Source organism: Streptopelia decaocto (genome assembly GCF_964273445.1).
Source record: "Streptopelia decaocto genome assembly, chromosome: 20".
NCBI classification, from domain to species: domain Eukaryota; kingdom Metazoa; phylum Chordata; class Aves; order Columbiformes; family Columbidae; genus Streptopelia; species Streptopelia decaocto.
The window spans coordinates 6,277,633-6,420,920 of record NC_138675.1 but is presented as its reverse complement, the minus strand read 5'-3'; the positions used below and the strand labels follow the sequence as shown (position 1 = coordinate 6,420,920).

The 143,288-nt window shown below is 48.6% G+C and overlaps 2 protein-coding genes across 10 annotated transcripts; one reads left to right on the top strand and one right to left on the bottom strand.

Annotated features, from left to right (window-relative positions):
- Window positions 1–37,544: 37,544 nt before the first annotated feature.
- Window positions 37,545–60,150, top strand: LOC309448282 (uncharacterized protein). Of its 6 annotated transcripts, XR_014185770.1 has the most exons (7): window positions 37,545–38,146; window positions 43,127–43,185; window positions 56,811–56,962; window positions 57,932–57,984; window positions 58,839–58,884; window positions 59,017–59,125; window positions 60,030–60,150. XR_014185770.1 is itself a non-coding variant. In XM_082069691.1 (6 exons), exons 2-6 carry the CDS (start codon window positions 43,160–43,162, stop codon window positions 59,037–59,039), a joined length of 300 nt encoding a protein of 99 aa, XP_081925817.1. In that variant the 5' UTR covers window positions 37,545–38,146; window positions 43,127–43,159; the 3' UTR covers window positions 59,040–59,250. The 6 variants fall into 6 exon arrangements, 2 of the variants coding, with proteins under 2 accessions (XP_081925817.1, XP_081925816.1); XR_014185771.1 differs by having other exon boundaries at window positions 58,839–59,125; XM_082069691.1 differs by lacking the exon at window positions 60,030–60,150 and having other exon boundaries at window positions 59,017–59,250.
- SKI (SKI proto-oncogene) lies at window positions 59,394–142,781 on the bottom strand. Of its 4 annotated transcripts, none has more exons than XR_014185768.1 (8): window positions 141,055–142,781; window positions 68,760–68,885; window positions 68,117–68,232; window positions 66,580–66,836; window positions 65,626–65,927; window positions 63,057–63,287; window positions 61,440–61,680; window positions 59,394–61,239 (listed from the first exon to the last, which is right to left on the bottom strand). XR_014185768.1 is itself a non-coding variant. In XM_082069684.1 (8 exons), the coding sequence occupies exons 2-8, from the start codon at window positions 141,964–141,966 to the stop codon at window positions 61,495–61,497; spliced, it is 2,130 nt and encodes a 709-aa protein (XP_081925810.1). In that variant the 5' UTR covers window positions 141,967–141,976; window positions 142,098–142,781; the 3' UTR covers window positions 59,394–61,494. The 4 variants fall into 4 exon arrangements, 2 of the variants coding, with proteins under 2 accessions (XP_081925810.1, XP_081925809.1); XR_014185769.1 differs by having other exon boundaries at window positions 59,394–60,973; XM_082069684.1 differs by having other exon boundaries at window positions 59,394–61,680; window positions 141,055–141,976; window positions 142,098–142,781.
- Between the last annotated feature and the right edge of the window lie 507 nt (window positions 142,782–143,288).

Sequence of the window (143,288 nt, the reverse complement as noted above, 5' to 3'; positions counted from 1 at the left end):
CCAGCGAATCCTGCAGGTGAGCTCGCTGTGTGTACCAGGCGCAAGCTCTGCTCCTAACCCCGGGCTAACATTCAGAATTCCTCCACTGGAGGGGTGGCTTCTGCGTCTTGCTGTGCTGTTGCAGTACTCATACGTTGCAGACAGACATCGTTCACCCACTGTACGCTAATTAGTACCTTGCCTTTTGCTGCAGTAAATGTGGCTCTGAAGCTCAAATGTGTAGGTCTGTACCTAGAGGACCCATTTATCATCATCTGGGTACAGAATCAATTGGGAAGATACTTGATGAATAGGAATCTGGGCAAGAGGGTAGATCCTCTCATGAGATTCCATTAGAGAGCTGGTCATTTGTCACTTGTCGTTTTGCAGTAGCACTGGGTTATAGGCAGAAAATCCTGATATTGGGTCTTTGAATGGTAAGACTTTCCTAAAGTATATTCCTCAGTATGTGAGGTGAATATAGAGTTTTGTGAGGGTATTGATGCTGTGATGCTTTCTGCGTGTTTCTTGTATAGGTTAAAGGATTTGACTGCCAAGTCAGGAGTTGATTGTTCTTATCCTATACGTGAACATTCTTGTGATCATCCCATTTCATGTTATAGTTCTTTGCTAAACCCTTTCTTGCTGTGTTCACATACGTGGTCATGCACTTACAGAAAGAGATCCTGTTGCTGGTGGTTAATTTGTCTTGCATTATATATGAAATTTTGAGTTTTATTTAGGACTTTGCAGGAAATATTTATCACTTATAAGCCACATTAATAATAAACTTAGTAAGTCCCTGTTGTCTTTACTTACATGTACATTCAGTTATACAGACCCTTAAATAGCTTCACTGGACACACTGGTGGGATAGACCCTCAACCGGCTGGAACCGGGATCAGCTGGAGGCTCTAATTGTGCTCAGTCTCTAGTGCCAGAATTAATCAGAAGTGAGATGTAGAAACCAGATCTGCCTTCTAATTCTGCTGATTCCAGCATATCTGGAATGTAATACAGTGACAGAAAGCGTGTAGTCATGAGCTTGTTATGATAATATTGCACACTAAAAAGCCTAATTCTGTACTAACGATGTGCAGCATCACCCCCTGTCATCCATGCGTGTATCTGCGTGTGCTCCAAGTGTCGCTGGGTGGGGAAAACCAAGAGCAGCTGTGCTGGTGAAACAGGGGGAATAAAAGTTTGAATTATTGTTAACACATGTACCACTGTAATAAACCCCCAATTTGATCACTTACATGAACACAGCATATTGCTGAATAAACCCCCTCTGGATACATTTGTGTTCCAAAACATGTCACAAGGAAAGATGAACAGTTTTGGAAAGGGATGTTTTCTTGCGAGTGGGCTTACTACAGCTTGCCACATTTCAGATGCGTGACGGGGTATATAAAATAAGAGTGCTGTGCTCAATTTTCATTAGAACCGAGGTGTTGCATGAACCTGATCCAGAACACGGTGCCGCTCAGCAGACTTCAGTGCAGTGGTGGAAGCAGAAGGACGCAGCAGAGGGGTGGGCAGAGGTCTGGGCAGGCGCGCTGGACACCGGCACTGGTTGCGTACAGAGATCGGCCTGTTTGCCAGCGACCATGCAGCTGCACTTTGCCAGCAGCAGCATAGTCACCCTGGCTACCTACTAATTAATAGATACATGAATATTAAGACCAGAAAAGACTGTCATGTGTTGTGTAATTTCCCTCTATTCATTCCTGCCTCCGATTCAGTGGTAGTGCTGGAAGTGGAACTGGTATTGCATCAACAACTCATCTTTTGCTGTTCCTCATTGTTTCCAAATATATAAGCCTGTACTTGAATACAATGGGAAAAAAAAATGCCCTCTGTATAAACCTTACAGAGTAACTCATTTTTCTGTTATAGGTGATAAGTACTGTTCATTATTCTCCTTGTTTCCTTTTGTTTCTGTTACGAATTCTCTACACTTTTGAACTCTAATTTGTAGTGATTTCTGGTTTCCTTATCTGTTCTTTTTGCAGAATCAGCTGTATGATTACTTCTGCATCCCTGGGGGTTTATAAATGGCTTTGGTTTTAACTAACTTATCATTCTCTACTGTTAGTGATGTTGCATGTTTTCCCAATAACTAAATGCTCTTACAGTTCGCAAATATTCTCTTTTTGCTTTTAAGTTATTTCCTCTAAGCTTTTTTGTCTTAAAATTTTGTCACAGTGGAGTTGTCACGTCACTCACTGTAATCCATCTTTCCTACCCGTTCCAAACACACGTTTGAGGTGTGGACTGTGAGGAACTGTGAGTTCTCTAGTAAAGGCAATATGATGTATGAGGTACCAATTCACCGCTGGAGCGATGGAAGCCGGGATGGGATCCTGTGTAACAGCTCCGCCCTTGGGTCACAAGTGGGATTGAGCTCTTGAGCTTCAGAACTGAAAACCCAAATCCTTTCCTCAAGAACTAAAGAATTGCTTCTGTTATCAGAAGTAAAATCTTCCCCCCACCAGCAAAGTCGCAGTCAGGTGAACTGCAGGATGCACGTTGTACTGGCAGAAGCAGCATTTATACAAACACGGTGCTTTTTTCAGGCTGGTGAATAGTGTAACTGGGTACTGATAAAAGCTTCTGCCTCAGCGGTGACTAAATATCAGCAATGGGAGAAGTGATACCCCAAGTTCATAAAGCGCATGGGGTGTTCTTTCGGGATCAAAAAAACAGTGAAGTTCAATGCTATTTCTTGGTCTATTTTTTCTTTTTATATCATTTCCATGTATACTCATCCCTCTTCTCTATCCATCTAAACTGTTAGTGAGCTATTTATCCGTGTATCTTTCTGCAGGGTACCGAACATTTAGAATTTCCTGACCCTTGCAAAGGGGCTGTGGATGTTTTACTGCGTTTCTTTGAATGTGAACCCTGCGAGTCCAGGAGGAGACAGCAAGCAGAAGCTTTCATGTGTCTGGCAGCTGCCCTCCTATCAGAGTGGAGATCTGATTTCATTCCTGAAAGGTCCTATTGTTTCCAGTGAGGCCTGTGAAATAGCTGGGTGTTGAGTGACAGTGAATGGAGGGGCAGCTGGGCGGCGGGTGGGTGTCCCCGAGCAGCCACAGCTGTGGGGGGACGGCAGATGTGAGGATCTGACACCCCCTGCCCCAGCACAGAGGCTGGGAAGCTGCTGGTTTCAGCCCAAATGAGACTTCGCATGGCAAATACCTCTCCAGATCTGGGTAACCTCCACTTCTCAGACAGTCAGGTGAAAATTGCATTGCACGTTGCAGATCAGTCCTGTTCTCCCCGGGCAAGCAGACGTAGCTTGTGCAATGTGTGGCTTGACAATGCAGCACCTTCACCTATGGGAGCTTCACAGCTGGTGCCCACGCAGCTTGTTGCAGCTGTGAGCAGGGGCAGAGCTCGAGTGGGGCTGAGCACAGGCTGCAGCACCTGGGCGGCAGCGCAGAGCAGAACGCTGATGCTCTGACCACCCTCTGCCCAGCCCAGCGCCTCCTGTGATAAACTTCCCCAGCTTAAATTGGGAAAAGAAAAACAAGCCTGGTGCAAGAGAATAGATGATTATAGCAATAAGTTAAGCTGAGGGGCTCCTGGTGGGAAGATCATCAAATCTTTCTTTCCTGTAATGGCATGTTCTTATACTTCAGCAATAGGATATTTGAGAAATGGTCTAAAGCAAAAAAGCTCCAGCTGCTCTCTCCTAGACAGAGGAATGCTCCAGAAATAGAGCCAGTGGGTGGCCCAGATTCTGTCACTTGTGATACTGATGTTGTCAAGCAAGCAGGCTGTGGCTAGCACTTGCTGCAGTGACTCATCTATTGCTAGGTAGGCAAAGACACCACAAATGGCAGCGCAGCTTTCTGTGGCCCTTGGGGGCTCGGGGGGCGCTGGCGGGAGCGGCACAAGCTGTCATTTGGCTGGGAGTGGGAACAATGGCGTTTTCAGAAAGCTGGTCTTAGTTTTATAGGGAGGGAGTTCCTGTGGGGAATGAATGCCGTTTGCATGCGCTTCACCTGGCTATCAACAGCCTGTGGTTATTTGGAGTCTATAAATAAAATAGGATAAAAGCAGCTACCTGCATGGAGTCTGTAAGTGCTTTTAGGAAAGGGTAATTTCTCCTCCAGGCAGACAGACCTGTCGTTGGTATTCACCCCATCCCAATTCCCAAAGCCCTCGAGTCAAATCCTCCTCAGAGTCCCAGCCATAGTCCCAAGAGGGTTCTTGAAATGAGGGGTTTTAGCTTTAGAGAGACTGAGATTCCATCAGGGCCAGATCCAGCTGTTCTTTTGACCCCCGTTCTGAGCTGCTTCCAGCAGTTTATCTCCCTTCCTGGGCCAACAATAATGTTGGCGACTCTTGTGGCCCAAGTAGCCGATGAGTTCAAAGGCAAAATGTGAAGATCAGGTGGAGAATAGGTGTCCATCCAAAAGCACAAACATGTGTGCTCATGTCAACAAAAGTACTTCCACAAATAGCGTATGGGCGCATTCATATATTGCAATACAAATGCTCTGCAGCAGATTTACACGTACGAAATCCCACGGCTTGCAGGACCCAGCACCCCACAAGCCGCGCGGACGTAGACACGCACACCAAAGACAGGAATCACTCGGCAGCTGCGGCGTTTGTGCTGGCGGGAGAGCGGCAGGCACTGAGCAGCCTGCCTGCAAACAGATGTGTGATTGTTTCTGGGCTGCGGTTTAATTGTTGGATAGTGTTCCAGCACTCAGAGGGGATCAAAAATACTCCAGGTCTGCAGCTGCAGCAAATGCCAGCCTTCAAACAAGGCAGATTCTGAAATCATTGCTCGGGGGGAAACTGCTTGTGCAGGAAACCTTAGCCAAGCTCTGCGTTACTACTTTGAAGTCAGAAAATTAATCTTTGCTATTAAATAAAGTTCTGTTTTTTCAGGGCCTTTTGTAAGTTTATCTAAGACAAGCCAATTCCTCCTGGGCAACTGTGACAGTTTATTGACTTGCCCAGGCTTAGAGACTTTATTTGGTCTCTCCGTTTTCCAGAAGATCTTTCCTGAATTCTGTCCTGTCGCGAGGGTTCTGGCATCCTTAAGAAGATCCTACAAGTGCCTGCTGCCAGAAAAGCAGGTGGGATCTGTATCCAGCAAGCGCTGTGTCTTACAAGTACCTCGTGATTTGGAATGTTGTGTAAGGTCTGTTGTCTACAGTGCAAACATAGAGCAGGTAACTGCGGGTCCCTTTGGGATGAAAGACACAATATTTGCAAGTTCTTGTGACTGTTGTAAATACGAATGAATCCTCTATGTGGTCTTTTAATAATATAAACATTGTAGAATTAAATATTTTTTCTCTGCTCTTTTGAAATTAAGAGGGATGTTTCCTGCAAGACCGCAGAGGAACAGTGTAGGCCCAGGCGCAGAAGGCAGCTTTCCTAGTTTCATCTGGCATTAACCAGTGCATACAGAGGACAGCAGGTTATTTCTTTGTTTCTCTAACCCAATCCTTGAATGTGCATAGAAGAAGAGTATCCTGAAAAGCCAGCCAAAAACGAGCAGAGCTGCTGTGCAGGATCTGTCCCAGTCCCCAGGCCCATGCGGGTTCTGTTGGTGTCCAGTGCTGTGCTGCCTGACAGCTCCAGACTACAGATTTAATAGGTGTCAGGAGCAAGGGCTGGAGCGACAAACTCATTTAATGGCCCATCAGAGCAAAATCTGACATCATGGGAGGTGCTCGGCAGCCTTAGGTGAGGCTCAGCACGGCTGTCTCATCCAGATTCCCCATTGCAGGCGTCCTCAGCTCTCCATTTGGGGCCCTATATATTTTTTTTCACTGACATTTTTCCATTTCCATTCCCCTTCTTCCCCTGGAAAAAAAGAACGACTGTAATTCCAGTTTTTGTTCCAGTTTCTGTAAACGACCGCTCCTGCTGAACTGACCTGTCCAGATGTTCCTTTCAGCTCACACACACTAGTCAGGAAAGTAAAGAACTGGAAGCTTAAACCATAAAAAATCTATGTTGTACATTGGGGGACAGATGAAGAGCAATTATCTGTGTAGGCAGCTGCAACTGCCAAAGAAAGATCTAAGGAAAGAATGGTGTAAACCTGATCACAATAAAGCAGTCGAGTTAACTTGGTGGCCTTACTGGAAAACTGATGTAATGCAGAGACAGAACAGCAGAAGAAAGATCACCGGTAACCATGTAGAGTTTATCTGCAAGCTACGACAGATACTTGCAAGCTTCATTGAAAATCAAAGAGCTTTTCTGAATCAGAAAGCTTTTGTGTTCTGCAGGAAAGCCCAAAACTACAATCCAGGAGGCCAGTTGCTCAATTATTTTTAAATTTGCCCTTTACAGTTCAATAGTGCCAAAACCCAGCAACAGATACAACTCAAAATGGAAAATTCCTGGCGTAAGCAGAGTGAATTATTATCTGCTTAGTACATTTCCCGAGAGGAGATCTCAATGTGAGGATGAGCGGTGGAGGAACGGCTCACGCGGTGCCGTGTCCCTGCTGTGGAAGAGAGGGACGATTCGCCAGTCAGGGCTCCAGCGCACAGACATCGAGTGGGTCTCAGCCGTGTCACCAGAATGGTTCGTGTTCACTTGGAAAAATATCACTTATTCTGTGGCTTTTCAATCAGTTAATGTCCAAATACGGTATAAAAAAAGTCACATATCTAGACAGATGGGTTGGTAGATTAAGGTTGAAGGGTCCACCAAGGCTGAGCTTCCCGTCTCCTGTTCTTCAGGCGGAACTCGGCAGGAGGAGCCTGTGAATGCTCCGCAGCGTCCTCCGGTTTTCAATCTGCGCCTGCTGCAAACTTCACAGCCTGTCTGACTGGGAGAAGAGCTGAAGGAGTCGGTACAGTTTACCTGGTTTAGTCCTGTTCCGCCTCTTGAACTGAGTCAAAGCTGCTAAACCATGATCCGTGTTCAAGTGTTGGCTTTTGCTTAGTTAAACAAGTTCAATTGAGCTATAATTCTAGGAAAAAACACACCTTTTTTTTTTTCTAGTCTAGACAAAACCTAAGGGCTCTAAAAACCAAACACAAAAGGACCGAGTTAAGACAGGACCAAGTTAAGGCAGGACAGCTATGATTCAGGCATAACTGCTGTTCTTCCAACCGCTTTCCTTAGAGCATGCCTTAAAAACAATAATGAAAAAGTCAAACAACGTATGTGAGAATTCCGCTCTTTGCCTTCTCGTGTGGCTGATTGTTTCGTGCAGCCAATCCCTGAAGAACAGGAACAGCGTTCTTTCCTGCACAAATCCCTACAGGTAGTTTTCCAGGAGCGTATATGTTTTGAAACAATCACCTCTAACCCTGGACTTGCTTGATGCTCCCAGATGCGTTTCAAACACGGTTCCCCACGTCACAAAGATGTTTCTCCCCGTCTCGCTCCCGTTGGGCCGCGCAGCTGGGTTCTCTCCAGGCTTTCGGGAGGACTCCGTGCGGCCCGTGCCAGGCGATGCTCTGCTGCGGGAGCGCAGGGAGGCGCCCAGCGTGTCTGGCTGCAGGAGAGCTCGGCGGGGGGAGAGACGGATGATTTATGCCTTTTGCTTCACAGCCCTATCCGAGGCCCTCTTAATTCTTTCCTGTTTGTTTTTCTCCCTCCTGTGGCAGCATTTAGTCATCTCACAGTGTGTCAGGGAAAGGAGGGGAAGGGAAGGGAGGAAAAATTGAGAGTTTTCCAGGAAGACATCACATTCTTCCCAAAGTGCGTTATCCGAATTACAGCTAAAGCAGATCGAACGCAAAGGTCTGGGCTGCTGAGAACGTTGCTTAAAACAACTGCTGCTGTAAGGGAAGGCATAAAGTCAGAGCTAATCTCAGATGTATTTCAGAAAACACAATGTCAGCACATAGACTTCTTTACTCCTTTGAGATGTTTTCTTCATTTATTTGAAATCGGCTTGATACAAATTACTAATGCACAGAAATTCAGAGAGCTGGATGTAAACTGTAACAAAAGGAGCAGGCGTGAACTAAACTTGGAGCAGACCCGCAATTAATCCAGGCATTCACCCGGCTTTAAACAGTCACAGCCGCTCCGGAGCGGGTGCCCTGGGCAGTTCTTACTGGTAGTGACTTCTGCCAATAATATTAGGTCATATTCTTAATGTAATGTACCGTCTGATCCTGTTTCTACTGATATAAAGATTCCCCTTGATATTTTAGTGTCCATGAGCTGAGGACTTCATCCGAACCCGATAAAAAACAGGTACAGATTGTGCTGGGGTTCGATTTCCAATTCCTTTTCCCCGACTCTCCTTATGGCATCCACGACAGAACCGCCGGTGCCCCCAGCACCCGAGACGGTCACTTTAAAGCCAAATAAGTAAGACACAGTCTTTAGGGGAGACTAGTAAAACATTTTTTTCAAAATAAACAAGAAATATTCCCACTGATTTAAGATATAATTAACTGTGTTTGCGTCGATACAAACTTTCTGTCAGATTTAAATGAATATAAATGGTTGTTCAAAAATAAAGGAAAGGGTTCTTTTTTTAAAGAGCATAGTCTGCTCTAATGGGATCTAATAACTCTTAATAGTTCTCCATAAAAGTAATAGTGTACTTAAATCTCCGCTTGGCAATAATCCGGGGCAGAAAAAAGTGCATTTTCAAAGCGGGAACAGCTCAAGGCTGCGTGTTCCCAGCCAGCAGCGACAAGCCGAAACAATACAAGGAATCCAGCTAATGAAGCACATATGTCTGTGCAGCGCCGAGCGAGTCAACGGCTTCCTCGTTTACGCAATCGCAGGGGAAAACAGCCCCCGGTGACCCCAGCACCTGAGCTGAGGAACCGGATCAGCCCTCAGATCTGTGCTCACTGTGATCTTCAGTGATCTCACTTCGTGCTTTGATTGCTCTTCTCTTTTCTCTTCCTGGTATCCAGGTTTTCAGACCTAGGGACTCTGGGAAAGCAGATTAAAGCCAGCCCTAGAGGTTTATATAAGCTAGACGAGGCACATGGCAAGATGCCTGGCATGAAACGTGGGGCTGGATTCATAAACCAGTTCAAAAGCATATATATAAGGTTGAAAATGGGGGGATCTCTTGGCCAGGGATTGTAGCAGTTTCCCAGGAGAGCACAGGCCTCTGCGCCACTGAACGGAGCCCTTGGGGCTTCTGTCTGCAGGGCAAATGTCACATTTCCACCGCTGGAGTGGGCGGCCCCAGGGCCAGGGCACTCGCTGGAGCCTTCGGGTGATGTGCCGAGAAAGCAGAAGGAACCTGGACCGGGGCTGCCTTCAGTGCTTTGAAATAACTCCCACAACGTCACTGGTACTGATGGTACTGATGGAGGGATAAAAACAACAAAATGGAGAAAGCGGAAGGTATTTCTTTTCGGGATGTCCTTGAATGAAAACCAGCGCGTTTCTCATTCTGAGTTTTAAAGTGATCTTTCATTTGTAATCAACTCAAACCGTTCCCAAATCTACTGGTCTCAAACAAAAGAGTGGCCACGTGTGGTTGTATATTTAGGGAAATGAACTCCATTTGAATTCAGAGTGGTTTTTTTTCCCCTAATGGGAGTAAGAAATCCCCCGGGACTGACTAATAGCAGATCCCATTAACTGCGAAGGCCAAAGGGAAAACTGACGAGTGAATGATTTGGCCATGGAATGAGGTGAACTAATTTGCAGGGGAATGAGTGTTTCTGAGCTGTGGTGGCCGGGCTGGCTGCGACAGCGCAGATACAGCGCAGATATAGCGCAGATAAGCGCCGCGCACAAGGGAGAATGTGGCTTGCTGGGCAGTAGATGGCGATGGCCCCAGAACTCCCATGGGACCTGACGCTTACACAGGTTCCTGCGTTACCAAAGCTCTTCTTTCCTGCCCAAATGTGTTCGTAGCTCTGTTCCGAGTAGCTGTGAGGGCACACCAGGCACACAGTCACAGGTGTCGGTGTGATCTTCGTGAAGCAGATATTATTATCTCCGAGATTAATGATGGACAAGTTTCTAAAGGTTTGAAATTTGCAAGTAATTGATTTGGAGGAACTCCCAACAACTCTCTATACCCTGAGCTATTATTTAGTGTATGTGCTAAATTCCACTATGAAGACAAGGGCAATTTCTCAAGTAGCACCTGGATATTCACCCTTTGCGCTTCTGGGGATTATTCCTTGTGGAACTTCGAAGCAGACGTCTGGACTCGAACGGGGGGTAAAATTATAACAGTAGAACCTCTCCCAGAGGAGCCTTTTAGAGGTGTCTCCTGAATTAACAAGGATGAGGACACAGAGCCTGCTAATTAGTTATACTGAAATGTTCTTCCTACAGAGTTTTGGTTGCGGTGGAGTGGAATTACAAAGTGTGTAGCCTTGTTTGCTAGAATCAGCTGCCTTCTTTCTGACAGCATTCTGTGAGAGGGGGTTGAAGAACATGAGAAATAACAGGCTTTACTCTGGGAGAGTTAATTGCCATTTCTCATTTGTTGCTATTCTCCGGCTAAATCAGCTTGCATACATAAAATCCTAAAATCCACAGTTTTGAAAGTTGTTGCCATTAACTTTTTGTTTTGTGGAGGTAGCTGAATGGCAAAAGATGGAATTCTGAGATCGCTGTTAAAAGAGAGAAGCAAGGAGAAGTGTCTTTTATAGACCAGGTATGACAATTGGAAGCAGCAGCCAAGTGATTTGGTACAAGAGGACCGAGAACTGACTTGGTGTGGATTTGCGATGGAAAGCTGGAATCAAGCTTTTGGGGCCACAGGAGGTGCAGCAAAACATTCTCATTCTCGGTTGCATTGTGAACTGCGCTCTGGAACCGTGACAGAGAGAATCGCGGGTTGCATGGCGCGTTCTCCAGTGAAACGATGTGACACTCAGTCTTATCTCAACCAAACCTTGTCTGCACCATCGCCACCCACCAGCCCCCATGCAAATCCTGCAGCCAAGAACCACATTCTCCAGTTCACTGACTCGGCTTCGTCCAGCTCCTTGCCAGGCAAGCAGCCGGATGAGAAAGTGGATCTTTCCCTGTCAGTAAACCTGATAACCAGTGGCCCAGCAGGAAGAATGAGTTCCATCATTGAAGATGCATCGCCCAAGACTGATGTACGAGGAAGATGAGTTGGTTTTTTCAGCTCTGGCGCAGGGAAAGCACAGCGTGGAGGACAGGCCAGGGCTTTGAAAACAGCTCAGCTTGTTTGCGGCCCCCTTAATGATTTTATATCAAAATGATACACCATTAATAATCTTTCATTATCCTTGTAGTTTGGTTAGACAAAATAACCATGTCAAGCTCTAGGTCTGCCTGTCCCAGGGCCTTTGAAGGGAATAGTTGTGCATGAGAGCTTTAGAAGGGTTTTAATACATAAAACCACGTTAGAATTTTTGTTTGACTAAGATGAAACAATTTGTGTGCTCGTGGAAGTCTCTCTGGGAGTTTTACCATAGAAAAGACACTGTGAGGAAATCCTGTCCTGGTTGCTGACGCCTGTACATCACAGCTAGTCAGAGTAAGAATTTGAAAGCACTGAAAATTAGTAGCATATAACACACAGACCGCACCAAGTCTGTAACCTTGTTGTACTTACATAAAGTAATTTCATTCTGATTGCCTATTGAATAAGTCTGATTATTCTTTAAGAGTCACTTTGGAATGGAGCCTGAAGGTACAATATAAAATAATTGAATCGAATGTAAAGTTCCAGCTGGTAACCTTGTCAGTAATTTGAACACAGATCTTGGATCTGTAATGTAGAGAGCTGGAGATGGGAATGGGAAGTGGATTCTACTAATCCTTACTAAATCTACCCCCTGTTTCCTCCCCCACCAGTGTAGCTTCTGTTCTTACCAACAAGCTCATTTTAATCAGATTAACATACCCGTTGATGGAATTAGAACTGTATGGTTGGCTTGGATTTATTTCATGCTATATCACAGTATGAACTTGAGGAACGATTCCCAGGAGACCAATGATCACATTGTACTGAACTGCACCGTAACTACAGTAAGTAGAGTGACACGATGCTTTTTATCTTTTCTAAGCTATTTGTTGCAATTTTTGAGCCCCTTAGTAAAACCTTAAAAAAGAGGAATCCTAGAGCTGTAGCCAAATGTTCTTTAAGGAGTGCCCAAAACCACTGCCACCGAGGTCCTGAGTACAAAACCACGCAAAATTTGGTTTGTGTTGCTTAAAATCTATATTCAGCTAGAAATAAGTTTATCAATCTTTTTTTTCGAAATTTAGGATGTACTTTTTAAATGTTTTTGGCAGAGGCAGCTTCCTTCGTTAGACAAATCCAAACATGGAAAGCAACTTTTTCAAGCGTCAGGATAAGTGGTACGTTACTATGGCATTTTGGATGCCTTCTTATTTACTCAGCTTTTTCGCCCCGTGTTGCTAAGATGCAGGGCTGATGATGCACCAAACAATGGGCCGTCCTCGGCTGCAGATAATAAGGTCAAAGTACAAAGCCAGTAGGATGTATTTTCCACAGATGGAACATGTTCCAATTAGAAAGATTTGATTTTTAAACTACTATTTGAAGTAAATGCTTTCTGATCAAAACAGGAGACTAGTTATTAATAAAATCTAATTCACTACTTTGGTTTAATAACGGGTAAATTTGCCAGCTCGAAACACGCTAAACACACACACGTGTGTCTTTTGTAGCGTTCCGGGGCAGCAGCCCCGGAGTCCCCTCTGGGCTCAGCCACCTCTCGTTTCAGGAGCCGCTTTGAGGCGCTGGTGCCCGCGTCCCACGGGCTGTTCCGCCCCCCTCCTGCCCAGCTCCTTCCCATGGCCCAGCTGCTGTTCCTTGGAGCTCTGCCTTTGGGAAACTGCCACACATTCTTTGCAAATATGCCACAGCTATTCACTTTTCCTTCTGCAAACGACTCGCATTAGCTTCTATTGTTGTTGCGCGTCAGTGAGAATATAGTTCCTTCAGCTCACTAGCTGCGATTATTTTTCTCTAGCTATTTTCCATTAAGATGCACTTCCTCCCAAATGTTATGAAAATATATTTCTTCATTTACTTAGTTTGTAAAGCTTTTCCCATAGATAAGTTATCTCCCCCAGGACTGACGACAGACAGCGTGAGAGGTGGTGGTGGTTGTTGTTCTTTTCCATCTGCAATGCATTTTCCCCCCTTACATTTCTGTCTGTGCTCCCCTCTTTGGGGATGCGTGTGGGAAGCTGTAGGAAAACAAGGTGTGTCTGGTGATATATGTGTGTTTGGGGGACAGTTTGGGGCATATCGGGGGATCTTGGGCTACAGAAGGATCAGGCAGCCCTTTTGTTGTGACTGATGGTCCTTGTATGAGCGTTAAGGACTTGAAGAGGTCGAGCAGTAAAAACTGAAGAGTAGAGCTGGCAGCTCAACAGCTGGGATACAGATCAGTTGTGCCCTAGACTTCTCTGAAGGAATGGATTGAGTATGGATTGCAGGATTTGTCCTGCAGCATTTACCCTCACTTTTAAAATAGTGTTCCAGGGTCTACAAATCTAGAATTGAGACCATGGTACCAAAACCAGAGTAGGAGATAGTAATGGCTCAAATAGTACCGTGCGCTATAATCAGGTAATAACCCGGCCCTCCTTCCTGCGCAGCAAAGCCCAAGGAGCCCTGGCATTCATCTCTTCCCCAGTAGAAACAGACGCACTAGGAATGTTTTTCTTTAAGATTTGATTACAAGTCATGCAGCCAGTTCTGCTAAAGACAACCAGTTACCTAAAGATAACCATCCCTTCCGAGGCGGCTGCAGAGGTGAGGCCCACAGCCTGCAGGACTCTCAGGACACGGCCGATAAGGGTCTGATCTGGAGCCTAACCATGAAATATTGCCTTGTACCCATGGATGACCGAGCGAGGGTATAACGCACGTGCCCTAACTTGGGCATAGTTTGTTGATTTAGAAACACATGCTTTTCACAAGACTTATGAAAACATTTGCATTTGGAGGAAAGATCATTTTGTGGAGGGTTTTGCTGGAACCTGGGAGCTCTTATTTCCAACTGGCACATGCTGCCCCTCGTACCGTATCAGCCTGAGACAGCAGAAACAGTGTGAAATCACTCTATCAGGGAGATTTCTGCCATTTGGAGCCCCACATTTTTTCACGTTGCTTCACAGCAAACGGCTGCTGGTTGAGCACTGGCCCTCAGAACAGATGTTGTAGCCAAAACCGGCTTTTCTAGCAGAGCCGTGACAAGAGAGCACATGCCGTATAAACTCTACCGCAGTTTTGTTGCACTGATTGCTGGTGCTTGTGCGATGAGTCACCTAACTTTCTGTTGTCGCAGCAGGAGATGTATTTTTAGGATGTGGAAAAAATACTAAGAGCAAATATTTTATACAAATAGCATGATTTGAATTCCCGTCTTGAGTATTTGCTGGTTACGTTGGCCAGGTGAAAGGCAGCGTTACCGCCGCTGAACGGTGAGGATAAAGCAGACCTAGTGGTAATGCAGCAAAAAAGAGACGTTCTCTACTTAGATTAAGCCGGCACAAATTGGAAGGGAGGGAGATGCAACGATTTTTCACATAACCGTAATTGTGTGCTAATTATATCATGGAATGAAAGCAATTGCCCAATTATAAGACAATGTATCACTCTATCACAGGCAGTGCTTTGAAGGTTTATGTACTTTAAATTACTGCGACATTCCCAGGGCTCCTCTGTTTACACATTTGTCTCAACATCTAGCAACAGCCGCACTGTGACTAAAGCCATTAATTAATATATTCTCTGTGCCTTTGTAGAAGTAACAGAGTCCTGTTCTGAACTATATGGCATCACTTTGCTCCGCTTTTTTCTATTTTTTGATTTTTAAAGATATTTGCCCGAGTTTATAGTTATTTATTTTGGGTATTTATCAAAACCTGTTGTTATCTTGACATTTTGCCACTGTCTGTGAAATGAGCTCTATGGCTGTCGGTACAGCGTTAACCCACTGGCTGTCTGATCACAAGTCGCCGTTCGGAGTGCGGGAACTGGCCGCTCCGCACCGGTTCCCAGCGGCAGCCGCGGCCGCGGCGGTTCAGGGTGGAATGACCATCTGCCTCGGCTTGGTGGTTCCGCACAGTTGGCTGAGCAATGTCAGGAAAGCTCGTCTGCTTCACCCGCTTTGGGGACAAGTCAAGGAATTCTCTACCACCCATCTGGTACCTGATGCTGCCAGTATATTCTTTATTACTTTTAAGATAATTTGCCTTCCTCTCCCCTATTCCTTGTGGCAAAGCGTTTGAATCGCCTGCCACTCCATTTTTTTAAGTGGCACCGTAGACAAACACATGAGTTGCTGTCCCCCGGTTATGGGGGGACAGCCCGGTCCCCCGGGGCGGTACAGACACGGCGTTTGGCATCTCTGCCTGCCCAAGAACTTGGTATCTCCCTTTCCCGCACTGTTCTGATATTAATGCTTTGGCACATAAAAAATGCCAACAGATGCCATCAAGTGTAGAGAGACAGGTGGTGACAATGCGTCAGAGGAGGGACTTCCTCCAGAACCACGGCGCTTGCTGAGCTCCGTGTGCTGCCCATGCGAATCCTTGTGACATCTCTGTCCTCGTGAGACAGCCCCGACGTCCCCGTGAGCCGGCACGGCGCCGCTCGCAGCCCAGCAGCACAAACGGATCGTAGGGACCTCAGCAAAACCAGATTGTACATGGGAGACTAGTGAGGAGTGTTTCACACTGCGTCTGTGTATCACACCCAAGTCAGGGTGACACCGCGGACCGGGTACAAGTCTGCGAGTCAGGCGACAGTTGGGTCTTTGTGGCTGCTGTATGTGTTCAGGTTGCCATCTGTGGGAAGTGCCGTGGCCAGATTTCAGAAAGCCTTTGCTTGTTTGTGTTCGCAGCTGTAGGGACACTGTATTGTGTCAGGGATCTCAGCAGCTAAAGACTTTGTGCGTGCAAGTTCACTGCTCTCCCGCAATCTTTTTCACTCTCACTTCCATGCCAGAGGTTTTCTGTATCTCCTCCTACCTCTTCCATACTTTGCTCCATATTTCCAGTCATATAATGACTAGATGAGCTATGAGCCCAGACCTTTTTCTTTGGCATCAAAATCCTTTGACAGATAATAGGCTTAATTCTCTAATTTAGGCAGACAGCTTAATGAAATATCTGATCTCCAGACAATGAAAAAAAAATGTTTTGTCTCTTGTTTGTTTGTTTGTTTTATGTCACTACTGACCTTTTCATATAACCCAGCATCATATCATCCTTGTGGTATGTTCGTTCAGGTTCTGGAACCCAAGGCGCGCAGGGCTGTGGGCTGCGCTTTTTTTCCCCTTGTACATCTGTAGGAGACCTGCCCTGCCAGACATTTAGAGACCAGGGGCTTGGTCTCTAAGCAGAATAAATAATTGACACCGTAAATAATTTACGTCCATAACCGAGGGCTCCAGTGTGGGTCTGTGTGTCCGCGTGGCAGACGCTCTGCTCAGTCACCAACCCCACTTTGTCTTCACGGAGCGCGAGGGGCAAACTGTGCGCTGAGGTTTTGCGTTCTTTATTACAGCTACCGAACGCTTCCAGCGAAAGGGGGGGCTCGCAGGAAATAGAATTAAAGGCAGAACTTGCCTGCTGCAGCTTTTCGGGAGACGAAGGGCACTCCTCCTCTCCAGAAGGTCTCTGTTCCTTCCCAGCGATGCTGTGAACTGTTGCTAAGGCAGAGGCTCTGCTGGAACACGCTGTTCCCTCTCTCATTGTGTTTATGAGCAGGTGGAGCAGAAATTGCTTGGTTTCTACACAAATAGCTGCAGAACAAATGTACTGGAGGAAACGGGGGGGTGGGTGGAGAAGATCCACAACACAATTAGCATGAAAATAAAAGATGTGAGAACATGCCGTAGATGAATGGTAAATATATAAATAAGGTTGATTGTTGAGCACCTTCCCAGCGTGAGGCAGCCCAGCTGAGGGGATCAGGCTAAACATCAGGGAATCACGGTTTCATTCTTGGCTCTTCCGCCAGCCTGCTGAACGCTTTTAGCCAAGGTGTTTCCTAATTCTCCGCTTCAGTTTTTCCATCCTTATTGAGGGCTGCTGATTCTGTGTAAAGACATATGAAAGCTGGTCTAGAAAATTAACGGTTGCCACCTGGATTTTAGTAGCACAAGAAGCAGGAATTTGGTGAAGTACTAGGAAGGGCTATTGCTAAAGCTGAGCTCAGGACACTGGGAAAAGAAAGAGGAAAAAAAGTATGTACCGAAGAAAAATGATTCAGTGGGGAGGCTGTTTGTATTCCTGGTTTGTACAGTTTTACAAGGCCAAAGAAGTGGGATCCAAACCCTCTCAAGTCCATTTACATCACTGAACCGTCTCTGCAGACGTCGTTACCTTGACATGAAAGTACAACGATTGCCAGGGCTGGCGTTAGCACAGCACGGTTTGCCATGTATCAGACACATTGCGCCGCACAGGAAAACAAAGGCAGATGAAGTGAGAAGTGGGAGTCATGAATCATTTAGAAAGAAATGGCAGGGGCAGAGCCCCCTGCGAGCGGAACGGCAGCGTCACCGCCCGCAGCGCTGCCGGGGGCAGGCACGGCCACCTCCGTCATCACCCGTCCTCGCAACCTGGACCCAGGGCTCCGGAACGTTCCCCGTGAAATCTCTGCCCACACCCTCCACAGACGCTGAGGATGCCCAGATGCAGCTGCGCACACACTCCTGCTGCTCTGACTGTAGCGAGTGAGAAGGTGAAGTGGTAAAAGATCATTTAAAGCAACCTGAGTGGTCAGGGAGGGCACTGTCTCACAGTCTAGAGCCTGGGGCAGCTCTTAGGCTCAAATCTTTCACTCTTGCTAAATAAAACACGCACCTATCTTGCTTTTCTTTTAATCCTACTTTAAAACAACTTGCTGTATTTTACCAGTGATGACCATAAGTTTCAGCAAAAACATGCTGAGTTTTGCAGAGGTCATATAGTTAAAATTGCTTTCTGAATGCATGGGTTGTGTTGGGGTTTATTAGAAGTGAAAGAAAAGTAGAAAAAATAGAAAAAGAATCAAGTCACTTAATGCAAAATAAAAAAAAAAAAAAACACAAAAAAACCCAACACCAAAAAACCCAACTGCCAAGACAACATTTTTAACACTTACACCAGACAAACTGTTGGATTTCAAATTGGCAAACAGTCTGTTATGACAGCCCTTTGACGGAGGAATTCATAGAAAGAAAACTATCAGGAAAACTCCGCTCTAAGCAAGTGGGGCTTCTTATCAAGAAGACGATGCCACTCAAATCTGGATCGAAAAAGGAGTCGCAGAAATCACCTGCTGGGTTCCGCAGCGAGGTTTGTGTGGGCAGAACCCACTGCGGGGCAGAGTCTCGCTGAGCGATGCAGAGCTGACCCGCGCTGGGGACACCAGGGACACGTTTCCCTGCGCCGCGGTGGGAACACGGCACTGTAACTGACCTTTGTTTTCTACCAGACTGACCCCTCCTGCTCCGGAACCCACAGAACTTCTTCGGGCAGCCTTGACTGCTTGCTTGACTTGAAGCAGCCCAGAGTGATGAGCGTCCCACAGAATTGTGACGGTTTCTGCTGCTGTTTGCTGCTGCTTCTCTGTGCCCTCACTTGGGAGCGTCGGCAGCTTCGTCCCTGAGTCTGGGTACCATTGACTCCACGGTGCAAGAGCTGAGGGAACAATCCTGCCACCCCTTCCTTCCAGGCTTTGCCTTTGCTTAAAATACGTCCAGGTATTTCAGGATTTGGGCTTTTTTTAAGTTCAGTATTGCCAATCTTATACTAATAAAGGCATAAGCCCGTACTTCAAAATCATGAGTGGCATAATTAAGACTTTAAAAATAGAGCACTTTTTCGTAAAGGCTGAGGTATTCAGATGACATCCAAGCAGCTGCATCTTCAAGAGAAACAGCACATATGATGGTACTGCTAATAAAATTGTGAGTACTGGCAACTCGGTACTTCACGTAATCAGGATTCGTGTTGGCGGCTGGGCTGACTGGACGGGAGGTCACGGCGCACACGGGGGCACCCAAGCCCTACGGGTCCCCGTTCTGTACTGCACAACCCCAGCGGTAAAACGGGAGTGACAGCACTGCCTTATACCACAGAAACAGCCAGAAAATTAGAGACTTTGAAGCACTTTGAGATCTAATCAGAAGTGCTACAAAGTGTTGTTAATTGTGGCTAATTTGTTCTTTGACTGGCTGTACATAATTTCTAGCATGAGGTTCTCCGATACAATGATAATGAGGACTAAACAGGACTAATCTTCATATGATTTTCTGTGATTGTCAATATGAAATTCACTTGCCACGTATTTCCAGCAAAGTGTGCATAAAATTAACAATCACAACAAAGAATGTTCAACTAGACACATCGGAACAAAAGCTGTAACTAATGCTTAGAATCGCGGTATTTTCTTAATGAGTGACAGGTGCTCTTGTTTATGTGCCATTCTCACAAACGCTCCTTTTTCATTCAAGCAGGTTGATTCACAAAAACGTGCGCGGTTTGTGCGATCAAACAAGTGGTTTAAGAGACAAGAACTTCCCAAGTTCCCGTTGGGCTCTACTTTTCTCTTTAAACTTTGTTTTTCCCAAACAGCAGCGGGACCGCTTGAACTGCCCATCACTTAATGGACGTGCTGCACCTCCGGCTGGGTGAACATTCACTTCCCAGTCACTGTCTGGATTCCATAGGAAGAAGGAGGGTCCCCGCGGGTCTGGACGTGCGAGCAGAGGGGAGGGGAAGGCTCATTAATTACACATTTACAGTGGGGAATACTTTAAAAAAACCACTTAAGTATTGTTTTTTGTTACATATTGCTGATCACAGCCGAGAGCATAATACCAAGGCAACCATATTCTTGAAAACTTAACTCTTTGAGGGCTGTTCATTGGAACGAAGGAAAAGCCCCATTCCCAAACACCGGAGTTACGTCTCATTAGATAAATGCTTCGACTAAAGGATGATTCATCACCTGCTGATGTCAGATTCGACACTGATGCAGTTGCGATGTGGATTTCTTTTCTTCTCCGTGTTATTTTGGGAGATGTTCTTGCTGAAAGCAGAGCTGGGCTGGCTGCCTCTCCCGGAGCGCTCAGGCAACGTGGTAGTATTACCATTGACACCAGGGATGCAAATGATTTTTCTCTTGGCACAAGGAAGATTTTTGCTGCCAACAGAACTATCTCTAGATTAAGCTTTTTTTTTTTTTTTTAAATACTGTAAACTATTTTGGTGGCAGCGAATGCCTGTTCCTCGCGGTGCGCGATCCCTGGCTACTCCAGCGCCCCGCGACAGGCTGCGGCGCGGCCGGCGCACGCGTGCGGCTCTGGGAAGGAGCGAGGCCCCGCGGAGCTGGACCGTTTCCATTCTCTGCACAGCCCACAAGAACTGCACTTGGAACTGATTTTGTCAAATAGCTCTGGAATTATCTCTCTCTAACAAAAACCTACCAATTCAGAAGCAGTTTTTAACGACTGCTTTTGTTTCATATTCCCATGTGGGTTTATTATTCTTTATAATTTTCTTCTCTAAAGATTGAGCAGACTTTGATCCTCCATTGCTCTGCATCTTTAGTAAAGCAACTTGCTTTCTAAAAACCTGCTGTATTTCATTCCAAAGTTGGCCATGCCACGGTGTGTGTTTGGGAGATGGTGATTAGTGAATGTTTGTGCATTTTGAGACATTCCTTTTTCAGCCTCGGTTGCATAATAGTGCCAGTGAAACTGGTGAATGCAAAATTCTGGTTTGGTGGCACATAACACAGCTGTATAACATCTGTTTCCATCTTCTGCCTTTGACTTTTTTGAAACACTGAAGAAAATTATTCCACCCTCTGACTTGGTTTCCCCATCTGCAAAGTGGAGTCAATAGCATCTATTCAATACTGTTACCTTATTTTTATGGTCTGATGCGAAAGATACTGCTCTGCTGCAGCACCAAGTCATTGAAGCTGAGGATAATTATTAACTGGAGAACCACATCTACGAACTGAATTACAGGGTTGGGGTCTTTCTTGTTTCTCACATGCGATCTTTGCTCATTTAAATAAGCATCTAAAAACTGGGAGAACGTAGCTGTTTGCTTAGGGCTCCAGGTCGAGACTGAGGAGATCTGGACTGTTCTGATACTGGCACAGGCCCTGTTCTCTTGGGCAGATCTCGGTGGATAATCATCCTTCTGGCTCTTTCAACTTAAGTGAAAACTGTATTTTTTAGTAGTGTCAAATGAGTTTTTAGGAGATGCTGTAACATAAAAAGTTTATCAGAACGTTCAGAGTAATTTAGTTCTGGATTAAAATACAGCTGGCCAGAGAGATGGGCAATTACCTTCTCTTTAATATAGCTGGGGAATGTATTCTTCCTCCCAGCTATTATTGTCCGTGCCGATTATTTCAGAACTAGTGGACACGATCATGTGCAGCTTCCACAATGGGGTCACCTGCAGCTGGCAGCACAGCTGGTTCCCTTGCCCTCATTTTTCATTCACAGGCCTGTGGTGGGTGTTGGTTTCTTTATCTGCTGTTTGTTCTGCGAGCCCCCTTTGGGCTCACTGATGCCTCCAGCAGCTCCGTGTGCCAGGGAATTATGGGGCCAGAGATTCTGCAAATCTGCATCCCAGCCAAAGCTTTTGAAAGCTGCTTCTTTTGAATGCCATGCGTTTGGCTCGCACCCCTCCTTTCCTCACTGTCTGGCTCGCTCTCTCTTCCTCCCTTCCCTCCTCTTTCTCTCCCTCTCTTACTCCTCCTTTCTCTCATTTTCTCTTCCCCCCTCTCTCCTGCCCCCTTCTTTCTTCCTCCCCATTCTCCTTTCCCCTTCCCTTTCTTTTTCCCTCTTTCTCACCTAGTGAACCCCTCGGTAATGATGGGAAAGTGGCTGCATGGTGAAGAATTTGGCTGGGAGGAGTCACTTCATGAAGAGATGAGCTGGAAGCCTTTCTGTGTACCGATCGGGACTATTCGTGCAGTCTGTACCTGGACTCACGTCTGTAGGATTGCGTGTGCTCGAGAAACTCCCACCTGAGCACCCCGAGACGTCAGACCTCTGAGAAGATCTTCTGACATTGGGCTCCCCTGTCGCAGCCCTGCGATCTCTGTCCCACTGCTCCATCAACAGGGACAACATCCTTTCCCTTCTAGTTCTTTTTTTGTTCCCGACTCTCTATTTAATTTTTAAATATTAAAGCGCTCTGGGTTTCCCCAGTAAATCAGCGTGCGTGTGAAGTGCTGGCTCCGCGTAGCTGGAGGCTGTTTTCCCCCTCTGATGGACTGCGAGCATTTCTCTAAAACCGTCTCTTCTCCTCCTGTCCCCTCCTCCCCCTCAGCAAGCTCAGCTGCACATAATGACATCCAATCTGTTCAGGAAAAGAAAAAAACAGGAGGGGGAGAATATTTCCCTTTGATTTCTACAGAAGCTGAGTTGGCAGAGAGCTCGGCTCAGGGGTGGGTGGAAGGGGAACCAAAAGCAGATTTGTGATGCACAGGCACACTCTCCCTGGGGTGGTGCCAGTCAGCACAGCAGCCAAAGCCAACGGAGGAGCTTTGCAGGTTTCTTGTGTGCGCCCAAGGCGTCCTCCTTCCCAGCGTTAACTATCGCCATGCAAACACACACCCACGGTCTGGGGTTAATTTAATTGGGAAATGACATTAGAGATAACACAGGCCGGCTCATTAGCACTAGACAAAATACATAGATCCCTGTGTACAGACAGGCTCGGAAGACGGAGAGGTCAGGAACCAAGTGCTTTTCTCCTGGCAGCAGTCGCTCTTTGAGCTGCGCTCAGTTCTTCACTGAGAAGGACGTGGCTGCACTCCAGTGAAAGGACAATGAATAAAGAAAAGGGGATCTTGTGCTGCAGCTCAGGCATTGCAGTGGGATCTTCTGGCAAAAATCATAATGTCAGGTCAATGAAATCGCATTGATGTATATCACATCATAGAGGCTGCTCCCTGGTGTTCATACTACATTTTTCATTCATATAGGACAACATACAAAAAGAAACCAAGAGAGGCCCTAGTTTGATATCCGGTTGCTTTGGGAGTGATGGTGCGCGGGAAGGACAGCGAGAGGCGCATGCAGGACCCGTGCGCTGGTCCCATCGAGTCCTCGTTGAGTGTGCAGAACCTCCCATCCCCGTTGGAGCCACCGCACAGCTCTGCCCACGCGCTCCAGCTCCGCGCCGCAGCCCCCGGCGGTGAGGGGGGGGGGTGTCTGTTTGATGGGGCAGTCGCCATTGATTCTGATTGATAGAATACATTCCAGCTAAAATGGTAATTCGGCCTAGTCTGAGGGCCATGGGGAGTGATAAACACTGGCAAGTGCATTTGATGTTGACAGCAGAATCCAGATTGCCATGGAAATTAACTGTGTGTGTCTGTTGTTATTAGAGATTTAACCAGATGACCTGACAATAATTAACGGGGAGCTAAATGGGGAAGGTCTGTCTCCCTTTGGAGGAGCATCCCTGAAACCCGGCTGTTCTCACCCGGTACACGTATCCTGCACACTCGACACAGGAGAAGGCGTTTGCATTCCCTGCCTTTAATACCCAAAGCCATGTGAGAACTCGGTGGGATGTGATTTCATGTCCAGGGAAAGAGCAGGAATGCGTGTGCTCCAGTAAGTTAATTCATAACTCTAGAAAGACAGGTGAGAATTCTTGCTCTCTAGATAGGTCACCAAGGCAACCAAAAGTGACTCAGTTTACCTAGGACATAAAATACACAGAATATAGAATAGAAGCCTGATTTGTGTCTTCTGGTGATGTTCAGAAATACCTATTCAATTCATTGTGCTCTTAATGGCATTTGTAGAGCTCTGGGTCAGGCCCCAAGAATTCGGTGACTCTGCAGGTAACCACAGCCAAGCAGATGTTGTGTATTTAGTCCTTTAGAGCTTTAGAGCTTTAAACTCTACTTTACTGCAAGGTGGAGCAGGGGATCACACATGACAGACATGAATCAATAGACTGATACAGAATAATTGAGTCAGCCCCATTTTATAGGTTTCATTTAATTGTTAACAGTGGCCAGAATTGCTGGAAAGCTGAATCACTGCGACACTCCCCTTCTCTTTCACCCCTCGCAGCAGGTTTGTAGTCTCAGCACCCATCTGGATGACAATTAAAACCCTAGTGCTAAACTCTCCGCTCTACTGTCTCACAGCTCTTCCCATGAGTTAAGATTTCAGTCTTCACCTCTTCCCCTTCAGTTTCAGCGCAAGAACAAATTAGTTTCCAGTTTTCTACGTAGCTTTGTGTGTGTGTGTATGTGCATCTATAAATGAACAGACCCATATTCTGGTGAGCGAATTGCTGCCCTCCCTCCCTCCCCTGCCCCAGGAGCATCTTGTTCCCATCTCCCTCCAGCAGAACAGGAGCCAGGATGAAACGCCTGATTCCCAGTGAGTCCTGTCAGCACAGCAGCTGGGGAGAAGAGTATCTGAGGGAAATGCACAAGTGCACTGGCATTTATTTATTTCCTGGGGATATTTATACAGGACAGACCTCAGAGCACAAGTGCACTTGATGCTTCTGTCAGCTCAGGAGGGGAAATGAGACACTAACACAGGCTGTACGGTGCATTTTTTGCTCACAGAGCCCCCATTAACCGCCATGGCCGGACCCCAAGGCCCCGAAGGCCACCGTGATCGAATCACCGTGTTGACTCCTGCTTGTGGGAGGCAAACAGCCACACAAGGCCGACACTGGAGAAAGATTAACTGCGCTCACCGATTTGATTATTGCTCTAGTTCTCAGATCCGTAACTCCTAAGGACCACTTAGCTCATCGAGCCCTGGTTCTGTAACTGAGAAAAGATGAAGCAGCAGCTTATGGCAAACTCCTGACCTTCCTCCTCTCCCTGCATCGAGCACACCCCTCTGAGGATGGCGAACATGTGGGAAACAGTGAGTGTTCTGCTAAGACAAGGCAACCGTGAGGAAAGCCTAAATCGGGTTTTAATTGTCCGTGACTTGCAGTTTCTGGATTTTCCCAGCTCGTTCTTCCATAAACACTAAACATCCCCACGCTTCCATTTCCTGTAAACTTTTCAGAGTTCCTCTTTCCACTTAAACTCTCCTTGTCCTAAATGTCCGGTGTTAATGCTGGGTACACGACAGCAGCAGGGATCCCGCTGTTTAACCGCAGCTCCTTTTTCCGGGCAGACGCCTGGCGCTGCGCTCGCGGGGCTGAGGACAACGGCTCCCGTGCGGCGTTTCTGCAGGAGACGAGCAGCTCTGGCTGTCACCATCTCGTCGTGTGTCACACACAAACCAAGGCCCATCCCCGGCTGCGACACGGCCGGCAGAGCCTTCCTGGGGGCGCGCACCCGGTCACGAACCCGGCATCTGGCTGCTGGGGGAAGAGGAAGAGGGAGGAAGAGGAAGGGCTGGGTTAGCGGTCGCGCTTCCCAACGCGCTGCCTCCATCAAAGTAACATGCTGAATAATTCACAGCCCCTTTCCACGGCTGGCAGCACCAGACAGGGGAGATCTTTGTTCCTGCTTGGAGGGCAAGCGCTACAGGAGAAATGAGGAAGCGCAGGGATGGGAGCGATTTGGCGTCGTTCCACCGGTACACACTGTTTTATTAATCGGAGCTGCACATGTTCCTGAGCCGTGGAGCCAGGCAGCCGCGGCAGCAGCAGCCGCGCTGTCTCCGCGCTGCTCTCCTGCAGTTCCTCACCCAGCGCACACAGTCCATGCCCGGCCATGAGCATGTTGTGGAAGTGAAAAAGGAACAACAGCCATGAAGTTCTTCCAAGCAGGCGTTTCTTTACTAAGAACTGCTCTTTTAGGGCAGCTGTTTCCTATAGCTGTACTGACTTAGTGAAGTTCTAGGCAGGTAATTTGTCCCTGAGTTTATTGGCATAGCTGTAGCTGCATAAGCTATTATTTCTCCTAGTGAAATGCATATGATCTCTACTGACGTTCAAGCTCCAGAACCAAAAATATTAACTGATGGTGAAAAACTTGATATGCAAAATTGGACTTTTCAGACTTTTCACACCAAGCACATTGTCTCTGGTGGCATCAGGGCACAGAACACTGGACTCAATAACCTTAGTCTGTCATTTCTTCAGCACGTGCTCTCAAGCAAGTAACACTCCCAGCCCATGTCAGGGCCTTTCATGATCCTCACCATTATAGTGCCGGTCTGTCTCACAATCTGTAATGTATTTACCAACTCCTCATCCTTGGTAAATAGGAGAGAATTGTTCTTTCAGCATTTTAAACAGGAATCTGCCACCCTGGAAAGCCAAATCAGTTGGCAGAGCTCATGAGCGAGATCTGTGTTGCCAGAGGCGAGTGAATCCAGCTCTCCCAGCTGCGGCATCCGCGTTGGAATCGCTGCAGCGGCCTTCGCTGTGCTCCGCCGCACAGCTCCCACGCTTCAGCTGCGGAGATCCACATTTGAAAAATAAGTTACGCTTTTCGAATGCTTCGGTTTTTCCATACAACATTCTCCATAGGTGAAAATTTACAGCAAATATGTCATCTATATATATTGCAAATTATTTATGTTTCAGTTATGTCAGCTTCTTTTTCACAAATAAGTTTCATTTGCACCAGAGGTTTGTTCCCAATAGGCTTTATTCTCCCGCCTTTGGGTAGGTATATTCAGAGAGCCAGTCAATTGGTAAAATGAGGCGAGCTCATCTTCTTTCGTTTGTCTTTTTCCTATTTGCTTTTTAGGCAGAGTTATGATCGGTAAGAGTGCTACCGGTGTCCCTGTCTCACTGGGGCTGATTCAGTGCAATCTGTGCATGCAGACAAGCTCAAAGGAGAAAAAGCCGCCAGTAGCCCCTTTATTTGGTAGGGTTTTCAGCATCCCAGTGTTATTAAGTTGCTCAGTATTTCTTCTCCTGTTTAGGAGCTGCTATTGTGCAAACAACACTCCATATCCTACTTGTTTTTTCTTCACAGCTGATGTACACCAAATTGTTTCTCTAATTGATATAATCAGTATTCTATTCTCATTAGATTATTCCCCCCTACGAATATTCTTCATAGGTCTTCATCCATGAAATGACCTGCTATAATACAAGCTGTCCCAGCGAGCCCACTGGAACTGGTACTTACCAAGCGAGGCTCACAGCATTTGATCCCGAGCTATTTAGACTGGAGTCACGCAGAGACTGTCTGGTCCCATGGGGAGCCGGGCTGACTGTACAGCGGAGCAAGCTGGGAACATTCGATTCACCATCACAGATTCTTTTGCCCATGTCTGCCTATTTGATTTAAAAATATATACATGCCAAGGGGCTTGATACGTCTCTTGTGCCCCATTTAGCATCTGCTGAGCATCCCAGAGCAGCCCACAGTGTCACACAAGTCACTGGAGGACAGATTTGATAGAGGGAAAAAACAAAGCAATTGATACCCTCAGGCTCCAGGAGTCTTCAAACTGATTCTTGCTGACTACAGGCAACAAAGCAATTTATGGCAACGTGGTTGAAAGTTCCTTTTATTTCAAAGCTGCTAAACCCTCCCTGGCACTTAAAGTCGGTTTTCATAAGGCAAACCCAGCGCGCTTGCTGGGTTCCCAAGATCTCAGCCCCAGGAAGCTTTTAACGGGAGTCAAAAGAGACATTAAACACTGGGGAGGAATCAGGGAGACATAAAACAGCAATGAGGGTTTAACGCGGGGCCATGAGGAGCTCAGTGCAGAAGAGGCGATTTATTCACGTGTTATTTCCTTCCTCTGGCACTTCCCTGTGGGTCAGGCGTTCCGTGCAGGTCTCTCTGTGGCAGTGTCCGATGAACGAAGCCAACCCGCAGATGGAAGCTGGGCTGTTGGGAAGCGGCTGTTTGGGAAGTGGTAGCCAGCTTATTTTATTTTAAGGCTCTATTGCAGCAAAAGGCAGGAAAACAGACAGGGGGAGAGTGGCGAGTGCTTCCCTGGCACCGATTGTCTACCACAGCAGGTTCAGCACTTCAGTTTGAGTGACTTCTCTCTCCAGATGGCTGGTGGGAGCTGACTCCCCAGATCTTTGCATAGCATGCTCCAGAACGAAAACGTATGGCATCACTTGCTAGCTTTTAAAAGCGTTTTTCTTCAGCCCAACTATAGCTCACTGTATTATGGATCCTTCCCTTGCCTGATGCAGAAAAAATGGGTATCTGTCATCCGCCTAAGCAGGGACTCTAGGCGAGGAATCCCTTTCCTTCAAGACAGGCTCGCTGGTGCTTTTACAACTGCATCATCCTGCAATAGTGTAAGTGTGGTGTTCCTGTCCTCTCGCTGCTCCCGCTGCTGCTCGCTTCACTTCCATTTTAACCAGGGCTTCTCTCCTAAATCATGCCGTACAATTATTCTGAAAACTGCACGGGATTTACACTGATTACAAACCCCATTTTCATAGCATCCGACTACACTGATTCCCAAAAAACAATAAGCAACGCAGGAAGATTTACTAATTAGAGGTACCCCCGAGAAAAACATGTCACAGAGAAGCTGATAGAATGCCCTTAGTTTTACATCCTATGTTGTCAGTATGCACGCTTTGTTCTGACCTAAATATTCAGCGTAACGGGTGATTCATATACAGGCGCTGATTCTACGAGGACTGAGAAATTCAAGTAATCTAAAGAATGTATCTTCGGATCCTCTCACAAAGCAAGTTATTTTTTGGAAGGTAAACTTCTAAAAGCATCATCTTCACAAAGGCTGGATAACATTTCCAGTATCTGGCTTTTCTAGAGGCACAGTTCATTTGACCTGCCCAATGGTACCTGGTGATTTTGCTCGAATGCGGAACAGAGCTACATCCTCTGGGTTCTGGTGCCCACATTCAACTACTTCCCTCTATACTGTAAAACTGAGAAAAAAAGTCAAATAGGTTTTGCTCCAGTGTAAGCTACAAGCTGCAATGCATTTTAACTCAGCTTTGGATAAATTATCATTTACACATCTTTATATGTATCAATTCTCAGTGACATCTTCAACAGTGACCAAGCCCTGTTCAACAGACGATATTTCCATGTCCTATAACTTCATTTTCTGGATGTGAAAAACCACAAATCTGCCCTCTGCACATCTTAATATGTCCCCAGAGTCCTTGGACTAGTCCAGTGACCTTGTTTGTTTGAATGTTTTTTCTCAGCGGTGTCAGGACTTTGCACCTGAATCATTAGACAAACCTGCATGAGATGGGATTCTGCTGATTTCCAGGCGCAGTGTAAGCTCTGACCGCCGTTCCCGTGCTCCGGCAACCTCGGCTCATGTGTCACACAGGAGGAGTGTGACGCTCTGGATTCCCTTTGTTTTCCATCCGAGCCGTGGTGCGAGCTGGGGAGTGCAACCCACGAGAAGAACGGGCAGGAAACGGAAGCCCTGAACAAAAAGGGGCGGTCGAGTCTCCACGAGGCCTGGAGAACAGTTGTTGGAACAAACCACTGGTGACCCAGAAAGATCTGAAGCTCAACAGAATGCTTTCAAGCTGGAAATGTGGGACAAAGATGGCATAGATGAGCTGGTAACGGTCTCATCTTTTCTTTTGTAGGCTCTATTCCAGATGGAGCTTTAAAATAATAACAGCATGTTGGACCCGAAGAAGGGCAAGGCTGAGGGTTAGGAAACCTTCATCTATTGTGAGACTTTGCCTTTCTAAGCCTGGAGAGCCATCTTTTCAAAGATCCCAACAGTCAGAGCTGGAGGCACATTATCAGAATAGTTCCACTTCCATTTCAGGACTTGTAAATGCGTACCTATACAATCTATTTGTGGAACGTATAAGGGAAGAAAATACCTGATGCTACTGTCTGAGATGCGCTACACAGGACAGACTGTTCTTCCCAGCGTAAAAATCTATAAGCCTGTGTAAGTGTCCAGATATTCAGCAACCAGAGCTTCAGCCTTTATCCATCAGCATAAGGTGAACAGGGAAATGGTATTATTCTCCAGAAGCAGGGCATAATGAGGGGATATTATGTGTTGTTCTCAATGGGAGATCCTTGGGTTTGAACTCTGGAAAATCTGGACACTTCTCACAGATGTTGAGAAGAAAACACAAGGGGTTGGATTCTGACTTCTGGTACAGATGCTAAGCCAGCTTGGAAATTTTGGCATCGGTTATTGCAGATTTTAGATGAGGCCTAATGAGATTTTTCCTCCTATTTTGAGGCTAAATGCAACTCAGTGCCAAAGCTGAGCACACCTAGGTAAGCTAAAAGTTTGTTATTTAAACAATAAAGGCAACAATTAGAACACGGCGCTGAGCGAACTGACCGTGCTGGAGCTCAACCTCAGCGGTTCCGAGATAAACTACACCCTTGTTTGTCACCCAAAAATCTTTCTCTTCTAAGAATGTGAGATTCCTAACGTTAATTTAAAGGGGAGGGAGATGAGGTTCCGAGATGGCAGAATGGCAGGAAGCTCTTCATCTCGTAGAGCTCCTGGGCACCTCTGAATGGAATTAACTCGGGGCTCTTTTCCCCTCGGATGTTCTCCAGCCTTTGCCAAGGAAACTGCAGTAACAAATCACATTCTGCAGTAACGCATTTTAAGTCCTGAAGCAAAATTCAGCAGTTTTAGAGGGACAGTATAAAAGGGAATGGGGCGGGGGAGGGGTGAGAAGTATTTATAATCCCTTTAATATTTTAAAATTTAATTATTTCCAAATTGGGTTAGCGAGACTGACAGGAATACTGCATGGAAAGCACGGAGCCCAGAGGCAGCGCTGGAAAATGAGAGGAGAAATTAATAATAAAAAACCCCTATTGCTTGAAGGCAGCAGACTGGAACACTGACATTCCATTACTCCGTCTGTCTGCTGAATTCATTTAGCATCTGTGGCCTAAATAGGCCAGTTTTAAAGAGCCACGCTCCAGTTTTTATGTCGAAGGGGGCAGGGGGTGGCAGAGGGGTTTTCCTCACCGAAATCTGTCTCAAGAAGGCACATCGGATTGTACTTAACAGGGCAGAGCGACGCTAACCTCCTAGCAGTGGTAGATACAACATCTTGGAGTGTTTATAACTCTGCGCAGACTGGGGGCTGCATCCAGCACTTGAGGTTTCTGAGGGCAAAGCTGGAGCAATAATGTCGTGTATGTAATTGAAGCCATAGCTCCAAATCTGTGAAGGCATCGGCCGCCGAAGTGCAGCCCTTTCCAGCATCTCTGTGCTGCAGGTATGAAAAGTTCGGATTGCCACAGGGTTGTTTGTAAAACACGGTGTTGTCCAGCAGCGGTTCCTTGACACAAACATCTTCCTCAGGATGCTCCTTTTCAGCAGCCCAGAGTGTCCGCCTGGGCCCGGTTTGATGAGATGAGGAGCAGGGTCACCAGGGGCTGGGGACACAGCTGGAGGGGCAAGACCAGAGCGATTCTCCACTTGCTCTCCTAGAAACCTACAAGTGTTTCACTTCTGGGTATTTTCTGAAACATCTGGGTTCCGGGAGGATAAAAGGTACCAGTGTAACCTCCCAGTAAGATCAATTGTTCAAAGCTTTCTGTGTATTTCCAGTCCTCTTTGGCTTCCTTCCCAAGGTTACAGAAACAGGTCTGTGCATTCCCTTGCAGTGGAATATAATGTATTCTGTAGAGTTCTTTTTTTTCTGTTTCCATTTTATGCAAATTATCTTTGATTCCCTTTCCCCTAATTTATCATCTTCAAGGTCTTTGTGTAAGTTATGCAGAAAGGAAAACCATGGTTTTTATGGAAAGTCATATATAAGCTGTTCAAATTGTCCTTTCTCCCCCTCCTCATTGTTCCTTGCTCTCAGTGTGGTTTTTATCAGAAGTTTTTTGCTGATTTTAATGGAAATTACCCAACAGACAGGAGGCAGATAAAGGGGCCTCCCATGAAACACAGCCCTGCTTCTGGCTCTCAGGCCTCTCGGGTCTTATCCAGCAGGATTCAGAGCTCCCTACGGAGTCCAAGTCTTCAACTCTCATCAGCTCAGTGAGTCCCCGGGGGCTCTTGGACCTTATTGTCATCCAGCCAAAATCAACAGGCATCCTCCAGCAAAACAACTCCTGCCCTAAAAATGTATTCACAGTTTTATTCCTTTCCCTGGCACTTTTTCCACTGCCGAATACCATCGCTGTCTCCTCCTTTGGTCGTCTCCTGCTCGGTTCTGCAGACACTGGGGTCAGAGCCGTACTGGTTTAAGAACGTAGTCGCTAAGTGTCAATACTGCATTAATGCTTCTCGATGTGATCCATCGCGGGCTCTGCCGGGGCTGCTGCTGGAGCCCTGCGCTCTGTAAACCGCTTTGCTTTGTCCTTTGTTTGTGTTTGTATTTCAACAGCACTGAAAATAAATACCTGGCCGGCATCTTCCCAAGCGTGTGTGCGCAGGGAGGCGTAACCAACGGAACCAGACTCTGGAGAGCTGCTTCTGAAAAACTGGAGTATTCTTTCTTTCTCCCATTAGGCAGCAGGCCAGCCAAATTTACTTTTGCTTTTACTAAAACATATTTCTTTTCTATTCTTCATATACAGCAAGAGTCTGGCCTTAGGCAACTCTCCTGGGAGCCCTGGTTAAAATGCACCTGTGCTACACATATATTACGGAGTCGATGTGCTCACTCTCAGCTGAACCAGAGATATTTCACCGTGGCTCGTGCTCCTTCTCACAGTTCTTCAGGGATTTATCTCCATCACAAAGGAATGTCCTGCAGTGTCAAAAGAGGAGTTAATTTCAGTTATCGTTATTTCACAGAATGAGAACTGTGCAGTTATAAATCACCAGAGATTTTTCTGCAGTTTTCTTTGAATTCTTTCTGCTTTGGGCTCTCAGCTGTTTCTTCCAACTCTCAGCCTTTTCTCCTAAGCTTCCTTCTTTCTTTAACCTCTCACCTCTGCCTTTCCTTGTTTCTCCATGTAGATAAAAAACTCCCAATTAGACCCATGCCCAAAATTATCCGATGTTGCTTGCTATCTCCTTATTCCCTTTACTTATGTATCTTCGTGGCAGCATCTGCCTTGTCTATGTTGATAACAGTTCTGTAATCACACCCAAGACCTATTTTTGGTGAGCACATCTATTAGAGATGTGATTAGTAATGGTAATAATAAATCACTCAATAATACTGACTTGTATTTGACAGGTCCCATCTCTTTAAGAACTTCCATTTAGGGAGTAGCTTAGTTCATTTTTCTGGAAAGAAGCAACGCCCTCCCCAGGTGTTTCTCAACTGAAGTAACTGCTGCGACTCCTCAGGTCCCAGACAACCAACAGATAATTAGTTCCAATTAAGTTCTCTCACAGGTGCTTATGAAGTTGCCATTTGGAAGCAGCAGTTTGCCCTGAAAGGTGAACTGAATAGTGGAGAAAGGAGCAGTAAAGATCAGAGAAGAGCAGCTAGAGATCGGTCCTGGCGTGGTGGTGCGTTTTGTTCAGCAGGGGTATGTACGAGGCATCGTTTTTACCTTTAGAGGTGTGGCTGCTCAGTATGCGGGTCCTTGTTGGGCTTTCCATCCTGGGTTTTTGTTTGTTTGTGGTTTGGTTTTTTAAAAAGGGCAAGAAAGAAGCGGCCTTAGAGGAGCCAGCGTGTGTGAGCTGTGCTGCGAACCCCCTGTGAACGTACAGCACGTGGGGTTCACGTGGAGCAGCGGGCGGGCTCAGCCCCAGCTCGCTGCCCCGGTCACCCCACGGTCGCACTGGTGTGTTTTCCTTGTGGGGAGTTGGTGTGTGTTGGGTACGGTGAGTTTCTAGAGAGCTCCTGAGAACAGCCCAGGGCTGACCTCTGCTTGCGTTGGCTTTTTACAGGTCTGAGCTCAGACATCTGTAATCATAAAAGCATTTAAAATTGTTTAAGTATATTCCTACTTGGCAAATGCATAGGACTGTATTAACTGGAAGCTGTTAGCCTCTTTTATAAAAGCTGCTACATCTGGCAGGGTTTTTGAGACCACCGGGATATCTTGCTGCCCCCTGTTTATGGCGGCAAGTAGATACCTGTGTGCTCTGGAGAATCTAAGTGTTATCTGCAGGTTTACATACTGCAGCAATTCTAAAAGCTGTGGACTTAACTGTGCGCCACTTGCTGTGTCCTCCACCTCCTTACAGAGTGGAGGATAGGTGCAACATGGTCAAAGCATTCTTGTTTCCTTCAAAAGTGGAATATTAAGAGAGCGCTCATTGGAATCCAGCTGTTTATCTGTAATGTATTCTGCATCTATATTACATACCTTCAAGGGAAGCAGCAAGTTAGTCCACGTAGTCAGTTTAACTCAATTTATGTATCTTGCCTACGCACGTTCAAAGAAATGGGTTTGTGATCCATATGGAAATAACTGCATGATACAGGGATCACATATGTTGCCTTTGCAACATGACACGCAGTGAAATCTGTAGCGTAACAGATTTCTGTGGCGGCAGAGGAATGAAATGCCACCTATTCCAGTTGTGTGAGAGATGCGGTCTCTGGAAAGTGTGGGGTTTGGGTTTATTTTCCTGAGAAAAAGCACTGGAAATCTCTCTTATCTAGATGTCATATCCAGTTGTGTTTTCTTGCTTATGAGATCTTTTATTGGGGAAAAGGGCACGGCCTGTCCTGCAGTCGCTGGTTTGCTCTGTTGCCGGAGCAGCTCAGGTGTTGGGCGTGATTGGAGCTGATCAGGAACCAGCTGTTGGTTTCACAGCCCGTGCAGGTGAAGATCATCCCTGGGTTTACATGGTGGGGTCTGAGGCAGCAAATTGCTACTAGAAATTGTGTTTCTGTGTTGTGCTGCCTTCTCCCGTGGCATCGCACCCGCTTTTGTGAGCGAGAAGGAAAACACGGAGAATGAAGACAGGCAACCGAACTCTTGGGTGACAATTATAAACCACATTTCCCTGTTGTTTGTATAATTAGTTTGATATTACAGGCTTCACTTGCATGATTATTTCTACTGGCTCCTGATACTTCATTCACTTTGTTAAAGACGCATTGAGAAGATAAGAAAGTCAGTAAACTGAAACACTTAAAATTGTAGCATACTTGAAATTGCTTCTCCATCTTGTGTCCGGTGTGGCAAAGATTAGCAGGCTCTGCCCAGGCAAGAACAGGCAGATGTTAAACAGTGTGCAACACTTCATTCTGGTTTATATCTTCTGTAGGCTACATCCTGCAAAAAAGAAATAGTTTTAGTAACTGGAAGAATATTTACTAGTTTCCATCTTCTGCCTATAAATCTAGAAACTTGATTGCTGGGAGTCTAAGTATGTGGGCAAAGGAAATGTAGCTGTGTTTTATACAAACTTCTGGGGAGGGGGAATAATATATCCCAATCTAGTACTCGCCCAAAAGAAAACCATTATTGTTCTGGAGTTTTGTTTTTTTTTTTTAAACCCAGGAATATCTCTTTCTAGTGCTGTAACCCAGCCACTTCTCATCCCCACTGTGTGTAGATTTTTGGGCCTTAAACCTCTCACTTGTCTCAGATTGCAGAATTCCTAACTTTATTCACAAAACGGCACTGGCCTGAATACAAAGTGCCACACTGTGTGTGGGAGGAAGAAGACAGGAAAAATGTTGTGGCAGGTGGCTTAAAATAAATAAGAATAAAACAAGCTGTGTTTGAAAGTGCTGGGAGGCTTGAAGCAGCTCTGCAAAGCCGGGTTGCTTTGGGGAGCACTCCTGGGAAGGTCAGTTGCAATTATCATATGGTTTTGCAATTTTTTTGCATGGATATTATTACAAAAAACAGTGTGTGTGTGTATTTGCATCCTAGGAGATAGATAAACTAACCTCTGAATACCACACCAAGACCCTAATTGTAAATCCAGATATAGGGTATGTATCATGGACCTATATGTTAAATATAGTGCACCTGAGACTGGGACTTGGCCTTACAGCTCTAGTCTTACTTAAGTTTTTCTCTGCCTGGATTATAATTTTAGTAATGTGAATAAGAAACTGTGCAGATGCTAACCAGATGCTAATATCAAACCGTAGTTCAACATGTTTCCATGTAATAACTACAGTGTTACTATGGTGATAACAGATTCACTAGAGGTTTGATTTAATAAAGCAGGATTGCATGTTGGTATCTGCACAGTTGCCATAGTTTTAGCCAAACAATCCTGCTTCTTCTGCCTGAATTGATGGTGTTGCCACTGAGCTTAGTTTCCCTTGTAAATCTATATTTCAGGGATGAATTTGCTATGTAAGCAGGTTCTAGTATAATGCTTTAATTGACCTCTCTTCTCTCCAATGGAAAAAAAAGAGTTTTGAATATGAGCACGAAAGCCATTTTCCTTTTTAATGTCCCTCTCTCTTTTTTCCAAGTGCTGCATTTGACTTCAACTTTAAGTGTATTTGAACCAACTGCCCAGGACTTCCCAAGGAAGCCAAAGAAGTTAAAATAAGCAGAGAATCTAAACTGGCTTTCACATGAGATCATTTGTATTTGCAAGTGGCAGAAAAGGATGTTCAGTTTTATTGCCACCCACCCAAGAAACCAAGTGACAGGGACTCGTATGTTGTTATTTTAAGCTAATAAACTGCCATCTGATAGATACCGAGGGCCAAATTCTGCTGTTAGATCTGCAGTCACCAGCTTTTTTTATGGTGCAGGATCTTCTTAACCCTCTGTAGCTCCACGTCCGTCGATCCGGTTGCACGAAGCGGAGAGAGCGGTTTGTGGGTCACAACCGGGAGCTCATCTGTTTTTCTGGGAGACCTAGAGGAGCTTTTGCCTTCTTTTATGTCTTAATAATAGAAGTCATAATAACAATAATTAATAACTCTAATGATAGTGATAACCTTCCAGCTGAACACGTGCGATTCGGATTGCCTCAGCATTATTCCCGGGCAGAGCTTCATTGATATTCAGAGCATCGCTGTGTCTGTCGCTGCTCCCCGCGCGGTGGGGCTGGAATCCTGGGGGGTTCCAGCTGTCAGATCGACCTCCATCGCTCCTCTGAGCTGAGACACCACCCGCCAGCCCTCGGACCAGGCTTTGCGACCCAGCCTGCAGTCTCAGTGATAAAACGCTGCCTCCCCGTTCAGGCAGTTTGGCCTGTGGGGAGGGGGATGCCGGCTGGGAGTATTGATGCACTTGGGGTTTTTTTGGTGGCCCTTTATTTTTTAGGCACTGCTATTGGCTTTTTTTATTTTTAATAGAGGATTTAATGGTCTAATGAACTGGCGAGGCCCTGGGTGAGTCCTGACACGTGTGGGGCTGCTGCCCCCGGGCACGGGCAGGGCCGGGGGCTCCGGGGCAGCTGCGGGGCTGCGCTCATCCAGGGTGGGGGACACATTCCCGTCAGGGGCTGTGACACTGAGCTGCAAAGGCTTTCCTGGTTTTTCCCTTGCTGTAACTGCAAAGAGCTTTTGGGGGAGCTTGTTCTAGTTCTTCACAAAGCTGTTTGGGAACAGCCTCAGTCCCCTCCCCATATCTGCGCTCAAAGATGCGACTCGAGCTTGAAGCAAACACCGGTCCTACAGGGGAGACCTCGCCCCCCGCTTCTCCAGGCTCGGCTTTTTCCCGCACCCGTTTGTGCGGGGATTTAATGAATCAAAACCCCTGGGTTGGACCCGCCCGCTGTAAAACCACCGTGCGGTCGCCGCCCCGCCCCGCCCGCTGCGGGCGGGAGGAGCCGCTGGCCCGCCCCGGCCCCGGCCCCCCCGCCGCTCCCCCGCCCGGCTGCGGCCCAGCCGGCGGCGCCGCCCGCGCTCCGGGTGCCGGCGGGACCGCGGCTCCGGCCGCCCCGGCACCGGGGGAGGCGGGCGGGGCCACGGGACAAGCGGCGCCCGCCAGGGGGCGCCGCCGGGGCTCTTAAAGGGGCCGTCCCTCCGCGCTGCTGGCCCGGGCCGAGCCCCAGCGTGGGGCCCGGGGAAGGGGCAGCCGCGGCGGCAGCCGCTCCGCTCCTCCTCCCCGGCCTTGCCCTTGGCAGCAGCCCAGGCGCAGCGCGGGCCCCGCCGCTCCCCGGCCCAGCTGCGGGGCCGGGCTGTGCACGGCGCGGCCGCCATGTCGGGGGAGACGCGTCCGGAGCTGCGCGGGAGCCTCCGGCCACACGCCGCGTCTGCTGGGGGTTTCATCTGCTGAGGGGCCCGGAGGTGGAGGGACGATGGCAGCTGTGTGGGGAAACGGTGCATGGGAAGCTGCATGGAGAGAGAGCTGCCCGGGTTGAAGGCCCGTCCCTCAGCCGCGCTGGGTGCTCGGGTGAGGGAGGCCGAGGGCGAAGCACAGGACGCCCCTCAGGGAGCAGCGCGTGCCCAGCAGCCCCGGCCGCGCCCTGCACCGATGGGCCCGGCCCAGGACGCGCCTTCCCCTGCTCCTCAGGGCAGCTGAGGGAAGCGAGTCCAAGAGGTGAGGTTGGCTGGAAGTATTCTATTAGAATCTGCCCTTGGGTTGTTGTAGAGGAAGCACAATGTCCAGAGCAAGAAGGGAGCCCAGCAGGCTCCAGCCATGTGTATCTTCACCTCCAGCAGAGCTGGCCCGCGCACTCCAGGGTCAGGCGCACCCCTGAGGGCATCACACACCCCTCCAGAGGGGCAGGATCAGGCGCACCCCTGAGAGCATCACACACCCCTCCAGAGGGGCAGGATCAGGCGTACCCCTGAGAGCATCACACACCCCTCCAGAGGGGCAGGATCAGGCGCACCCCTGAGAGCATCACACACCCCTCCAGAGGGGCAGGATCAGGCGCACCCCTGAGAGCATCACACACCCCTCCAGAGGGGCAGGATCAGGTGTACCCCTGAGAGCATCACACACCCCTCCAGCGAGGCAGCGTCAGCCCTTCTGCTTCCTCACGGCCACAGCCCATCCCAGAGGAGCTCAGTGTGACCCGTGCAGCCAGAAGGGCTGAGGATCCTTCTGAGGATCCTCCAAAGGCTGAGGATCTGCCTTTGGAGGATCCAGCTGTTTTTTCTGTAGCGTGTCCTGCTGTTTGACGAGCCGTGTTTGGGTGACGCTGCGGGCAGGGGCTGCCGGCAGACCGCTTCCTGATGGGCGGTTCATCTCTCTTGAAATACAGCCTGCTCCTTCACTAAAGCTCAAGTTTTGTGAAACTTAGAGATGCGCTTTCAGTCCATGTTTCCTGAGAGTTTTATTGTTTCTTCCCTTGTTTTGCAGTTGTGGTTGATTGCTCCTCTACCTTTGGTTTTGTAATTATCATACATCTATCTCTTGAAGATGCCCAGAGTTGGTGATAAAATACTTTGCATTTAAATCTGACATAAATGTGCTGGAAGTTAAATAACAATCGGCAGTATTTCTCTTCAGAACGTTCTGAAGGGGGTTGCGTTGGTATCAGGTCTAAAATGCGTTCACTTCAGGTTTTTCACTTCCTTCTTTCCACCACCTCAGCTTTTAATGGTGGCTGTCAAATACACTACAAGCCAGACAAGGCATTTAGCAACCTAATTCTGCCATCCTTCTTTTTTTCTCTTGGCTTTCCTATAAGCATCAACAAATGCCTATACCGGTGGGTACCTCTGACATTTCCAAATTGCAATTTGACAGTGTCAGAAAGGTTCATGAATTATTAAAATGTCTCAGCATCACAGAGGTTGGAAAATGACTTATAATTTGACGAAACAGCACACACAGAAAAAGAAAACCCCACCCAGGCATTCCCAAATCAAGAGAGCACCTTTAAAACTTGCATTTGAATTCGCTTTAAAGGCTTGAATAAGAGAGCTGCGTGAGTCACCGTGTCTCTCTAGAACAGGAAGGCTGGCGGAGGCATGTCAGCACAGTGCGAAATACCAGCTGAAATGACTGGGCTGGAGAAGTGGGAGGACTGATATTAGTCACACGCTGTTGCACAGTTCAGAAGATGAAGGCAGAAGGAATTACCGGACAGGCATATGCCACTTGGCCCAACCTTTAAAAACATGTATCTTGACTTCAGATCTCACCATTCTTTCTTCAGAATGCCTCTGTTTGCCTTGCATTGTGAGCGAGATTCGTTATCTTGGCCGCGCAGAGACCAGCTGACTGTTCTTGAGCAGAGATGTTAGAAAGATGGTCAAGTTCACCACGCAGTATCAGCAGCTCACATCCGTGACCATTCTGCTCAAGCCTTTTGTTCCTTGTCCCACCGGACAAGCACAGGAGCTGTCACAGCTCCATGAGCGTTAGTGCGGAGGATGAGGATTGTGTGGGAGGCACCAAGATCATGGAGGGATCTTTGATATGATTTCCTGCCCTGCCGCGAGCGATTCTGCGTGAGCTGTCTGCACAGTAGCACATTCCCTTTATCTTGGGCCCAGCACCATCACCTTTCTTGGCATTTACAATATGATGCAGAGTTGCCGTACCTTGCAGAGAAACAGACTGCGTTTTTCCACAATACACAGGCCACGAACTGGGGTCGAAGCGCTACATCAGGCTTTGTGATTGCAGTAGTAACAAAAGTGAGTTTGGTTCAAGAAAAGGGGTTTGTACTTAGATAAAATCATCAATAAATACAAATAACTGTTTGCTGGTCAGGCCCTGTGCTTGGGCCTGTCGAAGTGTGCAGGATACAGCCCTTTTACGTAGCTGAATTTTTAACAGAAGGTGTTTCATTAAATAGCCTGGATCTTGTCTCTGTTCTATGCTGCTTTATCTCTCTGCAGCACATCTGATAAGATTATATATCACATTTAACCAAGCCAAAAATAAAACGTGCAACAGACCTTCCTGGCTGCCTGTGAGTGTCTCGAGTGGTAACTTCCACCAGCCCTGGGACCCACCGGGGTTTGTTCTTGCCAGACTGCAGCCTGTCTGCCGTGTGCAAATATTTCCTTAATAACAGTCCTCAAGAAATATTTTAGGTGTCAGATATAATACCTTTTCCTTTAAAAAAATCATGATAATTTTCTCTGATTTTCTGACAAATTCTGAAATGAATTATTGGAATTGTAGCGTTCCTCTGCCCTAGCTGGATAGCTGGAAAGTGTCTTAACAGCTGTCAAGAATTCTCAAGTGAGTCAAACGCAGCGCTAAAGCTTATGAAAGTTTATATGAGTGAGCTGCACTGGCTGATGTTATTAAATCATTTCATGCGGTAGAACATCCAGACTAGTTTACCCCTCCCTCTGGATAACATGCTCTGTAGGCTGGCCACAGCTTTTTTATGGCATCTATTGAAATCTCCTTCCCAGAACTATTATTTCAAGGATAAGGGCAATAGCAGGCAAAGAAAAAAAGACCCTCTTGCCTTTCATGGTCAAACTTGGCTTTCCGAGTGCATTTGTTTGCTTTTTTGATTTATTTTCTTTTGATCAGAACCATCTGACCCTTGTGTTCTAAGGAACATTCTTTGCAGTGTTGAGTCCGCCCATGATAACATCAGTTCTGCAACGGGCAGCGAGAGGAGCAGGCGGACGCACACTGAACGAACCTGCCTTCTCGGCCGCAGAATCCACACCTGGGGCGGATCAGCCGTGTCCTTGGTCCCCAGACAGGGGGTAAAACTCCAGGTTGCAAAGTTATTGATTCCTTCAATTTGACAGAGATTTCTTACATGTGCAAAATACAGTTTTCTTCCACGAGCCTTTCCTCTTAGTGTTTGGAATGGCCGCTTTCTTGCTCGGTTTGAAATGCATTTTCCTCTCCTCTGCACGAAAAATATTCCCAGCCTCTCCATTCCACCTGCTGCTTTTAAAGGCAAAACCAAAAATACTGGACGCTGAGAGAAGTGCACCCAGCAGCAAAAGAACAACGCGCGGAGGAGTCAGACGGAGCACGGCCGGGCCAGGCACCGTTTGGTGTTCCTAGATCTCCGCTGTCAGAGCAGGACACACTACATCAATTTCTCACGCAGGGATCGTCACCTTGCGTAACTGTTTTCTGTTGTTCTAACATGTATGGGTTCGCACATAACCCAAGGCTTTAGTAGTATTATGTACGATTATTTGAAATCATGGCCCACGTGTCCAAAAGAAGACTAGCAGGAATAAAAAAGCAATAGATGTTTTTTTCCTTTCCGTTTCCTTGATGGTTCATGGTTTGGCGAAGACCTTGCTATTTTTTCCCTTGAGTTGCTACCACACAGCTTTTTACGTTGACCTCTTTGGAACTGTTCTTTGATGTCTGGGCTATTTAAGCCAAAATTCTGTTCACTTTTTCCTGGCGGCAGCTACTTCACAGCGACCACATTAATTAAAATTTGTGCTTGTCTCTGCCTCCCTTTTATTTCTTGCGTTAGCCCAACCGTACTATCGCAGTACGGCCATAGGGACGGGCAGGATGGATTCGGAGATGCGAAGAACAAAGTACCACCCTGGGAGCGTCACTTCAAGCCTTATGGCGCGTCTGTGCCCTTATATGGGCGCTTGGTTTGTAACAGCAACATCTGCCATATTGAACAGATTGGAGAAATTAGTATTTTCTCCTCTAGATGGTACAAACACAAATAGCTGTCGGAATTGTCCAAGTCATTTGCTATCAGTCTGACGCATGAACTGAGAAGTTCTTTGTGCTAGAAGATAGTAAGAGATGGAAAGGTGGGGAGCATTCTGCCGCCCTCATATCCCACTGCCAAACCTTTCAAAATCCTCATTGGATCTTTTTTAATCTCTTTTTCTACTGTTTCTTATTAAGATCCTGCTTAATACAAGCATTATTTCAGTGCCTCAAGTGGGTGACCCATGGAAATCTGCAAGCAATCTACAAAGTTACTTTTAGAACAAAATCCGGATGACACTTAACCGAAAATCCATGTGCAATGAAGTCTTAGGGCCTTGCTGGAGTGTCTGGCACGGAGTCCTGGGGTTGTTCTGTAATTCTCAAATAAGGATTTTGTTTTCACATCCTTGAGTTGGATTTAGAAGCTGGTAAAAATGAGGACACCATGTTACCACTGTTCTGGGTTTTGTTTGTTTGTTTCTTCCCAGGCAGGGAAAGCAAAGTTCCCTGGTGGAACAGGTATCCTCCGGTTTCACTAGTGAGTGTGGGATGAGACAGCTAAAGCAGACGTGTAGAACCTTGTCACCGAAATGGATGGGAGTATGTCCCAAGATACTTGGCAGCTGCTCTGCTCCTTTATTAATGATATTGCACAATTAGCTATAACATAAATATTTGCCATTAAATGCATTGCTAAGGATAGTATGTTTAATTTTCCCCATTTTACTGACTGAGGAAGTTACAGTGTAGAGAAAGGAAGTGATTATTCACAGAGCCTGGGGAGGAAATTGAGTCCAGAATTCTGTATAATAGACCATGTAGACAAGTAACATGCCCTAAAATAAGCGTTACATTTCAGATATGCCTGTGTTGCTCTGCATTCCACAGAAATAAAGTATCTGTTTCTCTTCATGTTAACCAACGATCCCTCTTTCTCTTTTTTTCCAGCTCACGTCTCGGAGCCAGGAGGTGAGAACACAGATGGCTCGTGTCCAGCGGAATTTTTGGTAAGTCAATTAAATTTTGGACTTGGACAGGAGGAGTGTGATGGGCGATCCTGCTGGAAGGCTGTACTTTCTGGTCAATTAGTTGCAGTGGAGCAGGAAGTGTCCAGCTGTTGGGTGTCACTACTAACATGCTTGTGGCAACAGGTGAATCGTGGCGTTGGACAGGCTGGTGGGGAGGGCTCAGCGCCCGCAAGGAAGGTGCGGAGCAGGAAACAGTGTCGGTGGAGCCGAGAATGCAGAAACTGCTCTATCTTCTCTGTGACTTCAGATCTCAGCCCAGCTCTTTGAAACTGTGACTGTCAGTGCTCAGCAGAGGAGTCATAATGTGTTTCCACAAGTGTTATTTGTCCCTGTTGATGTCCTTGTGCAAAACACAAACCTGAGAACAGCTCTGCTCTGAGCGGCTCAATGAATTTGGGCTCCTCTGGAAGCTCTTGCCTGTGCGGGGCCCTCACGCAGCACGGACACGCTGAACCGGGTGCTGACAGGTCTCTTGTTGCGCACAGTTTGTGTCTTTTTGCTTATCTGCTGTGGGTAAACTCAGTGGTCCTGATGTTGTTCTTGTCAGACTGATCCTGCCGGGGATGGTCATTCCCTGAGGTCGGGGAGCTGCCTGCACCTCGTGGCCTCCAGAGCTCAGTCCACTGAATTCAAGGACTGTGCCGTTAACTGTTCTGGAATCAGGAGGCTGCTGTAGTTAAATCTGAGGAGGGAATCCCCATATTCACTCATTCTTTCACACCAGGGGTACTCAAGCAGGCAGCATCAGCTGCAGAGCGTTGGTTAAAAAGACGATTTCCCATCGGCTGTAAATCAGGATTGCCATGGTCAGTTGAAGTCAGCAAATGGGCTGGTTGGAAGGGGAGGAGGAGGACGGCCTGCGGGGTCTTGCAGCTGTTTTCACATCCCCTCTCAAATAGAATTTCTTCAATTAATAGCAAGGATTTTATTCAGGAAACCTGATTTCTTCCAAGTTTGCACAAATGCTTTTTTTTTTTTGGCCCGGGACATGTTGTAAGTTGCATTACTGCACATTATTTTATTCCTTTTTTACTCTCTCTATGGAACTGCAAAAGTGACAGCGCTTTAAATGGAAAGATTTGCAGCAAGCCATCAGTCATTGTGGATGGAGGATGTATCTCCTGGTTTAGTCTTGCTTGTGCTTCCATAAATCAGCATAGCTAAAATATTTGTGGTTGTCTGTAGGAGATTTATGCAGGTGGGAGATTAGAGTCAGTCTGTCATTTCTGTGGGGGAAGTGAGCTGGAGCGGGCTGGGGAATGCTGGCTTGCAGGAAGGAAGGATTTATAGTAATGTCAGTGGATATTTAGGGGTTCCATAGAGACAATTGGCAAAACCCCTGTGTGTGCGCATCTCTGATGCTGTTTCCCTGCATCATTTTTCAGTTGCTCTGTTTAGAGGGCCGTTGTATGGGAGTGTTCCGTTCCTCAGACCTGCCTGCAGGCTTGGTTTTCCTTTTGTTTTCCTTAGGTCCAAAATGTTCTATATATGGGTAATACCTTCTTTTTGCTGGCATCCGCCTATCTTGCAAACTGGCCGTGAGTCCTCTAGGCCTCTACCAGTTAATCTTCACTGTGCAGTCCCAGGCAAAGGCCGGGACTAAGCTGTTTGAAGCTCATCGGTATAGCTTCCCTTTTGCCTCACTACTGCTGAGCTCAGCCCTGTTCCTAAGTGCGTGCTCTCTTAGGCGAGGTTCAGCAGCAGCTGCCGGGTCCCCAGACCATCTCAGTACATTTTGGGAAGCTTAAAAAAAAGTGCTGCATAAATACGGTACCCAAATGTTCTCAAGCCTGTCATGTATTCTATTAATCGTTAAGTAAAAATAATTTCCAGGGAGGTGTGTGATATGAAGGGACAGAGACGCTGCTCTTAAGTTAGATTTTCTTTCTTTTAGGAAGCGGTGCCGACTGCAGGGCTCGTTTCTGCCACCACAAAGCCTGTGGTTGTTTTGCGTGGCTCTTTGCTCGGCAGGTGGTGTCCCAGTAGCTCAGCTTTATTCTAGTGAGCGTCTGGCACTGGTCGGCTGGGTCCATGCTGGTAAAACGAAGGATGTTCCCAGGAATGTTCCTCAAACGTGAACACTCTCCTGTACCACTGAAGTGCCGGAGTGTCTCTTGGCAGCGTTTTGGCCCATGCCAGCAAGTCTTTTTCTAAACTGTTCCCAGGTATGGCTTGAAGTTGGAGACCGTTCCCAATAAGTAGTTTATGTGCAGTGTCCGTGTTTCAGAGACTGAAGAGAGAGTTTTGATCTAGGCGTGAGCCATTCTGTGTCAGCTGCACTCGGCGTTTGGGAACATTCCTGCACACTTTGAATTTACTAGTGTAAGTGTCTGTTACACTAAGTTAAAATCCACCTGCCCCTGCCTTTTTGTTTTCCATGCCATCCTTACTTTTAAAGAATGTGATAGTACCGCTGAACGTATTTCAGGAGGTTGTTTACATGGTGTTTATTTTAAGTTGTACTCCATTGGGTGTCTTTCTAGCTGATTCTGTGTTCAGTAATTTCCTTTGATCAGGCAGGAATTCTTATGGTGATTTAAACGGGTGTTCCCAGGCATGAACTTTATGCAGCAGTGTGTGTGAATATGTAATACACTTTTGAACCATGTTAATGATTTTGTGATGTGCTGGCTGTAAAGGAAGATCAAAGATGTACTTTTTTAGAGCTATGATCATCGGTAGTAGGAAGTTCCCACCCACAAACTACTACAGTTTGAATCTAACCTACAAACAGTGTCTTAGGTTCACCTTTTTGCTTGTTTGAGGGTCCAGGAAAGGCAGGGTAGTGGCTAACGTGAAATTCAGGCACCTGTATGTTCGGAAAATGAACACGTGAAGTAGGTGTGGGTTCAATATATAGATTGCAGGTGTGGTTTTTTGTATGTGTTCATCAGGAACTAACAGTTACTCTGTATCTTCATTTTACCATTGTTTGAATGTATTACTCTGATTATAAATAGCTAGATTTAAAGATAATATAAGATATATTTTTAATATATATAGCATATAATAAATAAGATGATGATTAAGATTTGTGTGCTTACACATTCTGAATAATTCAGAATTTGTTTGATTTGTCAATATGAATTAAAATGAGGGTTGACTCCGTACTAGTTTCTGGTACAATCTTAACCCTCTAACAAAGAAGTGGTAATAAATGGGCTCGAGTGGTTGAGGTGAATGGGAGCATCTGGTGCGTTTAGCACAGAGGATGTACCAGGAACGGGGTGAAGCTGGGGGCGGCATGTGTGGCTGGGAGCTGAAAGCAGTGAGGGCTCCAGTGCTGGGAGCCGTGCACGGGGGGGTGGATTCTCCTACCCCAGCGCAAGCAGCTTCCCAGCTCCTTTAAAGAAGACATCAGGCAGATGCCAGTTTACTGGTTCCCATGGTGACTGTTACTCTGATGTGCAGATGCTGTGACCTCAGTGATCACCTGAGGACTAGTATCAATAAAACTGGTAGAGCCAGGTTGCACTGTTGGCACCGAGACCTGCAGCAGCGAGGAGCCAGAGCGGCTCATCTGGCATTTCATACACGATACCCCAGCCGCTAACTCAGCCCGTGGTCGGAGGGTGGTTGTCCCCAGGGTCACCTCACACAGCACTTTCCTACCCGCTCACCGCAGAGTGACGGGCGTTAGCAGTTGGAAAATCTGCAGCCCTGAACATTGACGCGAGTCCCAGTTGCCTCAGGGGGCTCCAAATCCAGCCCACAGAGCAGAACTTCAGAAGTCGGAGCTTCCATAACAAAATCACAGAGCTTGTAAAAGAAAATTTCCCAGGCTTATTTGAAACCAAGTTTTTGCATTGTTTGAGATGAAACGCTTATCAAGGTTTACAAGCCTTCCAGGTAAATTTTACCCATGTGTCGGGGGAATTCCCTGCAGGGGGCGGTGATAAATGTTGATGAAAGAGCTATAATGTAATTGTGAAAGCATGAGAAACCATAGAGGGTTTTTCAGATGAATTTTCAGGTTCATTCACAGCTTGGCTGAAGAGCAGCTGTGGGAAACAAACCTCCTGAGAACTGAAACCACTGAGTCTAGCTCAGAGTTGCAATTCTTCTGTAAGGCTGGGAATTCAGGCATTTCAGCGTCGGGGAAATGAAACTGGCCAGCGCCGTGTTTCAGTAGGTGAGAAGCAGCCCTTTCTGTTTGGACTTCGTTACAGGGAAGTTGTCAAGATACAGGAAGAAGAAAGAGGTTTTAAAAATTTCCTTTAGCCCTGACGTGTCTGAGAAGGGAAATACTTCTGTGAAAAACTTCAGAACTAATCATCAGTGGCTTAATTTAGAGAGACATGGAGCATTATTTCACGTTCTTTTCCTGCGTCACAGCCGAATTGCATCCCGGTAGAAGGGTCCATATGAGGAGCATTCAGAGCTTCGGGTTTTTGTTGGAATAAACGCAGTGTCCCTGTTCGCAGACTGAGTCGGGTGTTTTTCTAAGGGACGTTTCGCCAGAGCAGCTCGCGGGTTTGCTGTGTGCGGCTTCCCGAGCACAGGGCACAGTCTCCTGCAGTGTCAGGAACCGTCGCGTTATGGGTCACAGTGTCCGCTCTCGCCATTTGTGTGGGGGACAACATGAAATACAGAGCATGCTTTCCTTATGGTGCTTCCCTTGATTACCTAAGTTTACAGATTAATTTGTTCCAACAACTCATGAAGAATTAATGTGGAACAGACAGTTTTTTTTAAAAGTATATTATAAATTTGATTGCACTTCAAAATCAGTGCCAGTAGGATCCAGATTTTCAGACTCGTAAGTGCTTTGCTGTCCCATGATTTAAATTGGAACGAGACACCTCTACAGCTTTTGAAAGTCTGTGACTTTATCTTTTAATTGCCACGATAATAAAGGGGTGGGATTTTTTAAGCCTGCCTGGTGTTGTGATAACCTCATCTTCTGGTGTCCACCCTACAAGACCTTCCCGGCTTTTATCTCTAAAGCACCAAGTTCTTTGAATGAATTTTCATTTGTTCTCAGCCAGATAAGCAGGATCCTTGTAATATCCACTTGCTACACTGGCTTCATTGACGCATGCAGCCTGCGTGGTGAAGTCTTTATCAGATTAGTGCTTATCAGACCGCACAACTGCCGCCTGGACGCTCTCGTGGATCTCCAGGGTTACGTTAAAGACTCGTCTGCCCTGTGGGTCAACACCGTCTCCATCCAGGACAGCGTTTCAGCAAACGCTTAAGCAAGCGAATAGTCCCGTTTAGTGGTAGTGCCCTTACTCTTTGGCTTTGTTAAGAATATACTTAAACATTTACTCGGATAAGAGCTGGAGGTTGGCTGATTTATATAAGTATGTATCTGTACAGGAGCAGCAAGGATGTAATTGTCAGGGTGGAAATGGGTTTTGATGTTGCATACTTAAACGTGAGAAGTGTGCACCTATCGCAGGTGGTGGTGTTGGAGGAGCAAGTATCAGTTTTCCCAGTAGTAACACAAGTGGTTTTGAATCATGAAAAATATTGGCAGAGGAAAACGTGCTGAGGAAAGTGCTGTAGTGCAGGCGCACTGTGCTGTGAACTCCAACCAGATCAGACGTACTGCGGGAAGTTCGCTTGTGTAGTGGGTAACTGAAACATGGCAAAAGTGCACGTGATTTGCATTCACGCTGAGGAACAAAAATCCACAGGAAAACCCGATCAATGGGCAGAGTGTTGCCAGGACAAAGTAATGTTGCTTTTAAGGAACAGAGACAGTTAATATTTCGGAAGGCTCTTGTAGAGGTGACACCCGTGTTCAGCGCTAACACGGCCTGTGCAGGTAGCACTCGAGGCGTAAAGATAGTGAAAGGAATGCTAGGTCACCGTTGTCTCGCCCTCCGACTGAACTGCTCGGTGTGTCTGCAGTCACGGGGGTGACGGGGCTGGCACCCAGCAGCGGTGGGTCCTTGCGGTGAGCTCGCGCAGAGCTGACAGACACTCGGCTACGCCAGGGGAGCATTTCACCGCAGGATTTTTGCGATTTGTAATTGAGTTTGCTCTGGGAAAGAGAAAAAGGCCCATGAACGTTGGCAATGGTTGTAGGTCCTGTCCTGTGACAGCGAGTCAAACCCGTGCCTTGGCGATTCCTGCCAGATGCTTTAGGGCTTTGGGTCCCCACAACTTTGGCTGCTTGCGAGAGATAAAACCAGGTCTTTGGCTGAACGGGAGGAGAACTGTGTTGTTTTTTCCAGAAGCATTTCCCTGGATCGAGTACCTTGCTTCATGGCTGATGGGAGCACAAGTGTCACACAGATAAAGGTCGTTATATGTAGTAATGACTTAGACTGAGTTTCAATTCATATGTATTTCGTAAATGATTAATAGCTGCTTTAGTAAATAATTGTTAACCCTAGCCTGTGTAGTACCCTGACCTGTAAAACGTTTATAACGTCTGTGAATGGTTTATTGCCTCCATATAGACTGCTTATAGATGGAAACTTAGTACGACGTGCGGCTACGCGCAGGAACGGACGAGAGGACGAGCTGTTTGGCCTCCGTTGTTGGGATCCACTGGATTCTCACGGCGTGGGGGGATGTGAGACCCTCTGTAGCTTTGTGAGCAGAGGCAGAAAATCATCCCCCTTTGCACTTGAGCTGTTTATTGTACGTTAGCTGGAATTTGTCAGAGCCCTTTGGTCTCTGATGCATATGGGATTTGTCTTGAGAATACAGATAAGACGGTATTACGATGACTGGCAGAAAACGGGGCGCCGCTGGCTGCTGGTGCTGGGCGGTGCGGTGCGTCGCCAGCGCTCGCCTGGGCGGTGTTGGGAGGGTCGGATCCTTCCGTTCTCCAGACGCTTGGTTTGACATCACCCTGCGTCAGAAATGCCGTGGGGCTGGGGCCGAACCTCACGCTCAGTTCCATCCTCCAGGTTCTGCCCGAAGGTAAATAATCAGCAATGTACCAAAATATAAGTAACAAAAATCACAAATGTCTTTCAGTAGAATTGTGATAAACACGTTTTCCTTTATTTTCTTTTTCATTTAATGATGCTTTTGTGTCTGGTTTGAATCACCCGTGTTTCCTCTGTTTGGATTGGCTTCTGGTGTGAAGTTTAGCAGCTGTACCTATTTTGTGTGTGTTCTCTCTCACTGCTGCAGGATGTGAAATTGCAGCTTTTTTGTGTGGCAGACGGTTCCTGGTGTGACTCCGTTAGCCAGAACCACTGCGGTGGCAAGCAGACAGAAATCTGTGCTGTTATTACCTGAACTACGGAGCCTCTGCCACCCCTGCCCAGCCCCTCCAAGGTGCCGTTGTGTTCAGTGAAATCTGAGTTAACCCCCGCGTCCTGGCCTTTGCGTTCATTTCTCATAGGCCGTTTTCCTTCCACATGCCCATTCACGAGGCTAAAATAACATAAATATAACATAAGCACATCAAAACCGAAATGAACACATGATACGATCATGTGAAGACCACGGTAGTTTGGCCCTGGAAGTGATTCCCTGAGGCAAATAAAAAAGCCTATGGAAGGACATCATAAACAAAAATACGAGGAGTGGCATAGAATCATAGAACGGTTTGTGTTGGAAGTTTAAAGATTGTCTAGTTCAAACGCGAAATATGTTTTTCCTCACGTTGCTGTCAGGGTTGTGATGGTGGAAGAGAAGCAGACGGACTGTCGCTTCCTGGTCCAAAGGTGAAATCTGACCGCGGTGATAATGTGTTTTGAAAAAGTGAAGCCAGTTGGAAGTAATGGGTAAGGCTCGGTAGCCTTTGCTCCGTTCTGATTCATGCCCGAAACTCCACTTTGAATTTCACGTGATTCTGGAAGGAAGTGCTGCTCTAAGACCTGTGCTGCGGGTCTCTGGTACAGGGGCTGTCTTGAGGGCTTCGCACATGGTTTTCGGTTTTGCTGTTAACATATGTATAATCTACAATACTGTGTCTACTTATGTTCTAACAAAATGGGCTCTGAGATCAGTCTGAAGTAGAAGGGCAACCAACCTCTCTGGAAAACTCAAAAATTGGGACCTGAATTGTTGGAGGGTGTAGGAATTCTTAGCTTCTCGGGCATTTCCCGAGCGATTGGGTACAAAGCGTTGTCGGGTTTCCTTTGGTTTGTTGTTCTGCGTGTTGCCCCCTCCCCAACCACCTTCTCTGTCTCCCGGGAGCCTGTGGGAGCTCCCACGGGTGTCCTGTGCTGCGTGACATGCGCAGGAGGGTCTGTGAGACACAGCTGCCAGTATGATCTAATGTCTGCTTTTACTGCTTTGTTTGTGTCTGATAAATACCTGGGTTGTTGTGCTGCTGAGTCTTTGGAGAGCGGAGACCAGGAGGGGAGGGTTGTGAGCAATCCTGTGCCTTATTCTGCCTTTTTGTGTGTGTGCAGTTTATTTAGCACCTCTGCAAGATTTACCATGATGTCTCTAAATCTTAGCACACTGCTCAGGGAGGCAGGATGTCAGAAAGGTGTCTGCTAAACAGATGTTCCAGTGTTTATAAGCTGCTGGGAAAGTGTGCATCATTCTGAATTAATGTGGAAGCAGCTGCAGCTCTGGAAGCTTTAGTTTCCTGAATAAATACTTTGGACATCTATTCCTCTTTGGCAGTTGTGACTGCGGTGATCTAAAGATACATGTCAAGTGTAGTTTACAGTAATAGACAACAACTTTTATTAAACCAACTGATAACATTAGAAAACCAGATTCTCTTCCAGGCAGTTAAGCGCTTCTTTGGGTCCAGTGGTACTTCTTCAGCTATCGCGCCCGGCTAGTGAGCGTTCATAACCAGGAGGAACCTCCTCTGTTGGAGGCTGCTGATGCTCGAGTACATTTTGGGGCATTTTCTTACTCGTTTAGCTCACAAAATTGTTGATGGTACAAAATCCAGAAACTTACAGTCAAATAAATACTTAACACATTGTCAAAACTGCCTGAAATGAGGTTAGTGAGAATGAATGTGTATAAATCCCAACCTGATTTTTCTTTTTGGAAGGAAACCATTAGCACCTGGCAGCAGTGGGTCAGGACAGTCTGCTGTCAGGATTCTCTTTCCCTGGTAGTGAGGGGGTGTTACGTGCTTTACTAATGGTGATGTGCATCCCATTGCTGCAGGATCACCATGAGATACCAGGAGTTAGAGCTGCAAGGCTGAACAACGGGGTCATCCAGCAGGTTATGGGAGGAGGGGGGTTTGTTTCGGATGTTCACTTTCTGGCTTGTAACTTGAGGCACTTCAGGCAGCTGATTTTTGAGAAAATCCGAGTGGCTGAAGCTCTTATGTTGGATAGCCCAAGTTAGCACCTGTCTTTATTTATATATATATATAAATACAAATTGAAAGGGGAATTCTGACCAAGACCATGCTAGGAGATTGGAAAATCCAAACCAGAACTGGAGCCTCTCCCTTGAGCTCCCACAAGCGTTAGGAGGCTGGAATGGAAATGGCAGCGAGCGGAGCTGCTTTGCTGGGTGTCGGTGCCGAGTTCGGGCACCCCCGGCACGCGGACACGTCCTCTTGGGGGTGTAACTCAGGCTCTTTCATCATCTGATCTCTGGCGCGGTTCATTCTCCTCCCATGTAGCTGGCTATCTATCATACATGGTGGAGAAATTGCTATGACAAAATGCTAAAAGCTCTTACTCTGGGCTGTTTTTAATCTCTTGTAGGTGAAAGATCAGAACACATTTTTGGAAGGTTTATGTGTCGTGCCGCTGTGCTGTGCTGGCGAGGATAAATGGGGGTTGGCAAACTACAGGGCACGAGTTTGAAACCATTGACCTCTGGCGTTAGGAGTCATCACAACCCTATGTTATCACATTTACGTTCGGGAGTTAAAGGCTTTGCTCCGAGGGAATCTCATATGCGCCCAGCAGAGGTACAGAGCAGCTCTTACTCAGTCTTTAAGCTTTGTTGTGGTGATCAGTAGTTAAATCTCCTCTCAAGCCATTGTGGATTTTAGTGCAGAATATTTGTAAGCAGTCTTTAAGTCTTCGGGTTGTTTGTGCAGAATAACTCATCTCTGTTTCTTGCAAAGGATGCGGCTACTCAATGCCAGTTCGACCTGAGCAGACTGGTCATTTTTTGGTAATCCTTCAGTAGTCCAGTCCTTCAAACTGCTTCCCAGCTCTGGGATAACTGCGTCCATTTCTGAAACAAAAGCCCCGATAAAGAAAAGAAGACTTTGGGATGCATGAAATGCTGTTTTCAAATCAAATATCCACCGTGGTGCTCTGCTGAACTAAGCCCCAAGTTTCTGCAGCGTATCATAATGCAGGAGAATAACAGAGGGGGCTGGCTGGATGCAGCTGCTCCTCCGCCTGCGCCGCACACACGAGCTCAGACACCAGCGAGGCTTTTATAGGGTTTCATTGCTGGCTGGAGTGTTTTCGGGCATGTGTAGCTGACCAACTGACCCTGCGGTTCAGATACGGGCTCTGTGCCATGCCCAGTGCTGTTTGCCGTGTTTATAATGCAATGCATGCTTCCTAAATTATACATCATTATGAGGGGCACATAACCAATTAGTATATGGATTTGTTCTGCATGTGCAAATCTTTTCTTGGGCTAAGGAAGTGTCATACAGACACTTGGCTGAAGAAGAAAAGAAAACAGTTTAATCTTAAATTGTAATTGTCATCCTCTGGCTAATGATAAGCAATTTTATGGCCTGCCTATCAGCTGTAATTAAGCAGTAAGACACAACAAGGTGTATGTTACAGGGAGATAACACAGCGCTTGAGAGCCAGTGACCTGCAAAGCACTTTATCTACCAGTTGCACAGGTTCGTACATGTGTGGTAGCAAATCCTCTGTCTCCTCTTCCCCCACTTCCATTCTGCTTTTCAAAATGCAAAATTGTAAAGAGTTTTCATATTACTTGTTGTGCCGTGTGATTTTTAAAAAGTCCGCCCTTTTTATATTCGTCAGCTTTGCACACACAACAAGGGGGTATGAGACATTCGGGGTTATCGCCGCTGGTTCTGGGAAATGCGTGTGTCAACAAGGTGCTGACAGCTCGGCCAGGCGAGTGAGCTGAGGTGAAGTGGCCCATCCACTGTCCTTTAGCCAGTAATTGCTGGAACAGAACATGTACTTTTTGATTCCCCCACGTTTTGCTGATGTTACCCATCCACGTACAGAACCTCTAACCTAACAGCACCAGTTCCAGTTGTGAACCGTGTCCGCTTGTGGTCCTAATGTGTTGGTCCACGTTGTTTTTCTTTCTTTATTTCGGTGTAGCCAAAAGCACCCCATTGCTCACCACATCCCGGATTTTGCATGCAGAGGATCGTAGAGGAAGCAGCTGGATACAGACAAGGTACAATACCCGCACACTTCAGAGGCAGGACTAGTGAAACCATTGCTTAAAAATGATGCATATAATGAATCTTTTGGGTTGCTTAACAGCATGAAATTCTCAGGGTTCCAGATTAAGGAGCTGACTCAGCAGACAACAAATAAAAGTCAGATCCAAGAAGATGAGCCAGAAAAGCCGCCGGTGTTGTGGAGCCCCATTCGACTCCACCAGCTCGGCACAGAGATCTGCGGAAACTCTTTTCCCTCCCAAACGAACGTGTGTGGGAATTTGCATTGCAGTCAGGTACGCTTAGAGTGCGCATAAGCCATCTCATAAAAATTCCTCTGGAGTGTATGTCATACAGCTGTGTTTTATTATATTTGTGCTCTCTTCCTCCTGACAGTGCCTTTATAACTGGATTACTCACATATCATCATTAACTCTGACACTCCTGGGTTTTACTGCCTCCCTGGTTCCTATCACCTTCTGCAAGCTTTATCCCCTCCTTGCAGATGTGCCAAGATGTGTTTCTTTAATACCTTTTCAGCAAACGAATGTGGGAGCAGATAGAAAGAATGGTTTGGATACCATGGGCAGTGACAAGTGCTCTCAGAACTTCTACTGAAAATCCTGATCAAGGCTCCGCTCTGCTCGGGGTGCGTTGTTCTCTCTTTGCTCCGTTCGTTATAAACCAGGGGCGCTGCTCACGGGCTGGGCTGCAGCGCTGGGCTGGGCTTTAGTCCTGGCTTGGGTAGTTGGCGGCCGTTTCTATCAGGTGTGCTCCATACAAGCGTTGAATTTATTGTGTATATACCATGTTCAGAGTGAGCAGCTCTAAGGCTCTTGTGCTGGCTTGTGGTGGGTGTTTCTGTGGTTGTTTTTCTTTTTTGTGTGTGTTTATTTAATTTTGTTTTTGGGTGGTTTTGTTTGTTTGTTTTTCCATAGGCCATTGAATAAGACATGAAGACTTTTTACTTGAGGCCTCAGGAGATGAGGTTGCATTTCAGTCTCCAGCAGCTCGACTGAGCTCGGCTCAGTTCAGCTCACTTTGCTGTTGAATTTTAACTCGTCGCTCTTCGTCGCTCCCGTTGGCTGGAAGCTCTTTGGGGGCGGGCGGTAGAGACCTGAGCGCGAGGGGCTGGGGCCTCTGTTAGACTTTGGAACTATTTCTGCTTTGTGAAGTTAAGTTGAACTTGAGGGTGTTTGAGGTTTGTTTGCGTGTTTTGCTTTTGTGTGTTTGTTTTTGCAGCGCGGGTCGGGTACCCGAGGGCTCCCGGGGCGGCCGAGGAGGGGCCGTCCGGGAACGGGGACGGTGCCCGACGGGCCGGCTGGATTCCGTGTGGGGGCCAAACCCCTCAGGGCAGCATCACCCACTCCAGACAGAGACCAGAGCAAACACGGTTTGATCCCGAGTCTTCTGCAAAGTGCGGACGTGCCGTGTCCGGCCTGCGCGGCGCTGGGCCCGGCGCCGTCCTGCCGGTAACGGCAAAGATGTGACACAGCCACGGGCTGGAGGCTTTTCTGTCTTGTCTTTATCTCCTTCCACAATAATAAGACGTGTTCGTTTATCAGTGTAGTGGTAGTAGCATCTGCATCTATGTGAATTGGGATTATTTTACTATGTGAATTTGGATTATTTTACTGATTTGCAGTAGAATGGTAAGAAGTTTTTTCTCATGTTCCTAATTGAAGGAATTCTGCTATTTCAAGTTAAGAAAATGAGCTGGTGAATTCGTAAGAGCTGGGAGTGTGACTCCTGCCCCTTGTGATATGGGAACATCTTCCTTTCTTTATAAAGCTATTTTGCTTCAAAATGGGCTCTTTTCCAAAGCTACTAAAAAGTAAAGAGAATGTGAATGCGACGTGCTGACAAACACAGCGGGTCTTCCTGAGCTCGCTGGCTCTCTGGGCTCTGCAGCCCTATTCCTTGTGTACGAAATGTGCGGACCAAAGTTACTGAAGTGAGTGTGTCAGAAAGCGTAAAAGATTCTGTTACTTTAAGTGCAGAGAAGACTCATGAGCAGAGGAAACGGGGTGGAGGCAGCGGCGCAGCCCGCGTGCCCACTGGTGACATCCAGGTGGTGGAAATGGGCCCGAACCCAGCGCCCGGCACCGGGACCGACTCACACTGAGCTGAGAGGGGGCTGGGGCTGCTTTTTTAAGCTATTTGCTCACTCTCTGGCTTTTCCACTGTTTTACAAGGGCATGTTAAGAGATGTACCAGAGCTGTGGAAATTCTGCAGCCATTTCTCAGAAAAACCAGCAGAGAATTGCTTTAACATATGTTTCCATCTTCTGCTTTTTGCATTTCCCCCCTTGCGTTTTTCTTTTGCTTTGACCCGGTACAAACTCCTGTATGCTCACAGTTCTGATTCAACAGGTCGTACCGGGTTGGTGGAATTTCCCCCCGACGCGCCGCGCGGCGTTTCCAGCCCCATTCCCCCTCTGGCCGGTGTCACCTGGGAAGGAGCCGGGCAGGGGCGGCTCTGGCCCCTGGATGTGCCTCAGCACAGTGAAGGTGAGAAGGCAAAATGTGGGGGCTGCAGGGCAGGAAATCAGAGCTGCCCTCCAACAGCCGAGGGGGTTTAATGCTGCTTGCGTGGTGCTTTAGATACACGTGCGAGCTGGGCAATCACTGCACGGCACACACGGTCAGGGATGGCTCTGGGCGCCTGTGTTGAGCTCAAACAGCTGAAGTCCCGGCTGCTCCAGGAGGTACCTGGTGCATCTTCCACCACCCGCACAGACCCTGCGGCTCCGTCTGGACAATGGGCCGCGGCTGCAGCACAGAAACCTCAACAAACAGCCCGTATAGAGATTGTTTTTTTCTGGACAAACAATTTTATTTTAGGTAATGCGTCTATACACTGTACATTCAGTCACTGTGGTATATAAGCATAGCTATTTTCATACATAATCTCATAAAGTCCTTTATTTTACAATATTATCTGCTTCAAGGGGAGGGGGCGTGGAAAAGGGGGTGGAAAAGGACTATCAGGGTACACAGCGAAATAGATAAATATGCCAAGCTTTTTTCTTATTTTTTTTTTAAATCAGGCATTTATAAACAAGAAAGCATACATTACTTACAGAAAAATAGTTCTAGAATAGTAGAGTAAGTCATAATATTGTCATTAGCAGCAGCATAGGAGAGACCAGGATAACAAAAATGTGCTGAAATGCTATTGGCTATTATAAATGTAAAGATTTATTTTTTCTTCAATTGAAAAAAATGTCATTTCTGTGAGTTCTTTTGATTAAAAAAACAAAAACAAAAAACCCCCAAAAACTAAAAAAACCCCAAACCAACAAAAAAAACCTCCTTTGTAAAACACGTGGACTGAGGAGAGGGCAGAACGGGGAACCAGCCTCTGGTAGTGAAATACTTTACAGTGAAAATCAGGACAAGTGGAACGCGGCGGGTGGAGAAAAAGGTTTAAACCCCGTTGAAAACTTGCAAAAAGGTTTTGTTTTGTTTTTCCTACAGACAGCAAAGGTTCTCGGTTAAAAACACAACTCGGAAAACAAGACACCGACCAGGTAAGAAAGAGTCTTGAAAAAGTAAACACCATATACACGTATTATACAACAGTGTAAAAGGAAAACAAGTATTTACATGTTGACTTTACTTTTAACTTTTTTTTTTTTTTTACATTGGCTAGTTCTGTTTGAAAAGCAGAATATTATGTATACTAGTTAGCTGCTCATAGATATGAATGTTATTGCTGTTGGTTTTTTTCCCTTCGTTAAGTCTTCTTTCAGTAATAGAAACAATGAATAATTAAACTGAATATACAAGTATTAAGTAATATATTTGTAAGTAGAGGGAGAGTCAACAGCCTGTAGAAACACCTCTTCTCCCTTCCAGCTTCTTAAAGGAAACTAAAGAGCCCACGGAACGCAAAGCTGCGAGTTCCCGGGTCCGGGGGGACGGTGGGGGGGACGCAGGGGAATGCGGGTCCAGCAGCGGCACCGGCCACGGAAACCACACAGAGATGACACGCAGAACGCAGCGCCCACGCTGCTCTGCGCATCGCCGGTGCGCAGCCCCGCGCCACAGTCAGCGCCTCTGGGGCCGTCCGCTGGCGATTTCATAATTAATTACATTCATGGGAATTCAGCGTTAGAAATAAATGACATATTCTGCAGAAATAATTAGGGTTTTATTGTTAAAATGCCTTTAGGAAAGACAAAACAATTTAAGCTGGACTCCTCTCCTGTGGAGGGACTGTTTGTTCCCAGTCTTGCACCTGACTGAATCGCACTGATTTTAAACCCTAATTGACAGCAACGTTTTCACCAGCATGTGTTCACTCCCCAGGATCAAATACTATCGAGTTTTGACCTCAAATAATAGAGTGAGGCTCATCTGTCATGTTTCCTCTCATTTCTAGATTTACCGTAATGCGGCAGAAGAAACGGTGGGTTTGGAGCAACAGTGTGAGTTCAGTTTTGAGTCGGGTCTGTCGCCAGCCCGGCCCCGGCGGCACAGCTGGCGCTGTGTGACAGGACTGTTTGCTGGCCATAAGCCGAGTTATTGGGCTATTTTTTTCCTTTGAAAAAAAAATGCAGATTTCATTAATTCTGGAGGATAAAAGCATCATATGCAGAGAAGAAATGGTGCCAGTGAATCCGTGCGATTCCCCAGACACGGGAAGGTAAAACGGCGGTGCGGGTGCAGGTAAGCGGCCGCTTTTTGTGTAAAATAACAGGTGGACGTTTTGCCACTTTTGTGGAGTCCAAGGGGAGAGACACGAGCAGAGATCAGGGAGAAGCCCCAGCAGCCCCGTTTCCATTGCTGAGGCTGCTGGGTGGGAAGGCGCCTGTTCTCTGTGTGATTTCTTTGGGCGGTGAAGCACGCGGGACGGCCGCAACGCACACCCAGCAACTACAGCTACAATTATTTAGTTTCCCTTGAAGAAATAAGTGAATAACAGCTCTGGAAATCATAAGGCTGAGAACATCTTTATGCATACTGCATAACAAAATAAACCCTTTACATAAGACAGTAATAATGCCCATTAATGAATATATGTATGGCAGAGATTTTAATTCCATGCATATGATTTAATAATCACAGAAAAAAAAAAACATACAAAGAAAAAAAAAAAAAATAAAACCTGCTTAAGCATAATGAAAATTCCTTTTGCATTGCACTTGAGGAGACGGGCACGAGCCCACTGACTGCGCAACTGGTTCTTGCTCCCAACACTTGGACATTGTCCCAGTAATTCTACTCCTTTCGTATTTATTCTTGGTTTTTTTTTTGTACCTAAAACATATATATGAACTTCTCCGTTAATGCTCACAGTTATTATAATGGCTATTATAATGGTTTCAAGCAAACAGCTCTTGTTTAAAAAAACAAAACAACTCTCTAATGTACTGTAAGTAAATACGATAATTTTGGGATTGGAAGCCGCTTTCTCTCTACTGGGAAGTAATTTTTAATCTTACATAGTTTGCACTAATGTCCAAAAGCAAATGAAGATGACTGGAAATGCGTTTCTTTGTTGAGAATAACTTCTGTGTGTGACGATGCAGAGGTGGGGTGGGTGATTTTTTTTCTCCTTTTGTTCTTTAAGGTAAAACAAAGTGTCAGCGTCGCCTCTAGAAGCTGCTGAGAGGAAAACTGAGCTGGAAGGCACATCTGCAGCCCCAGGTCGCGTCTTCACTCGCCGCCGATGAGCTCGAGTGGGTCCGAGGGGACAGTTCCCGGGGAGAATCTCCGTGGAATCAAACGCAGAGTAAGAATCTGACAAAGTGCGGTTTAAAACAAAACTACCCCCACCGATCAGGCCGGGCGCCGCGCGCCGCGCTCCTACCCAGGGCTGCGGCTGGCATCCCAAAATTAAAGTTATTTCTGTTGTTCAAAACCAAAAATGTATTTTTTAAAAAAATATGTAGGCCTATTCACAGCAGCAAAAATGTTTTTCTCTTCCGTAGCATCCAACACGGCGACGCTGCGCTCCCTCGTGCACGGAGATCCCCACCGCCGTCCATCGCACAAGCAGGTGAATACTGAATTAGTGGTAAAATGGTGCAACAAAGATGAGTTTTCCAGAAAACCGAAAGCTGAAGTAAAGATTTCAGAATGACTTCCAAACGCACGTGTCTTCTGCTTTATTTCTCAACACACTCAACCGATCACCCATTTCCTCCTTTATTTCCAGCTTTCCTTTCCTTTCCTGAAGTGCTCTTGGCTGGAGTGAGTCTCTTGAACGCACCAATTCATGGAGACGGCTCTAGAAAAGGTGGCGATTCGCAAACCCTGAATCTGTAAGGCCGGGTTTATCTTCCCAAAGCATTGATCCTCCCACCCCCCCGCGCGGTCCCGCATCTTCCCTTCTCCTCCGGTTGGGACGGAAATGACGACAATTCTCCCAAGGACAAAATCAACTTTGCAAAGCACTCAATCCTCATCCAGCCCCGCGACGGGATGAAAACTGCGCTGGCTTCCTCGACGGCTGCAAAACTGCTCACGAAATGGCATCGTCACCACAGGGTTCTGTGTCGAGAATCCCAAAGCCTATAACAAGTCATTAAAAATTGTGCATCGAAGGGTTTTTTGTTGTTTGTTTGTTTTGCTTTTAAAGGTTCGTTATAAAAATCTTGTTAATTTTTTAATAACAAGTCTGTGTAATGAATTATTTTAAATAGCTTATAAGAAAAGTGTATTTGTTTTTAAAATGCAGACTGTTCAGCAGAAGGGCCGCGGCAGCGCTGCCGGCTGCGCCGATGGGAGTTGGACGCCGCCGCTCGCTCCGAGTTTGCCAGTAGAAAATTTGCTGTGGACTTAAAAGTATTTCGTTTACAAACACTTTGTGTTCTATAGGCACAGTAAGATGTTGTGCTATATGGACTGGGAAAAATAAGAGGCGTAATTCAGTGCTTCTGTTACAAAGAGTAACGTTTGCCTTCCAATTAATGAGAATCCGTATTCATAGATGCGTGTGCCGAGACACAACTACTCACACATGCACTTACACACGTACCCACGCGTCCCCCTCACTGCGCGCGTCCGTCAGTCCGTCCGCTGCGGGAAGCGGGTCAGTTCTCGGCCTTGCTCGTCGTGCTCTCGCCGCCTTTGCTGCTGGGTTTAGGCCACAGTTGCTCCTGCAGTTCCTTGACCACCTTCTCCAGGTGCTCCCGCGCCTCGCGCTCGTGCAGCAGATCCGCCCGCAGCTGCTCCCTGTCGGCCTCCGCGTGCTGCAGCTTCACCTGCAGGTCCTCGATCTGCGCAGAAACGTGTTCAGAAACATCGTAAACCATCTAAAAATACTTCAGTTCCACTGTGGTTGTTGTAGACTCTAACACAGGCATTAACGTAGACATTTAACACGTGAGAAGAGCAATAGAACCACGTACATCCAGACGCAGCATTAGCAGAGGTGAGGAAGGAATTCCCTTTTCCCTACAGGACTGGACAATTACACACGTGCATGAACGGGTTTGCTTTGACATTCTTAAGTATTTCTGGTGGCTTAAGTTCCAGAAAGGAGGGTGAAAAAACAGAATAGTTAGGAGCACCTTAGTGTGCTGGAACTCCAATCACTGCACTTCTTAAACCATTAATTACTATAATTTTTTAGGCAGACAGGAATCCGGATTGGATCTCAGTGTCAGGATAAGGAAAGAAGTATAAACCACACTGAGAGTCAATAGGAATTGAGCATCTAAAACTTTAAGCTTCCACAAAGACACTTACAACCCTGAATGTGTTGTCTTACTCCTCTCCTGCTTGTCTGATGCCATTTCTCTCAGAATAAGCCCGTCTAGAGAATTGTGGTTTCCTCAAAAATAAGTGACTAACACAGTGTGACAAACTTCCTGCGTGCACGCCAAATTCGAGAGAAAAGGATGTATAGCTTAATTTTCATTTTTTTTACATAAGTCATATCATGTCTTGTAAAACTCAGACTTTGAAGCTACTTAAGGCATTTTTCTATGGAGTGCGGTGCAGGAGCCTCGGCCGGGTCGCTGCACAGAGCGGGAGGACATTTACCAGGAGGCTGAAAATCCAGTGTCAGAACGTCCCTGCCCATCGCGCAGCGAGGGCGGCGCAGCTGCGGGTGCGCGAACCCTTTGCTGCGCGCGGCCTCTGCTTTTATCGGCACTTGCTGCTGCCTTGTTGTTTTCGGAGTGGAAGTGAAGCGGCGGCACCGCCCGAGCGGCCGCGCTGCGTCTGCTTGTGTTTAGTCTGGACACCTCTTATCAGTGAGACATCCTGTGATGCGAGAGAGGAACCCACATCATTTCCCGCTCTGGTCTCCGGGTTAGACGCGCTCAGAGCGCTGCGGCAGCACCACTCCCCTTCCCGGTATTGAGAGCCCGGGCTCTGAAGAATTTCTGATTGCTATTGCTTGTTCTTTTCCTTCCCTCCCCTCCCTTAAAGGCGCTCACACCGAGTATCTGCAGCTCGTGCTTTAGGCCTAACACCAGGTTTGTGAGGCGCGTGTGTTCAGCAACACGCGCGGCAGAATATTTGCTACAGTAAACACAGTCCAGGAGCGTTCCCTGCAACACTCACTCAGGCTCGTTACAACACACAAGTTAATCACGACGCCTCGTCAGCGCCAGCTCCACCCGAATGAGAAGCGCTGGGGTCTCACCTGGGCCGAGTACTTGGCGCGGAGCCGCCCGGCTTCGCAGCCCTTGTCGCACACGCGGATCTGCCTGGCTTGTTCCAGCTCCCGCTTCAGTCGTATCCGGGACTCATTGGCTTCCTTCATTTTCTTCTCGTTCTCAGCTCTCAGACGCTCGATCTCTTTCCGTAAGTTGCGCTTGGCCTCTGTTGCTTCTCGCAGTTTCTCTTTTTTAGCCACGCGCAGGAACTCCAGCTCCTGGAACACACGAGCAGTTCAGCTGTGGAACGGAGGAGCGGGGACTGAACCGTGCAGGGAAAGGGGCCCTGGGGACGCCACCCGAACGAAGCTCCCACCGTCCGGGGTTACGACCCAGACGGCTCATGTCTAAAGCTCCTTCTGCACAAGCTTTTCTCCTTTAAATCACCACGAGATCCTACGCTCAAGATCCCCTGCATCCTCGGACAATGTAAAGCAATATGCTACAGCCACACTTTGCTTTGTCAAACAAAATAGCTGTGACCATCTGGGAGTGAATAAAGATGAAGCGCAGTTGGAGAGAGCTCCGAGGAATATGCTCCGCACCGCTCCAAGTTCCAAACAAACCAACTGCAACGCCTGTGTGTTAACTCAAGGCACCAACGACTCGTTATGATCAATGCGGTTCGTGAATGCCCTTTGTGCACAGCAAAGCTGCACTAGAAAGTTCACTACCTGCTAGAGGAACCAGTAACCAGGTCCATTTTATCAACGCACCCTCGCAAAAACAACATTTAAGGCAAGTACGAGAAAAAAGCCAAAATTAAGTATCTTTTTTCTAACTCTGGGCCATCCTGGCTGGCTCGGGGTCACCGCGGTGCAGCCCCACGGCTCCGGCACAACAGCTGGAAAACTCCGCGTTAAACCTTCGCTGAATGGGATCCACGGTTTGCTCTGCAAACGGCCGCTCTCACCGACCCGATTCTGAACCTCGAAATCTCAAATTCGAGAGAGCACCATTAACTGAAATGATACCGATAAGGAATCTGAAGGTAACAAAGGAAGAAGCTCACAAGTTTTTAAAAAGCTGTTGTTAAAAGGCGTGTTCATCCTAAGCACAAAATGCGCTCACTGCAGCTCTGTCCCCTAAATGGTTAAATCAGAAACTAAAGTTCCATTTTTTTCCCCAGAAGCAGCGTTTCCTCTCTGTCACAGCAACGTGTTTCTGTTCAGTAACGCGGCAGGCGGGTCATGGGAAATTCACTCTCCTGACACTCTTGGTTCCCAGCCCGGCCGTGGAGAGCTCAGCTGAGCCCACGGCACCAACGGCGCCGGCACACGGCACCAACGGCACCAACGGCACCAGCAAACGGCACCAATGGCACCAGCAAACACACGGCACCAACGGCGCCGGCAAACACACGGCACCAACGGCGCCGGCAAACACACGGCACCAACGGCGCCGGCAAACACACGGCACCAACGGCGCCGGCAAACACACGGCACCAACGGCGCCGGCAAACACACGGCACCAACGGCGCCGGCAAATGGCACCAATGGCACCGGCAAACACACGGCACCAACGGCACCGGCACATGGCACCAACGGCGCCGGCAAACACACGGCACCAACGGCGCCGGCAAACACACGGCACCAACGGCACCGGCAAACACAGGGCACCAACGGCGCCGGCACACGGCGCCAACGGCACTGGCAAACACACGGCACCAATGGCACGGGCACCAACGGCACCAGCAAACAGCACCAACAGCACCGGCACACGGCCTGTGCTGAACCGCGAACCCGCAGCTGCCGCAGCCAAAACCGCCCAGAGCCCCGGTTCCCTCTGCCCTGAGGTGCCGCTTGAGCCATCGCCTCAGCACCCCGTGCTCCTTCATCCACTGCTTCACCTCATTCCCGCTTCACTTTAAGTACATGCTGTGTTCTTTAGTTTAGATATTTAAAAATTAGCTTTAAGTATGTAGTACTTGTAAATATTTACATTTGGCCCAGCTCACATTCCAAGAGGCTCCCGCGCCGCCGTGTCCGGCCGGGGGATGAGCTGGCGCCCAGAGCGGCGCTGAGCGCCCGTCTCTGACACGACCGACCTATCAAGGATTTCCAGAACTAAGGCGCTTGTTCACTGACCGAAGCGCAAACCACCCGCTGGATCACGGGAAGCTCAGCCCAGAGCCGCGTTCAGCTCTGCGCAGAGCTGGTCTGTGAAACTCCTCCCAGCCGGGCAAGGGCAGGATCCTTACAAATCTTATAAAAATACAGATAAAGCCTCCGTGAGGACAGAAATGTTTCTAGTGCAGGGAAATGAAAACACAATAAACTCTGCTGGACTAGAAGATTTTTTCAGTAATGAAAAGATGTTGATTTTGGTAACCATGGATTTACACCCTAAGGCAAAAACAGGTGGCAAGCTTAAAAATGTAGGAATGGTTCCTGTATATACTTTGGTTTCCCAGCTGAATTTCCAAACAGTGCAGCAGCAAAGGCTGTTGCTATTTGGGAAAAATGGGGCAATTCTCTTCTACACGAGCCCACCTCCTGGGTTCCACCTGGCAGAGCGTCCGTAGCCGCGGCCCGAAAAGCCGCGTTGCGGGATTACCTGGTGCAGGCTGCGCTTGGCTTGCAAGGCGGCGTTCAGCTTCTCCTCCTGCTTCACCCTCATCTTCACCACCTCGTGGAGGAATTTCTCTTTGGCTTCCTTGGTGTCCAGGCCGCCGTCCAGCGCCTGCCGCAGGTGCTCCAGCTCGGCCTCCAGGCCGCTGCCGTGCGGCTCGGGGGGCGCCGCGGGCTCCAGGCCGCTGCCCAGCGGCGCCGGCGGCTGCATCCCCGGGGAGCTCATGTCCTTGGCCGAGCTGGACGACGTGAAGGACGGGGAGGAGAGCGAGGACAAGGAGGAGGTGACTGCAAAACAGCGACGGCGAGAATTAACCACAAAACGGCTACAGCGAACGTGACTCAACGCGTGCTCAGGGCCTTTTGTACAGAGGAGATGATGGTCAATAAAAAAACGGAAGAAAGAAATGGTCCATTTTATACTCTGATATTTGAAATGTGATGAAAACGCAATCCTGACTGACTTACGGCACCAAGTTCCAGTTCTCTTGAATTGTGACTTATGTCACAAACGGTGTTTTCTTCACGGGTGTGAAGAAACAGATTCCTTCAGGAAAACCCACATGATCCTGCCATTTTCAGGGGGCAACATGTTTTCTTTTTGCACAAACTGCCCGCACTGAGTAAAGTCTGAAGGCACCGAGGGCAGCAGCAGAACGATCTAAGTGACATTCATGAGGTGCCACCGCTGTCTCCCCTCGCCTTTTGCTGAGAGCACCAATATGGGAATGCTGCTTTCAGCACACACAGGCCCTTGATCTCTGCTTTAACATTCAACTCTGTGGATGCAGTATTATATTTATTACATTTAATCACAAGAGGTGCAGTATTATATTGATTGTATTTAATCACAACCGAAGTTGAACAGCCGACTCCCGTGCATAACAGGAACACCCAGCACAAATAAAGCACGACAAAGGCAGATAAAACTGTCACTTACATTCTTCCCTGGTTTCCACTTCGATTTCTGCCTCTGACTCCTTGTCCTCCTCGGGCGCGGCGGCGGCGGCGGGTGCGGGCGCGGGATCGGGCCCGGCCGCGGGCTCGGCGGGCGCTTTCCTGCGGCGCGGCGGTGCCGGAGCGCCGGGCTCGCTGCCCCGCGGCGCCGGGGGGGCGCTGAGCAGCTTCTGGGGCGCCGGGGGGGCCAGCGCCACGTTGGGGGCCACCGCATTCTCAAAGCTTTTGTAGGAGTAGAAGCTGGTTCGGACCGGGAGGCAAAAGGAAGGAGAGAACAGTCATATTCTTGGCTTCGAAATGCTTCCCGATCCCAAGACACAAACCGCACGTGACAGCGAAGTTCCACTGATTTACACCAGCTAAGAACCTGCCTATCTATTTACTGTGCGTTTTGCGCTCATTTTGTGCAGTCAATCTCCATTCAGTTCAGAACAGATCAAATGGGAAGTGCCACATAACCTGAGAGCACCAAAGGGATGAGATCTCCCAGATGTTTCGTCCTGATCTTCACGCGTTACTGCTTTACTGAACCGCACTTTTACTTCTATCCACAAGTGTTTTGTAAACCTGGAGACGGCCCTTCCTGCAGAAAGGCCACGGGAGCGCAAAAGGCTTTGATTTTTGATGTACGTAAAACCAGTTAAAAACACCAAATCCCTCTTAAAGAACAGTACTATTGTGATGCCAAATACACAGAATTTTGCAAAACACATAGAAAAGACTGGTTTTGCAACTTCCATTGAGCATCCACCACCTGATGTATCTTCAGTCATTTCTTACCGTTTCTCCTGAACCTGCTCAAGGTTTATTTCCCAAACCGTAACCGGGCGGGTTCTCCGCGACACCGCGGGCACAACACCCGCCCGCCGGCCGCCCGCGCCCCCTGCGTGGGAGCAGGGGTGGCCCTGTACTCTGTCTTTCTTTAAATAAATCTCTACAGCTCTAAGCAACTTGTTCCTAAGGGCAGCTCAATACGTTCTCCACAACGCTCCCTAAAAGCACCTGGTGACCTCAGTCGAAGGTTCCACAGAAACCGTTTCTCTTAGGCAGAAATCTGGCACAAAAATTTTTCAGACTGAAAAGCTCAAGTCCGGCACAGTGAGGAGTAACCGCGCCGGCACCTCCCGCGGTGACACCAGCCGCCCCGCTGTGGCACTGACTCATCGGACCGGTCCAGTTACAGCCCCATCCCCAACTCCATCCTCCTCTAAACTGAGAAGCCCCGGAACTTCTGAAGACTGTCCCCAAAATGATGGAAGTTCAGCCTCCATTTCAGACCTCTACGCAATGTTCCACCTAATAAACCTATTTCATGAATGCACAGAATATCAATGCTCATTTTTTTGTTTCCCTTCTGCAAATTAAAACTCTGCAGCTGCAAACGCTTTTCACTCCGATCCTCGTGGACTGATTGACCGACAGACCCACCAGTAACAGCGCAAGGGCACAAACGTAAAGTGATTGCCGTGGGCCGAGTCCCCCGAGCCGCTGCCCCGTCCTGGCCCGTCCCCGTCCCTCACCTGTCCCGGATCAGCGCGGGGAGATGGGGCGAGAGCTCCTTGTCGCTGGCCGACACGGCGGGGGACCAGGGCCGGAACGCCGAGAGGCGCTGCCGGGGGTGGACGCAGCCGATGCTCTGCGGAGAAAAACAGGCACACACAACCCTTTCAAACGCTGAATTACAGTGGAGAGCCCGGGATGCTTTTCAGCACACATTCTGCTATCTGTACACTCCTCCTCCACGGCCAGGACCCCCTTAGTAGCCTCCACCAGCAGAGGTGAACCGTACCCAAGTAAAACCGCACGTGTTTCCTTTGCCAGTAAGTTGTGTGTGGTTTGCAGAGCCCACAAAAGGCTCCTGAGTCCTTCAGGACTCTTGTGCCTCAAAGGCAGGAAGGAATTGCCTGTTCCAGTGTCACAGGCAAGAGCTGCCTGTTTGTTTCAGTGTCACGGGCAGGAATTCCCTGTGTCAGTGTCACCATTGGGGTCAGTGAGCGCCGGAGGACGGCGAGGAAGCTGGAGGCACCGAGCTCAGGAAAAGGACAGAAATGCCGCTAACTTGGAAAACCTGGGCAAGTTCTTCCTCTCATTTCTCTCCTGGTTTCAGAAGAAGGATGCTACATGCTAGTTTGATCTTTCAATTACGAAACATTCAGCAATCACCTTATTAGATGAACTGGATAAGGACCGTAACCAACTGGACTGCTTTTCCTTCTCAGTAGCAGCTGGAGACTGGGAAGCAGAGTCATCTATTTTGGGCTTTTTGGAAGCAGGAGGATCTGAAGAGACCTGAAACAAAGACAGGCAGGAAAAATCAAAGACAGAACTACTAATTTTGCCATCAGCTTAGAAACAGGTTATAAGGCAAAGCAAATTCTGTATTTAAAAGAAACACACACTTGGAATTTTTTCTGCGTTTTTAAACCTAAGGGAAAACAAAGGAGTGAAAACAAGGCACAAATTGTGACATAATGCCGCTTCATTCCTTCATTCGGAATACTCCAGTAAAGCGCCGACGGTGCAGGAGGGATGGGCAGCAACAGAAGCGAGACATTCACACCGTCTTGCAGAGAACTATCTGCCTTGTATTATTTTTGTATGCAGAAAGGTAAGGTTTAATGTGGTTGCTGAACTGGAAAGATTATTTTAAAGGAGAACAGACCAGACTTTGTTATTCTGTTTGCAGCGGTTGTTATGCCGATGACTTCACTGCCCCACAGCTGCGGTGGATTCTGGGGGTGCTGCCAAGAGCTGCTTTGCCTTTTCCACAAGTGGCTCAGCTTGGCCCATAAATCATCCTCAAGCATAAGAAAGCCCTTTGGCAAGCGAAACCCCTTTCCTTCAACACTGCGAAGGAATAAAATTCCTATAGTCCCAGCGTGGCTTGCAAAAAAATTGGTAACTACTGGTTTAACTGGTGCGCGGGGGACACCAGCCTGGAGCGCTGCCAGCGCAAACAGCGCACGGAGAACGTTCTGGACCTTGTGCTGCATCATGACTAGAAAGAGTAAGACAAACACAGCACCGCAGCCCCGACTCCTTTTGCTTCCTTTTCTTTCTGAGATCCCCAGCTCTCTACCTTTCCATTCCCACGGCAGAACTGTGCTGCGCTATCTAGCGATCGCTCATATTTGCATTAATTTTTTTTCATCCTTACACCTTACTGTGATTTTTGTGGGCAAACAAGTATTTATACAGGTGTGCCTGTAAAACACGGGCAGGGCAACATTTGGAGAGCCTGAAATGCTTCAAAACCAGGTCTATTTGCCAATGAAAGAAAAGAGCTTATTTGCCAATGTCTCCTGTTCTGAAAATCAGGCCCCTTCAAGGCATCTTAAACTGGGAACCCGGGAATGGCTTCTCCAAATGACTCTTTGGTCCCTGTGATCGAGCGGCTCCCGGTCCTGCCACCGTCACACCTGCCTCGGGAAAACATTCCCTGGCCCCGTGAGCCCAGGGCAGCTCTGCGTGTGTGGGATGGAGAGGAACGGCACGGGCGGGTGTGTGTGTAACCCCAAGCGCTACATCAGCCCGTGCGGTGCCAAACGCAGCCCCGACGCGTTTGCAGATTCCCCGGGCACAGCTTCAGGCCCTGGCATGGTCCCTCCCATCTAACCCGACCCAGAACAGGCTTTTCTAAACGCTTTCTGGAGAAAGCGCAGGACAATGCCTTGGAAAAGCTTTGTTTTTGCTCTCGGAGATGCTGCCTGTGCAGAATTAGTGACAGCATTCGAAAGGTATTTGGCAAGTGGCTCCTGCTCCCACCCCGACCCAGTGGGGCTGGTGAGCGAGTGGGGAGGGGGCCGGCGGAGGGAGGGGTTGGAATGGAAAAGGCAACAGGTGGCAAGACTCAGCGCGGCCGCGCGTCCCCCAGCGCCGCGGGCCGTTCTGCTCGGGCCGCCGGGTCGGCACCGCGTCCCCCAGCGCCGCGGGCCGTCCTGCTCGGGCCGCCGGGTCGGCACCGCGTCCCCCAGCACCGCGGGCCGTTCTGCCTGGGCCGCCGGGTCGGCACCGCGTCCCCCAGCGCCGCGGGCCGTTCTGCTCGGGCCGCCGGGTCGGCACCGCGTCCCGCGGGAAACCCAACCGCTCGGGACGGGACGGGGCAGGCAGAGCAGGCAGCACGGGGGCTGGTCTGTGCTCCCCAGGAAATCGCGGCTCCTCTGCCGCTCTCATCCTGTCCCGTCTCTGCCCTCGGTCACCGCTGACACCCGGATCAGGAGGGTGCTGAGCACGAAACCTTTCAGCAGACCTGGGAAATGATGCTTAACCTTCAGTTGCCAGGAGCCAGTATTGATCTGAAAACACAAGCTGCTGCTAGGGGGAAAAAAAGCAGTAAACAAGGCCTGTGCATGGGGGAAACCACGTTTTTGCTTTCCCCATCAAGAGATGTAAATGGGGTAAAAAAAGGGGAGAAAAAAGCAGCTGCTAAACGGGGCATTTATATTTTTCTCCCGCCACAGGGCCCTCCGCTTCTCCTGAGGAAGCAGAGCGGCTGCAGCGGTGGAGCTGCGGGCTCAGCCACGGCCGCTGCCGGCACCATCCTGCACCTGACCCCTCCGCCCGTTCGCGCCCGTCCACCGTCCCGCCGGGTTCACACGAACCGTCCGCTGGCTGGGGCAGGAGCCGCCTCTCAGCACATGCTTTAAAAAACCCGCCCCGTGTTTCGGTTCCATTTGAACAGTGGAAAAATGCGGCAGCTCCAGCAGCTTCCCAGCCGGTCCACGACACCTGAGGCACAACGTGTTGCTCGGTCAGGAAATGGAGGCTGAGCTCCCAGACTCATGACCCAGACGCCTTCTGACCACAACCTGCAGTCACCCCATTGCCATTCCTGCTCCCAGACGTCCCGCCGGACACACCTTGGGCCGCTCTGCAGAAACACCATGGCTGCGCCACAAACGCCTCAAAAATGCCCCACAAAGGTGCAAAGCGGGTGGGGGCTGTTCCGACGCCACAACAGGCAGAAGTGGATTCGGTTGTGACTACAGGAGGACGCTGAGATGCGGAACAAGACAAGATGCTGAACACAAAATCTCCTGTTTGCGTGACTCACGCGTTCCATCCCACTCCAGACAGATTCCAGGCAACAATCTGCCCCGCTCCGACACTCCAGCCCAGCCGGCGAACCACCGAACTGCCTCAAATACACATGATCGTGTTTCATTTTCTCTCTTTGCCAAGTAATGAAACAGACAAAGTTGCAAAAGAAAATCCGATGTAACTTTTTTTGCCACCTTCACAAGTGACTTATGAACAACTTGAATCAAAACCCTAGAAAACTGAAATAAACATTTCCTTATTTCCTTTGCAGTTTTTCTTCCACTGCAGGCAGCTTGATAACCTGTGGTCCAAGGGGCTTTGTTTGCGCTGGGCACCGTGATTTGTTACGTGCACCTTCTCGTAAGATGCTTCGGGACACCAAGTGGGCCCAGAGATGCTTCGTGAAACATTCACTTCAGCTTTTGAACTCTTGTTTTCTGAAGCAATTGGTTTTTGAGGCAAAACAGAACGATTTACAAGTAGCTAAAAAACGATTTTAAAAAGCACATTCCAAAGGGAAATTTGGGCACGTGAACCTCGACGTCAGCCATTTTACAGCAAACAGAAAGCAGGCGGCCCGGCCTGGCCTCCGGCCAACCAGCGCCACGTTTGACATGTCTGATCAGATTTTCTCCTTCAATTAAGCACTGCGGTAATTAACCATGAGATCAGGAGAAAGAATTTGTGACCCCGTGCTCCCCCAAAGCGAAGCGTTCCCAGCGCCCGCCCCGCACAGATCGAAACGTCCGTGGCAGCACAGAACAGAAAACCCTTACATGATGTGATTCGGGAGGGCTCACGGATACGGCTCCTGGTGCCTCAAGTTCTACCAAAATACCTCTCCTGAACTAAACCAAATCCTGCAGGACGGGAAAGTCAATGGAACCGCAGCTCCGCTGACAGTCCAAACGCACGGAAGGTGCGTGTTGCCAAACGTGCGCACTTCCAGCGTTACAAATTAAAGTTTAAATGACCCCCAAAGCTATCAAGCTATCCCAACACAATGAAAACTCTATTTCAGTCGCTTAAAAAATTCCTTGGGAAAATACTGGGAGGCTGAAGAACTCTATTTTGCATTCCTCACTCTTCCGTAAATCAGAACCATCTCCATTGAAAACTGCGCAGCTAGAAAAGCACGTAGAACCGGAGCAGGCAAAATGTAGAAAAGGGCTGTAAATCTATAGATAGCGTGCGATCTTTTTGTTCAAGCTCTGGCTGCTGCCGGAGCAGAGTTCAGTTACACCATGAGAACGGGTGGAGCTTCCTGCCCCCGCTCGGCTCGGCGGGGTGTGAAAATTAAGCAGCTTTCTCATTAGGGGCACAAACCACAAGCCCAGACGCCGGTCTGATACGAGCACGGAGAAACCCCAGGGAGAGGGAGACTGCTCGGGTTCAGAAGTGTCAGACAGCCGACGGTACAAACACACCAAAGAGCTGGTGGCAGGTCTCACCGCGAGCGCTGCCGGCCCAGCGCCGCGACCCGCCGCTCGCGCCCCAGCTGCTCCAGCGTCCTCCTGCTGCCATTAAAAACGATCTGCTTGGTACTTAATATGTTTTTCAAATCATTTCCACTACCCTCCCCATGGCAAGCAACGGACAGAACTTTCAGGTTCTATTCCAAATGGCTTTATTGTTCACTTGTGTGACCACGGTTGACCTGGGGATTTAAAATGGGTAATATTAGTTGCCCATTTTTGAAGGGTGCTATGAGGTTTATCTTCTACTTTTGCTCGGAAGAAAAGGATGCACAGTTGTATTTTCAGCACAACAAAGTCCTGGCTCCGTGTGGTAACTCTTCCTCTAGTAGGACCCAAGTGTTATTTAGTGCAGAGCCCTAAATCTCATTCAGGCTCCTGTGGGTACAAGGACGGCGCTGTGTTACACAACCCTGTAAAATGGCATTTCAGAAGAAATGTACCTTTCCCAGTGACAAATATTCGAAGCTGCTCCTGGAGGTTACCGAGACCACAACTCCTGACCTTGGGATTCCCCGCACGGTGCCTTTATGAGCTGCAGGTCTGAGTCTGACCAGGAGAACCGCAGGAGAACAGTGAGCTCTGTGCTCCTCCGGCTGGCTCCAGATTTCCTTCAGATTTCTAGTTAAAATCAAATTAAAAAATACAAAACGAGAGGCATCTTCAATGTGGGAAACAGGCCCTTTATCTGCACCCTTCAGGTCTCCACAAGCACATGAACTGATGGGTACAACACTTGCTCCCTAAAGCCTCTTTGTGACGTGGTCCAGAAATGATTAACAAGGTATTAGAGGTCTTTGTGAGGCTGCACTTTCACATGGATTAAAAAACCAAAGATCTTCAGCTACAGATTGAAAGCTACGAAGGGTTGTCTCGATAATACAAAAAGCTAAAAATAATGCTGTTCTACAGAGCTGTAAGAAGATTAACTGCTCGTCTACTGTATATATTAAAAAAGAGAAAAACCTACCACATTGCAGTGTCAGTTCCAGGGAGCGCATGCAGCATTTGTTTTATTTTTCTGTTACAATTTAGGTTTCATTGGGCGGGAGTCCATCCGTTCCATCTCCCCATTTCTCGGCGCTCTGGCGAAGCGCAGGCGCTCGTTCCACCCTGTCATTTCGGGACGTGTGGTTACGGGAAGCGTTCGCCTGCTATTCCTGCCCTGGCAGCGCTCGCGCTGCCGCCAGCGTGTCCCCCGGCCCGACCGCGCGACCCGCAGCCGAGAGCCACCGCGGAGCCGCGAGACCCCTCGGAACCGCCCGCTCTGCCCAGGGCCGACCCGCAGCCGAGAGCCACCGCGGAGCCGCGAGACCCCTCGGAACCGCCCGCTCTGCCCAGGGCCGACCCGCAGCCGAGAGCCACCGCGGAGCCGCGAGACCCCCCGGAACCACCCGCTCTGCCCAGGGCCGGAGCGCAGGGACGAGCCCGTTCCCCAGAGGGACCCGCGGGCCGTGCCAGGGCCCGATTCTGCATCACGCAGCCACGCAAACTCCCAGCTGTTCTCCAAGAACGATACCTAAAGAGGTGATGTCTCAATCATATAGTACTGTAGGGAGTTCGTCTTAAAGAATCAGGGACTCCATTTTTCTCACACCTCTGCAAACACCTCTAATGTCTATGGAATCATATCCCAAAACGTGCAACAGAAGAAGCGAAAAGGGACTACACTATTTCAGACGCTATCTCAGGTTAAAGCAAATTCCCTACAGAGTGCCCTTTGATTAATTTATTTGTAAAGGCAAGTTTAAATAGTTTTCTAGAATACTCTACATAGTGTAAGTGAAGGCTTCTTGGTTGGCATAAAACAAAACGTCTTCTCTGCTGTCTCAACATTTCTTTCCTTTTGTTGTTTTAGCACAAAGAGCAGGCCAAGGAGAGAACAGTAACACACCTCTGGCAACACGACCAGCAACGACCTCCGGCAACCCCGAACCCAGAAACCCCATTTTGAAATGGGGGGAGGAAACGCAAATAAATCTCATCACTCTTCTATTTCACCAAGGTCGGTAAACCTGGGATTCCTCTGGGCCACCGGACACCTTCCTGCAACTTGCCTTTTCCTTGCAGTGAGGAAACTGCTCCGCCAGCTCAACCAGGTGTCGAATCCCCGACCTCGACCCTCACTCTTTTATTTCGTTGCTCTGCTTGTAAATCTGAAAACTGAAATAAGCCACACAGAGGCAGAAACAGAGTAAAAGCCACGTGCAGATGCGGCTGTCGCTATCTCAACGTCAGCGCCAAATCCCTCAACTACGGCACCCTCAGATTTCTTATTTTTCTTCTGAAGAAACATCTGCAAAGAGAGCTGCTGATCCGTTCGGCGAGGTGCTCGTGTGCTGGCTCTTGGCTGCTGCAACTGGAAGCCTCTTTTCCATTGGCTACAAGTCTGTTTTGTCCTTCCAGTGGAAACTAAAAGTTACAGCTTGAAAAGAATTCCCTGCCCTGTGGTTTAAAACAAAACAAACCCAAGAAGTTCAGCTCACACTTCCCGCTGGTGGGGCTGAGCCAGCGACCGAGACCAGTACAGACCAGGTTGTAACTGGAGCTGACGGAAGTTGTGCCACCAGATTCATCAAGGAAAATCCAAATTTCCTCTCCGAACAGATCTGCTGCGCCCAGTCCCTGCTGAATTGTTTGTGGGGTCACGGTTCTGGGAATTCTAAAGCTGTCTGTGAACAAAACCTCCTCACGGTTTCTTTGAAATGAACCCAGGCTCTCCTGCTGTAACTGCACTTAAGCTCCAGCTCTCTCCAAGGCCCCAGTTCCTGCATCGTGGAGACACGTCCACTCTGCCGGCCAAGAATCTCATTTTAATTTCAAATGTTACATAAAAGAACAAGTACTCCCCTTGTGATTTCCACAAATATCAGCTCTCTACCAGGCACGGAGCTCTTCCCAAATACCAACTAATGCCGGATGAGCTTCAGCACCCAGCTGATGAGCTGGGAGGGAGCGGGAGCTTTGCCCCCATGGGCTCACCCGGCGCTCCCGTCCCAGCCCCGCGGACCCGGCCCGGCCGAGCGCTGGGCGCCCCGATTCGGGATCCCCCCAGCTCCCCTTGTGCCCGCAGAGCTGCCCAGGGACGGCACCGCCCCGCATGCCACATTCCACATTCCACACCGCGATGCAACCACAGCCGCCAGCATCCCCACTTTTTGTCTTAATTACAAGGACAGGCACTTGTTAACACAGACCCGTTTGCTCTTCAGAACCTCTTCCCCTTGGCTTCAAATGACTTTCACCTCTTGCTTTGGCATCTTTTGCAAGCACGAGCTGTGCTCACAGGTTTCATGACTCTGAGGGCGACACGTTAATTTACCACCACGGTTACAGTCCCGTCCTGCTCGAGTTTGGTGTCTTTTGTCTGAAGGAGAATAGTGGCCACCACACAGTTAAGGATATTTTAGGTGCCAATAGCTTTCAGTAAGATACTGAGCAAGTTTAATATCATTAAAAGCAACTTGATCCTCCTTCATGTCTTGTCAGTCAAGGCCAATTCTGTACGAACACAATTTTTGAGGAGTAACTTCTCACCATCCGTATATAGAAGACAGGAAAAAACTCAATTCTTTGCTCACAGAATGTTTTGAAAGCTGCAGACAGGCAGATGCTTCCTTAAGCACCCGACAACTAACGGGCTCCACAATTCTAAGAAAGCCACAAGAAGCTCATCTACTTTAAGTAACAGTTATTACTTCTGAAACCTCCCCGGAGCTCCACGGATAAAGGCAGACAACCTATTACAGTCTTAGACTTCCAAAGCTGCTTTTGCTGCCTTTAGAAATGAGCAGCACATGCTCTTTCCACCCGAGCGGAGTTAGGGAGGAGGAGGAGGAGGGAGGAAGGCCCCGGGTTCGCTCCTCCCCGCGCGCCGGTCAGTGTGTGGCCACCAAGGGTTTGCTCTGGAAGCCGCTCGTGTGTTCCAGCCAGTGACTTGTCTAAATAGAACTAATTTTAGCTACAACATTCACCGGGCAGGAGTCACACACTTAGAAAAGGGCTTCTGTCCTTCCCAAGGGCTGGTAACACTGAGGAAAGAGGAACATTTGCAACAGTTACAAATTAAAATTACTGAGCAAAATACCACCCTACACTGACGATCAAGAGGAACAGCAATACCAAAGAAGCTGCCTTTAGCAAACTCAATATACATAAAATTGATTAAAAGACCGCCCTTTTTTTTCTAACATAAACTCACCTTTTGACCACAGGTAAGAGATCTAAGAGGAAATGCCCAGAGAATGTATGTGAGTACATATAGAGAGATACACAACATATTTCAAAATCCCTATTTTGCAGAACGTCAAAGGAGGCAGCAAAAGATAATTTGAAGGGAAAAATGGCCGGGGAATGGGCTGGACAGGAGGGGGAAATCTGGGACACTTTCTGCTCTTGTGTAACATGATGGATTTTAAGCCTTCAGGGGAGAACCGGCTGAGCAATATCCCAGAGCAGCGTGACCGCGCAGCCACATGGGCCGTGTCTGCTACAACTCTATTAATAGGAGAGATTAGAGAGGGTTTCACTATATACAGTCTCTACCCGCCAATTCAGCTCCCGATCTCTCTCCCCGTTGCATTTCTTGTCGTTGCCGCGGAGGCTCCCGGGGTGTCAGACCCTGAGCAGCACCCAAGGGGCGCAGGGGATCCCCCAGGGATCTGCTGCCCCAATTCGGCCTCCAGAGCTGACACAGCGTTCAAACCGCTGTTTGCACCTGGTCAGAATTAATAGGCTTACACAGAAATTAACTTTTAGTACTTTGGTGAACTGCAGAATTTAGGCCGGTTGGTGTATGTATGATGAGTTATGTTTGTCGTGCCCAAACAATAAATATTAATACCCACCGGACACAACATCCACTGATTTTTTCCTCTTACTTCTCACTTTCTGGTTACAATACGAGTTCTCTTCCACACCCCCATTCTCTGTGTGGAACGTGCCTGACCCCTATAAAGACGGTCAAATAAATATCTGGTGACCTCACAAGTATGAAAATAAGCTTATGTGAAAGAAAAAGTATATCTTCAGGGCCTTTGGCAGTAAGTTTCAATTATTTTTAATTGCCTGGAAAATTAAAGTAAGAAAATAGTGTGGTATAAGTGTTAGGGCACATTATTAAGCCATTTTCATAATATCTTAGCCATAAGCTTAACAGACAAAAAGGGTTTTTTTAAGGCTCGGTCATCTGTTGGATATGAATGGCCTGTCTGTTCCCAGGCTTCCTCAGGGGTAACTGCACTGAAATATTCCCTGATAGAAACCAGATTCAGTGTGACCTGGTGGGCAACGAGAACTCCATAGAACCTCCAAAATTTGGGTTTAATTACAAAGCACCACGGAGTCTGGACTGCGGCCTGAGAGCGGGAAAACAAAGAGAGAAAGTCTGGAGCTGCACGGCCGCTTCCCTGCCCCCGCTCGCCTCTGTCCAGCCATGGCACGGATTGGATCCTTCTCATTGTCAACACAATGACTCTCAACCCGCACGGTGAGACACATCTCCAGGACCAGCTGAAGCGTCCCCTTCTCTCTCCTTGTGCGATTGCGGCTGAGACGGCACCGCCTGCGCCGCGGCCACCGGCCAGAACCGAACCGGCCCCGGTATCGCCATGGCTTCCAAGTCTCCTATTTTCTTTTCTTTTGTTTGAAACTTTGAAGCCTCAAAGCCGGTCAGGAGTTGAACTTTTCTCCCGAAGCCTACAATGCAGCAATTGAAACACACCAGACCTGGAGCCGTATGGGATGTTAAACCCATCCCGAGCAGGCTCGCCAACACAAAGCCAGCCCAGCCTTACATAAGCACACGCTGTGGCTTCCGCAGCCGGGCAGAGCAGAACCGCGCTGCGTTTTCGCCAAGGCTGTGCTATAAATTAGCAATAAATGCCTGATCCGAAAGGCCCGGGATGAGGAAAATCAGGCCCGTGAAAGCAAATGCCGTAACATCGGTACGAGCAGAACGAAGATCAGCCTGCGTGAATGGCTCACTAACAAACAGCTTCACAGGGCCTGCATTTCAATGCTGTTTGCACACGTCTAGTATGTAACAAATTTCTAAAAATCAGGCAGAGAGACGGTGCGTATCCATCTACAGCAGGGACAGGAAATTGCTGTCTAATGACTGAGGCTGAGGTGCGGGTGGATCGTGCACAAAGGGAATTTAATAACCACAGGCTGAGTCCTGCGCAGGAAATTGTGATAACACAGATGAAGGGCCCAGATCTGTGGGGCAGCATGAGAAATGTCAAACATCTGCACTCAGACACGCGCTCCCCGGCTTCTGAAAGGAGGGAAGGAGAGAACGACCGGTCGTTTTCAAGAAGACAAATTCGGGCACGAGGTCCTGAGCCGCTGGTCTGGCAGCACCGTTGTGTGTTCCCGGGTAATTCGATGGACGCGCAGCACCCAGAGCAGGCTGAGCCATTCATGAGCCGCCCGCGCTCCGTGGGTCCCCACTTCTTGTTACTGCAGAGAGACGAGGATGAAGACCAGGAAGACGACCATGTGGAAAAATGGTCCAAAAAGGACCATTTTGCTTCTTGCTAAGAGGAATTCCATCTCTTCTGTAGCTCTGGAAGACAATTTTCTTTATTCTCTCTCTCCACTGAGGGAAACAACAGGTTGGGGATGTCTGTCTTCCTGCCTTTCCCATGTCTCTGTGAGCTGTTGCCCTCCCAGGAGAGCTGCCTGGCTCTATTTCTCCATACAGCTTTAATATCGATCCACACATGGAGGATTTTTGTTGCATTGTTTAGCGGGATACTTCTCCTGTTATAATCCGGGTAAAGAGACCCACGTATGGATTTGAAGAGTGTCTCAAAAGGAGATTGCGTGGAATAAGAAGGCAGACAGACTGAAAGAAGATTAAAAGTTCATTTGATCCCCAACTCCAGGCAAAGCATGAGAACTGCTCCCCCCTCTCCAGCCTGCACGGACCTGACTCCTGACACCACATCGAGAGGCGAGAAAGCACAAGAACAAAAACCCAGCAAAAGCCAGAGGGTTTTATCTTATGCTTGGGACAGGTTTAATCTGTTTGCACAGGAGATGAAACCACAGTACACTTAGGTGGTTTTGTTTTGGATATCCACCATCAGTAGACTTGAACCATCCCGTTGTAAAGCGGCGTGATGTGATTTACAGCATCACCGCACTAGTTGTGAGAGCTGAAGCCTTTACTTTTTTCTAATGGTATTTGGCTTGGCTTGCTTTTCTGAACTGCTCTTGCTCTCAGGTTCAACAGGAGACATGTTTCTCTAAGCTGATTTCTCTGTGGCTGAGGGTTTAATCAGATCAAAGTAGCGATTAAAACATGGGCTGTAACCACAAGCCTTAAAGGGATAGCTCTGCCATTACGCCCTCCCCCTTCCCCTTTAAAATCAGAAGCGAAGCAATATCTATCTCTGGCAAACGTCAGCGTTTAAAATACCTTCAAAATGTGCTGCCTTCGGGGCCACCTTTCCTCCAGCCAGGGTGCAAAGCTGCTGCTGAGCACTGAGAAACTGAGCCATGCAAATGAATTAAGGGCTGCACTTAATGTGGATGCATTAACACCACCGGGCACCTCGAAGGTGGGTTTGTGACATTCGCTCCACCCCGACACGTGAGGTCCCAGCGCAGCTCCCCAGAACCTCTCAGTGCTCCGGATTCTTTCCTACAGTTTTCCGCTCGCTGCCCTGCAGGTCTGTGGTTCTTTCCATCCATCCAAAGACAGCACGACAGCACGTTTAGGGTGGTGAGAAATGTAAATGGAGCAGCGTTTCCACAGCTCTGCACAGAGTGAACCAAACGTCAAGGCCAAAAAAGCTTTTTTGGCGACAATTAATTTCAGAAATTAGGCCTAATTTTCCAGCAACTTCCATCACGACCTGTCTGAAGAGCCGCCGAGCGGTGCCAGAGCTGCACCAGCCCCGTTCCCACCTTCGAACGGCACAACAGCCCGCGAGCGACTCGCCCCGGCCCGACCCGCGGGGTTCTGGCTCCTGATCCTATTCTCTAACTCCAAGAAATCACCAGCAGTTTGAATGGGGATCGTTTTCAGAGACGTAGAACAAGAACAGCGTCTCCTGAGCTTCACGGAAGTGCCGCATCAGGAGCACCAAGGGACATTTTTGAGTGACGGAGCCGTGCACGTGCCGCTGGAAGTCACCGTTCATTTGGAAAGCCTCCCTGGCAGTTCAGTCCTCTCCTCACTTCCATCACCGTCACACCTTGGAGACACCAGCTCCTTGGTATGTGGGATAACATCTTCCAAGCTATTCTTGACACTCCACTCCTACTCCTCTTCTATGCATTTAACCATTTTAAAGCTGATTTGGGTCATGACTAATAGGATTAGATACCAAAATCATGCGCTGTTCGCAGCAGTCATTGCGAAGCTAACAGGACCGATGAGGAATTCAAGCTGGGGTAGCTCTCAGGTGGGTGGGAAAGCATTCGTGTTATGTGCTCTTTCTTCCCCTTTTTAATTATAATTAATATTAAGCTGGGCAAAAATCCCACCAAAAAAACAGAACCTCAACTTCACTCTTTTTATAGCAGATTTCTTTGCCTATCTGTCTGAAACCAAACCTATTAACACGGGTGCTGAAGTGGCCTTCAAGTACTGCCAGGAGTGACCGGCTCCTGTTCTCATGGCAAAAAATGCTAAAATACAAGAAGAAAACACCTCTCCCTCCTCCCCTTGTGACGACTGCAGAATGATCTGTTTATCTGCTTTCGGCAGGACTAACAGTTCCAAAGGCCCGAGGGTCAGGATTACTGTATTTTATTCCTGGCTCTGCTACAGATGTGATGTGAACAGCTTTACGTAAATCAAATAACGCATATGTTTCATTAAACTACATCAGTGTAAACAGCATCAGAATGTCTAAAGGAGTTGGAGATTTTCAAATAAAAAGCACTACAGAAACGAGACTAATGTTTTCATAGAAAACAAAAAACAAATAATCTAATTTTCCTAATTCTTTAATAGGGTTAAGCACCATTAATTCCAGCTGGGAAACAACTCAAGATGGAGCTCATGAGTTTTGTCTTCTACCTGTTGAGCGTTCCGTTTTTAAACCTCTTCCTGCAGCTTCCAAACAGCTGCAGCAAACTACTGCAGGAAATACTCCCTTGTTTTCTTTTTTCCCTAGAAAGGACTCTACAATTCCCGTCCAGGAGTGCAGGAGGACACGGGCACCCCCTGCACAGTCCCCGAGCGCTGAGCTGGCAGTTCCCTCTGCTCCGTTCTCCCCGTCAGATGCCATCAACCACCTCTCCCGGCCTCCAGCCCGTGTCCCCAGCGCCGGGGACGCCCACGGCTCCTCAATGCCCAGCGACCTGGCTGCTGCAATCACCCAGCAGCATTTGTCTTCCTCCTCCTCTTCACTGGCTCCTGGTCAAGCCTCATGCCTGCTAAGTCTGATTACTACGGAGATTAACGTTTGCAGAGGTGCAGAATAAATAGCCGGCGCGCAAGCTGGGCAAGGCCGGAGCTGCCGCGCCAGCCGAGGTTTCACCTGAGCGACTGAACAAAATCAGCCCCTTAGGACTCCTGCTCTGTACTCGATTTTAAATCAAAATGTTTCACATGGTCAAATAAGCACTATAGAGAACGGTCAACTGAGTATTCAGATGTCACAGCCAGATCACATCTGTATCACCTCTAATACCTGAGTCTTTCAGCCCAAGTACAATATCAGCTGTCTACTACTGAATTCGAATGTTCATCAGAAGATGGAACAAACTCCAGTTTTTACACCTCCAAGCACGCAGAGCTGAATGTTCGTTTAAGGAACGCACGAGCATGATGCTTTCATTGCACTTTTACCTTTACCACAGGTACACCAGGTTGAAATGGAGATTTTCATTGTTATCCCAGCATTGACAACAATGCACTTGCTGCGTGCTCAAGGGAAATAAGTCATCTCATTTTCAGCTGCGACTTTTCACTCAGAATAACAAACACATTGACTAGGGCCATACGTTCTCTATCCATCACTTACCTACAGACAGGTGTCCAAGCAGATCGTGTCTGCCGGGCCCTTTGCCTCCATACAGCTCACGGCCCATTTGGAAAGCGGCTGCTGGGCTCACCGGGGTGATTTCCCACCACCAAAAGGGATTTCAGACCAGAGCAAAGGCACCAGACTCCCTGCTCCACAAACTAAAAGCCACTCTATGCGTAAAACAAACGCTCCGGTAGCACAAGGGCCGTGTCCATCCCCCTCTCAGAGCTCAAATCCATTCCCGAGGCTCAGCTGGTCTCGGTCTCTCTAAGCCAGCTCAGCAAGGCTCCGCCTGGGGACCCAGAGAGGGAAGCCCGGTGTGTCCAGGCTTTGCTGATGGACCAGAGCTGATTACTGAAGCTTCTGCCAGACGCTCGGAGGATTCTCGGGATGAGCGCAGCGGGCAGGTGTCTGAAAATAAAGAGAAACCACCGAGTCCCCTGGGAGGACGGACTGGGAGGAGGAGGAGGGGAATGACTGTGGTTTAGAAAAGGGAAGGGGCTGGTTGAGAGAAATGCTATAAAAGCACCATGACGACAGAACAGGGTGATGGAAAGGTCAGTCCCTTTCAATAATGCTCTTTTTTTTCTCGTCCAAATGAAACACTTGGCCACGTCCATCGCCAGAGTTCAGTTGGAGGTAAATGACCAGACAGGGGGGCCATAAAGCGTCTGGAGCCGCGTGGCTGCTCCGCGGGCCCTGCCCGGCCAACCAACGCGCTTCCGCGGCTCCGGAACCGCACCGAGCTGGGCCCGCACTCCTACCGACCACCAACAAACACCTTCTGATGCCCAGAGCCTCACCCAGGACTGCAGGAGTGAAAAGGAAGGTGTTTTCAATAACGAAATAGTGATTAATCCTGATAGGCATGCAGCCCTTACAATTACTTTTCAGCTGCTAGTGGTAGGTGGTCAAATTATACCTTTCCATCCATCACGGCTCCCAGCGCACTGCACATCTCCTCGGTACATGAAGCACTGCAAGGATTCAGAACAATTAAACCTAACCACTGAGTAATTCCCACTCATTTTTCCCCCTAGTATGAATTCATTCTTTCTAGTGCTTTAGGAAAACAAATGTAAGCTCTAGAGCTCCAACTCAGTCTTAACGTACAAAAATGGTGCATTATACCAAGAGATGTGATACAGAGATCCATTGTTCCACAGTACTGGGTGCTGTGGACCAAGTGGTCATTTAAAGTTTTCATCTGTGCACCATTAAAAAGCTTTATGAAATGACTGATGGTTTTTCATAGGCTATCAGGGAGCGCATTTTCATGCCTATTTTTTGTCAATACAGTTTTACAATCCAGTCTACAACCTCGCGGAATGAGCAGCCAGGCTCTGAAAGTATTTAAAGAACAGCCTTAAAACGGGATGTTTGGATGTGCCGAGCAGAAAAAGAAACCCCTGGTAGGGAAGGAGCAAACAGCGCAGGCAGTGACCGGGACAGTCCTTGCTGTCCAAGTGCTCCACAGCGTGACTCGTTAGACCCTAACAACGCCTGTACCATAGGAAGTGTCATTATCACTATTTAATAAGTGGGGGTAACTGAGGTAGGAAAATAGGAACGTACTTGTCCAAGGTCACACACCCGACTCGCACCGGGACAAACAGAATCGCATCTCCTAAGCCCAGCCTTGTCCTTCCCCTTCGCCCGACAACCGGCCCATGTTGGTCCGTGATGTCCTCTCGGTAGCATCCGCTCTGCTGTGACTTCGCGAAGAGATCGCCAGAATGGAAAAGAATTTGAGCTGTTAAATTACGTAAGTGTGCAGTCACCACCTAGCAATGGAGAAAAAAGGGCTGGATATTTTCAGTTACAACTAGATTTTCTAACCAGATGGCCAGGAGAACTGACGTCACTCACATTCCAAATTATAGAGCTGCCTGAGAGCTGCGCCAGCATTAAGGATGCAACCAGGCCTGCATTCTAAGCCATTTTTCCAAAGCCCATTCTGCAAAATTATCAGGAGGGGTTTTGCCGTCATTCTTGCTACACCGTTGAAAATCTGCTTCTTTGGGGCCACACTGGTCCCAGGCTCCCTCGGGGACGTTCCCATCCCTTTTTCCTGGAATAAGGTCCCAGTTCAGGCTCAGCAACCAACACAAGCTTCAGAATACGGCTTAAGAGGGTGCTCAGGAATCCTGTCCTAACGCGCAGTGCCGGCCGCCCAGAGGAATCGCCCACTGGCACTGGCTGCTCGTACCAAATCAGTGCAGAGCACCCGGCAGCGCCAGCAAGCGGGCAGCAAGGACACAGAGACCCGCTGCTTCTGAAGCTTTAATTCCAGCTTCAACACTGAATCAACTGAAATATTCCAGGTCTGCTGTACTTTTTGCTGCTCTCTCTCTCTTTTTCCTTTTTAAATTTAAGAGCAAAAAGTCAAGAAGAAGGCAGCAGGAGCTCTGCAGCACAGGGAATGCTGGATCGGAGTCAAATGTAAGAACCTCCCCATCCCCGCTAAGGAAAATGTCTGAACGAGTTCCAAAAAAGCATCAATCATTGGCTGGACATTTTCCCACCTTCAATGAAACAAAACACATAAGGGGCCCTCAAAACATTTTTAAAGCAAGCCATTTCGGAGCTATGGGAGAGCAACAGAGAGAACCGGAGAGAGCTGCAACCACAAGATGTTGTATTTTATACTACAGCACCTTAAGAAATCAGAAAAGTAACTATGCATTTTAAAATACTGATATTACTGTACTTAGGGCAGCTGGGCACATTTTCCTGGAATGCCAGTCTCCAGAGGCTCTGGAGTTCATCCAGATGTGCCACATCCAGCTGTGGCAGCACCGACACTTCTGCGCTCAGCAGCTCTTCACTGGCTGCGGGACGATCATAGTTCAGTCTTATGAACGGGCCTTAAAACCAGAGCAGAGTCCCACACTGGTTGGCATTACCACTATTTTTCTGTTTTACGACCACCTATCAGGAGCCTGTAATTAATACAGATTTGCAAAGCGTTCTGAGATCTGTAGATAGAATTACAATGCACTATCACGACATACACAGTAAAAAAGAGCAACAGGAAAGAGCCCTTTCCACTGGCTGTTATCCTTAAAGACGCAGAAGAGGAATGTGAGCCATTCATTGCCAGATAGAAAATGTTGAAGGTGGTAAAAGAGAAGGAGTGGCAAGAAGAAAGTAAGTTCTAGTATTTCTAGCGAGAGGTGTATTTCTTTAAACCAACCCCCTGCACAAATAAGCCCAGTATTAGCTGCGTCTGGAAGCTGGCACAAGAAAACCTGCCAAGTTTCCATGCAAAATAAAACCTTTTATTTGTTCAAATTTCTCTCTCTCTCTCCACCCTCCCCAAGCAAAAGAATCGGGGTTTGGCACAGAATGATGAATTATACATTATAGCTTAATTATGATGAAATACGCTAAGGAGGAATCAAACTTTGCGGGGGGAAGCGGGATGGAAAGAAGGAAGAGAACGTGGGGTAAAGTAAGAAGGAAAAAGAAAGGAACTCAAGGAACTTTTGGAAAGCTGAGACAGGGCAGGACGTGCTACTGCTCACAGGTTCAGAAAAAAAGCCAAATATAACAGAATAAGGAATGAAGGATTTCAACGATGTACAAAACCAGCCCTAAGCTGGACATCAAAACCCATCTCCAGCAACGCAACCCTACAGACACTGACAACCCCGTGGTTAAACACCACCCTTGGCTATAAACACGAGATGCCACACACATCTGCATCTACTAGTTGTGTTAAAAAGCAATACTTGAGTCACTTTATAAATACTTTTAATCAGTGAAAACCAGGTATTAATTGCAAACTTAATGTATTGTAGACTGAGATGCTTCTATGAACTCAAGAACTCTCCAAGGAACATACTGGGATTAAATAATAGTCTCATAGTCATTAAAGGCTCTTTGCTTCTCCATGCGTTGGGTTTTCTGGTACTAACTGGTATTTTATTACGCATCAGTTGTCCTAGACAATTGATTATCTATCGTGATCAAGGAGGGTGAAGGAGGGTTGTTTGACTACAGCTATTAAAGATCCATAGGATTCGTTAAAAAGGGAATAATTACTCCACTGCTTTTATGGTTTCTCTTGGCTCTCCCTTCCTCGATGGTAAGAAAAGCCCACGGTTCTTGGGGTTACAGGCACAGGCCGAGTTCTCCTGCGGTTCAGAGCCCAGCGAGGTGTGCGGGGCTGGATTCCCCAACAACCACGTTTTAACCTCCAGTAAAATGCCCGAGCTCCTCCATTATTTGCACCATAGCTTATTTGTTCAACGACAAAGAGGATCGCAGCTCCGCAAAGCATGCTCAGATCACTACTTTGCCAAATTTGGGCTTTACTTAAGAAAATCAGACCCAGAAGACACAGTAATGTAGGAATTGACTCCAGGCATCCCAGTCTCCAGAAAAGGAAAATTATTGCCTATGAGCAGGATAATGGCACTTTCTTATCCCCAGAACTCCAGCCATCATGCTGCCAGGTAACGGTTATCACCCCTCGTTCTGCGCGGGGCGACCGGCTGCGGCCAGGACAGGAACGGGGCTGGAAACCGAGCTCGGGAGCATCATCCTCAGGGTCTGAACAACGCACCCTGCACGTCCCTCTAAATCATGTGCGGTCTGCGGAGTCAAGTCAAGTCCTTGAAAGAGTGAATATTCCAGACATACAGACAAAATAAACAGCCTTACAACCCAAACATCCAGCACAATTAGACTAAATTGTTGATCATTCCAACAGCCTGAAAAGAATAGATGATGCAGAAACATCTGTGTAAATTAAAAGGATATTCGCCGCCAGGAGCCTTACAGGAGATTGCAGGATGCACTAGAAACACTCCGAGCCCTATTCCCATCCTGCGTGCGAACTTCCAGACAGCTGGTACGCATTTATATTTTGTTAATATAGTTTACCAGTGCTATTCAAACTTACAGTAAGGTGGCGAATGCTTTTAGCATAAACCATCTTTTTGAGAAGCAAATGTTTTTGCCCCAACTCAACGTGAACAGCTGGAGCGATGCGATGCATGGATAACACGGGAAGCGAAGGAGGGCAAAGTAGGTATTATTATTTTTACTACATAGCTGAGAGCTTTGGAATTCAGCTTTAAAACAAACAACAGCAAGAGCACTAAGCACAGGAGGTCACGATTCTGGTTCGAGCCTCTACTACAGTGTGAATAAGAATGAATCTGGTCTTGGTATTGCTGTGAAATGGAGCCTGTATCACGGGTGAGACGGGAAAGGGACACACTTGTATGCGGAGGAAGAAACACATGGCACCCAATGAATGCCAAGACAAGGGCGATGGAGCCAGCCCAGGCCTGGAGAATGAAACCTGAAATTTGGGGGGAAAATTCAGGCCGTTCACTTGCACAGCTGATCCTCCTTAACCACTAATGCCCAGAAGTGGGTGAGAATTCAACATAATTCAGTTCTTTCGATTGTCTATCCAGCATCCCAGATTGACGGAAACCTGGAGCAATTCCAAATTGTGGTTGGGAAGAAAGAGGAAAAAAATAATTTAAATGACTAGCTGAAATGCTTCAAAGTAACATATTAACTGATGCAATGGGAAGACATTTCTTCTCTCAGGTCTTTACAGAACGAAGCTTCATCTAGATGAGGAGCTGCTTAAACTTAAGCTAAAATTCTGGATATTTTTTTCCTTTCTGAGGTCAGAACTGTCTATTTAACAAGGTCTCTTTCCTAATTACATATGCACACGCAGTTTACAAACCAGTCAAGAGAGACATTTTGTGCCATTTTTGCTAACAGTTCAGCAAAGACTTAAGCACCTATTTAGCACTCAATCTATGAGTCAACACTTCAGCAACCCAGCCTCTAAACTGCTGTTTTTCTCCTATGGCAACCACCATACTCACTAACATGAAAACATGAAAGGAAGAAAGAAAAGGGGGAATGGGATTAAATTTTGCCAGCTCGGTTTCTTCTATGATCAGACTCAAAGTGCAATATCACGGTTACCAGCCGCTGCAGAGCTGCCTGCGGGTTCTTCTCCAGGTCACACAGGAACGTACAGAGAGAAAGGAAGAGCAGGAGGCTGGGAAAGGACGAGATCTGGCTCTGGAACCTCTTCTTTTCCCATCCCAGCGGTGGCTCAGAATGCTGATGCGTGTCTTTTGGAAGTTAACATTTAACAGAGATTTCGGGCCTACCGAATTCCAAGAAACAAAATAAAAATAAGCTCTTGCCCTGCTCGGGCTGCCAGCGGAGGCCGCTGTTTGCTGGGGAGATGCTGGGGGGCAGTTATCACAAACAGCCCTATTGACCCTGGTCAACAAGGGTAAACGGGGCAGCCCCTGGTGTGCTGGGGACTATCGAGTCCCGAGGACACGGTCACAGCACCGCCCTGCCCTCGCAGGATTACAACAGAAACGTCTCGCCCTCCAGACCGTGTTGCAATTCAGATACTCGAAAGTGCCCTTCCTGCCGTCCGCGTCTGAACCGGCGAAAGAAAAGGGCAGATGTGGTGCAGTTCACTAAGCGTCGGAGGCTTTGTTTGAAACCCTCGTTTCCTGGTCTCTTTCCAACGCTGCCCTTTGCTCTGCAGCTGGATGCTCTTCAAATTGACCCTGTTCGAAAATGTCAGGACATCCTACAGGACACCAGGACATCCTACAGGAACAGCCACATTCTGAATAACATATGGATGGATAATTTAAACCAACGTCAACAATAATAAAATCCCACGCGAGCTCGTCCGTCCGTCTCTTATCACAAATCCCCTTCCGCCGCGGGCCGGCGATGCCGATGTGCTGTTCCCTCACCTGCCTCACCCCGGGTGAAAACACCAGCATCCAACAGGCACGTGCAACATTGTTTGAAAATAGAATTATCTCTATTTAGTAAAAAAGAAAAGACACCCCGGACTGTCTGAAGCAAGCGCACATTGACCTTGAGATGCCTCCAACACATGGCATTCTAATGGGTTTCTTTTTCTTTTTTAAACCATCTTTTACCTGTGAAAACAATATACAAAATCAAACGTGCTTTTTGAGTATTTCTGAGAATATTATCTACCTGTAAAAACAATTATACTGAGCCCTACGGTGCAAATAATGATGCCCAGAGAGTACAGAATGTGTTCCTTTACTTCTCTCAATTCTAATGTAGAATGTGGGAGCCAGAAGAGCTCAAAATGTGACACCGGAAAGTCTACACGACTCAGACCTGACGATTTCTTTTAAAGGCAAAACCACCAAAGTTCTGTGACTCAGCATTTCTGAGAGAGGTGCCTTTAGGTCTCTAAAAGAGGGAAATTCCTTATAATGAGGAACAACTGAATATTCCACCATGAGAAACTGCACTGATGGGTTTTTTTGCTTCAGCTATATATGCCTGCATACGTCCTTTGACTATTTCTGAAGGCAGTAAAACCAAAACTCGGGGGAAAAAAACCACAAAAATCCTGTCTGGTTTCTACACAAAACCATAAATTGGTCCCAGCTCCCCTGAAACCCAGCGCCCGCTCTGGGGGAAAGCAGCTCCACAGATCTCAGCAACATCGGCCGGAGCGGCTCCGACGCACCCAAAGAGCCCGAGTCCTGCAGAACGGGGCGCGGGCGCCGCGGACAGACCGGGCAGCACCAAACCCCGCGGGACCCGACCGCGCACGGAGAGCACGGCCAGGGCTCCCACGGGGCCCGCATCACGGCTGCCTGTACTAACAAGGACAGAGACACAGTTTCTGAAATCATCCAAACACACAACTACACAGTAATATATTTAACAATTGACGTCTCTCAAGGGGACGGAGGACAGAGTACTAATCTGAGGGCAGATAATTTCTTCTTGATTTGTTTTGGTTCCTCCTGCATCCCCTCAGAACACGTAATGCCTCCCGCTTTACAGGAAGCTACAAGAACTCCCTGGAGTAAAGATCTTATGATACGTCTTCTGTACCAGGGAGCTGGAGAGCGAGATGATAAAACCCATTCACCTCCATTAACAGAAGAGTTGCAGGGGCTTTTATCTGATGCCAGAGGCTGCTACCAAAACTCCTGAAACGGATCTACTGAAATGGAACCTACAGTATAGATGGAGAGGGGCAGCAGTTTGAAATCACGCCTAAAAAAGCAGAGCACAGCTGAGATTGACTTAAAAATACGAGAAAGGCAAGAGAATGCTCCATTAACCTCTAATTCTGCAGATCATCCAGAGGCTTTGACAGAAATACAACGTGATGCATCTGCCATGGGTGAACCTGAACCTGTTCCCCACACAGGAGACACCTGGCCCTGCTCCAAACGGGGGGCACAGCCCCGCTCCAAACGGGGGGCACAGCTCCGCTCCAAACGGGGGGCACAGCTCTGCTCCAAACGGGGGGCACAGCCCCGCTCCAAACGGGGGGCACAGCTCTGCTCCAAATGGGGGGCACAGCCCCGCTCCAAACGGGGGGCACAGCCCCGCTCCAAACGGGGGGCACAGCTCTGCTCCAAACGGGGGGCACAGCTCCGCTCCAAACGTGGGGCACAGCCCCGCTCCAAACGTGGGGCACAGCTCCACTCCAAACGGGGGGCACAGCTCCGCTCCAAACGGGGGGCACAGCCTCGCTCCAAACGGGGGGCACAGCTCTGCTCCCAACGTGGGGCACAGCCCTGATCCAAACGGGGGGCACAGCTCCGCTCCAAATGGGGGGCACAGCTCCGCTCCAAACGGGGGGCACAGCTCCGCTCCAAACGGGGGGCACAGCCCCGCTCCAAACGGGGGGCACAGCTCCGCTCCAAACGTGGGGCACAGCTCTGCTCCAAATGTGGGGCACAGCTCCGCTCCAAACGTGGGGCACAGCTCTGCTCCAAATGTGGGGCACAGGTCTGCTCAAGACACACACGGTTCGCTTTGACTTTGCAGCCTGGGAAGACAAAACCCACCACCTACAATTCAATACCGGGGGAGAGGGGTGAAATCGAGATTCCACCTCCAGAGCACACGAGGATCACATTTCTCCTCCACCCCATCCTGCTCCCCTTCCTTCTTCTCCTTTTTTAATACTCTTCCAGGTCTGGCAACCCCTCTGTTTTTTTTCCCTCCATAGAAACCGACACAACAGCGCGGCCGAGCCAGGCTGCAGCTCCACAAACACCGCCCGGCCCAGGACGGGCTCCAGAGAAACACGGAGACACGGAAAGAACCGCCCGGGCTCCCCGAGGCTGCCAGGCAATCTGACCCTGCCGGCCCTGGTGGGGCCCAGGCGGGCAGAGGCCGCCGGGCCTGCTGGCACCCACGGGCCTGCCCAGGAAACTCACCCAATGCTGTGCCCTCCGTGCCACACCAGAGATACCATTTTACAGCATCAAAAGCTTTGCTCAATTCTTGCTTTTTATCTTTTTGTTTTCTCCAGCATAACAAACACGTACAAAAGGAGCGGGATCAGGTATCCCCCAGGCTCCGAGCGGCTCCTAGAACACCAACCAGACTGCGGAGTCCTGAAACCCTCAAACAAAACCCCAACAGCTCATTCACGTTTCTTTGCAAATATTATTTGCACAAAAAATGGATCTAAACTCGTTGGATGAAGGAGGCCTGGCTGGCACTGCCCTCGCTCTGGAAGATGCTCACACAGCTCCGAAGGTTCTACCTGGACTCCAACCCAAACACAGTAAATATTTATCTCTTATAGTAAATATTATCTTTTCCTTTCTCGCTTTCCCTGCAGAGTATGGAGGTGAACTTAACGAGACAGCTCAAAGGTTGTAATGTGTGTTGCACTCCCCTGACACAAGCACAGCATCTTATTTGGGAACTTTTGCTGCCTCAAGTCATCTTAAGAAGAATACTTTGATCACCGTCCACATAATCATATACTTGTGCTATTCTTCCTCTAGCTTCATCAATCTCCATGTGCCAATTAAATTAACAGCTCCAAAATCAAGACGCTATGGAAGAAAACGGAACCCTAAAGCAGCGGTGAGTCTTTGGGGTTCCCAGGGCTCACTGTTCCCGGCCGGCTCCCCGTGTTGCCCCAGCCCGGTCCCGTCCTCAGACCAGCCCACAATACTGAGAATCAGCGTGAGCAGCACAACGTTATGAAACAGCACCTATCACAGATAATTAAGGACAAATTCAAACACGAGAGAAAAGAAAAAGTGCACAGAATCACACTAAATAAGCAACAGCTTTTCATGCCAGTTGACTATATCGCAGCATACGTCATTCACGTGTGACTTTGCAGACATCAAAATGCATACAAATAAATCAGACATTTTTAACCGACTTTCTGCAGTTGGAGAAACAGGCTTAAGAGGACACGATAATTTGCTGCAAGAAGCCAGTACAACCAAGAGCAAAACCCAGCTCTTCTACAATGCTGCTCCGTGCCCTAACCCACCATAACGAACAAAACCAGCTCAGCTACGTGTCAAAGGCCACGTGGGGCTGAGCAGGACGGGACAGCAGAAAATGCCACAGACGGCTCGCGGGCAGAAAGCTCCGGGAATCCGGCTTTTCGGAGCAGAGAGAAAGGGCAGAAGCTGCTGGCAGCCCAGAGCACTGCCCTGCGGGCCCTGAGCACGGCCAGGCCGGGCGGCTCCCGCGGGTCCCCCGGGCAAACAGCCATTCAGGCGGGGAAGAAGAAAGTTCACCAGTCCCTCCCCGCTCCTCCTCTGAGGACAGACAGAAGGCTGCAGAGCACCACCAGCGGAGCTGCATTACACACCAGACCCCATCTGCTCTTCCATGCTGTCAGAGAAAGAATATGGTTACGTGGTAAACGCAGCAACTGTGGATTTGGGGGAAAAAAGGCCTGGGGCGAACAGCTGGACCCGTGAGATGCTGCCCCGGGTGTTCCTGCGGCAGCGAGAACACCCACAAGATCCCAATGACAAATCCGCCTGCCCTGCTGGTGGTGGCCTGGAACTCTGTGCCAGGGCGTGAACCACGATCCGCTGCGTAAAGCACAAACGCACAGAGTTAAAAGACCGGACTCCCCGTTCCCCCGCGCGCTTCCTCAGGACGTTCTGCTGCCTCTGTGCACCCCTTTTAACCTTAACAAACGCAAAGAGAAGCAGCAGCAAACAGCTCCTGCGTTTTGGTTAAGTCACGTTGGAGATTCCCATCAATGTGCTGCCATGTGACTTGCAGAAAGTCACCTCTGATTGAGCCGAGCTCAGAGGGGCTGGGATGGATCCAGCCCAGCTCCCATTGTGCACCCTCCCCAGCGCCCCCCCGGTGCTGCCAGCGAGCCCCCGCCACCCCGTCACCCGCTGCCGTCCCGCTCCGTGACCCCCGCACGGCCACACACTTGGTTGGGGTCCAGAACGCAATCGCGCCGGCAATAAACAACTTTTCTCAGAATTTTATTCCCAGCCTCCCTTCCCCATCCTGTGTATTTTGTCTGAGGCTGTGGTTCAAAACACCCAGACAGAATTATTGCAACCCATCTTTTCTACACACTGTGCAGACTGTCTCCTCAGCATGATGCATTTTTAATAGGTTTTCTAAATGCAGACAACCAGGCTACTAATAACAAGCTTCTTTTTCCCCCTCCTTTCTCTCTTCCTCCTCTTAATTTTTGTTTTTCACAAGGTAAAGCTGCTGCAGAGGTTCGCTGTCTTACTGCAGCTTACTACATGTGGCAAACAACTGCAAAATACAAGCGTTTGAACTCCTGAGACTGTAACATTCACCATTGGAAACACTCTAGTTCTTGTATGCCACTCAGGTTCATCACAAGTTTTAGCCTCCTAAGCCACAAAATGAACACTATTAGAACACAAAATGAACAAAAGATCTCGGGATGCTGGGCACCGAACCAGTGGGAGAGAGAAATCCCCAATTCAGCGTGCCAGCGGCAACGCTCTTCTCCTGCGACTCGTGGGGGATCTGGGGAGAACTCCCCCATGCTGGAGCGAGACGAGGAGCCCACACGACCTGCTGGCACCACCCTGACCTCCTGTCCCATCCACATCTCTCCCACTTCTCTCCTTTGGTGCCTCCTCAGCACCTCCCAAATCGCGAGGCCGTCCCTGCACCCACCAACCCACGGAGAAAGGGCTGACTGCGCGCTGCAGTCGCTGCTTTAATGTATGTCCAGGTGTTACTAACTAGTAACACCGAGGAGGATGGAGGGCAGTGAGCGGGAGGTTCTGGCACTGCACGCGGGTGGGTGGATGGACGGACAGACAAAAGACGGACGGGCAGGCAGACGCTCCTTGCTGTGAAAGAAAAAGGCAGCACCCTCTCGAGCCTTCCTGAACCGACTGCACTCACAGCCTTTAAAAGCAAAGCTGCGACTCAGCTTCACTTTTGCTGAAATAAATATGCATATAAATAAAAACCAGGAGCACTGATGTCATTAACTTCTTTTCCCCCTGCTTTTCCAAAAACGGAACTTTAAAAAGGGGCCAAAATTCAGGAGAAAAGGCTCTACTGTCTCCAGAGCTAAAATGTACCAGTTTGACTTGGCAGCTGAACAACTTTCCACTGATTTGATGCTTTCCCCCTCCTCGAATTCTCCCATCCAAATGCAGCTGGAAATGTCGTTAGAGACAAGAAGAGGCATTTCCTGTGCGGTTCCCCTTCCCCCACCGCATTCTTGGCACAAAAGGCCAGGGAAAAGAGAGACAGAGCAGGAGGGAAAGCAGAGCAGAGCAGAGGCTGCGCGGGGACCGCTGGCTGCTCTCCAGCAAACCTACAGCAGGAATTGCACAACCCAAAAGAGACAATTTACCCCCTTTCTCCGAGGCTCGGACACCGAGTTGGGTCAGGATGGAATAAGGTCCAGGACGCGAGCAGTGACGCCGCCTGATCCCCCCCAACCAGCCACACGCAGCTCAGTTATTTACACCTTAATCCGGCTGCATTAAAACCCCTCAGTGCTCCAAAAGCATCTCAAATAAGGGGGGGTGGACACGACACAGAGAAAACGGCTTGTTTTAACGCTATGGTGTTTGACCATATTTGATCGACTTTTAAAATATCATTGGTTTGACAGTGGAAAAACTGACCAGAGAGCACACGTTTTGAAAAAAGCAACAACCAGGGCTTTTCATATGACAAGCTTCCAGCGTCCTGTTTTTCAGAACATGTGTATTCAGCACTTTGTGAAAATTAAATCCCTCCGAGGTATCCAAATCCAAGCACGCACAGGGGCTGGCGCTTGTCAAACCAGCCCCAGGAGCCCCAAGGTTTGGTGGCAGCGGCTGCTGCCCGGCACTCTGCTCCGGCCCCCGGCGCCCCCGCCGCCCCCAAACCGCTCCCCACGTCCCCTGTGACGTGACCCCCGGCCAAGCCGTGTGCCGGGCGCCGCGAGCCCCCTGCCCCTTTCACTGAGTCACTCTCCTCCAGAATGGAGCGAAGCCTCCACAAAGGTTGAGTCAGTTTAAACATTCGGTGTGCTGCTTGAGCTGTGAATCGAATGCATTCTTGGGTGGCTGGGTAGGGATGGGTGACTCAGTCTGTATAAACATTAACTGACTCTAAACCTAATGGAAAAAAGAAATATGGAAAGGAGAAAACCAGAATCGTCCGTAACTTCTTGTTTCAGCTGGCAGCAAAACCAGATGAGGCTGATGCGCAACAGCTTGCATGGACTCTGTACCGTTTAGTCTATTTTTTTCTAGGTAAGTACACCCCTGCCTTAAAGATTCTTTAAGTCTGGGCCTGAAATTCACCTCCGTGCAGGGGAAGGGAACATATAAAGGGTGTGGCCTAATTACTTCCTCCTTTGTTCTGCAATCAATAGCAGTCCTGGCCTATCTCTACCCTGGCTGCCCCCTGGGCACAGGGAGAGTCCTCCATCCACCAACGAGACCTTGGCCCTGGAGAAACTTCAATTGACCCCGTTCTTCTGGTACAAATACGGCAGAAGTTTTTACACATCTCAACCAAGAGCACAGTGCTCCAAACGCACGCCTGTACGAGCGATTCCTATCCCAAAGAGTTTAAAATCCAAAGAGGAAAAGAAAGGCTCCTTTTCACAGATCTGGATTAACACGATTTGGATCATGCTTACAGAGGATTTATGTGGCAATGGAATTAAATTTACATATCCTTAGTCCCACTTTGCACTGGAGAGACTGCAAGACTTCACAATAATATCACACGCACCACACTGAAAATTATAACTGGGTACGAGCACGAGACACCAGCACCACGTACGGGCACCTACAGCGCCCAGGACACGCTGCTCCGAACCAGAGACCGGAGCTGGACCGGCCCTTAAACAGGAAACACAGGCACAGAAATACATACTGTATTGACTTGCTGAATTGGTACCAACACCTCTGCAAACACTGCTCCACTCCTCCGAGGGCACTAACCTTGTCTTATCTGTAAATGGCTGCGCTACGCAGAGACGCGATGATAATACGCACTTGGCAGGCGGCATCAGGAACTGTTTAATGCTGTTTGACTTCAAGATGATTTAGAGGGTCAGCTCCTGCTGGTCTGTTCTGCTACTGCATTTCACTATCATCGCTGTGTTCCATTAGAGGGGGGAGAGGTGGTCCTCAGGAAATCAGCTACGCTTCAAAACAGCTGTTAATTTTCCCATTTGTGTGCTTGGAAGCTGGTGACGGACTGTGCAGTGCATTCTAAATTGCATTAAAACCTCTTTACAGCAGCATAAAGGAGCCTCAAAGTAAACAAAAAAGGCCCTGTAAGAATAGATTTGATACAAACCGTTTCTGTAATGGTGCGAGTTCTGCCCCAGCCCAGCCACAGGTGTAACAACACACTGTTTGTGTTCATATCCAGAAACCCTTGAGGCTGTTCTCCAGTCCTGACTGACCCAGACAGCTCCCCTTGGGGTGACTGCTGAGGACACCGCTTGGGGATGTTCAGGGAACAACCCCGAGCCCTTCCCCTCTCTGCCTCCGTTACCCAGCGAGAAGCAGGGAGAAGAGTGACCCACCATTATAAAACACTGATCTGTGCAATATGTAAGGCTTACAACAACTTAATTTTTGAACCCACAATCTATAAAGTCACTTTTGAGTAATGAAGCACACGGGCACCGTTCACAACTCAGCCCATCGTGAGCGTGGTGCAAGCGTGTCAAACAAGCGCTCACCTCTCAGAGCGGATCCACACAGGTCTGTTGTGTCACTACAGCGCTTTCCTTCCGAAGTCGCTCGTCTTCACCGCGGCCACCAGTGTGGTTAGATTAAGTTAAGAAACCGTGGTTACATATTTGCGGTCATACTAAGTGAAAAAAGGTGGTTGAACGCAGCTGAGGTGGGGTGAACACAGACAAGGAGGAATGAAATCTGTTAAGTATCAGCTTCTCAAACCTCCTTTACATGAGCAGCCACGCTCACTTTGTTCTGGGAAAAATGAGACAAAACACCCTCCTTTTTATTGGCAAATCTCAGCGGCGATAACCAGATGTGTTGGAATTTACCAAGCAGTGACATCCACATGCAAATAAACACTTCAGTTTTGTAGGGATGTTTATCCCTGGTGTGTGGATATTACTGCCAACTACACTCGGATACTCCCAGCTGCTACCACCGTTATTTCGCGCTACAAAACCAGAAGGATGGAAACTTCCGAACCGCTAGTCCGGGATCAAACGGCAACGGGTCCTTCTCCGAGTGTGACTTGAAACGCGTTTTACGCCCGGTTTCCGAGGCTGCCGTGCCCAGGCCAAGGCGCGGCCGCGGTGTCCCCGGGGGGGACGGGCCGCGGTGTCCCCACGGGGTGACGGGCCGTGGTGTCCCCGCGGGTGACGGGTCACGGTGTCCCCGCGGGGTGACAGGTGTCCCCGGGGGTGACGGGCCGCGGTGTCCCCGCGGGGTGACAGGTGTCCCCGCGGGGTGACGGGTGTCCCCGGGGGGGACGGGCCGCGGTGTCCCCGCGGGGTGACGGGCCGCGGTGTCCCTGGGGGTGACGGTGTCCCCGCGGGGTGATGGGCCGTGGTGTCCCCGCGGGGTGACGGGCCGCGGCCCTGCGGTCGCCGCCCTGGAGGAGCCGGGTGCGACAGGAGCCAGCCTGGCTCCCGGCCCAGCTGCTCTTTCCAAGTCCCTTTTGTTTCCCCACAACACTGCACACTCACTGTCTGTCTGCACTTCCTCCTGCTCGCCCTGCGGTCGCTGCGGGAGCCAAGGGACCAAGGCCAACTCCATGTGGGAGCAGGTGGCGGCCAGGTGGGATGATGGAAGGAGAGCTGAAATCTCCTCTGTTCTCCAGGATCCGCTCTCCCTGCAGGTGCTGCTGCACCATATGGCTCAGAGAAAGTCACACTAAGCAAATTCTATCTTGCAACAGAATAATCTTCTTATTTTTTTTATCCTTCAGGTATCAAAACCCTCCGGGTTGCTCATGTAAAAGGTGCCAGGAGCATCACATGTATTGACGAATCTTACAGTTGAACATACACATAACATTTACTCCATTACTCCCTTTCTGTACAAAAGATACTCGGACACTGTTGCAGCATCCTATCAACACAGCGTGGAGACACATCCAGAGCTCTCCTGATTTTGACTGCATCTTCCTCATACCCTCCCGTGAACGAGCAGAAAAGTGGTCCAAAAAACCTCTCAGACATAATGATGTTACGGTTTATTAGGAGGCCATTAAAGAATTATTGGGGTTGTCAGAAAGGCCTAATAGACACACTTAAGTCATCTGCCTCCTGTCCTCTCTTTCACCCCTGTTCTTGGCCCTTCCTTTGGAGATGAGTATCTTGCACAAACAAAATTACCTTTGATTGCAACAGCTGAACTTTAGAGAGCAGTGAAAAGCAGCTTGCTGCCTACAGGGAGTGGGCTGCCAGAACGCGGGAGAGCAGACAAGAAAAACGAGTTTTAATTACAGCCGCTTCTAGATAATCAATTTTCCCTTTTGTATCATGAAGCTCTAATATAAGTCTGAAGTGTGATACAACTGACACGTTACACGAGCTGATTCAGTGATTGAGAGCAAGGTGGCAACGTGTGAAAAGCACGATCCTGCGAGTGCCGAGCACCTTCAAACCCAAGAGGCTGCACAACGCGGCTGCAGCAAGAATCTCTATGACACCACGAGACAGAGCAGCAGAGTATCTGTGTTACCTCCAAGCTCTGGGTGGGAACGCAGGAGCGGTAAAACTGCTCCAGCAGCGCTTCAGAGGCCCCAGCGAGGGCTCAGGGATGCCCAGAAAAGCTTATAATTTGACTTAATATGGCTGATGGAAGGTGGAGGAGTCAAGGCGGCTCGTTCAATGTCACACAGCTGGTCAGAGGTAAAATTACCTCTGGCTCCCGCGTCCCCAGCCCCGTGATTCCTACAGCCTACATACGTGTCCCAGAAGAACCAGTAATTTTAACCAGAATTTAACAGCCTAACTTTTTACATCAAATGTTCTAAGATTAATTGATGTAATCTGAGCAAAGAATTTGGGGCTATTTTTAGCCAGTGGCTGCTGCTTTTTCTGTATATACACTAAGTAGACAGCCATTACCAGTATCATTTTACATTACATTCATGCAGAACTGCATGGATGGACATTTTTATACATTCACATACATGCACACATATATACACTCACTCTCCCTATATTTTCTGTACATATTTTTTACATATATGCCAAAGAATAATTATATGTGCAAAGAACCTAAATATATAGCGTGTCATTCTGCCACTATGTCAAACAGTTTCCTTTAAACCAATCAGTCACATCAATCTTTGGAGGCTTCTAATTTGCCGTGCCATCAGAAGAGAGGAATTCATCTACGGCGCTGTAAAAGAGGAGCAAGCACAAAGAAAGGGGCTCTGTGGTTTTCGTGGGGGGGTGAGGGACAAGGGAAGCCGATGATTTTGGGGTTTTAAACCAAAGGGACCCGCACGCCCCCTCCCCAGCTCCCGCCCCACACCCCCCCGGCCCTTTTTCCAAGTGCGCAGCGCCTGTAAAAATTCCTGCGCGCTATTTGCAGGCAAGGTCACTGCGAAAGGGCATGGCGGGGAGCCAGGGCGCTCTCAGCCGAGCGGCAGGGAGGGGAGGCTCAGGAACTCAATTAGAAGTTTCTCCAGTCTCGCCAGGAGGCTGGGAGCCCAGACTGCGGCTGTTCCGTCCTGCGGGCGCACGCCCCGTCCGTCTGCCCGTCCCGCCGGCGCTGACGCACGTCGCAGGCATCCGCGGCCGCAGCGGGGAGGCCGGCGCGGAGAGGCCGCTCTCCCCGGCCCGCCCGCTCAATCCATATGCGGTTTTCCGGCCCGACGCGGCAGCGCGCGAGATGCGGGTCGCGTGTCCTTTAATAGGCATTTGTGCTTCACGCGGCGGACACGACCATCGCTCGGTGCGGGCACCTCTAGAAGCGTTTCAGTAAACGCGAGGTCTGATGGCAAACCCGCTTAGAGATCCGCAAACCTGCTCGGAAATGTGCAAACCTGCCCGTGCATCTGCGGGCTGCAGACTCAGCCGCTCCTCTGTCACTGCGAGACAAGCAGGGTCATCCCCAGCCAACACATCATTAATTCTCTGAAGCCTTGTTTGTCTCAAGGCAGGGGAGGGACACGCACAGGCTCGGTAACACGCACAGTATATTTGAAATACTGTCGAATGTCGCCCAAGGGGAACCTTTGCCCTAAAATTGTCACACAATTTCCCTGGCTGGGACTGTGTCCAAGGCAAATCCATTGAGCAGCGCCACACGACTTCCCCGCTGCCTCCCGGACAGACACCCCTGCCCCCGGACAGACACTCTGCCCCCCCAGACAGACACCCCTGCCCCCGGACAGACAGACACCCCTGCCCCCTGGACAGACAGACACCCCTGCCCCCCCGACAGACACCCCTGCCCCCCGGACAGACAGACAGCCCTGCCCGTGCCTTGCGCAAGCGTTTGCTGCATTTCTGGGGGTGCAAGCGCACGTGTCCACGTGCTCCACACCCCCAGCATTACCTTGAGCTGCTTTCCAGTTTCTGACCTGAATTCTCAGCCTACCAACAAGCAGCAAAGGCTGTTAGATAGTAAAGTTCTAGCACCAGAAACTGCCACTATGTGCAGACTATTCAAAGATGTATCCATATATAGACATTTGCATCCTCCTAAGTATTCACTTTGCTTGCTGAAAAACTACTTTAGAACCTCAGAACAACAGGGTTAATGGCCCAGCAGGACCTGCCCTCTTGTCTGAAAACAGGGCAGTAATTCCACAGTTGCACAACGAACCCTCCCCTCACAGACACACACAGTCCAGAAAATCCAGGGGCCTCAATGTGCTCTGCAACGCAAGGGGCTCTTCCTGCGGGCAGGTTCAGGTCTCAGCCAGGCTCCCATCGCTTCCCTGAAGCCAACGCATACCAGCGTATCTCAAATTAGAATCCGGCTTCTGAAGTTTTTAAGGTCATGTCACCTTAGATTTTTTGATAAAGGCTGAGTAGTGCTTGACTGAGAATAAATCCAGCCAGTCCTTAGAGGCGTTGGTGCATGCCAACTGGAGGAAGTGATTAAAAATTAATGCAAGCTACGAGATAGAGAAACCTGAAAGGGTGTGCCCGTAAAATACACTTTCAATCTGTCTCGTCAGCAAAAGAGAAAAACAAACAGATTCTTATAATACCAGACTCTTGGGAAGTGGTTGGGGCATGAACTCAGTGTTCTTTCACAGATTCACCTCCAACGGTTAAGAACAAGAAACGCCACATTACCACAAAGATCTTTCCTTCTCTCCTTCCCCCTTTGCAGGTGGGGGGGCCGGGGGCTGGGTGGCGGCACCGCTGGGGTGCGATCTCACCCATTCGGGACACCCGGCAGCGAGCTGTCCTTGCACTGGTCACTTCTGCCTGGTGTGGGGGTTTATTATGGTGGTTGTTGTTGAAGAGACATCATTAAACAACCTTGAAAGAATACAGCGTGTGTTTCTCAAGGCTCCTCTGTGAGCTGCTGGGGCACAGACAGTAGAACACAGGCAGAGCAGGAAAAGGAAAGACAAACTTAAAGCTTTTCAGGAAGCTGAAGTCAGGGGTAATTTCATTGTTTTGCGCTCCCTCCTCACAGCCCTGTGTTTGAGATGCTTGACTTGGCTGGTAAGGAAGATCTGATGTACCAGCCAAAGAGCAGAACCTTCCATTGTCCACCAAAGGAACGTTCGTCCTCAACCTGGAATGTACTGGCTTTCCCCAGAGTCAGCAATCCTGCGTGGAAGCCTCACGGCTATTTGGATTTTAGTAATTTAATTAGCAGATATGCTTTCTTCTTCCGTGTCCAGGACGCAGCAGGATTCAATCTTATCCTCCTAAACAGACTGAACAGTTTATCTGGAAAAAAAGTTATTTTCGATTTGGAAAAACATGCGGCAGGAGAAGGTATCCAGTTCATTGGATTAGCAGGAATATTCACCATTAGGCTCCATGAGACCTGACAAAAAGCTTGGGCTGCTATTCTTTCCCAGCCTCCTCACTTTCTCTACCCAACACCAATAATCCCAGTGATTTCATTAACAAGTTCAGGCTGCTTCTGTTCTTCCCAGGAAAGGGTCTTAACCCGTGACCTTTGCCATTTTCGAGCCCTCTTGACTCCTCCACGCAGCGCCGGGATCCCGTGTTTTACCGCTCCCTCTGCATTACTGGTCGCGTAATGAAAGATGGAAACGAAGCAGAAAAGGGGACGACACTAAACGCACGGCCTGTGTACTGTGCCAGAGCTCGTGTGTTGTGACAGGACACCTTGCTATGGGCAGCACGGCTGAGCAGGCGGCTTTGGGACACGGGCGCTGGGCTCAGGACCTTACTGCCCAGCACTGCAGTTATTAAAATAAAGAAACAACGGCATCCAGCCGCATCACCAACCGGCTGCCTCGTATCGGGGACAAAACGTTCAGGTCTCTAACAAACCTGCCATTGATCATTATGAGAGTATTACCAGCGCCAAAAGAACCCCAAGCAATGCCGAGCGTCGCTTGGGGCGGGGGGAATCAATAGAGAAACGGTCCCCGCATCGTTTGTTCCGCTGAGCATAGAGCACACTCTACTTTTCTTAATTATTCCTGATGTTCATTGTAGGTTGCATCATTTTGGAACAGCGACTGTATCATTTTTAAAACTCTGGTTGCCATGGCAGCACAGAATGTGGCTCTTAAATGTACTCTGCTTGCACATTCCTCTGACAAGAGCCTGCTTTGCCTTTTTTTTTAAGGAAAAAAAAGGCATCTCCACTGAGAAACATGATATAATGACAAAAAAAAAACCACTAGAGAACAAGCACAGGAAGAAAATGGTGGCTTAAAAAAATTATATATATATATGGAGGGAAGGGGGTAGAAAGTGGGCTGAAAAATACAGCCAAGAGGACACTTTTCTTTTAGAGGCAGAATCTAAGCAGTGCATCTTGGACTGTGTCAGGAAGGCTGTAAATTCAGACCCACCAAGCCACTTCCTTAGCGACAGCATTTACAGCTCTGCATTCAGCCATTGTTTCCCTTCGCAGGGTTCTTACGCTGGACTGATCACTCAAACCCACAACTTTAAACCTTGAGCAACCTCGCGGAGCGGCGCGGGCAGGTGACAAGGGGCACGTTTCTATGGCAGCGGCAGACACTCCCTCACCTGGGAACCCAAACAGCCCTGGGGAAGCAGAACTGCCCCGCGGCCGCACAGCGTAGGATGAACATCATAGGATGAACATTGCAGGATGGACATCGCAGGATGGACATCGCAGGATGAACATCGCAGGATGGACATCGCAGGATGGACATCGCAGGATGGACATCGCAGGATGGACATCGCAGGATGAACATCGCAGGATGGACATCGCAGGATGGACATCGATTCCAGCGCGACAGCAGAGCCTGCTCTGAAATGTGGCATTTGTAGAGATCGGGAGCCCTCGACATCGCCACCACGTCTGGCACTGAAAGGAAGCTGGTGCTACTAATAATGGTCTCTTCACAATGAATGTTCTGCCTGACAAGGAAAGGGTTGCCATCACTAGTCTACACACTTTAAAGGTACCACATAGTACAATCCTAAGAGTATTTTACTGGGCTTGTCTCCACTTCCAAGTCTGATCCTTTCATTAGGAATCTTCTCAACAAGAGCCTTAGTTCAAGCGGTGCCGAGCAGCCCGTTTGAACACCAGCGCAGCACGGTCCTTCAACACCGGTCGCAGGGTTGGAAGCAGCGTCAATACGGACGCAGCCTGTGCGGGACCCTCCAGCCCCGCTCGTTACAAACACCAGTTGTGCCTCTTCCATGGGAACTGCTGCGTTTCCTGATTTCCATGAGCCCGGCAAGAAAACGGCGCTCGCGAGCCCTGCGTTTGGAGATCTGCTTCCCGTCCGCCTCGCGCTGCCAGCCAGGGGGAGAATTCACATTAAAATCAATTTCTCCAAATGTTCAGTGCAGTCTAGCTTTGGCACAGCACTCAAGCCATTCTATCCTTCCCTAACAAGCAGCCTATCAAAAAAGATAACCCTCTAAGTGCTTCATCTAAGTCTATAAGCAGCATTATCTCCATTTTTGCAGATAGGTTAACGGAGACAAGGATCCCGAGTCCATCACTCAGCAACAGACAGAAATAGAAACCAATTGTTCTGACCTTCACACCCAGGTCTGCTTCTTAAGATCACAATATACTCTGGCCACAGGAAAATAAATGATGTCCTAGGTCAGAAAATCAGCTGGAATGATGTGAAAATGAAAGATATTGAGTAAATGAGAATTAGAATGACACAGCAACATCCCGATTTTAATAAGGTCATGAGATGTTGCTCGAGGTAGAACGACCAAATAACTGTTTGCTCTGCCTGTAGTACTGGTTTAAAATTTTAACAACAAATTACGATTTGATGTGCCCTCGTTTCTGAGGGAAGAGCGACGTTCGGCTAAAATCAGGTGCTAAAATGAAGACAGATCTGATTTCCAGCAGCTGCTGCTCGTCGCTGTCAGCGCTGCCTTGCTGTCCACCCCATTCACAAGCAACTTCTGGAACAGAAGGTAAATTCCTGCATTAAAAGTTTATGTAACTTCACTTTTTTTCTTGCATATTTTCAAACAGCTGATAATTCTACCTTTCAAATACCACCCAGTTCACTCTATGACCATTACAATCAAGATGTAACTATTGACCCAGGAAGAAGCCTCATTCTGCTTCTGTGTTACAATCACAAACCATTTCTTCCATGTTCTAGAATCTCCTTAAAGAGGTTTTCTGCACATAAAATACTGAAGATTAGCTACCAGTCTTGTTCATGTACGTGAAGAAGCACAGATCTGTGTCTGAGAAGAGAAGACCTGTCTCTCCTCCTCCTCCTTGCTTGCACAGAAGCTGGTTGCTCCTATTTTTCGCTTCCACGATCCGGTCACTGATCAGAGCTCCCGACGGCACCAGAATCGCGGTGTGGGCACCTGCTCAGCTATTCCACAAGCTGCCTTGGACAAAGTGCTGCTGCCCGGAGTCAAACGCATTCTGCAGTCACATGAAGAAAACCATGAAGAAAACAATCCAACCACCAAACCCAACACATCAGCCTGATGCTCTTCATGCAGTTTTTAACACAACTGTCCATCCATCTGCAACGCTGCAAATGTTGAGACATCCAGGAACAGAAGTGGGCCGGGGGAGCGGTGGTGGTGTCAGGAGCAATGGTCGAATTAAAAATGCAAACCAAACCACCCAGCTCCTCTGCAAGAGGACGAGGTTTCCTGAGACTCAACTGACTACGCGACCTCAGAACATCCCCTCTGCTTCTGCTCCTGCTTTGTGCCCTTGGAGGCTCAGGAACAGCCCACCCAGCGCCGCTGCCGTCCCCAGGTGTGACACACGTCCCCAGGCGTGACACACGTCCCCAGGTGTGACACACGTCCCCAGGCGTGACACACAGCACTGGTCCCCAGGTGTGACACACGTCCCCAGGTGTGTCACACGGCACTGGAACAGCTTCGCAGGAGGAGCCCTGGCCCGACTCACACAGCTGATGCCGCTTTTATTGCTGGAGATTAACGTATAAACTGGATTGTGCCCCGAGCTCAGAGTTCAGCCTTATCTACGGAATCCTTCCCCTCTTTACGCATTCCAAGGGTTCTTACAACTTCAAGTCACTCAAGTTGGAATATTAACCCCTAAACAAGCTTTCACAGACCTGCTGGAAGGAAGAGCAGGTTAAACGCACCAGTTTGCAGAAGCAAAACCATTTCTACTTCCTTCCGGACAATCCATATGTCCGTTTCTGTGTCTGTGCTATCTAATGCAAATCATCCTGCTTTCCAGTTGGATGCAGACACAGAGCAGACACTTGGCACTGGATACACCTGGAAGCAAATACTCTCGTGACTGGTTGTGCAGCCACGAGGGACACGGGGACCCGTCCCGGGGCAGGTTCCTCTGCAGAGCAGCTGGAATCACGTCCGCCGCACATCCCAACGGGGACGGGCAGACCTGACGGGTGTGAACGTGGCAACGTCACCCCTTCCCGGGACACCACGCCAGGGTGTTCAGAACGGGACGCCTGCTTTTCGCCGTTCATAAATTATTCTAGTCTGATTATCAAGCAGATTCAAACTGGGAGTATTTTGGGCTGTTTTCATGACACACACCCCATGGCAGACCCTGAGTCAGGTTTTCTTCCTTCACCTCTTTACTGCATCCAATTAGTTTCCTTTGGGGTTATGTACTAAACTTCTCGGGACACCTCTGCTGTTTCTGTACCTCAAACCTCCACCATGACACAAATAAACTCTGACTAAAGACACATGCAATGATTGGACAACATTTTGGGCAACACTGTATGACATACCTACAAACCTCCAAAAGTGCTCATTGCTTCCCAGAAATCAAACCCTTTTGAGGTGGTTTTGGTTGGGACAACTAAAAACAAGTATTCACTTCCTCACTTTCAACATTTTGTGACAAAAAGGGGAAAGTTCAGCAGCAGCCAAGATGCTGAACTTTGGTTGTGAGCTGCTAAGCAACGACAGTGACTCACTCACTAAAAGCCTCTGGAGGAGCAGCTCAAGTTCTAGGCCGGGTCTAAGCCAGCCCTGGGCCCACGGCTGTCCGGCTGCAGACCCAAGGGACACTTGGGAAGGAAAGGCTGGATCTGACAAACTTTAAGGTGGCTTTATTTTCATTAGGGAAAAAAAAATATGCAAAATATGCATATTTTAAATACTTCTTAGATAGCGTCTTTGAAAACATGCAATGGAAGCATGCAGAGAACAAAGCTTTGTCTGGTAGTGCTAAACCCCGAGAAGCCCATTTACAAGCCCTGTGGCCTGAAGTCAAGCGACCCGACGGCGCGTTCCTGGGGAAAACGGGTGACACCGAGGAACCACAGCAGCACAGAGCGGGGCCGGGGGGCCGCTGGGCCAAAACACCAGCCTGTTTCAAAAGGGGCATAGGAAACTTAAAGCCCTATTTCAGGATTAAGGCTATTTTCCAGGATGTACTTACTTAGGCTACCTCAGCAAAGGACCGGGTCTCCTCCTACTAAGTTTTCAGGGGTTTTCTTAGTGCGATGGATTAGAATAGACACCAGTGAAGTATGAAAGCTGATATGCAATTGGGAAACATGCATTTCTCAATCAGTCCACCCAGGTAATCAGTGTTCTTAGATACTTCTCTAACGATAGACACAGACTCTGTAATAGAGAACAGCAGCTCTGCCGTACTTTTGCAGAAAAACGCCCTGTTACTGCCTTTTATCAACAACGCCCTAGAGGAATCCATTGGGAAAATATATTCCTATACTGTTTACAAGGAAATTAAGATGTAATTTGATTACAATGCATAGGAATGCATAGACAGATGTTTTTTAACAAGAAGGAATAATACACAGCTCTGGTGCTCAAGTGCTTTAATAATTTGTTTACATTGTTTGTTTGCTTGTTTTAAATGAATCGGAAGGGGCAGAACTAAAGCACGTCTATCCCAAGGAATCCCCCGCGCAATGACGCAGATCCGCTCCACCTCTGGAAGGGCACGGTAAGGACAAACCTGATGGGCACGGCTGTTTCTCCCTGTTTTCAAACCTGCTGTTATTCCAGGCAGCCAGGAAGTCTCACAATTGCTTTGGGTTTTGGAGCTTTTGTCTTGTTTCAAAATGAAGGTAAACTCGGCTTCTCTTAAAGAATGAAAATGTTTGAAACGTCGGTAGCCAGCGTTATTTCTAGAACTTTCAAGTGAGCTTGTAAGACAGAGACAGAATGACTACTGCTAAAAAAACATCCAGGAGTCATAAAGAGGGAGATAACAGCCCTGACCTGCGCGGTACCCTGGCCTGGGCTGATGATGGTCGTGAAATGGGACCCTTGAGAGCTAAACGGAAGGTAATAAACACACACACACAAAACAAGAGCTATGACCTTTGAAAGCTTTGGATCGAACACAAAATCCGGGCCACAGGAGTTCCATGGGGAGCTCCAGCTCCCAACCCTGGTGCCAGCAGAGCCTTTGGAGAGACCCGGCTTGGAAGAGACGAGCGACACCGGCTGAACAGACAACAGCCCCAGACGAACAGCCCGCAAGCGGCTGTTACCTTAATGCATTCTATGCGCTTTAAATGCCAAGTTGGCGGCCAAGAAAATCCAAGGGGCAGGTAGACCCTCAAACCATGAGCCCGCAAAAAAATGAATTCACAAGACTGAAAAGTTGAGAGTCAAGTTGACTATCCCCCAAATGATCTAAGTAGGATGCTAAGGGTTTATTGTAGCTCTATGTTGTCTGAAGCACCACCTGCGCTCCTCTGCTGGCCCAGCGCAGCGGACGGGCCCGTGGTCCCTCAGCCACAGGAGCCGTTTCACCGAGCACTTGCCCACTCGCCCATCGGCCACCACCGTCCCCGCGGCGTCGCCGCCCAGCGCCCCGCGCTCCCGGCGCAGCCGGACGTGCGGCAGCGTCCCTCCTGCGCAGCCGCCCCTCCAGCCTCACGCTTCACAAGAAATCCCGTCCCCTCCGCTCTTTAATAGGCTTTAATAAACGCTCGGAGCAGCCTTTCATGCTCGGCGGTTGATTGATAGCAATTAGTTGGCACTGACAAGGATATTGCTTGATGTGACAGACCAACAAAACACAGCGAGTTGTGCCAAGAAAACGTGTTCCAAAAGGTGCTATTTCTAAAGCTCTAACCGAGCTCCTGCGGCAACAAAAAAGGTAAATGTAATGAGCAAGTTCAGGATAAACAAATGGGAAATAGCACCTCGCTGCATAGATGGGTACGGACTCAATAAGATACAAACTACTAGTATGGGGCAGGGTGATTATTTTTTAAATCATCACTGTAATAAAAGTATCAGGGCAAAATTCAGTTTTATGCTAACAAGGCTACTCCATATGACCTTGTTTCGGCCAGGCCAAGTCATCCCATGTCGGTGATTTTTATATGCCAATGGTGTGGTTAAATAAGCAGCAGAGGAGCCAGTCCCATTGTCACTGTGTCAGGAGCCCGGCGCACACCCCGCTGGGGTTTAAACTTCCTTTTTGAAGGAGAGCAATTCAACGGTGCACGAGGAAAGGAACAGAAACACCAGTTTTACCCTGAAAAAACTGCACTAGTTTCAAACTAAACTGCTGGGTTTGTGTTGGTTATACTTAATCTTAAGATGTTCCTAACTTACGAATCTAAACAAAAAGACCATTCTTATCAGCTCTGTTTGCACACATACCAAGCCCAGCTGCGCTGACTTAGCTGTGCGAGTTTGAATTCCCCGTTAGGTTCAGCATTACGCAGATTTTCCATGTGGACGCAGCATGTTGTGGATCCCAGATGTGTTAAATCGCAGGACCTGATTCTAACAAACTGCTCAATATTTTATGTACATCCAGGGCCCACTCTGAGCTCCGGTGTCAGCTGGGATGCTTAATAATACTGTTTTCTCCTCCTGGGTAAAAACCAACCAAGCAACCACCACAAACCAAACCAAACCCCCACATCTGGACCCTTCCTTCATTTAAGGCAGGCTTCACAGAGTTCTCGTTATCACAAGCTGTTAGGCTAACCAGCACACAATATACTTTCTTGTCCATGCTTGCATTTTTTAGGCCCCATACAAGCATTAAGGTTTATCAGCTGAAGTATTTCAACCACTGCTTCAAAAATTATTGCAGAGCAGCTTTTCTAAGCACTGGCCTGCAAACACTACTTTGTGAAGAAAATACAGGGTAAAAGAGTTTTATAAGTTTTATAAGGTGAAGGTGCCAGAAATTCCCTTCCCTCTGGGTTCTGTGACACAGCTGGGAACACGGGGAAGAAACAAAGTGGGATGTTTTTCACATCCCTGATGCAAGTGGGGAATTCGTTGCCACAAGATATGGGGGATGCCAGAAGCTTGTAAAAGCTCCAGAAGCAATCAGAGGAATTTGTGGAAGATAATTCCATTGAGACATAATAAAAAGGGCCGGTACGCTCTGGATCCGCGTGATCTGGGAAAGGTTTAACGGGGAGGTATCACTGGATGTTTCTGTAACTTGTAATGACTGTACGTGGTGCATCCAGCCGGGCGCTCAGCACCCCTGCCCAGCTGTGCACAGACAGACCTGCAGACAAACTGATGTCCAGGGCAAACCTCTGGGTACCAAACCTGAAGGAAACGGCCACACAAGTCACTACAGTGACAAAAACCATCAAGGATTGTCTCATTCATCTATTTGAAAAAAACATTCGATTTCTTCTAGGCAGTCTGGACAGGAACTGTGTAACATTTCCTTCATCTGCATGTGAATATGCCTCTATTGTGAAATGAAGGAAACCGCACTGGAAGAAGACGAACCTTGTCACCTCTCCAGCCATCAGTCTCTTTGCTTCTCTATGGAACAGGCTCTCAAAACAAACTAAAACAAGACGATTTATGCCAGAGCGGGATATAAACTCACACGCGTTCTGTAACAGCTCCTGGATCTCCCACTGAAGACACCGGGTGCTTCGCGTGAGGACACAGAATGGCAGGCAGGAAAGAAGCCCTTGGCCACCAAGGCCTGTTGTGACCGACTGGGCGTCCGTGTGGACCCGGGCAGGTTCCTGTGGTTTTCCGGAGACAGTTGTGGCTGACAACACTCAGAACTCAGCCCTCCTGCTCCCCTCCTGCCCCGGGAGGCGTCACTGTGCAGATTCACCACAGTAACTCCTTAACACTAAGTTTTCCTCATCTACCAAGAGCACCAACTCTTCTAACCCTTGCAGGATGGTAATGAAAGTAGGACAGAGCTTTGCTAGTACTTATTTCTACTACGAGACACCTCTCCAGTATGTCTAGAAGAATATGCATTGTGAGAAATTTCACAGATATTTATTAATCCAAATTTCATTGAGCCAAATTTCTGGATTTATAGTAACCCTTTTAGACTGCAGTTCTGGAAAGCATCGCTAGTCAGGTCAGATCAGTATTCTAACGTGAAGCATCTTTAAAGCACATGGTAAATCTTAATCATTTTAAGTCCCTAAGAGAATTATCCTAAGCAACTTCTAAAATTATGTCCTGAGAACTGGGATTTCAAAGTAAGCATTTCTAATCTTCCATGCCCCATTAGAAACTCTGCAGCCCTCCAAACGAACCCCTGCACGCTCCCCTTTGGCTACTGCAAGTTTGGGTTTAATTCACCACTTTTAGACCAGAGGCCCACCCAGCAGTACCAGCTCAGTCTAGCTCCCCATGTTTTAATTGCCGAATCATTCAGATCTGCAGCATTCAGGCGAAACGGGGGTTCTAATTGCAGCTCCGTAGCAATCCACGATAGGCAATGCTGTCAAGATGGCAGCAACAACTGGATATTCCAACAAGAAGAGTCTCAGCACAGCCAGAAACTCAGCCCATCCCCGAGCACACGCTCACCCGCAGCCCCTGGAACTTTAACAACGGGAGCGAAGCTGTGAGTGGATTTTCATGGTATTCCGAGCTCCTCAGCAGGACACTATATTAAGCATAAACTGGCCGTTTTAATAAAAATTGCTTGGCAACAGGGGTTTTGTATAATACAAACAGTTCTACATAAAAACCCAAGGTAGCTTTCTCCATGTGATTCCAGCCGGGCCCACAGTAATGCAGACCAGATGTGCATTCTGCATTCCAGCGTATTTGTTAATCTGGAGGTTCTGTGCTGTGCGGGGCGGGGGGAAATGGTTTACAGAATGATTCACATTAAGCAGGTACGGCTGTTTTAAAACGGTCTTTGCTGTTCAGAAAAATAAACTGGTCAAGTTTTCTTGTTTAGAAAAAGCTCATCTACAACCTTAAAAATACTCCATATTCACAGTTTAACCTCAGTTCACGGTAACCTCCCTCGTATTTTGTTCTCGCTCCTGCTTTCAGGCATTTCTCTCTTAATTCTGCTGTTTCTACGCTGCCTTAGGCCTGGTCCTGCCTGCCCACCGCCTGCAGTGGAGCAGCCGGCTGCATCCCCGCAGATACTCGTGCTCCTCATTTCATCAGGAGAAAGAGAACGGGGCTGAACCGTTATAATGCACAAAGCAGCTCTGGCTGATGTTACTCCCGTCACATCTGGCAAACTGGAATTTTCACCCTTAAAGTGAGGGTGGATGAGCAGCTGAACGGGAGGACTTATAACCACATACAACAAGTCGTCAGAATATAAAATCTTATAGTTATTCTAGCTTTTACTTTCCTATGGTATAAAATTCAAAGCAGCATCAGATCTACTGAATCATTGACCTGTTTTCCCCTTTAATGTCATCTGCTTGTGACGGTGCTGCCCAGAAGTGCTCTACTGACAACACATCATCTCTTCTGCAAATATTTTGCAAGCTGCTTTAACCAGCAGCCTCCAAAGCCTTGTTGTCTTCCTCCAAGGTCTGGTACAGCAGCCTAACAACCTTTTAAGATACTAATTGTATTCGGGAGGGGGAAAAAAGTGACCGAAAAGCCTGAACTTGCCAGTCCATTGTTTGGCGCTGGTCTAAGCGCAGCGTTTGCGCGGCTCGGGCTGTGCTGGTCTCGCTGGGCCGTGGAGCCCCCGCAGCTCCAGCCCGAGGAGAAAGGGGAAGGAGGGCAGAGCGAGGACACAGCGCTTTCCCGTCCCAGCATTCCAGTCCCCTGCGCAATTCCCATTTGGGAAGAAAAAAGAAGGGGGAGAGGACAGGCTGAACTTTTGACCTGCAGGGCAGACACCCAACCAGAACAGAGCGGAGTCGTAAAGGTGTCTGTGCGGGGCCCTGAGCGCAGGACAATCGTCTGCAGCTTGTTTCCTCACCATCCGCCTCAGAAAAATGTTGATTACTTGTTTTATGATTGCCAGATGGTGGACTCCACTGAGAACCTTCTTGCAGCCCCAGCCACGGGCTGACCCCACATAAAACTGGAAGGGGCCGAGCCTTTTCCTACCCATCCCACCACAGGAGGATGCAAAGACCTTCCAGCCTCAAAGAAGCTGATCCCATTTGTACCAATGTGTTTTCCATTCTGCGCAAGGAATTCACGCCCGGATTGAGAACCGGTGGCAGGTTAGTTCTTGTAAAACACCGACATTGTACCGAAAGGATATAACACGTCTCAGAGGCAAACAGAGATGAGCTGCTCCTTGCCCTGAGAAGCGGATTTACACTTGGATAGCGCCATGTCACCGGGGGCTGGAGACACCCCGGCCCGGAGCATCTTCCAACTATTTCTCCTGATTGCTGTTCCATGAGTGAACACAATCGCTACAGGTAAAGCAGAACTGAAAACTTAAAGATACTGGTGGACACACAAAAAACTGCAACACCTGCTCCAGAACGGCTCCTGTGTGGATACCGTACTCTGGAATAGAAGGAATCTTGTGCCACGGTGACCAGTGAGCGCCCGCAGCAGCGCTCCAACACAGTCCCCGTGCTCCAGAACAGGAGCTGGTGGACGAGACACCAGACCCTCCACTGGCTTTTCACTGGAGACAACAACAGTGACAGGACTGGTAAAACTGATAAAACAGAGTACGGACCAACGAGGGGAGGAAAGTCCTTTAAGGCTGTGAAACACCAAGACCTCACTTCCAAAGCAGGATCCACTGGGGAAAGCATCTCTGTGCTTAGCCTGGTCTCTTCTCTTTCCTCCAGCAGTTACTGCCGTCCACTCTGACACGGGATAACGGGGTAGATGCGTGCGCAGAGAGGCCATTCTTACATACCACACTTAATCAAGTATTTTTTCCTTCCGTCCAAACTCCAGCCCACAAGCAGTTCACAGGCAGAACTGAGTCACTTGGCCTTATTCTGTTATTCTGTTCCCTCCTTCTGCCATTACTCCCTCTGCCATTTTAACTGATAAAACCCCAAAGTTCACAACCTCCCTGTCCTAGGATTCCCCTCAGATACGGTATCCTCCCCCACATCAGGGATAAGTAAGATTTACAGGGATGCTGACTGCATCATCCCCTAATCTCCTCCCTGCCCCAGCCCCCCCGACATACCAACAAGCCATAAAGTTTAGTGTCACCCCCTTTCTGTTGTTGTTTACAACACAATCCTGCTTTAGCTTCTGTCTTGAATAGCTATCACGAAGGTCAGTTGGACCTAATTGCTCTGGGTGCCTCCTAATGACCACAAATAGCACCTTTTTAACGAGCAGAGAAGGGGGAGAAAGAAAGAAAATGAAAGAGAAAAGAATTCAGCCTTTCAAAACCAGAGAAAGCCTGGACTCCATGCTCCTCTCAATTACACACATCTTTAACTTCTCATGAACCTTCCTAGCAAATGCACGGACAGGAGCTCAGAAGGTATCTTCATTTTTACCACCTACATTAATTAGGGGATGGATTCTCCTCTCACTCACTTCGGTTGGATTTCATTGCTCCCTCTTCCCCCCTCGCTGTTCTCTTTATTCCGTGTGGTGCAGAAGGGTTTTCTTGTACGGATTCACCCTGGTCTGATATGATTTTCTGCACAAGAGCCAGCCCCAGCAGAGCCTGCAATACTCCCTGCTCCTCTGTCCTTGTGATCCCGGTCTCGCTCTTGCTAAATACCAAGGCCAAACGTGTTATCTTGAGGTCGCCCGCTAACATCGGAGTCCTTCGCAGACTAAAACAAACCCCAAACCGCCCAAACCCACAGAGGCACACAGCACGTTACACTGGACAACCTCAAACTAACTCCTGTAGGTTTGATACTACAGAATTTAAACTGTAAATAACCCCACGAGTCCCCCAAATCCATCAGTTTAATGGCCAGTGTAGTACAATATTCAGTAACGATCAGAACCAAAGGAGCAGTAATTCCTGGCACACCTTTCTTCTGCCATTTGAGGTTTAGGATTTTGCGCTTTGTTTTCCTTTCCATCCAACACCCGGTCAGCAGAGGGGCCGGTGCATCCCTATTGCCAGGGGCACGGAGCCCCCGGCGCAGCCACACGGGCCACACGGGTCCTCCGGCACTTCAAATACACTGACAGAAACGCAGGAAGCGAGCTACTGAATTTAACACGCATTTTGCCTACACATAACTTAACAACGGCGGGGGAAAGGTGGGGTTTTTTTAATTAAACACTGAATTGGGAAACATTTTGAGAAAGGGGATGTGGAATGTGGATCCTTTTAAAGTGAGGCCTGAACAGAACTGGACTTACTGTCTTAAAAACAAACCAACCAACCCCATAAAAACAAAAATGCAGAAATTTACACATACACCCCTAATTTTTTCTTTTTTTACACAAAGTGACAGCTCATCCAGGACCCGTCCAACCAGAATGAACAATGACCAGTCAAACTACGTACAGCTGAACTAGAGGAAAGGAATATGACTGGGACTTGAATTCAAGGCTGACAGCTTGCAACTGTTCAGCTATCACCTGAAACCATGCACACGTGGTATTCCAGTCCCCACAGCCTTTTAAGGAACAGCAGTAACTTTAAGTTTGTGGCCCATTAAGAGCAAACAGGACATCCCAAGAGCAGAGACTCGGACACAAAGCTTCCTTTATATCCTCCTCGCTTGGGATCTCCAAAGTGAAATGGCGTAACATCTATTTTTATCCCTGGGAAATGACTGAGAGGAAACAGGGAAGAAGCAGAGACAGAGAGAGATTGGCTGGATTGCATCTACTTCTGCACTACAAAAAACACTCCTTGAAATAGGGTTTTTTCTCCTCCAGTCTTATAGATTTCAATCAAGCATATATTTATCTAAACCTGGACTCCAGGGCTCCAGCTGCAGGTGCACCATATAACTTCTTGTGTGGCCACAGACACGCCGCCAGGTCGTTCTCTATCTCAGTTTACCCCTCGAAGGAGCAGATAAAACTCTTTGTCACAGGGTCACACAATGGCTGTTTAACATATGTAAATTATTCTAATGGAAAGGCCCAGCGCTGCTGGCGCTATTGCTGGAATTACAGTCCCGACAGCCCGCGATGCCACTGGGCAGCACATCTGAATGCTGAGCACACAGAAGTTTCTTTAAATGCAAAAGCAAAGCACTGTGAAAGGATTGTATCGGTAATCACACCTCCCGCCACAGCCCCGGCTTCCATTTGCCCTCAAATCCCGGTGCAGCGGCGCCGTGTGCACGTGCGAAAGCGCACGCGTGCCTGGCCTCTCCTTTTGACAAAACAATCCAACAAATCCTTCCAGACAGCAGGAGAGCGGAGAGGAGACGCGACCAGATCAAAAAGGCACCCGAAGTGACCCCTCTTCTGCGTCAGAGACAGACACAGCAGCCCCGCGCAGGAGCCGGCGGGAGGAGGCTCTGCCAGCGGCTCCTTCCAGCCGACGACAGGTGGTTCTCCGGTACAGCCGACGACAGGCGGTTCTCCGGTACAGCCGACGACGGGCGGTTCTCCGGTACAGCCGACGACGGGCGGTTCTCCGGTACAGCCGACGATAGGCGGTTCTCCGGTACAGCCGATGACAGGCGGTTCTCCGGTGCAGCCGACGACGGGCGGTTCTCCGGTACAGCCGATGACGGGCGGTTCTCCGGTGCACGCTGGTGCACCGCGCCTGCCCTTTACACCTGACGCTAATTATCAACTGCCCGCTCTGCTCCAAGGCAGCAGCACCACAAATGGAAGAAGGGACACATTTCACAGAGAAGTAAAGTCCAGCCTTTTCCGTATCAGACCTGAGGAGTTACACCATAACAAACACAGCCCGCTACACGTTCAGCCGCATCAGAAGGATCCCTCATTCACAGCCACTGGGAAGCCCCAGGACAGAATGTTTATCCCGGCTTGGCCCAGCTCTTTCACCCAAGTACAGGGTTTAAGAACCGTTGTCTGAGGAGCCAAGACGCACCCGTAGGTTCTGACACAGGGAGCCAAGGAGCCCTCTGTCTGGAAAAACTGTATGTCAGGATCAATTAAACTCCAGAAGAAGATGCAGTAACACATTTTGAGCTCATCTATGTGAGCAAAAGTGAACAGGCTGGACTAAGATCTACCAAGAGTTTTGGTTTATTCGTTTCATTTCCTGAGTATCTCCACAGTCTTAATGGAAAGTGGCAAAGGACATTCGGAAGATCTTAAACACTCTTTATCCCCTAGCGACCCAAAATAGCATCTTGTGATGTACTTGTGAAACTCTAAAGAAGCCGCACAAAAGCCTAGAAGCCACAGGCAGTGGAAAATGGAGCACAGCAACGCAACTTATGATCACACAGACCACAGGAACACACAGGAGAGGAGAAAAGAGAGGCATTCATTCTCTGAAGGCAGCGAAGGCGAGCCTGGGAACTGAAGAAGGGGCACGGGCTTTCCCAGCACCGACCCACCGCCAGGAAATCACTGAGCTTGCTGCCTTTTAACCGGTATCGCCCTGCTGGAGAACCTCAACAGTTTTCATTGGCATCTGGCAGAAGCTGCGAGCTGCTCCCAGGAGATAGCAGGGCACGGATGGAGGGGCGCTCAGCACCCTCACGGGCTTTAGCTGGGGACACCTCGGCTGTGGGAACTCAGTTAACAATCCAGCATTCAACACACGACCGCAGCCAACTCTGGGACCGCAAGGCTCCAGTCCCTCAAAGAATGAATATTCCAAAACTCGCCAGGGTCTTCTGGAAATCATAGGCAATGAGTAAATTATGCTCTAGTTATGTCAGCGCACATCCAAAATCAGCGGAGTTACACGGGCTTTTCACTGAGAGCGGTCTCTGCCCTATTTACTGTGTCAACCACACACACAGCTCAACTGACATCTTACTGGCACCGAGCTGAATGAGAACACGCCTATCATAGCCAGCATTGAACGCTATAGATACATGGGAACATGTATTTGAGAGTTACCGTTGTCTTCTTTGAGCAGAGATCCCCCATCCTCCGCCCCCCTCCATGTTTCCATCCGGCTGACGCTGCATTAATGCTGAACCTCCAGCTGGATCCCCCAGTATTGTCTTGGACATTTTGTTCCAGCAGAGCTGAACTCTAGGAGGCTCTGAGCACAAATCACAGGGCTCTATGTACATACACGAGCAGCCTCTCAATAGCAGCCGGTGCCCCTGGTACGGCGGCGGCCAGGCTGCAATAGGGCTGGCTCGTGGAAGGAGGCCAGTTGTTGTGCTGCGGGGTTTTTGTTTTGGTTTGCAGACACTGCCTCTTTTCACATCCAGCAGACGGACGGGGAGACTCTCTCTCTTTCCCTAATGAGAGGGGTTTGCTCTGGAGCTCCCAAAGCCGTTCAGACTGGGGGTTGAGGGTGGGAGCCACCCTCGCGCAACGTTCCAGTAACGCAGTATTTTTAAAGCAGGATCCATCGAAATAGGTGAGTGAACTGAAAGAACCCACAGCACGCAAGGCACAGTTCCACGTATTTGCATTTTTCCTCCCATCCAGTGAAATATCTGAGAGCCGAAACACAGGGCTCGCTTGGGCAGGCTGGACCGCCACATCTCCACCCAGGTCAGCCGCACCAGCAGCCATCAGCTGGGCCGGGTCCCCACGCAGTCCCCAGCAAACACCCCCCTGGGCAGCTCCTGTCCCTGTGTGTCCCGGGCAGAGCCGAGCGCCCTGCGCTGAGCTGCGGGTCCCAGGGCCGGGCAGCTCCTGTCCCTGTGTGTCCCGGGCAGAGCCGAGCGCCCTGCGCTGAGCTGCGGGTCCCAGGGCTGGGCAGCTCCTGTCCCTGTGTGTCCCGGGCAGAGCAGAGCGCCCTGCGCTGAGCTGCGGGTCCCAGGGCCGGGCAGCTCCTGTCCCTGTGTGTCCCGGGCAGAGCAGAGCGCCCTGCGCTGAGCTGCGGGTCCCAGGGCCGGGCAGCTCCTGTCCCTGTGTGTCCCGGGCAGAGCAGAGCGCCCTGCGCTGAGCTGCGGGGCCCAGGGCTGGGCTGCTCCGGCACCGGCGCCCTCACACGCGGCGGAGCCTCCCGTGCTGGCAGCTCCGTGACCCACTTAAACATGACAGTGACCCAATTCTGTTAGGATGGTAATTAAGTCCTCCTAATTTTCTCGAACAAGAACCATTCCAACTAAACAATTCCATTAGAAGCAGCCCTCTCACAAAACAGAGATTTGCAAAATTCCTTTTTTATTGCCATAGACTTGCACTTTTATAATACCATTCATGCCAGTGTATCTTCAAGTGCTTTACAAATTAAGAAAGCACATTTAATATAGAATAATTGCTCATATTCAAATTCCCCTCTTGCTTTCAAAGGTAAGAATTCCAACCTCAAACCATAATGAAACCTTTCCAGTAACCATCCGCACTGCTCCGACTGGTGCTTTCAAGGCAGCGTTACTCCCAGCAAGAAACGTACAAACTATTTCTCATGTACACTAAACTCCCTTTGTCCCTTGAGTAGAAAGGTAATGCAAAAGTGCCATGAAATGGATATAAGCGTGTTGGATAGTATGTTTTGTACTTCAGAAGAAGACGCTTTTGCGGGAAGTTGTCTGACAAGGCCTTTGCACAGGAGCCTCAGGTGCTCGGTGCCACACACACCTCAGCCATGTATGAACATGACACCGTGAAGAGTCGGCCACAAATGCAGAGGAAGCCAAATCAGGGCACTAATCAGGGCAACAAAGTATTTGCTTCATGTCAAACTTTTTTACCATTGTGGAAAGTTCCGATTCACCCAACACCCAACCTGGAGAGTACCCGTAACAGGCAGGACAGCTGAGACAGAACGGAATACTGGCAGGGATCAAGAGTAACATCCGTAAAGCCTCAGTAAGTTCACCAGTTCTTCAGGTGCACCTGGGAACACACGTATGACAAAATAACCGCTGTGGCGGTATGGGCACCAGCACCACCACAGATCACTGCAGGAGTTCAACCTACGGTCATTGCCATATCAAGTCATTCTGAGCCACGTTCCCACCCCCAGCACACCGCAGCGATTCTGTAAGAACACATCACACGAGCTCATGGCCACGCTTTTCCGTTTGAGCCAAAGAAAATCCTCCCTCAACACCACAGGTCTGCTGTGTTCTCCCAACCACGCTCCTGCCCCTTTTCCACACAGCGCAAGAGACCAAACGCGGGGAGGACGGCACCGTTCCCTCCTTCCCCCAGCCCAGCCGCACCGTTCAAAGGGAAGTTCTCCTTGACGCCCTGGAGACGGCGCTTGTGCCAGCCCGGCGCCCGAGCTCCGCGTTCAAAAATAAAACTACAGCGCAACGTGTCAGCATTACTGCTCCCCTCCCCCTCAGCAGTAAGAGCTGGATTGCACCACCTCAAAAAGGTCTACAGAAAAATAATACATATTTAATTGGACAAGAGCCTTCTTAGGCCCCATCCCCAAAATGCTACCATAAGGACTGCATAATCAGAATAAATATGTTTTTCTTGTAACACAGTGCTAATTAGAGAAAGAGAAATTGGTTTTGTCACTTTCCCATTCAAGGATGTCAACAGCTCCTGAGGACAACGCTGCTGTCTCTGCCAGCACCCAAATTCAGAGCAACCACCAGCCCGTAATGAGTTGCGTGTGAAGGCCAAGGTGAGGTAAGGTCTTGGCACCTTTCATACATATTCATAAAGAAACAACAATACTCAGCAATAATACAATCCTGTATATATGTAAAATGCTTCACAAAAACCCCTTAACAACTCTGTTGGGCGGGGAGTTAAACATTGTTAGTCCTGTTCCACAGAGGAGTGAAGTAACTTGCCCAAGGTCACCCAGTTAAATGGTGTCAGGAGCTGGGGCCCTAAAGAAGTTCCCTTGACTCAATCTGCGCTCTCCCACGACAGCAGAATTACCTCCCTGCACCCTTGGCAATGACAAGGGGAGGACAGTTCCTTCCCCACCGCCCAGGAACAACTTATACCCAACAAACACCAAGTAATTTTAGAGAAGGAATGAATGAACCCCTATGTAGTAAATTCCAGGAGCGGATCCAGCCCAGGCCTGCCCACGAACAGAAGGAAATTCTTTCACATACACATGCACAAGAAGAAAAAAGAAAGAAAGAGAAGAAGAAAGACAAAAGTGAAGTGCTACAAATAGAGTGAAGCTTCCTAAGCTCTGAATAGGAGATAAACCACATCGACTGCCCCGAGAACGGAGGGGCCTGAAATGCAGTTTGTGCAGTACTTCCACTTCTTGCTAACCTGACTTACCCTGCAAAGCCTCCAAGGTGTGCTTGTGGCTTTAAATATTTTCTCGCTGCTGCTTTGAAGACAAGAACAGGCAGGATCTCCCGAGCCCGCTCCAGTCTGGGGGAGGAGGAGGAGGAGGAGGAGGAGGAGGTGAACGCTGCAGCTCGCTGGGAGCTGTCAGGGTGCGTTTGCCATCAAGGAATGCCATTTCCCAACAACGCGTTCCACTCTGGAATGAGACGCACGCTGCCGCTGACCCCTCTGCCGACATTCTACAGACTCCCTTATCTCATCAGCCCCTGAGCATCCCATCCTCACTCCTCCGCATTCATGTTCCCAAACTGTCAATCTCCCTGCGATGACTCACAGGGTTCTGAACCCACCATTCGCCTCTACGAGTCTTCCTATTTTTTCATACGTGGCCTTCTGGTTTAGATTGAGAGGCGTCTTATTCTTCCTAAACATTAAAAACAAAATTAAAAAGAATCACTGAAAGCAATATGCCCTCAGCACAACAGCCTCCCCGAGAGCACCGCGCACTTCAAAGCTCAGCACAAGAATCTAATTCTGCTCTCCAGTTAGGAGTGCTGTAATTTAGGAATAATTCTACTGAAGTCAATCAAGCCACAATCATTATGAAAACCACTGTTGAGCGCAAGCGAAGCCGGGCCTGCCTGTGGGCAGATCGCGGGAGTGACAACGGGTTAGAAAATATATTGGAAGAGTGTATTAAAGTTCAGGTCAGCTTCACAGATTCTCTGTGTACTCTCCTTACAACCCGCTTGAAACTAGAATCTTCTTTACCTACATTATAATCCTCATGATTATAGATGACGGTTGAGTTGTTTATGCATTTACGAGATGAGATACTCCGCAGTGGTGCAACCGCCACCGTGCGTTAGCAGCCCCGGGCTGGGGGGTGCAGTGGTGTGAGACGGTGCCAACCAAAACCCCAGCCCAGGCCTCATCCGTCAGGCCCACAGGCAGGGATGGGATGGATCACCGCTCATGGATGCCTCAGTTTCTTACCTTTTGTCACCTCACAATTTGGATTATCCTATATTAAACCAAAGGCTCACTTAAGGTGGCATTTTTAAAACTGGTAGAGTCTTGCAGTCGGTAATGGAGCTGTCTTAATGGCTTCTCATTCAACCCCACCAAACAGCGCCGGAGAAAAAGAATGGAATAAAGTAACACGGATCTCCCCAAAACGTTCATTTCAATACTCCCTCAGCTCCTGAGAAACTGGGCCAAACTGGAAAGAGTTAAAGAAAACCCAGCATGCTTATTTTTCAGAGAGCACAGAACCAAACACAAACATGCGCATCCATACATTATTGGATTTGCTGGTTTAATCAGCAAGTACCAGTGACTCAATTAGCCTCTTAGCAGTGCCTAAATGCCACTAATTCAGCCTGCTGGCTGCTGCAGCATCCATACCCAGGCCTGTCCCTTCGCATTTAGCGGTAACAGCGCTGCTATTCTTCTCGTGACAGCACCGGGGGCCCAGACAGGCTCCTGCTCTCCCTGTTTTTCTCTGTTCTGCCAACCACAAAGAAAGAAAAGACCCCAGGGCTGACTGTGAGCGCTGAGTAGGAGGAAAAAGGAAGAGGGAGACACTATTTCTATTCATTTTACAGCTTCATCCATCAAAAGCCTTTCTCAAAAACATGAAAAATGCATTCCCAGAAGCTCGTGGTTTAGAGCAACAGCCTAATAAGGTGTTAAAGATACTGACCTAAGCATTAACAGCCACATCTACTACATGAAAGTTTAACAAATTACAGAAGCTGGGGCTGAAGAAGCGCTATTCGATTCCACCTCGTTCACGCTCCCCCATCGCTAGTCTGTTCCTTGCATTGTTTGCTTTTAGGATAGAGGATGAAGCCCCAATGTGTAAACCGTACCTTTAAACTGAAACTTTGGCAATCTCAGATCGTAATACGCAATGTCAGTGAACAAACCAACCAACACTGATTTTTTCTGTACACTCAACAGCACTTTTTCAGCTAATTTTTGTGACTCTCCCTTATATAACGACTAATTTCAGGCAGATTGATTCCCTGGTGAGTTGTTGCACATTGTGCAGCCATAAAAGCACTAGTGACAGTCAGAGAAGGTGACAGGAACAGTGGGCTGGTGTTAGGGCAGAAGCCAAAAGGAGTTTTGGCAGCAACTACATGTATGTCAAATTAAAGTGACCAAGCAACTACGGCTTCAAAAGTATTGACTCAATATGAACAAAATGTGCTGTCAAAACACAACGTGTCAGAACTGAGCCCATCGCATCTGTTTTACTTGACGACTATACATAGAATTACAGGTCAGGAGAAACACAGGAGATCCCAGAGGAGGAAAAAATAACCTTTGCTAATTAACTTACAACGTGGAAAGCAGAGTATTCTTACCCAGAAAACAGAGCACAAGACACATGAGCTCCTTTCTCTCTTCCTCATAATCCTTCTCATCCCTTAAAAATGAAGGCTCATTAAAAAATGGTCAAAGGTAGATTAACTCCAGGTTTGAGAACCACAACATTTGCAAAAGAGGCATTATTGCTTCAAACCCTCCCGGCAGCTTCCCGGCTGACAACCGCTTGGCATCCAGCGCCAAGGTAGGGACTTGGCAGCCACACCGCGCTCCTACAACAATATTTGCAACGTAAAATGAAACAAACAAACAAAAAAGAAAACCTCTTTCAAGCAGTAGACAGTAAACAGGCCTTGCACTCCCACACCCCTTTCCTCATTAATATTCAACAGTTTAAAATAAAGATGTACCCAAAACCCGCCAGGGAATGCAGGGAATTCATTAACTCTTCAGTGTGCTGGGAAACATCCTGCCCCAAATGCAGAGCCGAGCGCTGCTGAAAACGGGCTCGGACCTGCACGGCGGCCCCATCCCCGCTCCTTCCCCTGCTAAACCCCCTATACACCCAGAAACCAGCAGAAACCAGCAGAAACCAGCAGAAACCAGCAGAAACCAGCAGAAACCAGCAGAAGCCGCTGCTCCTCCCGCAGCCCTGGCTTCACAAAAACAGCGGAACAAGACAGGCAGATCTCTGTAGGGCTGTTTGGGTCTGGGGTTTCCTCTGGGTTGGGGTTTTGTTTGGTTGTTTAAATAACCAGAGCTCAGCCACCCGTGGGCATAAACTTCAATGTGAGGATACTCTGCTTTTGCAGGTGCCACAGGGATGATAAATCATTTTTGGTAAAAACCGCATTTCCCTAAATAAGGTAGTGAGCGGGCCAGACAAGCTCTACCCCAAGGAAGAGAGATGACAATCAAACGAAATAAAACTGAAGATGTGAAAAAGTTATGTTGAGTAGGTGATGTTACTGCAGCCCATGGACATTTTGTCTTCCCTTGTCAGGAAAGCTGGCTCGCTAATTTATGGGCAGAGTGGGAAAAGCAGAGGGACACAGACAGGCCCAGAATACTTAAAGCAGGGCTGGAGCGGAGACAAAGCTCCCCTTTCACCTCCTGCCGCTATTTACCATCTGGATCCCGCGCGGGGTGAGGGGCCGTTTTGTGATCTGGGGACACCGGGGGCTCGCTGTGTGACGGGGTCAGGTGTCAGCAGCACAGGGACACCGTCCAAAAGGGGCTGACACAAAAGGGTCACCCGGCCGAACCCAGAGAAACGCTATTGGAAAACACCCCGGCACCACGGCGGGGGCCTAACGAGATTAACAATAAATGGGAAGAAAGCACCTCCAGAACCTCGCTTGGAAAAGCACAGGAAAATACGAAGGAATGAACGCATCCAACTAAACGGTGAATGGTATCTATCAATTGCATTTTTAGAAGTGGTATATTTAAAAGTAAAGTGAAAATTCCAAATCGCAGCATTTACACTTGTATTTAGAAGCCGAACAGGTCAGTTGACTCCACGGTTTTTGTTAATTTTTGCTTTCTTGATCCCTTACATTGCAATTAGGAAGCAAGATCTCAACGGGGTTATACAAAATGTATGGCAACTCTGGAAAGGGAGAAGTACTTCGTATTCCACTATTCTTTGACATTTCCACTCATAGTGGAGGTTGGGGTGGACCGAAAACCCAAGTATTTCTTTCTTGCCGGGATAGCTTTATTTCACAAAGGCAATTTACAAAAAGCAGTTATAAGAAGAAAGGACTTCTGGTTTAGAATTTTCTGTTTTCACAAAAAGAATTATTAATAAGGTCAATTTCCCATCATATCGTGCTACAGTAAATCTTTCAACAGGATCCTTTGATTCAAGGACCTGAAGGAACCGTGATTACCCCAGCCCGGATGGCTGCTGACGGCAGCGATTCCAGCAGCACTGCTCCTGCGGGCTGTGATCTGCACCTCCAATTATTTAAAATCTATACAAGACGCACAGATGCGAGACCCAGTCACTACCGCAGTACCTCCTTATCCACCTATCTCAAACTCATGATGGGGAGCAACCCCATTTTCAAGTCTGACAGCTTTAAACTGGGGATGTCACGGCTACACCCCCAAGGCTGCAGTGAAGTCAGAGGCGGGATGGGAGTTTGCGATGGCTGGAGTGCGGCTGCAATAAACCCCCTTCTGCCACCACAGCCAAATTCCCGGCACCCTAAGGAACAACCGGGGTGGCCACCCGGTCCCGGCCACCAGCCCCGGCCGCGCTCCCGGGCGCTCCTTCACGCAAACCTGCTCGGCGTCCCGCGCTCGCCCTCCCTGAGCTCCCGGGCACTCCTCGTGTCGCCTTCACATGGCAGAAACGAGCAGTGGTTGACCATAATGAGAGCTGTGCCCGTTACCGAACCGTGGGATCACTGCGCGCTGCCGTTGCTTGGAGCAGCAAGTTCCATTTCCGCTTCGGAACGGCAGATTTGCATGTAGCACATGAGCACAGCGTAGGCAGGCTATCCAGGCCCTTACGGCCCTTCACTTATCACCCACTACTGCCCAGAGCTACTTGCAAAGAGGAGGCGGCTCGTTCTCTGGACTTTCATGTGAAGTTCAACATTTAAAATAATGCAGCAGGGAAGTCAGGGGAAGCTCCTTGCACCAGAAGAGCACCTTGTAAACCAAATGCTGCAATACAGCCTGGTGCTTCATGGTTCAATATCCTACAGACCTCCCAGGAGATATTGCTCTTATTGTTCGTCTGCAATTCTAGTGGCATCCTGGTATCTGGGACTTCAGAGCAGAAGAAACACCTCCGGGCAAGAGCAGCAGAGTGAGGCAGGTTCTGCTCCAGATCTCAATGAAAACAGATTATAAACTTTGCTTTGCAATTCATACCTGGCTTTGATCTATCTGCTATCATAGGGATAAATGCTATTTGTTGATGAAAATGGGTATCAAACCAGCAGAACTGCACCCAGTTATACTAAGAATTGCAGTGTGCCAGTGGAAGGGAGTGCCACATTCTCCTATCTGTCCTGGGATAATTCAAATGTGATTTGGGGTTATTAAGGAAGACATTTATAGAAATTAATCTCATTTCCTCTGTCTCCCAGGTCTTTGCCTTAATTCTACAACTCCCAGAGATTCTCACACTGGGGGGAATTAAGGAGAGAAAAGGAGGAAGAACCAACAAATGCAGCTGGAGTCTGGATGTTTTAACGCAGCTGGTCCTGCGCCAGCTATGGGGGATCCGTTTGAAATCAAGGTACTTTTGTTGTGATTTCCCAATCTAAAAAACATACTGGGCCTTTTGAACAAAGTATTTTTTTCAAAAATAGTCCTCTTGCTGTTGTCATCAGTTCAAGAATACAAAGCAACCGTCACTATAAAAATGAGAAGTAATGAAATACAACGCTACAGCAATCGATGCTCTGTCTTGGCCTTGATGTGTATAGGAGCCATAGGAGTGGTGACACAGTAATGGGCGACACCACATCATTCCAGAGCGCGTTTTCCCACCCTTAACGTTCTTAGAAGCCAAAGCCAAGGCCACAGGGCAGCAGCACCTGCTCCACGACCCGCGGGCAGACGGAATGAGCCGCTGCTGCTCCCACACGTTCCGAAGCAGGAGACGAGAAGCCAAGAACCGCCGCTCAGGTCCTGTTGCTGTGTGTGCGGAGCTCCTTGCATCACGGCACAAGCGCAACTTGTCCAGACACAACGGGAACAAAAGCAACTGGTTAGTAGAGTGCATGACAACCATATTAGGCAGTTTCAGATACTGCTATAGCGCTGTCATCCAGCTACAAAGAATAACAAACCGCCTTTCGCTTCAAATTTTAAATACAAAATTCCTTATTTTTTAAATGTATTGTTTCACTCTCAGACAATAAACATAATTCACTTCATCCCACAGGTTTAAAAGCTGTTAGAGCGGCGGGATGCGCACAGCGGCGGCACAAAGGTCACACGCACCGGGCAGGACTCGGCATCGGAAAATGTTACTACAGAAAAAAAAATCACAGTTTTGATAGTTCTGCGGGAAAAAAACTTAGCAAATTTGCAACAAAACTGTTAAGTAATTAAGGCAAGACACTTCACACATGAACTTAAACTGCTAATTAAATCCCCCCTGCTTAATTGACTGGATTTGCATATCATTCCGTGAGAATGGGAATGGCTCGGGCATTCCCTGCGCAGCTCAGTAGCACAAGCTAAGGGGACGAAGGAAAAGCAGTGACAGCTCAATGGAACAGAAGCTTTCAGCTGAGATTTTCACCATTTCTTGCTGAGAACATTAAAACGTAACTGATTCCAATCAGTTACTATTCCAATAATGATACTCAGAACTACAGCAGAAGTTTTATATCCTATTCCCCTACTCTATAATAACTTGTGATTACTACTGTCTGCTCATATAGACAGTTCTCAGTTACTCTCAAAAATGGGTTTACAACCAAGAGAATACCTTCCTGCTTAAAAAACCAACCCTTCATCTCAATAACTGTAGGGGCAAAAGCATCCCTGTCTGCCCCTCTCTGCCACTAAACTTAGTGTGGATCTAAGGAAATGTAAAGGCCAGTCCTAGGAGTTGTTCCTATTAATAGTCCGCTTCTTCAAGTGAGGCTTCTTGTACCCATAATCCAAGAACAAACCTCTTAATCTAAGCTGCCAAAGAAGGGGAACAAGGGCTGCAGCCAGCTGAGAGCAGTCGCCTCCAGACCCGCTGGTGTCTCGGGAACTCTCCCATTCTGGGCTCTGCCGGTTCAGCGTGCTGTGCGTCTGCAGCAGGACCCGTCCCCACCCTCCCCATCCAGGGACTTCACTTCCCTTCCTCCCTCCCGAACAAGCAGCTCATTCAGCAAAAGGGAAATCCCGAGATGCACCCGGGCGAGCAGCCACAGAAGGAGCTTGGGAAAGAAAGAAACCACCAAACAAAACACCACCCACCGCCGCCCCCAAAGAGAAAGAGCTGCCAGTGTGTCCAGAACAGCAGGAAGAGCAGCAACCGAGCTGCTCTGCGAACCGACTTCTGCAAACGCGGCTCGGAGACACGGAGCTGCCCGGCCGGTCACGGCCAAGGCGCTGCCAGTTCGCTTTGGGCCAGCAGGGTCGGAACCCCGCGGCTGCAGCGCAGGAACCGCAGGAGCCCACGGTGGAGAACCCTTCACCGAGGTGCGTTCAGTGGGTGAATCCAGAGTGATGCAACTGTTACTTTGCAATTATCATCTAAGGCAAAAATTGTTGCTGTTCTTGAAAAAAAGAAAATGAAAAGTCAAGCGACCTTTTCTTAGCTAAAAGATTTGTTTGAAACAGGATCCATGCGTCTCCATATTTCTCTTTCCCCAATAGTAATGCTCGCTTTGTGACATCCGAACTGTCCACTGCAATTAATTCTGATGACACAAGGGATTATGATTTTGATTGAGGGAGTAAGAACGTTCAAAAGGGAGGGGGTCTAATTAATAAAAGATATTTTTCAATGAAAGAAACCAACAAACAAAAAAATCCCACAAGAAATAAAGCAACTTGAACATAAGGGTTTTGACATCTGTCAAGATGGGATCCAGCTGCTCTTTAAGGGAAGTATGAATGAACATCCCTCTCGGAATGAAAGAAACACAGGAAAGCTGCACTAGGGTAAGTCTACTGAAATAGAATCGAGTTAATCAGTAAGAGAAAAGTGCACTAATAAATTAGACCAGCTAACGAGGGCAAATTTGGTAAGTTTTTAGAAGCCTAAATTATAAATTTGTACGTGTGTTAGTAAAGCTGCTCCTATAGCTACACTTGAACTGATGAAGCTTTACAAACTAAACCTAAATCAACTGGGACAAAGCAAACATCGCCATTTTTTCTTAGTAATTTCCGTCTTGTTGGCTCATTTTGGTTTTTAAAGACTGGGCTGTTGTCTGGGCCACGGAGTGAGAAACTGCTGTCACAAAACCCAGAGTCACCCGCTCACCCTGGGCCACCCAACCGGCACCTGGTGAAACACGGAACGGTAACCTGGCGGAAATCAACCGTAATCTGGCGGAAATCAACCGTAATCTGGCGGAAATCAACCGTAATCTGGCGGAAATCAACCGTAATCTGGCGGAAATCAACCGTAATCTGGCGGAAATCAACCGTAATCTGGCGGAAATCAACCGTAATCTGGCGGAAAGGCGACCCCACAGCTGGTGCCCCGGCCCCTCCTGCCCGGCCGGGGTAGTTCATGTGTCACACAACCGCGAATCAGAGACGGAACATTTTTCATCCTGAGCACTGAGCTGCTAAACTCAAAATAAAATAGAGCGAAGCGTGAAGATCTGTACAAATGCAAATGTCCCAAATGCCAAGACTAACACTTCTGAAACCTAATTCAACTCTTTCATTTCTTCGCTGCGGGCCGTTTACTGCCACTCCTCTTTTCCACCCAAACAAAAGAGGAAAGGGACGACTCAAAGCAACTTGAATTTCAAGCTAAAGCCACAAAGCACTGAATGCCTGATCTTTAATATTAAACAGGTGTGCAGATGATATTCATTCTGAAAAAAAATCTGCAAAAGGACCAAATTCACTCAAAAGACACATGGATAAATTAATGCTATAAATAATGATGCAAGTCATATGGTAAATAGAAGCAAATAGTAGCTACAGCACTGCCAACTCCCTCCAGCCCTTTTCCCCTCCATATCACTGTTTCTTCTTCCTTTGTAGTCGCATGCTATATATTTTAAATACAAAATTATATAACAAAAATACAGTTTAATTTTGCTCCTTCAGAATTTCTTAATATTATTCACACAGTCTGTGCTGTAGAATCAACAGGGCTAAAGGAGGATAAAATGCATCAGTTACGAAAAGATCTTCACATAAATATGTTTCTAGAAATCAAGTCTCTTCGCAAGGAGCTCCCCGCGTGCTGTGGGGGCCCCGGCTCCGCACCCCCCCACGGTGTCACCGGGCACCGGCCACCGGTGAACATCGTCCAAAGACCATTCGGCTTCACCAGTGTTGCACCAGCCTACACTGTTGTGGCAAAAACGGGCAAGAAGCCAAACGAAATGAAGTCTGTGGATATAGTAGTGCAAGGACACATCGTATGGCACGTTTCTTATTAGTGAATGAACGGGAACAAAGAAATACCAATAACGGAGCTAACGCGGCAGCCTGGGCTCCCCTGAATCCCAGCAATTCCCGCAGCAGCTCTGCACCACTCTAAATACATTTCTTTCAAAGGAATATTTCTAAATCATAGCAGCATGGGTGAGATAATTCACACCCACTGAGTAAACTGAAACTGCTAGTGGGGAGTTAAGAATGGAGAGGAGGTTGGTTTTTTCTTCCTTGAATGACACTCCATTATCTTTCAGCTCAGACAAGTTTTTCAGCTGGGGAATGATGGTACTTTAGAAAAGCACGTTTACCACACAATTCCATGAGAAATTCTTAATAACAAAAGCGTAAATCTGAAATCCATCACATCAACAAAGGTTACTGAAATCAGACCACAGCGCAGCCTTAATATCGCCTGTTTTCTGCCTTTCTAGCCCATCGCTCTCTCCAAAAGCACAGAGCACTTGTGCGGATATGCATTAAAAATCCTGCAGCCCTCCCCAGGGTGCTGGGTCTGCTCAGGCCCCGAGGAGCGGAGCCTGTAACGCAGGTAGCGCGGGGAGGGGAGCAAGCAACACCATAAAACTCCAGGATACGACCCTGAAAAGATACGAAACGGTTCTTCATCCAACCCGAACAGATGTTGTCCAGTTAAGGACGCAAATAAATCACCCTGTGCAACGCGAGTCAGAAAACACACACACAAAAGCTTTCTAAACGCATTTCAGTTTAAACTTGCATAACTCTCCTAGTGGAGAAATCATCTTCAACTTATGTAATCCTTAGAAAGAGACATTATTACATACAATTCTGCGCCACTAAGCAGCAAGGCGGACTCATCTCCAGCAAAGAGGTGCACCCACGCACCATCGTCACCTGGCGGGAGAACCGGGGGCGCGGGAGCCGAGCGAAGGGCCAGAACCGCGGCCAGAACCGCGGCCAGAACCGCGGCCAGAACCGCCCGTTCCCACCCCGCGCCCGACACCCACAGCCCGTCTGCTCCCTCAGTGCCCTTACTCAACCATTCAGACAGACATTACACAAACCGGCTGCTGAAAAGGGTTGGGAAACCAAGGAGCAATCCAAGTCAATGACCTTATTCAAGAAAATGATACCGCTGACTGAAGAGAGGATGAAGAACAAAGCAGAGGAGCACACGTCTCCAGAACGTACCACCCAGATCTTCCGCAGGAAAAGACGCGCTAGGCTATTTTAACATCGCTGCTGCCTTTCAATCCTTAGAGCCTGAGCGATTCTTGTGCTTCCAGTGCAACCGATTCTCATACCAAACAGAAACAGCTTCGATTTAAGAAAAAAAGACCCAACAGAAAACCAAACAAAAGTCACGTTTTCTACAAAGCATGTGCAAAGGTAACCGTACATAAATCAATAAGCAAAGCCAGAAAGCAAGTTACCGATTAGCCCCTTTGCTGTTTATCTCCAGGATTCAGAACGACGCTGCAATTTTTCCAAAACATACAATCTCTATCCTCGTGTACGTTTTCTGACTTTTTAAATAAGACTGTTAGAACAAGCAAAGACTTTTAACACAAGTAAGGGTAGCAGGACCTGCCCCATTTAACAGCAAACGTGACCACGCAGCTTATCAGGTTGTTTTAATGGGCATCCACTGCTTGGAGAAGCCAAATTCTACGTGGTGGCAACCAAACCACGGCTGGAGCCCGGAGAGCTCGGCTCCATCCACGAACCCCATCGGCTTCCAGAACAGCTCTGCCCATGAAACACTGACGGGATTCGATTCCTATCCGTGGTTGTGTTACCGCATCCAACCAAAAGTCAGAACGCAATGACGAGCTGAGTGCAGAGGGGCCGGTGTCCAGCAGCCAGCAGGATTGCCCAAGAGCGACAAAATAAGCCACTCCAAGAACCGCACCTGACACGATTCTGAGGCCAAATTTACAGTCCCTTGAATTTGCATCGGAATAAAAAGGCTGGCCCTTATCCCAGCGCTGGATGCATTTCCTCATCAGGAAAAACATTAAAAACTGACAAATCCTAAGCACAGGGAGAAAAAATCCCACCCTGGTAGGTATCTACTGCAACCTTAAAACCCAACCTTGCATATAGTGACCAGAAACTACAGCCCCGTTCAGTGAGATCTGCCGGGATCAGAGCACCAACCACCTCTGAAATCAAAACCGCATTGGGGAGCGGAATGAAAACACGGCAAGCAGCAGAACCACGGGTTCTGCTCCCAGCTTGAGCGGAGCCCTGGAAATGACAGGTAAGGCCACAAATGAGCGAAGCCACCTTGTCCTGACACGGGTGCGTTGTGGTTCGGGACGCGTCCCTCGCTCCACGGCTGCGGGACTTCAGCCAGCGCAGGAAGAGCCTGATCCACGGACAAGGCTCCTGTGGGTTGTGGGCGAGCTGGTTCCAATTACTGCGCCGGCTGATCGCTCGAGTGAGAACTGCAGAACCAGCCCCAGACCTTCCCAGCACCCTGGGATACTCCGGAAGATACGGGAACAGGTGGTTTTAGTCATTATCTGAGTTTGAGTCTCTACGCTGCCCATGAAGCGTAAAGCACATCCAAGACTAGCCAAGCTGTAAACAGGGACGGTAGGGACCGGAGCACACCTTTGCAGAGCAAACTTGCTTCTCCATCATTATTTTCCAAAAACATACACTGACTGTATTAGAGACTGGGAGAGTGGAACAGCATTAAAAACAGCGGTGCAGATTTATTAATGCGTATTACCCAGATTCAGAAAACATATGCAAACAAATTAGGTATTATCTAATAAATGTGTCAAACCACACATGCTATAATTGAGAATTTTAAAACGAAAACATGCTATATTACTACATTTTAAAGTAATGCTTCCTGTACTTGAAGATCAATTTGAATTAAGTGCTCCATGGCCACTCAGCTAAAATAGATTAGCCTAGTAACTGGCAGCGCTCTATCGACAGATTCTCTGCAATTCAGTCCAAGTTACTTTTGTCTAAACTCTAATTTCTTTCCAAGAACTGTTGGATTCAGAGTAACTGTGCCATGACGGTTCTGGCTAAACAACAAGTGTCAAGTTCAAAGTTCACTTTAAAAAAACCCGTAAGAATTAAAAAGTTTTCCGGGTCTAAACACGGCACACATGAGACACAATTGTTTGTGTGACGGCAAAGCAGCCCGGCCAGCTGAGCCAGCAGCGTGAGTTCAGCCACCAGCTATCACCAGTAACACCAGCAACAGCCAGCCCACTCCTTACCGCAGCCAGCACCATCTAACCCTGAGCTTTGGCAAGATGATTTTGCTAATAGACAAAAATAAGAGCTTTCAAGAATGGACAAGGCATCTCTTGAGATAGCCAAATCTCGCTTGTAGCCCCCCAGCCCCGCTCTTGCAGCAGCGCTGCGAATCAAGGAAGGTGCGGATAAGGTACAAGTGGTGCCGGAGCTCTGCCCGCCGCGCTGTCCGGACACGCTCGGAGCAGCCTCGCGCAGACGCCTCCAGATGCTTTTACAGCAGCGCCCTGAACGCGCCGCCCCGCAGGTGAACACACACCCTCCCGGTCAGCCAGCGATAAGCACAGCACCTCCGGCACCGCGACCAGGCGTGGGGCTGCTCGCACAGCCACAGCAGCCCTGGGTACACGCACCTGCAAAGCGCTGCTGCCTGGGCAGAACATACGCCCCAGCCCGAAACCACAGAAACGGAGAGGCGAGCGAGACAGCCCAGACAATGAAGGGAGAGGCAGATGTTTAAATATTTTCGGCAGTGATTTTCAAAAGAATAGATTGCACATAATTCCCTCCCTAATTCAAGAGGACTGAATTCAGGAACTATTCTGGGGCGAGAGAGCCGTAGTTGACTCAACACCATTAGATCATTATTTGCCGCATATTCTTTCTCTAACACACATGCACGTACCTGCTTCTTTGTTCTCGATCTACAACATCTGTAAAACTGTCTGCACGCTTGGGAAAAAATGCTGATGTCTGCTTAAAGCCCAACTCCTCCTCAGGTACACAGGACTTCGTCTTAGCATGATATTGTTTTTGAAGTTCAACTTTTAAGCTGTAAAAGGATTCTGAACTTAACTCCTGCCTCAAGACTTCAACATCTTTGTTTTGAGGACTTCAAAATTTTTACTGGAGAATCTTTAATGTAATTATTGAATGTCAGATAAGAGAACAAATGACTTCATCGCTTGACGGAAAAAACAACTGAACCCTCAGTTCTTAGGCAAAATTTTCTAAGAGTATTTATATCAAGCCAGTTTGTATGAAAAATAATAAGACCATCCAACGGTTTGAACACCATTGCCTGCAAAGAAAATCAGAATGTCTCTGCTATACCTACAGACATACTATTAACAAATCAAGATTACTACTGCCAGGAGGCAGGACTTTGGGACACAGAAAAAGATCCACGTTCTAGCTCCACTATTACAGCATTTCAGTGATCACCAAGCGCCGCACTCAGAGCCCCAGCTGCCCCACGGTCAGCCTGCACCGCGCTCGGCCGCTGGCAGCAACCGCTGCGCTTTGATTTGGCTGCACACTTGACCTGGCTAAACCTCCCTCCAGCTGAGCCGCGGCGTGTCGTGGCAGCGCCGGGCTGGCCGCGATTGTGAAATGCAGTGGGAGGCCTGACGTGCTGGTTTGTGTGTCAGTACCCAGAACGCCGCTCCTGGCTCCCAGCTACTTCATAGAAGTGCAGCCGGGACTGGAACCGTGGGAACGCGCGTGGGAGCGCTCCCACGCGTGTCCCGGCGCCTCGGCACACGCGGCTCTGCTGGAAGCACAGATGCCTGGCGCACAGGTAGGAAATAGGACAGCTCTGCCAAACGTTGCTTGGTTCAATATTCTAAAACAAGGGTTCAAAGGAGACAGAGTGGAACCCACCCCCCACTACTGGAAAAAGCAACCAAAGGAACCTTCAGGGCGGACACGCGGACGTGCAGAAAGCGGAGCTGTCGCGCAGCGCTGCGGACACGCACCAAGGCCGGATCCACGCTCAACAGGCGCCGGCTGCCCAGCTCAAGGAAAAGGCTTTGGCACTGCCAATGGATTTCTAGGACCCTGTTCTGCAACCTATCAGGTTATTCACATTGTAAATTTCTAGAAATATCCCAGAACATGATGGTTGTGCTCCATGCCAGTCATGGCGGATGAAGTGAGAGACAGGGAGGGCAACAGGACACCCACTCAGGAAAAGCCGTGTTGGCGCATGGAGACTCAAAGACCAGAGAGAAAACAAAGCAGAATAACAACAAACGCACGAGCACGCGAGAAGGTGGAAAACCCAGCGGAGGACACAAACAAAGGAAAATGGAGGAGTTATCATATGGCTCAAAAAAGAGCTTTGGGAAGTGGCAGGAAGATGAAGGAGCTTATGGGAGGTCAATCACTCACCCAAGGATGAACAAGGATTAAAAAATCAAAATTTTAGAAGAGGGTTGAGGAAAGGGGCTGAGGCCTCTATGGCTTCTGCTCTAGTGGGGCTCCAGCCATCACAGCTCCCTTGGGGTTTTGGTCAGGAGGCTTTGCTAACTTCATACGGATAGAGACAAAAGCTTCTGAAAGCGGCAAGAGGAGGCAACACGCACCTTGTTCAGCCAACCAGCCAATACATCTGCACGTATATAACCACCTCTCGATATAGACCAATAGATGTGCACAGTGGGTACTTGACGCATAGAGAAACACATTATGGGAATGAAGTATCTAGGTAAATCTGTGCCTTGTAGCAATGCTTTAAAATCACATGAAGGAAAAAAAAAAAAGAGAAAAGAGACAGGAAAAAAGGCCGTTTTGCCAGTATGCTGAGTGTGCGCCGGGGGCCGGTGCCAAGCCAGCGCCTCCATTGAAGTCAGACCCTTAAAAGGCAGAGCTGTGCTGGCAGAAACGTTCCTGCCTCATCACATCAACCTCACGAAGACACAAAAAGGTCAAAAACTCACCGATTCTTAAACAGCCATCAAATGGTCACACGCACCCCACGCTACCAACATCCTAACAGAGCCTCTGGGACAACAACACAGCCGTGTGGACACACACCGGGAAAGAAACAAACGGGGCGACTGATAGAAGCCCACTGTCGAAAGCAGACGACCGAATCTCTGACACAGCAGACCACGGCACACAGCACACGCAGCACCTCTGTGCAGAACAGAACAAAGCAGCGCAGACCGACATCAAAGAGGAAGCCCACCACAAAGACACATGGCTTCGCCCTTTCATCCACAGACACACACGAACCCACACACACTGACGGCAATTAACACCAACACAAGACACGGGACCGTCCTTCCCTCTCCTTACTAGCCATCTAAACTTTACTCCAATGTTACTTGCCCCTGGCCACAACCTACCAACCTCAGAGCTTGATTAAATCTCTCCGTAATTATCTGCACATATTGCTACAACACAAATGACCTTCGCATATGATATCCTTTGGCTAAGTCCAATGCAAAGAAACTTCCAAAACATGAAAGATAAGCATACAAACCTCTGCCAGCACTGTCGGGGGCTTCTCGAGACTGCAAAGCATTAACAGGAGACCCCTGACGACAGCTCAAAAGCCTTGAAATTCAAGCCCAGTTCTCCATGGGATGTATGATAGAGCGTTCTGCTTTCTCTGCCCCATCATCCGAGCACACACCACTCTGTTCTCCCCCATCAAACTCCTTGGCACCTCCCAAACGAACCTATGCAGGAGACATACCGCTTTATGACGATGGAATTTGGGCAAAATTTGCTGAGAGATAGATGGCCACGGTTTTGGAGGGTGGGGGAAGAGCGCCTGCCATGTGCTGAACGAGAACCTATTAAAGGGTCACCAGAAAAGTCAAGCTAAGCCAAGATTTACTGATCTTTTCTTAGTCTCCACCTGCAACCTCACCTGGGGTGCTGGATAAATCACACAACTGATTAGGATGCCATAAAAACCTTGTAAGAAAAGGAAAGCACGCATCTCCTAACACTCATTTAATTAAACTCTGGAAATGACCAGGCTAGGGAGCCGAATCCTTCTGGAGCAGGAACGTGGAGATTTCTTAATTTTGCTTCCCAAACAAAGCCTGCCCTAGAAAATTCATTTCCCACCATGAAAAACGCCTCCACTTTGGAGCCGTATTCTCTCACAGACATTCATATACATCTCTCCCACCATTCCATCTTAGCACATGACTGACAGAGAATAGACAAGCCATTAAAAACACATCCACCTCCAACCACGGAGATAATGTGGCTCATTACAGCCCGGCTTTGTCACAGCTCCTGCCGCTCCAGCGGAGGAGGAGGGGGGCGAGGACAGGATGGAAACGGGCAAAGCACCAGACCAGGAGAGAACCCGCAACTTGAACCAGACTCTGCTGCTCAACCAAGAAACAGCTTAACTAGGCGAGACTCTGCTGCTCAACCAAGAAACAGCTTAACTAGGCGAGACTCTGCTGCTCAACCAAAGCGCGGGTTAACTAGGCGAGACTCTGCTGCTCAACCAAAGCGCGGGTTAACTAGGCGAGACTCTGCTGCTCAACCAAAGCGCGGGTTAACTAGGCAAGACTTTGCTGCTCAACCAAAGCGCGGGTTAACTAGGCAAGACTCTGCTGCTCAACCAAAGCGCGGGTTAACTAGGCGAGACTCCGCTGCTCAACCAAAGCGCGGGTTAACTAGGCAAGACTCCGCTGCTCAACCAAAGCGCAGGTTAACTAGGCAAGACTCTGCTGCTCAACCAAAACGCGGGTTAACTAGGCGAGACTCCGCTGCTCAACCAAAGCGCGGGTTAACTAGGCAAGACTCTGCTGCTCAACCAAAACGCGGGTTAACTAGGCGAGACTCTGCTGCTCAACCAAGAAACAGCTTAACTAGGCAAGACTTTGCTGCTCAACCAAAATGCGGGTTAACTAGGCGAGACTCCGCTGCTCAACCAAAGCGCGGGTTAACTAGGCCTCTTGGGCTGCTGGAGGAATTGCTGCACTGTTTGCACAGGATATTTTTAAAACCCTGGGTTTTGTCTGGGGATTTTTGTTGTATTTTTTATAAATCAAAGCTCTATTTAAGTCTGCGTATGTGCCTGCCCCTTTGAACAGGTATTGGGTAAGTTAAGAATTTTACTGAACATTCTCAATAGGCTTTAAATGTTGCTCCTCCTTTCGAGGTTTGTGCCATTGCCCCTCCATTCCAGACACATAAAGCCAAATAGAAGTTCAGACCAGGCAGAATCCAACCAACAAACCCCCGGTACAAAACTCAACAGGGAAGCGTCAGTGTTAACCTTATGCTGTGGGAAGCCAAGTGCTCATCCCCAGCTCATGGCACCGTCACCAGCAGACACGCTGGGGTCTGGGGGCCAGTCCTCGGCCTGGTGGCCCTGGTGGCATTGATGGCAGGTGCCAAGGCTGCCTCCCACCCACACACCAGGGATCCTGGGATGTGAAGGCAGCTCAGACTGAAAGAAAAACAAAAGACACCTAAAAAACCAAAAATCAATGTTCCGTAGCTGGCTGGGCACGGCATGGCATGAGCTGCTGCAGCTGGCCATAGACACATTCACTTACTGAATATATACATCATCTAATATACAAAAGCCTGTCTGGTGGGGAGAGGCAGGCTCCAGGGATACTCGAAAAGCAGGGAATTCTCCATCCACATTCCAGGCGCTTAATCTGAACACCAGTAACCTGCATTACCCTCTTAGCAGCTGCATTTTATTCCAAAACAAGCACTAAGACAGTTTAGCCCCCATCTCCAGCCCTGGTGCACGCAGCCGGGGAGAAAATGGCATGTATGCATTCGCATCTGGAGCAATCAGCAACTGTTATTTTTTTCTGGCTGCTTCTTTGCCTTGACCCCTAACTGAAGCTCTTTAGACCAAAATCACACAGTTCCTGTAAAGTCCGGGGTAGCACGATGGGTTTCAAAGATCAGATTCCATGTACAGTAAGATATACAAATACACATATACCATTTAACCAAACTTCAACTACTGTGTTCAGAAAGCAACTGGAGAAAAAAAAAAAAAAGGTGCCATCTCAAACACTGCTCGTCTGTATTAACACACACGTGGTGAGAATTAAGAAGACGATTAGATTGCTAAATGACTCAAAGGAAAAGCAGCTGGTAACCAATCTGGTATATCCACGGCTGTTACCGAAAGTATAGAAAATTCCTTTTCTTTCTCTCCCCCCACCCCCCTTAAAATTAAAGGCATCACTTACCCTGGGGGCTTTCCTCTTGTATTTGTTGTTATAATCAAATTTTTCTTTCATTTCATCTAAGAGCTGGCCCAGTCTAGCTTTCTCCTCTTTCCCAGTGTAATCCTGGCTGAGGAGGATATAGGATCTCCAGTTTGCAGAGTCAAAGCCCCAGTGGCAAGTCCTGTTTTCCAGAGATTTGTGAGAGTGGACCACAAATTTGTGAGGCGGGTACATGAGCCTGCAGTCCAAGCACTGGATGCAGGCTGCGCTGGGGTTACTGTAAAGCTCTGGCACCAAGAGTCCCTTACACTTCCCAAAGCACTCGTGATACACTTTGAAGCTCTTCTCTGTGAGCTCCAGCTCAATTGTGCTAGAGAATTCCTTCTTGCAGTGGGGAGGATAGGTGCCACCATAAAGCAAGGCGTTACAAAGCCTCTCAGCATCAGTTTTAGTGATGAGCCCGCAGGACGGAGCGGAGAAGGGCAGGATGCCCATGACTTTGAGGATTTCCAGCTGGTCAGCAGTGCATCTGGAGCAGTAAATATGCAGCTCATCACACACCGAATTAATCTGCTGCAGGGAGAAGTCCCTGAGCACCGAGTTCAGGATCTGGGGCAAGCAAAGCCGCTTCTCTCCACCCACCACGAAGCAGGAGATGGTTTCCCCTTCCAGGATGGTCTCGCACCGCTCCGTGGATCTGTCCGAGGGCATGAAGAAGGGACCGGGCATCACCGGAGGCGGCTGGATGGGGGGCAGATGCAGCACAGGTTCTGCTGGGTCTTTGCCATTGTCTTTCTTGTACATCTCCTGTGCCCATCGTGCTGAGAAAGCAGCAGGGCCACCCAGGGAGCTCATAGAGCTCAGATGAAACTGTTCCAAGGTCTTCTGCAGTCCTGGATGAGGCTGGAAGCTGCTTCTACTTACAGTCTCCATTTTTTAGTTTCTATTCCCAAAACAAACAACAAAAATCCCCAGTTATCTTCCACCCTGCTACAAATCCACTTAAGGGATTTTTTTTTTTTTTAAAAAGAGAAAAAAAAAATGACCAAAATAAATCAACCCACCCTTGTTTCCTTCTCCTTCCCACTCGGGCTGAACAATCCACTAACGAATAGGAAACAAATCCTCCAGCACGCGCCTCGCTCCTCTTCTTTCTTCTCTCTTGCTTCGTCCTGATTTCAAACCTCCCAAGTCTCCGGGCTGGCCCAGCGGAGCCCTGAGTCACGGCCAAGAGGGGTCTGCATGGAGCACCCCCGGCCCCCCAGCCCCCTCCCACGCACACACACACTCACCCACTCACACGCCACCCACGGAAACACAAAGTCTGTGCCACGCTCCGAGCCCCCGCGGCTCAAACGTGCTCTGGCGGCTGCTGCTGCGCTGCAGAAAGCGCCCTCCTGTCCATATCCACCGGGAGGGAGGCGCGGGGGCGGCGGGGAAAGCGGCAGGAGGAAGAAGCTCGGGCTGCGCGGGGAACGGCGCAGGGAAGGAAAAGGCCCGAATCTCCGGCACTTCCCAGGCGGCGCGGGGGCTCCGGACGGGCGGTCAGCGGCTCCTTCCCCGCCTGCTCCGCGGCTCGGGCTGGGCGGGCTCCTGCTCTCTCGGTTCGCCTTTCTTCCCCTATTCCTGTCGGTGCTCTCGGCGTGCCGTGGGGAGCCGCGGTGCCACAGCGCACATCCTCCCCGCTCCTCTTTCCAGCAGAGACTGAGAGTGCCTGAGAGCTGAGCTAATGCGGGCTGGCTCAGCCTCCTCCTCCTCCTCCTCCCCCCTCTGTTTGTTGGTGTCTGCCTCAGTCATTGAATCCCGGCCAAGAATGTGACCAACTCCCCAGGCCGAGCTCTTCCAGGAACAGCGCCCGTCCCCCTCCGCGCTGCGCGGAGCCGCGGCGCGGGCGGGCGCGCGGGGAGGGAGAGCGGGAGGGAGGGTGAACTCCTGGGTTCACGGACCGCCGCGCCGCCAAGGAGGGGCGGGCGGGCGCCGGCTTGTTCCTCTTGCTTTCTGGACAGCGGGGAAACGCCAAAACGCGTCTGCCTCGCGCACACCGCAAAAAAACCCCGAAACCCTGTCCGTCGCAAAACCAGCTTACAACGCCCAAGTTCAACTTTGAGCACACGCCCCCGCGAGCAGAAACCGCACGCGTACAAAGACGGCTGAGGGCTGAAAACAGCGCATCCTCGGGTGCACAAAGTGGCGAGCGGCGCAGCCAATGCGGCCAGCGCCGCGTGCGCATGCGCGCCCCGCTCCCGACACACGTG

What these genes read in the sequence shown, in the direction of transcription:
- SKI (XM_082069683.1), bottom strand. Translation starts at nt 141,966, where the DNA reads ATGGAGACTGTAAGTAGAAGCAGCTTCCAGCCTCATCCAGGACTGCAG. An exon ending in CCCGCGCTGATCCGGGACAG is followed by an intron (nt 66,837 to 68,116) that starts GTGAGGGACGGG and finishes GGTCCGAACCAG; the next exon opens with CTTCTACTCCTACAAAAGCT. An exon ending in CCAAGCGCAGCCTGCACCAG is followed by an intron (nt 63,288 to 65,625) that starts GTAATCCCGCAA and finishes CGTGTGTTCCAG; the next exon opens with GAGCTGGAGTTCCTGCGCGT.
- LOC309448282 (XM_082069690.1), top strand. Translation starts at nt 43,160, where the DNA reads ATGGCTCGTGTCCAGCGGAATTTTTG. An exon ending in CGTGTCCAGCGGAATTTTTG is followed by an intron (nt 43,186 to 56,810) that starts GTAAGTCAATTA and finishes GTATGCTCACAG; the next exon opens with TTCTGATTCAACAGGTCGTA. An exon ending in GAAAACAAGACACCGACCAG is followed by an intron (nt 57,985 to 58,838) that starts GTAAGAAAGAGT and finishes TCTCATTTCTAG; the next exon opens with ATTTACCGTAATGCGGCAGA.